Below are 143,787 nucleotides of genomic sequence, written 5' to 3' on the forward strand. Positions count from 1 at the left end.
TTCTTTCTTTTTCTTATCATTTTTCCTTTTTTCTTTTCTTTTAATTTGTTTTTCTTTTTGATGCAAGGGAACAAAAGATAAAGAAAAAATAAAGAAAAGACCCCAACTATCTTCTTTTTTGCCATTTTTTCTTTATTCTCTTTGTTTCATTTAGTTTTTTTCCTCTTTTTCTTATTTTTTCCTCTTTTTCTCTTTTTTTCTTTTCTTTTTTCCTTATTTTCCCCTTTTATTTGTTTTGCTTTTTGACACAAGGGGAAAAAGAAAATAAAGAAAAGACCCTAACGACCATTTTTCTTTTTTCCCTCATTCTCTATTGTTTTTTCCCCTTTTTTTGTTCTCAAGGAAAAAAAAAAACAAGAAAGAAAAAAGTAAAAAAAAAGCCCAGATGTTTTATCCTCAGGCCCGTTTCAGTTGAAACTGGAGGGACGTCCGTCTCCACCGTCTTTTGTCTTTTGTCTTTCTTTTCAACGTTGTCATGAACAAGTCAGACGCTTGCAGACGAACGGAGGATGATTGCGACGCCGAGTGCAACTTTCAGCTCCGTATTAACTTTTTATCTTGGTTCTCCTCCTCCTTCTGCTTGTCCTCATTCTCAATCCGCCTCCACCCCCTTTTGCTTCATCCTGTTTCCCCTCTTCCTCTCTCTCTCTCTCTCTCTCTCTTTCTGAACTTTCTAGGTTGTGATGGAGGGATTCTTTGTGCACGGCACCAGAGGACACATCTGGATCGACAACATCCAGATGAGCTCCAGCTCCCCCCTCAAAGAGTGCACACGTAAGTTACAACCTGCTGAAGAGAAAAAGCAAAACACACGCGACCTTCTTGACCTCGTGTCACCGTCACCTCGTCACCTCGCCCTCCGTCGATCTGCCGGCTCCTCCTCCTCTTTTAGCCGTGAGGTCCTGAAGCCCCCCTTCCCCTTCCTCTTCCTCCTCCGCCTCTTCCTCCTCCGCCTCCCATCCCAGATCCAGAGATGATCTCTCCTCCAAAGATTCCACCGAATGCCGAGATGAAAGGAGGAAGGAGAGGGAGGGACAGCGTTTACTCCTCCACAAAAAAAAGAAAGAAAGAAAGGAAGAGAAGAATAGGGAAAGTAGGCCATAAACGCCCCGTGGGCCCCGGCGATGCTAATCTATGTTTCATTAGATTTCTGCTCGTCTCTTCCTCCCTCCATCGCTCCTGCTCTCGCTTCGCCGTGGGTTTTTTTCGTAAATAGACGTTTTTGTTTTTTTTTATTTTCCCGGCCGTCAGAGGAAGAAAAAAAAACAAAAAAAAACAAAAAACCAGACTTTCTGTTTCAGCAGCAAGTTGCTCTGGAGCGGCGGCGCTAATCTGGCCTGAGCAGGGGCTGCTGGGACGGTGTGTGTGTGTGTGTGTGTGTGTGTGTGTGTGTGTGTGTGTGTGTGTGTGTGTGTGTGTGTGTGTGTGTGTGTGTGTGTGTGTGTGTGTGTGTGTGTGTGTGTGTGTGTGTGTGTGTGTGTGTGTGTGTGCGTGCGTGCGTGCGTGCGTGCGTGCGTGCGTGCGTGCGTGCGTGCGTGCGTGCGTGCGTGCGTGCGTGCGTGCGTGCGTGCGTGCGTGCGTGCGTGCGTGCCCGCGTGCGTGCGCGTGTGTGTGTGTGTGTGTAGCAGCACAGCAGCCTGGAAGGCAGAGATGACAGCCAGTCTCGTCCTCCCCTCCGTCCTCCCCTCCGTCCCACCCTCCGTCCCACCCTCCGTCTTCCCCTCCGTCCCCCTCCGTCCTCCCTTCCGTCCCACCCTCTGTCTTCCCCTCCGTCCTCCACTCCGTCCCACCCTCCGTCTTCCCCTCCGCCCCCCCTCCGTCCCCCTCCGTCCTCCCCTCCGTCCTCCACTCCGTCTTCCCCTCCGTCCCACCCTCCGTCTTCCCCCTCTGTCCCTCCTCCGCCCCCCCTCCGTCCCCCTCTCTGGCCCCCTCCATCCTCCCCTCCTTCTACCCCTCCGTCCCCCCTCTGTCCTCCCCTCCGTCCCTCTCCATCCTCCCCTCCTTCTACCCCTCCGTCCCCCCTCTGTCCTCCCCTCCATCCCCCTCCTTCTACCCCTCCGTCCTCTCCTCCGTCCTCTCCTCCGTCCTCTCCTCCGTCCCCCCTCCGTCCCCCCCTCCGTCCTCCCCTCCGTCCCCCCTCCGTCCCCCCCTCCGTCCTCCTCCTTCGCCACTCCCAGTGCATGCTGGGACGGCGCTTATCACCCTCCACAGTAGAGTTTTCCACAGTACGTGGTGTTTCCCCCGCCGAGAGACGGCAGCTCCCATGTCGGCTTACCTCATACCCCCCCCACACACACACACACACACACACACACACACACACACACACACACACTCCAGGTCTTTGTGTTTGCATTCCAGGCAATCAAAAGCGGAAGGTTCTGCTCTGTGCAGTCACAGCGAGCCAAAAGAACCCGGCCGCCGCTCCGGTGCGACTGGACTCGCCAGATAAACAACTTGAAATGTGTGAACTTTGCCGAGGCGCCGCCCTCGCCGCCGATCTCAAACCCCCCCGCCTCACACACTGCAGCCCCGTTTGAAATCTCATTCCGGCAGCGGCGGCCGGCAAAATGCCATAATTCACGCCAGCTATCTGAGGAATTAACTCAGATTTCCTCGGGAGGAGTTTGATCGTCTCGCGACATTTGTCTGACATTTGTGTGACTTTTTGCTGCTGGTTAAAGTTATCTAACCGCCTCCTCTCTCTCTCCCTCTGCTTCCCCCGTGTCCTCGCAGAACCCATCGCTGCGTTTTCTCCAGAGAACCCAGGTGAGTTCCACGCCGACGTCCATCTTTCCATCTGGTCTTGCTTCCCGCCCGTCGGTTTTGCACTGGCCTGGGTTGTTTTGCTTGGCGGCACAAAGGCGGCGACGAACCAGAACACCTTCACTGACAACAGAGGCTGCGTCTGCCAGAGCTGTGTGACGGCTGCAAATTAACAGGGTTTTTTTTATTGGTTTTATTTTAGTTGTTGAGCACAAGCAAGCATCACATCTAAAATGTAGATGTGCACAGACCAAGTGAATGTAAATGAGCCCAGTAAGTTATTGCTGCACATCACTTCAGCCCACATTAATCACGGAAATGGCAAAATCTCCGATATGTGGAAAGAAAAAGCTCCATATTGTGGGTTCTGGGCTGCATGACGCAGCCTGGAGGGTTTTAAATAACTGTCTGCCTCATGAAAAATATTTAGAGGCTCCGCGGGGACCGGCGGAGATTGATGTTAGTGTTTTGGCATCTCATAATGTTGTCCAATAAGATAAGAGGCTGGTGGTTTCACTGCGAATGTGATGTGTGTGCATTTCCTCGGCTTTCCCACTCCCGTGCTCTCCTGCACACACACACACACACATGCACACACACGCAGAGTGTCTAACCTTTGACAAACACACACATTAATACCCCAGCGAGGAGCAATCAGATAGAGTGACTGAGCGGCGTGGAGCTCCGGTGTCTCTCGCCCCCCCCCCCTCGCCGACCCGGCTCCGTCTAATGAGCGTGTGCAGTGTGAAGTAGCGGGACCACGCACCATTTCCCCCCGTAATTACGTGACACGGTCCAAAAATCAGGACGTATTCAGCTCGGCTTCGCTCTGGAACGTTGCACACGGCCGCCATCTTTCCAGTTCTCCACGTCCTCGGGGGGGTTTTTGTTGTAGCGGACTTGGATTTAAGAGTAGAAGCTTCTTGGAAGATGGTTAGTCGCTTCTTACCAAGAATCTGAGGGGGAGTGGGGGGGGGGGGGGGGGGGGGGGGGTGAAGCCAGGGGCTGCAGAGCAGAGGATCTGTGGAGATAGTCTCCAAGGAGACGGCGCTTGGCTGGAGGAGGAAGAGGACTGGCCGGGAGGATGATGCACGACAAAAAGGAAAAATAAAAAAAATTTAAAAAAGCCCAGGATAAATTATGTACTCAAAAAGAAAGGTGCCAACCTGAGCCAGCTAAATAACAAATGTGGATCCAGTGTGAGCGCTGGAACATTGGATTCCCATGTGGTGTCCGACTGATTCTTGCATGGCTCCGAGACGCTTCGGTTCGGGAAGAGAAGCTCCTTGATTCAGTGTGTGTGAGTGCTTTTTTAACTAATTATTTTGGCGTTTGTTTCACACCAAGTAATTTCATTGGAGCTTTGAGAGAGAGAAAAAAATTTAATTAATTGCATTTTATTTTATTGGAGCCTCGATTGGACTAATTTCAAACCAAATCTCTTGGTGATCTTGGTGTGAAAACTTGTCCTCCAACTGCAACCCAAATGGATGCTTCTTTTTTATTTTTTCATTTTCTGGCCTTGGAGATGAATTTGAAATTTGTTTTTTTGCAACTGGCATGCTTGTGCATGCTCGTACGAGGTGCACGCCTGCTGCTCAGAAACTGGAATTACAGAGTCAAATGTAGAAGATAAACAAGTGCCACTCCTCTCTGTTCCCGCCGGCCAATCATTCTGTGTCTCTCCACCAGGGGGAGGCGTTCCTGTGCCTCCCTTGCCCATCCACTGGTATTACATTATGGCCGCCGGGGGCGCCCTCCTTCTCCTGGCGGCGGCCATCTTGGTCAGGGCCCTCTGTTGCTGCCGGCAACACCTGGCCACCAAGAAGAGCCAGCTGTCGGTGGCCTACCACAGCTCCTCGCAGTGCTTCCAGTACTCGAACTGGTCGTCCAGTATGGCCGCCCCAGGGGTGGAGCCAGTCCTGACGGTGCGGCTGGACAGCCGGGACCGACACCGGACCCTCTGCTAGAGAGACGCCGGCTTGTGTTTGGCGGAGGAGGAGGACACAGTGTGAGTCTGGACCTGCTGGACGACCCCCCCCCTGCCTCCCTCCCTCCCTCCTGGAGTTCACGCCGGCCCCTCCCTCTGGTTCTGCTGGACGTGGCCTCGGTCGGTGCCCCCCCCCCCCCCCCCCCAACCCCGTTCCGTTAAGGAGTTTGCTGTTGACATTTTCACGCCACGCTGCTCCCGACAAGGACTGAAGTCTGAGTAAGTTATTTATCTGAGCAGCTTGACTCGGACCATTGAGTGCCGTCTGGCTCCTCGTCCTCCTGGAACGACCCCAGCATGGACAAGCACACAGACCTGTGTGGGCTGGAGGAGGAGGGAGGGGGGGGGGGGGTCGAGCTGCCAAACCACAAGGATAAAACAAGACCCCAGAGACACCAGCAGCGCCGAGAGAGGAGAAAACTGTTAGGCTGGGAGGATTCCGTGTGCTCGCTCTGGAAATGATCTGGCAAGCGCCAGAACACAAAGCTCCTGGTCTCTCTGCAAGAACAACACGGGTTCGCCGAGATGTGAGTCGTGCCAATAGGGAGGGTGTTGCAACTGGAGAGGAGAAAAAAAAATGTTCCCATTGTCCTTATTCAACAAAGCATGTGCACATTTAAAAACAAAGGAATGCAAATCCATCATACTTTAAGTCCTGCATCACAAAATGGAGATAACCAGCCCGTTTGATTGAACGTCTCGTCTTCTCCTGATAAAGGCGTCAGTCAGTGATGGATGCAGCCGTCGTCAGTGTTTAGTGTTTCATCTTGATTCTCTGTTGTAATAAAGCTCGTGGCTCCGCCCCCCCCATCTCCGCTCCATACCACCCACTCCCGTTGTTCTTCGTATGAAAGTCGCGGCCAGGCCTCGGCCTGTTTTCACCCTCAATATGCGCCTGTTGCTTTTGGGCTTGTAAATAGACACATCTGTCCGCCATCACTCCTCCTCCTGAGATTTATGCTGCGAAGTCCCTCGGTGCAACAGCTGGAAGCCATAAGCCAAGTGTGGTGCTGTATATGCGCCGCCTTGACAAGGCTCCAGGGTGTTCTGGAAACCAGAGCAGGGCTACCAGCGATTGATGGGTTTTCCTCCCAGTGCCATCAGATGCCGCCAGTGGCCGTTAACGTGAGATAAGTCACAGCAAACATTCAACACATCTGGGCTCTGGAATGATATTTCACCACAAATTAAAAGGTTCTCAAATACGTGACGGAGATGGACCAATTGGCAGCGAGTCCCCGTCATCGGTCAGAGCAGAAGTGGGTGGAATTTGACGCCGGCTCACTTCAGCGACTGAACGAAATTGGGGTCGTCAGTCTTTGGCTCAACGGGGCCTTGAGCCCCCCCCCCCCCCCCCCCCCGGTCCGTCACAGCTGCAGGGATCCATCAGCCACGAGCACACAGCTCAGCAGAAAGCCTCCATTTGTTGTCATAATTTAGTAGCTGCACTTTTCTCTCAAGAGTGTGTGAGTCTGGGGGTGGAGGGTGGAGGGTAGGGGGGTGGAGGGTAGGGGGTGGAGGGTAGGGGGGGGTTCTTTGGCACAAGCTCACGATGTGCTTTTAAATCAACTTTGGAAGGAGGGATTGGACACCCTGCTTGATCCATCTCGACACCATTAACGCTCCAAGCCTCTAATAGTTGTAATTAGTTAATGGACAGATAACATTTATTAAGGCGGCGGTGAGCACTTCTCCCCGCGATCCGCCGCAAACCCCGGCGCCCAAACGGCCTGCCAACTCCGGTTGCCCTGGCAACGGTATTAATAATGCCATTGGCCGTCGAAGACCTCCAGATCGAGACGTGCGCCTTGCCAAGCAGCTACTCCCACTCCTGAACGCCTGCCAAGAGCCGCCATCGCAAACACACTCTCTCACACACACACACACACACACACACACACACACACACACACACACACACACACACACGCAAAGTAAAACAGAAAACTCATCTAAAGTGTAAGTACACTTGAGCCATTGGGCTCGGCTAAAGTGCTGCAGCCATTGCGAGTTCCACCACACTTGTAGTCTTCCCGTTCAGACCCTCACATACATTTCAATCTTCAGCTCCACGGCGAGCGGCGGCGGCGACGGGGGCGCAACTTTCTCCGGCGCCGCCGCCGCCACAACCGCGACTTAAACGCTGATATTTGTTCCCATGAGTTCATTATTGTTTCCTCTGTGAATCCGCTAATCCACCACTCTTAAACTTGACGGTGTAATCGTGTTGATGACTGTGGTAACGGTGGGTGACGTTGATTGTTCGATGAAAACGTGTTTGCATTTTTATTTACACAGAATGAGCAGTCTTATACCATCCTACGTGATGACTGTGTGTTTGACAGGAATGTATCTTAATGACCTTTCTCTATTAATAAAGTCATATTTTTCTACTATTAACTGTGTGTTTCAGTGTGATGTCACGTCTCCAAGTGATCCCAATCAGCAGCAGTGAATTAAAAAGCTATTCTGAATATCCGGAGGGTTGTTTATCGCTGCAGGCTTTCTAAATGTTTGTGTACTGATGATTGTTGGCAGTGTCAAATATACTGAAATTGGAAATTTGTTTGTAATATCAGAAATAATCCAAAGTATTCAACTCAATATGGCAACAGTATAGTCTTGCAGTACCTGTTTGTTCCACAAGGTGGGTTATTGGGTCAATCCAGTGTGGAGCATGACGTCAGTCTAGCAAGAGAAGAAGAAGCCGAGATTTACAGGGAATAAAGTTTATATCATCCACTTCGTCTGTACGTACTGAAGCTTTAAAGCCAGTGTTTTCTGTGCTTCTGTCAACAGTCAGGAGACCCACCGACTTTGGAGACGGTCGACTTTTCAGCGACAGAGACGCACTGGGTGGAGGTAAACCTCGCTATGCTGCTAAACAAAATCCCCCCAATCATTGCCTTTTTTAAAAAAATAACGAGGATTTTGTGTTTGACGACTGTTTTGCTCAATCGGGTCCCGTCGGTTCTGCCGTCGGTAGAGGTCTCCGGTTCACTTCCCGCCTCCGTCCCGCAGGTCTGCAGTTCCCCGAGTGGAGCACGGCGTCGCCGTCCTCGGACCCCCCGGTGACGCGGGTCTCGGAGAAGGACAACTCGTGGCTGTACACGCTGGACCCCATCCTGGTCACCATCATCGTGATGAGCTCGCTGGGCGTGCTGCTGGGGGCGGTGTGCGCCGGCCTGCTCCTCTACTGCACCTGCTCCTACAGCGGCCTGTCGTCTCGCTCCTCCACCACCCTGGAGAACTACAACTTCGAGCTGTACGACGGCCTCAAGCACAAGGTCAAGCTCAACCAGCAGCGCTGCTGCACCGAGGCGTGAGGCCCGGCGCCCCCGATGGAAACCCCAAGCGAGAGATTGAGCCATTTTTTTCGTGAAAAAAAAAAAAAAAAAAACTCTCACTATTTTCGTCATTTCCTCCAGTTCACTTTAGCGTCAGTATACTTCCTTGGTGGCGCGGATCCCACGACACAAGGACGGTGAGAAAGCCACAGTCCAGCTGTTTCTGTTGGAAACATGTGGCGCGGGCCAGCGTTGGGAGTTGTTGTGGTCGAAGGGCCAGCGGGCGAGACGCCGGGGTCTCGCCAAGACGGACTGTTCTTACGGGGACGCTGGACCTCAGAGAAAACAAATATCTACACATATCAATTCCAGGTCCCTGGTCCACCACAACACAACTGTTTATAAATGCATCATCGAGCTCTAGTTGTGAAACTGGATACTGTAAACGACCCAGAGCGCCAGGACACATTGTGTTGGAACGGCGGTAGGATAGGAACGTGCTTAGAAAGACTCTTTTTTTTTCTTTGTTTAGTTGTTGTTTTGTTTTTTTTTTATCACATGTGAACACAGTGGCCTCCTCTGTGTGGCCCGCCGGCTCCTTTGTTCCAGCGTAGACTCTGCTGCCTATCAGCCTCAGTTATCCTCTTAGTTCCTGACAGTCTGTGGTATTTTAGTCACTGACGTCCCCTGAGTTTTGTCTTTCTGCTCAATCACTCTCTTTCTGTTCAGTGTTTCCGTTCTGGCCTGTGGCGGAAGATAAGTTTGAAAAAAAATAAGGCGAAGAAAGTCTCTGTGTTTCGAGTCTGGGGGGGTGGGAATGGGTATTTTAGCACATTGTTTTAATGGCAGAGAGAAGTTATTGTTAGATTTAGTTGTTGCTGGTTCCTGTCCAGCAGAAGGTCATGTTTACATTGTGGTTAATGGAGAAAGGTCAAGGATTGCTGGTCGGTGCAACCTATGGATTGCTGGTGAGGGCAGAGACTGAACCACTGGAGGAAGAGAAACAAAGAGAGACTGACTGACGGAGCACTAAACCCCCCCCGCCGCCCTGCGGGGGGCGCTGTGCTCCAGTCCACAACACCAGAGAAAGAAAAAAGAAAAAGAAAACTTCCCCCTGAAACGGGATTAAAGCAGAAACGGCTCGTCTTCATCCACAACAAGCCTTAAACTGTCGGTGGAAATGTTGAAAAAGGAACGTTGAGGCGACACCGAGACAAGAGAGGAGGACTGCAGCTCTCTCTTTTACAATGTGGACCTCAAAAAGCCATGATTTAAAGGACCTACCCCTCCTCCCCCTCCTCCCCTCCTCCCCCCCTCCCTCATCACACCACCCCCCAATCAACACACGGGCTACTTTCGGCCTGACTTGTGATTTATTCTGTTTTATTTCTTCATTTCTACCGTGATTCTCGCACAGACAAGACGAGCGTTTTTGTTTTTTTGGGGGGGTTTTTCCGGGAGGGATTCCGAAGAGTCCCCGTGTTTCGTGGTCAGACTGGACTGGCGAGAGGACGAGGCGTCCACCAGTTCCCTCCCGTGCACACGAGCATCCACACACACGTCACTTGTATATACAGAAGTATGTACAGAACACGAGGACACGCTGAAGATCGACAAACGACGGGAAGGCTGGCCTCTGCTGAGAGGCGTTCTAGAAATTGAGACCCCGAAGTCCCTAAAAACGGCATGAATGCACCACACGTATGCACTCCACGTCCCCCCCCCCCATTGACACGCTCGCCGCCCCTCCCCTCGGAGGCCCACATCTCTGGACCCCACTGACTCTCTTCAAAGTGCCTTGGAGCCTCGGGGATCCAGCTTTGCCTTTGGAGCCGAAATGGGAATACAGTAATTTGATGCCGCCGCCGCGGCGCCCCCTTCTGTCCGGGAGGACCGAACAAACACAAGAGGACGGGATCCCCCCCCCTCCCTCCCTCCCTCCCTCCCTCCCTCCCCCCCCCCTCCCCCCGTCTCGCACTGCTGGGACTGCTGTTGTTGTTGTTTTAAAGGGGTCTTTGTACAGAAATGCTCTTTTTATGATTGTTATTATAATTATTGTTATGATTATTTAATAAAGGATTTATACCAGACTGCGAACAGCGCCGGCCGAGATGTTGTTATTTACCGTTATCCCACGAAGAAACAACAGATTGCCTGCGCGTTGGCATTCCGACAATCGTTGAAGTCTTCCCGTGCAATTACCCGCAGACTCCGTCTGAGACTCGGAGCCAAACTTTCACTTTTAATTGCAGAACGAAGACACGCGGGGACTCTAACACACACACACACACTCATGTTTCCGCTCCCCCGTCACACACACACACACATACATGGTGCTGTGTTGTCAGCCCGCTACACTTGGCCTCTAATCTCCCCATGATGTCCCATTAGTCTGGACCTCTGGTGGCCCTCATTTAGGAGCTCCGACATCAAAGCTTTGAAGTGCTCGCCGTCTCAGCCACACACACACACACACACACAGAGTGCACATGCAATTACTGTGTTTCTCTTTCATACAGCTTGCCGACTCTCCCACACACGGTTCCATTTATCCATGTAAGCTTTCTTCACCTAAATGCAAATCCTGTTAGCAAACACGGCACCGAGGTCCAGATCCTGACTGTGATATGTGTGACTGTTCTCCTGCAGGCCCGCAGGCCAGGGCTTCCTACTCGGAGCTGCTTATGTCGATGTTGCAGACACGACTTGGAACAAAAATGAAGGTGTCCGAGTTAATGTTGCATTTCTCTGCTCGCTGAAATGTGTTTTCCCCCCCCCCAACGGAATCGCTCCGTCTTCATTGCTTATTAATTACGGCAACATTAAACACAAGTTTCAGCGGCGAGGCAATGAGCCTGCAGCACAGGTACAGCGTTACGAGCCGTTGGAAGCAGACTCGTCGCTGCACCGCGGCGGTGGCAGGAGCTGTTAGCATGCTCCGGTCCGTGACATCGCGGGCCAATTACCGTTTGTGCAAAAAAAAAAAAATAAAACATAGACAATCCCCAGTCCGCCGGAGGAGTGCGATGCCATCTGCTCACAGGTTTGATTGATCCCGGCAGAACAGTCACGGCCACATCACACGAATGAACGCCGACAGGAAATTACCAAAGGAGCCAGATTGTCATTGTTCCGTGCCGCCTCTTGTTTTCACAACCAAATTATTCCTCATTTTTTTTCGTCCCTGTGAGTGTGTGTGTTACCCAAATGTTGTTTTTCTAAGTTTTTTTTTTTTTTATCAGTCGGCAGGGGCCCTTTCCTTCAGCCGTCACATCAGAGGGTGGGTTTGCCTCTGAAGCCAAGGCGGCCTTCAAAGAATCGGCTCTGGCGCCCTGCAAGTCGATAGGCCAGATTGCAGGAGGAGCACATTTAAGGGTCGTGCAACAGGAAGTGAGGGAGACACACCACTAATTAATGTGTGGATTACGTAATGAGGAGGAAGGAGACATGGGAGGAGTGATGAGAAACCCGACTCCTTGAACGGACTCACGGGTTTTTGGGTCATTCGTCCAAGTGAACCGGTTGCCTGAGTCATTTGAGTCATTCGATTCAGTTGCGCATGCGCACTGTTTCCACAGATTAGTTTTTAGTGGTCCTGGTCTCCTTATTCTAGATTATGTGTGTTGTTTCTGAGGTTAATTTGAATCAGAAAATAAATTAAATAAGTGCCTAAACTGAATAAATACCTGGCATCCAGAATGGCAGATATACAGTATATATTAATATATACATATTATTTTACATTTATTTTCCTTCCAACATTCTAATTGTCTTTTTTTCTTAGTATCAATAAATAATGTGGCGTTGATAGGGCAGAACTAATTGTAGGGGACAATATTAAATGTAACACAATACGCTACAGTGGTATTTTAACATTGTTTATTGTGTGAGGGAGGGGCGGAAGGGGCGGAGCCTCACCGCTCACGTGGTGAACGACACAGCGGAAGTGCTTCTGAACGATTCAGTGAACGACTCTTTCGAGTTTCTCGGTGACTCTACATGTGAACTCAACGACGGAAACAAGGTGAGGCGGTCATTCGTGCTGAACTTCGCCTACAAGCTGACTCGAGCTGCAGAAAGCCTCACGTGACTGTCAGGAGCCGGGAGCTGCTGTGCTTAGCAGCTAGCGTTAGCGGCTAGGCTACTAGCTGTTTTTAGCAGCTCTTTTAGCATCACAGCTGCTTTTCTCACAGGGCCACTAATGGAGTAATGGAGTTAGACCTGGAATAGCTGCAGAACAGTGACATTTATATTTTCCTCTCTGCGGCTGGAGGCTGTAGCGAGAATGACTCAGTGAACGAGTTAATGAACGTGATTGCTCGTGAGTCACCGTTCAGTAAAGTGACTCGCGGGTTTTGAACGATTCGTTCGTCACTAATACGGGAGGAGTGCGAGTCGTCACAGTCGTGGGTCGTCCAGCTCAGTGGCTGCATTTCAAACACACGACTGACAGACTTTATCATGTGCAACTTCTCCCGCTGGATCCGTCGAGGTCAGAGGAGACTTTTCTCCAGAGGTTTATCAGGTATGTGTCGGTTGGTGACTGAAGTTCCAGTCAGTGATTTGTGAGTGACTCTGTGCCCTGTCCAGGAAGTGGGAGAGGCTTCCTCTGACTTTAAACCGGACACGTGACATGAAGGGTAACCGGACGGAGCAGTAATGTGGAAGCAGGGGAAGAGGACCAACCACACCTGAATCCTGCAGGTATTGTTGAAGACGCTGCCGTTAAACGCTCCTGTGCTGAAAGACGCATCCTGCTCTCGCTCGCCTGATTTACATCAGCTGCTCATTGCCAGGCTTCTGCAACGTGAAGGATGAGCCTGTGCATCTGAATCAGGTGTGCAGGGAAACATCTAAAGCTGTTTGAAGCACTGCAGTCGCTGGTACCCAGGTGGCAATTCTTTACATTACTGCAGTGAGACTTGTCCCTGCTTCCAGGCGAGGTGAGGCCTGGTTAAGTCGGGTTACACACATTTAAAATGGTTGCAAGCCTTTGAAAACGGCTTTTGATTTCAACATGCAGAATATTAATAGAACAGGATTCTAACCTCCCAAGAGCGATTCACAAATCACAAATTCGAAAATTCAAAAATCCTCCGTATCCTCCTCGCTGCTCCTTCAATGGCAGCCTGAAGAAGGGAACCACCTGAGACTAAACCTTACATCTCTTTCAACGCCATCCAAAGAGCTGTCAGAGGCTGCGGCGGCGCTGCATTCGCACGCCGCGCATACACAGGCTGACAGCAAGCTTACATTTTTAGATACGTCTCATGCACGCCGCCGCACATCCCAATGGTCTTGCTGGGAAGGGGGCCCAGATAATCCTGTCGGGCCTGCCAGCAATTCAAAGCACCTATATGGGTCAGCATGGGGGGGGGGGGGGGGGGCGGGGGGCACAGCCAGTGACGACAACAATTACCAAAGTCTTGCATAAACAGCAGGCGGACCGTCGCTTCCCTTCCTCTGTGACATCGTCGTCTCCCACCTCCAGAGGATCCAGACCCAGAAAACAAATACGAGCAGGAAATGATTGGAATGAGAAGAAAGAGGGAAAGAAAACGCCCCGTTCAAAGCCGCAAACTAGGCCAGCAGTCTCATGATCGTGAGGCACGGCGGAGGAAATGAAGTTGATGGAGGTGGTGGGGGTGGTGTGAGGTGATTGGCTGCTTCTTCCTGAGGCGTCTTCCTCCATCAGGAAAACTGAGGTGACCGGCGGTCCGACCAGGAGCTCGTGGGTCTACGGGTACCGTCGCCCTTCGTCGCCACGGAAACCGTCAGTCGGGGCGTCGGGGGTCGGATGTGAGTGACGGCGTCGCAGGTTATTTGAAACTGGTGCTTCACGTTCAACTCAGTTCAGTTTCAGACGGTTAAACTGGAAGGACTCTGTTTCCTGGATATTTGCCAGTAATGATCATATTTGCTCTGCAGTAGAAAATCTTTCATTCTTTCTTTATGAGGCAGATATTTGTACTGAAATCAGCCTTCATTGGTTTCTCTTCTGGACGATTTATTTGGGATTTAACCTCCAATTATGCTCACGGCAAAAACATCCCTAGGCCGATTCCACCATGTGCATCTTTAGCATTTAGTTGTGGATCAAGCTAAAAGTAAACAGTTCGAATTTTTAAAAAAATGAATAGATGTCTGTAGACACAACAGTGAGTCTGTAGTTGACGTATCGGTGTCACTGCCATGAAAACAAACCAGACTGACAGCTAACCTGTCCTAATACCCATAATGCAACAGCCATAGGGGATTATTGGACATTTCACTGTATTTTGCACCAGAAGGCTTCATTAAAACTGACTTCAAGTTGAGATTTCCATCGTTTTCTGCAGTAATTCTTTGTATAACTACAAAGAAAAAGTTCAAATTTAAAGGTTATTATAGCACTAATGTACAGATTCAGCTCGCCGAGATGAAACTGGAGTGTTTGAGGCTCCTGAAGTAAAATGAGTTTTGACACTCCTCAGTTACACCGTTTAATTCTGATTCTTTTAACTAAACTCTTTAACTGCGTCGTTCCAGGTATGGGGACGACTACTACTGTTGGAAAACCTTTAGAAAGTGGATTTTGCATAATATGAAGCATTTAAATGACTTCAAATACATCTGAACGAAATCAGAACTTAGATGTTTGATAAGAAGACGGGAACGGACACTGGGACTGTTTTAATCAAATCAAGGTGTTTTAAACAGTCCTCTATGTCTATAAACTCTTTAAATTCACCATATAGTCAAAATCCACCTGCAAACCAACCTGTACCATTTATAAACCTGTTATTTGTCCCTTTCCGTTCGTGTCTTCGCCACACGGACACAAACGAAGCAGCTCGGTCTCAAAATGAAGGATTATCCAGGCGCAGTGGTTCAGAGGAGATGAAAGGGCCTTTATCGGGGCGAACTCGCCAACCTGAGAGGAGAGCGGCTAAAAATGAATCTGTCAGTCAGCGGCGGAGCAAAGAGACGCCGTTAGCGGCTGACAGCTCGTCACGCCGCGGCTCTCTGGGACGACTTCCTGTAGTAACGCGCTGCACGCCGCATCTGTCAGCGTCTGAGGCGCTCGGCCTGCCATCGTCTGAACCGACTGGAGGGACGGACAACAAAGTTGTAGAGTGTGAAGAGTGGCGATCAATTAACAATGACGGCGGCGCCGTTTCACCAAGCGGCGTTGATTCACGTCATTATAGAGGAAGAAAGAGGGAATGGAGGCGAGGCTGGGAGGTTTAGTTTGGGGAGTAATTGAAATGGCCTTCTCATAACTTTCTGTTTAAATTAGCCTCTTTTCTTCTTCATGTATTCCATTGAGGCGGTAATCAAATTCAATTGCACTCTGAGACCCATCTGTTGCAAAATAATTGACGATTCCACCCTTCCCCAAAACCCCCCCCCCCCCCCAACCTCCCGAGTGTCCTCGGCCCGGCGCATAAATCTCCTCATCTGAATCAAATTAGCTCGGCGGGTAACGTGTGTTTACCAAGCCGGCTTTGTTCCGCTGGCTCTTTGATGGAGTCGGACAATGGCGTGCGATTTCACCAGAAATGAAGCAGTAAATAAAGATGTGGCGTCGCAGCAGGGACACACTTCTGCTGCTGTGGATGAACCCTCCTGGAAATATGTGGGGGAATGAACATTTGAAAGAGTTTGCACCTCCTCCCTGTGGTTAACTCCTTGAATTAACTGAAAATGCACATATTGTGAAGAATATTTAATTGTTTATGAACGTCTATTCTCTGTCATATTCTAAATCTTCCTCTATACTTTAATTGTGACGTTGCATGATCCATTTATAGCTGAAATGGATCCAGTTCTCCCTGCAGAGACAAACACTGATCTCCATTATGATGCTTTTATTTTCCTTGTGAAGCAGCAGCGCAGCGCGGAGCCGCCATGCGGCGGCTGCAGCTCCGTTTGCTATCAGTCGCTCTCACACTCCGGTTCTGCCCCTTGGAGACGTAACAGCATGAGGCCACAGGGACACCGTGGAGAGGCGTAAACACATTGCAGTAGAATAAGCAAGCCACACAGAGGCCGTCCGGGGGGGTTAGGGGGGACGGGGGGGGGGGGCACACACACACGTTTCCCTGCAAACGCTCAAACAACAACAAGCCTCCATAAACCATCAAATTAATATCCTCTCTTTATTCTTGCCACAGTTTGGACGAGGCGCCACCGTGGGATTATTTGTAACAGTAATAACCGTGCGAGGAGGCAGCCTGGGGAGCGGGAGGCCCCAACCCCCCCAGATCACCTGGTGACTCCCAGGTGAGAGAAACTACAAGTAACAAGGTGTATTATTGTCTGGGCCTGCAGCGGCTCCCAGGCGTCCTCCCACCCAGGCTGCCCGCCGCCCTCACCTGCTGTTGTCATGGAAACGCCCCCCCCCCCCCCATGAGGCCCCCGGCACTCCTGCTTCACTTTCCAGTGTCGCAACTAAAATTCAGAGGCTTCAAACAAATATGCGCATGTCAATTCTCCGCCGAGCCGCTTTTTAACTTTTTAACTGGCTTTTCAACCGTTTGTGTCCAAAATGTGTTTTTTCTGAACTTGATTTTTTTATTATTAATTTCCCCTCCTTCCCGCTGCACAGCGTCGCCCCCTGCTGGGATCCTGACTGCTGGACGCTCCGTTAGAACAACAGCTCCTGCAGCTCACGCATGTTTGTGCACCTTTTTTTTTTTAATTCCCTCCCGGCGAACAGCCAGGCCACGACACACACACACACACACACTGAACACCGTCACCCGTCGGAGGCCACCAACCTGATAAACAGTGAGAATCTGCAGCATCAATTATTGGCATGTTGTGCTTTAAACCAGTGTTTTTCAACCTTTTTTGAGCCAAGACACTTTTTTCTTCTCGAGGCAAATCTGGAGTCACACCTCCACCCGAAAATGTTAAAATGTTAAACTCTGCAGCCTCTATTAACAATATAAAGTCTTTCTCATCAATACTTCATCAACAGGAATCCAGTAAATCCAGAAACAAAGTCCTTTTTTTTAATAGTGCCTCCCTCAGTGTGAAACCTGGACCTGATGGATGAAGAGCTGAGATCCTGGTTTTCAAAAACTTCTCCATCACTGTCACTGACACAGTACTTTGATACAAGATGGTAGCAGGAGGTGGAGATGAACCACACTGACGTCTGTCACTTTACATTTCACCGGCAAAGTTCTGTGCTGCCCTCTAGTGGTGAAGAGTATTTATACAGGATTACTCAAGCAAATGTTTTTTAGAAAAAAATGTGAAATTGGATGATTTTCTACGGCTCAGCTGACGAGGTGTGTGTGTGTGTGTGTGTGTGTGTGTGTGTGTGTGTGTGTGTGTGTGTGTGTGTGTGTGTGTGTGTGTGTGTGTGTGTGTGTGTGTGTGTGTGTGTGTGTGTGTGTGTGTGTGTGTGTGTGTGTGTGTGTGTGTGTGTGTGTGTGTGTGTGCACAAACAGAAAGGAGATCATTTAAACAGAAAAGTAAGGAAACCCCCTGCAGCTGATCTCCTCCTGACCTCGTCTTGTTATTTATTGATGTTTGTTGTGGTTGATATGATGTGTTCCTTCCTGCTCCTCATTGATTCTCCTCTCTGACGTCTGACCTTACGTTTCCTTCGCTCCAGAATGAAACCCGGTGGCGGCAGTGAGTTTCTCTGTGGATCCAGACGGGGTTCAGTGTGGCGGCGGGGGGAAGGTGTTTCACGTGTTCTGCTGGAACTGGAGGTGAGCATCTCTGACCTGGAGGTGCTTTTACTGAAACGAATCACCTCACAGCTGTTTTAGTGGGAGAATTGTCTCAATGTGGCGTCTCCAGCTGCATCTCTAATGGGACTTATTGATTTTTAGGGTGAAAACTTGTGGAGTTGCGTTGATGTGAATCATTATATTGTCAATAATTGAACCGGTTGTCATCCAGAAGAGATTCACTGGAGGAGGACGAGGAATAGATCAGTTTATTTTTCAGCCATTGACATTAAAAACAGCCTCTTTACCTGCTTCACCTGTCACATGTTCTCCGGTGAACTTTCACTATTATTCACAAGCGTCTAGAAAGTGCTGAGCCAGCAGAATCCTGTGTCTTCAGCTTGAACGATGAAGGAACAGAACCGCGGTTCCAAACCAGAGCTTTGTTCTGTTTATCTGGAGCTTCTTTGTCCAGACGAAGCCAAATAATTACAATAAAGTTCCGGCAGGCGTCACGTCTGCAGTGAAGCGGAGCTGCTAATGACGGGGATGCGAATGCTTCAGCATTAACAGCCGAGCGTTTCCTCTCTGACACCTCCGCTCTGACCCACTGCTCTATTTCTGCTGAAAACTGCAGTTTAATCACGTTACTTATTCCCTGAGTGGGTCTTTACAGTTCAAACCAGCCTGTCGGCTTATGACGCTGCCTTTATTCAAACTCCTTTTTTATTTACCTGTAGTACTTCATATAGTGGTGAGTAGGTCTGTAGTACTTCATATAGTGGTGAGTAGGTCTGTAGTACTTCATATAGTGGTGAGTAGGTCTGTAGTACTTCATATAGAGGAGAATAGGTCTGTAGTACTTCATATAGTGGTGAGTAGGTCTGTAGTACATCATATAGTGGTGAGTAGGTCTGTAGTACTTCATATAGTGGTGAGTAGGTCTGTTGTACTTCATATAGTGGTGAGTAGGTCTGTAGTACTTCATATAGTGGTGAGTAGGTCTGTAGTACTTCATATAGAGGAGAGTAGGTCTGTAGTACTTCATATAGAGGAGAGTAGGTCTGTAGTACATCATATAGAGGAGAGTAGGTCTGTAGTACTTCATATAGAGGAGAGTAGGTCTGTAGTACTTCATATAGAGGAGAGTAGGTCTGTAGTACTTCATATAGAGGAGAGTAGGTCTGTAGTACATCATATAGAGGAGAGTAGGTCTGTAGTACATCATATAGTGGTGAGTAGGTCTGTAGTACTTCATATAGTGGTGAGTAGGTCTGTAGTACTTCATATAGAGGAGAGTAGGTCTGTAGTACTTCATATAGAGGTGAGTAGGTCTGTAGTACTTCATATAGAGGAGAGTAGGTCTGTAGTACTTCATATAGAGGAGAGTAGGTCTGTAGTACTTCATATAGAGAGGAGTAGGTCTGTAGTGCTTCATATAGTGGTGAGTAGGTCTGTAGTGCTTCATATAGAGAGGAGTAGGTCTGTTGTACTTCATATAGAGAGGAGTAGGTCTGTTGTACTTCATATAGAGAGGAGTAGGTCTGTTGTACTTCATATAGAGAGGAGTAGGTCTGTTGTACATCATATAGAGAGGAGTAGGTCTGTTGTACATCATATAGAGAGGAGTAGGTCTGTTGTACATCATATAGAGAGGAGTAGGTCTGTAGTACATCATATAGAGAGGAGTAGGTCTGTAGTACATCATATAGAGGGGAGTAGGTCTGTAGTACATCATATAGAGGAGAGTAGGTCTGTAGTACATCATATAGAGGAGAGTAGGTCTGTAGTACATCATATAGAGGAGAGTAGGTCTGTAGTACATCATATAGAGGAGAGTAGGTCTGTAGTACATCATATAGAGGAGAGTAGGTCTGTAGTACATCATATAGAGGAGAGTAGGTCTGTAGTACATCATATAGAGGAGAGTAGGTCTGTAGTACATCATATAGAGGAGAGTAGGTCTGTAGTACTTCATATAGAGGAGAGTAGGTCTGTAGTACTTCATATAGAGGAGAGTAGGTCTGTAGTACTTCATATAGAGGAGAGTTGGTCTGTAGTACATCATATAGAGGAGAGTTGGTCTGTAGTACTTCATATAGAGGAGAGTTGGTCTGTAGTACTTCATATAGAGGAGAGTTGGTCTGTAGTACTTCATATAGAGGAGAGTTGGTCTGTAGTACTTCATATAGAGGAGAGTAGGTCTGTAGTACTTCATATAGAGAGGAGTAGGTCTGTAGTAGTTCATATAGAGGAGAGTTGGTCTGTAGTACTTCATATAGAGGAGAGTAGGTCTGTAGTACTTCATATAGAAAGTATTTGTTGGCGACCATGTGCTGCTGGTCCAGTTGGACTAAACCTTGTAACTATGACGACCAGCAGGTCAGTGGTTCACTAGTTAAACAGGTTAACTGACGTGTCGCTGTCCGTGGTGCTGAACTGCTCTGACTGGTTCTGGTTCTCTCACCAGGAGCCTCCTGGTTCTGTTCTTCTCCTGGTTCTGTTGTTCTCCTGGTTCTGTTGTTCTCCTGGTTCTGTTCTGCTCCTGTTTCTGTTCTGCTCCTGGTTCTGTTCTGCTCCTGGTTCTGTTGTTCTCCTGGTTCTGTTGTTCTCCTGGTTCTGTTCTGCTCCTGGTTCTGTTCTGCTCCTGGTTCTGTTGTTCTCCTGGTTCTGTTGTTCTCCTGGTTCTGTTCTGCTCCTGTTTCTGTTCTGCTCCTGGTTCTGTTCTGCACCTGGTTCTGTTGTTCTCCTGGTTCTGTTCTGCTCCTGGTTCTGTTCTGCACCTGGTTCTGTTGTTCTCCTGGTTCTGTTCTGCTCCTGGTTCTGTTCTGCACCTGGTTCTGTTGTTCTCCTGGTTCTGTTCTGCTCCTGGTTCTGATACTTCATGTCCGTTTGATGGACTTCAGAATGACAGTCGCTCTCCGTGGTGCTGAAGCGTTAAGCCCCGCCCCCTCCGTGTGTCGGCTGTAGAATGATGTCATGGTGAGCTTTATTAGCTTTATTGTTATACCTGTGGAGGCTGGGGTGGAGGCTGTGGTGGAGGCTGTGGTGGAGGCAGTGGTGGAGGCTGGGGTGGAGGCTGTGGTGGAGGCAGTGGTGGAGGCTGGGGTGGAGGCAGTGGTGGAGGCAGTGGTGGAGGCTGGGGTGGAGGCTGGGGTGGAGGCTGTGGTGGAGGCTGGGGTGGAGGCTGTGGGGGACAGACCCTCACGTCCACGGCGGACAAAAGACCCGGGTGACGAGCAGCCAGTGGACAGAAGGTCCATTTCCTCCGTCACAAAGAACCGGGGAGATGAAGCAGATTAACACCTCTTTATAGTGTGTGTGTGTGTGTGTGTGTGTGTGTGTGTGTGTGTGTGTGTGTGTGTGTGTGTGTGCAACTGGAAACTCACACAAGACATCACAAGCTCTTTAAGGGTTTTTTTTCTCTCTCATTCTCTTTTGCACATCAGGATCTGCTCCAGATTATTGTTTATTCTTTCTTCTTACACACACACACACACACACACACACACACACACACACACACACACACACACACACACACACACACACACACACACACACACACTCATCAATTTCAGCTGAGTTTCTCTTCAAACATCTATTTCCTTTGCTCTGCTGCCATCTGGTGGCAGGTCAGAGTACGACAGGTCTTCCCTTCAAGGAGCGTTCAGGTTGATTAATTAACGTTAAGAACGTGTTGAAGGGAGAAAACTCAAGCAGGTAGAACCTACAGGTCGTTCTCTGCTGCTGCAGCTCAAATATTTATCATTTATTTCCTTTTTTTTCACTTTTATGGAAAGGAATTTAAATGCATGCAGACTTTAGCAGGATGTGATCGAGACCTTTGGCCTGGTCTTTATTCAAGTTTGTCTTTATTTTACTGGTCCGACAAAACGAATGGAAGACATAAAGTGCACACACACACACACTAATAAAACCCTTGCACGCTGCGGCCACTAGATGGCGCAGTACGACCATTGTTAAAGGTGCAGATCACGTCTAAGTGGGAAAAGCAGGAGCGTTTGAGGGATCAGATGAGCGTTTTCAGCCTCTGGGCAGCGAGGAGATGATTTGGATTTCGCAGTTGAAAGTGTTTGTTTACAGCGAACTGAACGGCTTTATCTCCGTTTTAATCACATGCAACCACGTCTGTGGCTCAGAGGTCAAGGCCGACAGGAGTGTGTGTTGGCAAGGTATTTAATTAACTTCGCCCCTGGCACTGCACACACACACACACACACACACACTCTCCGCCCACTCTCATCCATAAATATATTTCCAAAGCAAATAAATCTCCATGGTTACAGTAATGCAATAATTGCCGTACTTGAAGGAGGCGCTGCCTGATGCGGCTCACAAGGCCTCTTGGAAATCGATAATTACAGGGAAATATTGATTTATCTGGCAGCACAATGGGAGTTTGATCCGTCGGGAGCTGGAGGGACGTGTGTGGACGTTTCCTGCTCCTCGCAGCTCAATTCATCGCCGGGTCGTCCACAAACTGAGGTTTTATTTCAAGAGAAGAGACGTGAGGACGAGTCTCAAGTCTTTTCTTTCCAGTCGTTACTTTATTTCTTCTACTGTTTTAACATATATATATATATATATATATTATCTTTGCCAACAAAAGTTATGGTGAAAGTAATCATTTTGTCTGCGTGTGTTAATTAATTAATTAATTTCTTTATGTATTTTACTAGCTTTGCCCCTCTGCTGAGCCACACGATACAGTGACGTCATCACACTGATGAGCAGTCGGGGGTCAAAGGTCAGGGAGGTATTTTCACCATAAAAGGATAAGATGGGGAATTGAAGACATTTTGGCCTCAGTTTGACGTCAGTGAGAGTAAAACTGACCCAGTCGCTCTCAATATCTAATAGATAAAGAAATACATGTATTTCCACTCCTGGTTTCCGGAGGGGTAACTAGTGTGGCTGCATCTTGTTTTTCTTTCTTAACAAAGTTCTTCCTCATGATAAAAGCCTGTTAATTGGCTGTATGGATTCACGCATTCAGCCCAGATGTTCAGCAATAGACAAAAAATGTCAACGTGAACATTCTTCCAACAGGGAGAAAAACTAAAAGCATCATTACTGGGGGTTTGTAGAGTCTTGCAGTGGAATATTTGATTAAAAGAATCATCTTTTCAATCATACTTTCTTCAGTCGCTCTCAATATCTAATAGATAAATAAACAAATGTATTTCCACTCCTGGTTTCCGGTGGGGTAACTGGTGTGTTTGCATCTTGTTTTTCTTTCTCAACCCTTAGATTCATACGTGGAGTCAAACATGACCCCACAGGTTTATTCTTCAACATCTTTAAAATGAAAAGTTGTAATATATTCATATTCCAGGTGTTCCTCATAAAACATGTTTGTGACATGAGGCCATTTGCATTTAAATTTTTTCATAAATATTTATGAAAAAATAAATAAATGTTTAAGTGGGACAGTCAGCGTTGCTAAGAATTAAGTTTCATAGAAGACAAAAACTGCAATTTCTTCAAATTAATGGAAAAACAAATAAAAATGCAAATGGCCTCATGTCACAAGCATGTTTTCTGAGGAATACCTGGAATATGAAGATATTACAACTCTTTGTTTTAAAGATTTTGAAGAATAACAACCCAGTGTATTGCCAAAACGCATTGATTTGAATTGGGACGTGTGGAAGAGTGTAGGTGTTGGTAGGTTGTGCATCCAAGGGTTAATAAAGTTCTTCCTCATGATAAAAGCCTGTTAATTGGCTGTATGGATTCACGCATTCAGCCCAGATGTTCAGCAATAGACAAAAAATGTCAACGTGAACATTCTTCCAACAGGGAGAAAGACTAAAAGCATCATTACTGGGGGTTTGTAGAATCCTGCAGTGGAATATTTGATTAAAAACAAATATTTTCTTTTCAGACAAACTGTAAGTTTGAAGATACGATTAATCTTCTGTGGGTTTGGGTGTAAGAAACGTCTTTGTTTCAGGTCCGTCAATATCTCAAGCCGACGCTTCTTCCTTGACGCAGGTTATTATTATTATTGTCCAGTAGAGTCACAACACCGTCTCCCCCTCTGCAGAAATACTTCATTACCACCTTGGCCCTGCTGGCGAGTGTCCAGGCGGAGCGGCGGCTCCTCTCTGCTCCTTAATGCACTATTGAATATTTGAGAGGAGTGTGAGGAGGGCGAGGTGACGGAGGCCTGATGAAGGGCGGAGCGGCCATTAAGGCGTCTGGGCCGGGCCGCGGCCTCGCGCGAACCTCACACTCATGAATAATATACATTCCTTTACTGTATTTGGAAGCACTCTGGCGGCTGGAAAACTGATGATGCCACATTGATTTTTTTCCACCGGGCAATTTCAGGGAACGGGTCAATTCGGCTTTAGCGGCTGAACAATGGGCTTTGCAGAAAATAGACAGTTTATTGCAATTATGCCTGATGGAGAGCAACAGTCGGGCTCTGGCGTCGCTCCACGCCGCCGCCACCTTGACAAGACAATGGCCACGTTGTCATGGTAATACGTCGTTCCTCCTGACATTTCCAAGATTTTCATCTCTCACAATTACTGCCGGCGTGTTTTCGTTTCAGAAATGTCACAGTTCGTTATTGGATTTACTCCGTTTGTGCGGCGGATCAGAGGAATTGGCCTCAAGGAATGAGACGGCGTCAATAACTTAAGTTTGACGGTATCGATAGGAGGCGGAGACGAAGCGCTCTCCGGTCACTGCAGATGTTCGTGGGGAGGAAAAGTGTAATTAAAGGCTGTTTTAACAACTGATTAACTTTATTAACTTGTTGCTTCATTTGCTTCTGCCGTCACTTTACACCTTTCCTGGGAGGAACTTTCCCTTTATTTTCATCATCAGTTGACTTCAATTCAGTGATTTCTGTTTTGTAATTCTCCACCTGCAGCTTCATTATGGTGCCCTGATGACTTACTTCCAGTACTGACAAACGCTGCGCCCTGTTTGATCGCTCTAATGTTCTGTGCAGAGGTTTTATACCTTTTTGGGTTATTGTTGTTTGGTTTAATCTCCCCGGCTCTGGCAGTAATTAAAAGATGGAGGGGGGCGTCTGCAGCCCGTCTCATAGAAAATCACACACAAAGCCATGCTAATAAATCATTTAATGATTCTTCTCCATTACCGCTGCCGGTTTTAGTGTCTAAAATGTAAAGTAAAAGCAACGATGGTCCACGTCTTCTCCTTTCATCGTGCTCGTCGTTGACGTCTGCAAACACTGCAGCACATTTATTAAAGCTTCACGGATCAATGTTAAACTGCCATTAAGGCGGACGTGTGGACTATTTCAGGTCATAACAAACTCGTTTGTCTCGTGCCGTCCTCTCTGGGAAGCCACGTCCCTGATGAGTGTCTGGATAACGACTCTATCTGACACGACAGCAGAGCAGAAAGAAGCATCAATAATTCATTAACAAAATACGGGGGGAAAAGGACAATAACCTTACACCTGACTCGCAACGCAGCAATTTCCGAGCCCGAGGGGACAAATGTTTTCATTTCCTCTTGAGTTGCATGACTTTGTTTTCTCTGGCTCAATCTTCAGTTATGCTGAGGAGGGTCCTGGAGGATCCTGGAGGGTCCTGGAGGAGCAGGTGAGCGAACGTGGAAAACCTTCTTCAGGATGCACGACTGGTCGGCTCTCTGCTCACAGAGCCTCCAAGTGGTTTCCCTCGGCCTTCTAGAGGAACTCTGGAGGGACTGTGGGGGGACTCTGGAGGGTCTCTGGAGGGACTCTGGGGGGACTGTGGGGGGGTCACCGGAGGGTCTCTGGTCCTGCAGTCTCAGCTCCATCGTCCCTCCGTCGTCACTTCAGGCCTCGTTATTAGTGAAATGCTCATCATCAAGTCACGGTGGCGAAAGGCCGAGGAGATCTCCTAACAATCAATCAAATTGAGAAAATCTGAGTGCGCACACACACACACACACACACACACACACACACACACACACACACACACACACACACACACTGCAGAGCTTTGCGTCAGGCGTAAGCTGGTTCCATTAAACCTGCGCTGCATTAAGCATTTGGGTTAAAAGCTTTTATAATCAGGTGTGTTCTCATCGAGAGTGCAGAGATTGTCAAGATCAATACTCTGCTCCAGTGTGTGTGTGTGTGTGTGTGTGTGTGTGTGTGTGTGTGTGTGTGTGTGTGTGTGTGAGAGAGAGTGATTTGGGCCTGATATCTGCATTTCCCCGTCCCGAGTGTTCGCCGTTTCCCGTCTCCGGCCGCGTCGTCTTCACCCTCCGTTAGAGAGAAACTGAACCGGAGTCCTGAAACATACTGTGGTTTGTTTTTCTCTCCAGACGCCTCCTCACTTGATCCGGAGGTGCCGCTCTGCAGACGGCCGCCGCCGCCGCAGCCCAACGCTCAGCCCCAAACCCATTAATGAGCACAAACACACATCATGTGGGTTCAGACTGGTCCAAACCAGGGCCTCAGGTGGAGCCGCGTCGCCTCCGACACGCAAGTTCAGTGAATTAAATCCTAAATCAGTGTGACGATCACCCCGACCGCTTCCCCGAGACTGAAAACGGTGTTTCTGTCCTCCGCCTACCTCGTTTTCACTCTCGAACTTCATTACCAACCAGTCAAATAAAGACAGTGTCTTGTTTAAAATCATATTTTTTGCATCTCGTGTGTTTCCGTGAGCCCAGTGTGTGCTTGTGTGTTTGTTGTGTAGGCGTTCAGGGACTTCTGGAAAAGTATGCCGGCAGCAGCATTTCTGTTGTTTTTTTTCCTTTCTTTTCTTTTGCTTTTTCTTTTTTACAAATACATCCTCCTCCTCTGCATTGAGATCGATATGTTTTGCTTCGGGGGGGCTGAGTTTGACCCATGTGAGCAGTTTTTCATAATCACTTGCGTCTTGAAAACATTTTTCCACCGCGGTCGAATGTTGTTTTTTTTCTCTCCTGCAGCTTTCAGATGAAGCACGAATACAGAGATGCTCCAAAGCTCTTGTCAGGCAAGTGATCTGATTACATGTGCATCTCTTAATGTTACTGCCTAAAAAAAACAACTGTTGAGTAAACGATTCAGACGGGGATCCTGTTGTTAAACCCAGCAACTGGACCTGTTCTGTAAACAACACGTCGTATCTGAGCTGCTAAAGCCAATTTGGAGAATATCTAAAGTGGAAATATGTATAATTCTGGTCAGTTTTAAGATAAATATCAAGATTGTATCATCAGCATGTGAACACATACTGACGTCACTATAGAAATTGACATTACAGCCATTGTGATTCATATAACAAAGAAATGTATTGGTGCACTTTTGTGAACTCTTAGAAGACACATTCTCAAATACAAGTGATGATCAATCCTTTGCCGACAAACAGCGTCTCCATCCCTGACTGCAGCCAAAGGGTCCTGACTAACTGTGATGTCTTTATCGGCCAGCAGCATTCCAGTGGAGCGGCCTTGGCCCTGACAGAGCAGTCTGCAGTGGCTATGTTCATTGTTCATGTGCTCAATAGGCGGCACATGGTGTGGGCAGCAGTCAGTGGGGCTAAATTTGTGCCTCTCTGCTCATTCCGGGGATATTTGTGACTTGTTCCTTGTTGACTCGTCGCGCTCCTTGCTGACAACGGGTCCCTGTGTGTCACAAACTGCTAAATCCAGCCAGCTGTATGCAATTAGGCTGCAAAATGCAGGGGCCGTGATGCTGCGCCGCGTCGAGCAGGGACAACCAGAGGGCTGCGATCTGCTGGAAACATAGAATTAATTTGCGCAGCGGGATGGAAAAATAGTGCATCGACATACACATGTGCCGTGATTGAGACATAAATATGACAAATTTATGGCAAAATCTGAGAAATCGTCATTGAGATAAAAGTGTCTAAACTTATTTTATGAAGCGTGGCTGATAAAGATCTTCGTTTAAACGTCGGTAATGTGTTAATCTTGTGGATTGGAGGCCAGTTTGACAGACAGACGTGCTGCTTCATAAATCACTGGTCACATCTTTTCCTTCAGGGAGATTCACTGTTGTTGCCTTGGCAACAGCCGCCCCCCTACACCCCCTCCCCTCCGCCCCTGCCGTGGCTTTCACTGGACTGTACCATGTTCGCTGTAGGGGGGAGCCGCTCGTGTTTATCAAGGGAAAGTCATTTATTCTCTTAAATTGCACCACGAGTGATATTACAAGCGGTTTATAAAGTGTAACGTTGAATTCCGGCAGGGAATATCGCGGGTGTAGTGGGTAGTGAAGGCGTTGCTAATGTTTGGAGGAGTGTAATAACCCCCCGCCGCGCGGCGCCTTCAACGTTTCCTCGAACTGTCAAAATCGCTTGTTGCTTCCGACCCGAGCCTTAAAAGTAGTTAGCGAGCTAGCGTGTAGCCAGCGGAGGCGTACCGAGGCGTTTCGCCGCATTCCCCTCTCCGAACCCGGGAAAGTTCGCTGCAGGAAGACAGCCCGTCAGCCGAGGACCGGACCCCCTTGCCAACCCCCGTGAACCCGCCGGTTCGGAAGCCGAAGCGGCCGCGCGACGCGCAGCTGGATGTGACAGGTGAGCTCCAGGTAGTTAGCCGAGCGGGAAACGTTAGCGCCGCGCGCTTCTCGGACTTTTCCTTCTCAGTTTTAACACATTTCCTCCCGAAGTAGCAGGAGTGGATAAAGAGGCTCGTGAAACCCCCCCGACCCGACCCCCCCCCCCCCCCCCCGCGGATGCCAGGTGGCTTTGCTATGCTAGCTCCTGACGTGTTGCCAGGTCGGTGGTGAAATCACGCGAAAGCTGCACAGATTCAACACAGATCAAGTTGAAGTGTCGGTGCCCGCGTGCGTCTCCTGCAGAGCTCCGGTGCTTTGCGGGACATGCTGCTGCACGCTGTTACCGAGCAGGTGAAGTCACTTACCGACTCTTTTTACTCCACATGTGGTTTTATTCACTGTCATCGTCGTGTCACCCTGCGTGCGAACGACCACGAGAAGGCAGTGCATTAATTGTTTCCGTCATTAATGGCTGGTTCGATTGAATTGCAGCGGACAAGGCAGGAATAAAGCAGCTTTAATGAAACCTAAGTGGGAGCACATTTTAATCTACTGCAGCTTCCCAGAGCTTTTACACCTGGGTGAGGTTAATGAGTTGTGAGCAGACTTGCTGCAGGATCACGGAGGATAATTGGTCTTTCTCAAAATGCAAAGCAGCATATTCAAGTGGAATTGTGGCCACGTAGGACGTGCGGACTGCATTAGTTACAGCACTGAGTGGAGCTTTGATCAGCATTTATATGGAAAACATTGTTTGTGACGGTTGTTACTGTAATCCTCTTGAATGGCACTTTAACAGCTGGACATGTATGTACCTATAGAGATCTGTAATTGCATTATACGTGATGCTGGACACCAATATGTGAATGGTTTTGGTTATTCTGTTATAACTTAATCATGATCTCTGTTTGCTTTGCTGTGAAACAGTCTGGTTGACCATTTGTCGTTAAATCCATGAAGGATTTCTAGATCATCTCTTGGACTTGCTGTGTGACAGACTTCCCACAATGAGCTCAGAGCAGAAGGAAGCGCAACTCTTTGCTGCTTGATATTTGATTACGGCTAATAATAGCCAAAGACAGCTGCCTTTTCATTGATCTGTGTTTGGTGCCCTATTTCTAAGCCCTGTTTTTTTTTGTGTGTGTGTGTGTGTAGCCTCACTGTCCAAATACACTGCATGCAGGGAGAATTCTCACACACAGTTTTAACCCATCGGTCTGCATGTTCTGTAATTAGCCATTGTTTCAAAATGCTCCTTTTGGAATTGAAAGTGAAGCTGCTTTGGGCCACGGAATCCTAAACGGGGCCGAGTGTGAGCAAGCCAAGCCGGCTGGGGTCAAACAGGACAGGGATAATAAGAGGGGAGGGGATACCATGTGGGAAGGAAGTAGCTCGGCTTGTTTGTCTGCCAGGCTTTTGTTTGTTTTCCTGTCGGACAAATCTATTTAGGAGGTCGGCTATCTGAGGTCTGCCAGTGGAAATTAGCAGCAAGCAGGCCTTGTTATTGACAGTTAATCAGTAATGTGATTATTGAGAAGTTGGCTGCAGCCAAACGAGGGATTGATAAGCTTCATCTGTCACAGCGAGTGTTGTTGTTGTTGTTGTTGGGGATGATTGATATTCCGTTCCGGTTATCCCGGACAAGCTCCATCCTGTACTAATGTTTGGGATGTTGCAATCCAGCCGCCGTCCTGTAAATCTCCCCCATCAGCGGTACGGCAGCGTGAGCCTCCGCTCGCCGATGTTTTGTAAAGTGACACTCTTCCTCCCGGCGAAGGCTGAGATTCCCCGTCCGTCCTTCCAGCAGTGGCAGCGCTCGTGTCTGTGTGGTTTTCCAACAGGTGCTCTGATTCCCAACATGACGTCAGGGTTCCGTGTCGCCTGCTGAGGTGGACGGTTTTCACGCCGGGGAGGTTGATCACCCCCGAACCCCCCGATATCCCCACAAATAGGTTTGTTTATTGTGTAACCGCCAAGCACGTTTATCCTCATTGATGTCGACGAAGCTCCCAGGCTGCCGTGTCATTCACCACCTTTGTATGAGAGGGAGGAGAGCGGAGCGAGGCAGACGCTACAGCTGTTCCATTGAATTCGGATCGAAAAGTCATGAAGCTGGATCTCTGACTCATCAGTTCTGTGACGCTTTGGTTTCACGGCTCATATGATGCCAGCCGGCATGTCATCAGCTGGGTGGGGAGGAGAGGACGGGCAGGGGGAGGAGACAGACCCAGACCTCCTCAAATCCTGATGCAATAACAGTGTCATTTTCCAGTCCAGTAAATGAGGGGATTGGATTGAAATAGAGCCGTGGTGGATGTGCAGGTGAGAGGAGGAGGAGGAGGGGGAGGGGGAGGAGGGGGAGGATGGGGGGGTCTGAATAGGAGATGAGTTTAGAGGACGGATGCTGAGGGGAGGTCGAGGAGAATCGGCAGGGGGAGGAGGTGAGCTGCTCCTGTTTCCTGGGGGGGATGGTGGTAAATATGATGACCGAACACAGACAAGGACGCGGCTGATTTTCACGCCGACGCTGCAGCAGCACTTTATTTACTGCCTGCGGTGCAGCTCCGGTTGCAGACGACGCAGACGGCAGTGATTCCCTGTGAAACACAGTGAGAATAAATTCACATGAAATCGGGGGAAATAACTTGTGAGATCAGGCATTCAGGAGTTGTTACTGTAAGCGCAGTTTCCAGCCCATCACTTGGTCGTACTCTCTCCCAGTCCAGCCACACAAAGAGCTGCGATTCAGAGCAGCCGGGGTCTGATTGGCCGGAGCTCCGAGGGGGCAGGCTGCTGGGCAGGAAGGGGCCGGCTCTCGGGGGTGTGGAGGGGGAGTTGGTGGTGCTGGTGGAAGTGTTTGAGCCAGATAGTTGGAGTAGACACTCTTCTGCTTCCTGCCCGCCCGCCGGCCCGCCCGCCTGCTTCACTCGCTGCTCTGTGGCTGAGAGAGAGAGGGAGAGGGAGAGGGAGAGAGAGAGAGAATCCCTGTCTCGGCATGGACCTCCGGCTGCAGCAGTCGGCAGCTCGCGAGGAATGACAACAGTTCACATGGTCATTAACTCCAGTCGCTGAGGCTGAAGGAGCTCCGAGTCGCAGAAACGCCTCCAGTGTTTGGGAGTAGAGACAGACAGAGCAGAGCGATGGGACCCAGTGACACGAGGTGGGAAAGAACCGTCATACCGGCTGTCTGTTTCCTTTTTTTTTTCAGGAGTTTTGCTGCAGTGTGCTGCATACCAGTCTGGGTGGGGAGGGACCGGGGGGAATGTTTTATCTGTGGGAAGCTGAAAAGCCAGAAAGCAGGAGAGAATTTGGACGGAGCTGAATGCACAGATCCTGTAATGGACTTTCCAGTTGTACTCCTGCGGGAGAGGCATTATCACAGCAGTGGACTTGCCCCTTCCGCTGTGCAAATGTCAGGAGCGCCTTCTTTTTGCCACATGGGCTACATATTTTTCACCGTCTCGAGAAAAACTTGTGTCGCGTCACTGCTGTCTTCCTTTGCAAAGTTTTCCTCTCTCTTTTGCAAACGAGCAGACGAAGGTTGTTTGTGCAGGACAGGGTCGGCACTCTTTATATATGTCGACACGAATAGCTGACGGCCCCAATGAGGAGGAACTCCGCGGTTCTGATGAGGCCTCACATCATAATTAACCTTTCCAGTCAGATGGCAGAGTGGACGTGTCCTCAGCTTTCCACTGCCGCTCTTGATTTAGCCTGGCTCTGCACACCAAGCGGTGGATATCATCTGCTGCTGGAGCAGGCCAGAGTGGTGTCATGCGTCTGGCTCGGGATCAAGGGGAAGTGGGTGTTTTCTCAAATGGAACATCAGTCCAGCCCTTCCTGTCGAGAGCAGAATGGGGGTAAATCTGAGAGCGGCTCCTGAAATCCCCCTTCCTCTCCAACATGTAAATTGCACCTCGAGGTGGTATTAAAAGGATTTGGGTCTTGCGAGGTTTCTCACACGTCCGCTGCATGAAAGCGGTAGCCTGACACCAGGGTGAGTTTGCTGAATCATTGGGCTCTTATGTTCTCGAGTGCTTTAGTCTGACGGCTTAAGATTTCAATTTATTCTTGAAATTGAGTATTCAAGAGCTTTCATCAAACATTCTCTCTTCTTGATTTAAGGATGCGTCGTATGTCGCCTGGACCCGGCAGAACAGAAACTATTACACTTATCAGAACAGAAACATTCTCCTCTGGCTCCCAGCTGAGCTATAATTAGTTGATGACTAGCCTGAGTTCCTGGAGCCGACCAGGGCCTGGACACCGGAACACAGACGTCTTACTTCAGTCTCACTGCCAAACCCTTTAAAAACTAGGATCCACAATTAATTGTGGAGAAAAACGTCCTGGTCCTGTAAAAAAACTGTTGGTGCACCTCAAGTTAAACTGCAGGATGTTTCAGCTATTATTAAACACCCAAATCAATATTGCATTATTTCACGTCCATTGTTTCAGAAGCTTAAACAAGTTCTAATAACAGTGGGGTCTGGCGTCGGGGTCATTGTGGTTTAGCTAAGGCTATTATGATATGAGGCACAGGTACCTGCTGACTCGTCTGCCTCCGTAGCTTAGTCCTGGTACAGCCCGCTCACCCATCTTATCACTAATGGCACTTGATGATATTGAACTCGGCTGTGTAGATTATGCCAAAGACAATTTCATAAGCGTTATAGGCTCCATAGTATTAAACGGGAATTAGGCTGCAGGTTATGGACTCGCCCTGATCGGCTCCCGGAGACGAAAAGGAACATTTAGTAAGTCGACGGGCTGGTGACGTCATGGTTTCCTTGAGGACAGAGAACATTTTGATAAAGCCTTAAATATAAAGCTCCCTCATTTTCCATGAGTCACTGGAAAATGCACATTTTCCTCCGTCCGTTCCACAATGAGGCCCTCTCTCCACAGCCTTGAAAAACATTGACCACTTGTTCCTCTTTTCCATGCAAATGACTATACAAATGTGGTTTGGCGGCGTAAAATGGTAATAAATGGAAATGCAGGCACTCAGACACTTGTCTGCCACAGTAGTTTGTGTTTTCGCTTTATTTTGCTGGCAACACCTGGCTGATGCCACAGCAAACGCTGCGCCAGCTCACGGCCAATAGCGAGCAGGTAGCTTATCGTCCGTGAACAAACACAAGCAGCGGAGATAAACTGCGGCGGGCAGACAGAGCATACAGATACCAGACTAATGGGTTACATGCGTGGTATTCAGAGGTCACGCCAATGACTTTCACTGGAGACTCCCCCAGTCCCGCTGACTCTCATTCAATTAAGCAGGCTGACCAAGATAATGCCCCGGCCAGCTGGCCTTCGTAAGCGTCAGTAATCCATAAAGTCTAGTGCTGTGGTGCTTTTCTTCACATCTCCATCCTGCTTTATCAGGTCACCCGGTCTGCCCACTGTTTGTACACCACACAGGGGGACGAAGTCTCCTGACCCCGGGATGTGCAGAGGTTTTGTTAGATATCAGTCTGAGGATTGAAGTGGCGACCAGCTGAACTGAACTCGTCTTTTCAGCAGCATTTCCCACGGAACGACTTAAAGCGGCAGAACGTCCCCTGCGTGAAAGAGGTGATCAAAACATGCATGTTTCTTTCCAACCTGCTGACCATCTGTCCTTCTGCCCTCTCATATCAGCAGCGTCGTCCTCGTAGCGTCTCCGGCCTGCAGCTAAGCTAAGCTAGCCCCCCCACACACACACACACACACCTGAAGCTCATAAAGTAAAACTGTACTCACTGCCTCTGACTGCAGCTCCAATTTTCCAAAGTAGTCATTATGGCAGAGCGTTTTCTTTCCACCGTGTGTTTGAGTCTCTGCAGATGGGATGTTATTACATGTCAGTGGTAGCAGTTCTCCCAGCAGGGTGACGGCAGAGAGCCTGTTTTTAACAGTGTGCTCAAGTTGGACCTCTTCCTCAGGGAGCTTGATGAATTGCAGAATATGGCGGCTCTGCGTGTGCTTCTGTCTTGCTTCCGCCCACATGAGGGTTCTTTTGATCCTCACGTGTTCTGGAGGTCTTCCGAGGCCAACGTCGTTTGCGTCCCGCTCAGACGACCCCAGCCGACCCGCCACCTCGCCGCCGTCCTGCTGGGTTTCCACCAGGGCGTTCGGCGCCGTAAACTCCCACTGCATCCATGTACCGACTATGAAAGGAAGTCGTTTCCCAGAGAAATGGCCTCGTCGTCCCTTCATGCACTGGAAAAGTAGGTTAGCTTGATCACAGACTTCTTGTGGCATCTAAAAATACGGAGAGATTAATTGTGAAAGGTCAGATCTGACATGATTCTTACCTGACTGTCTCTTCTGCAGCGACCGGCTCTCTCCCCGGGGAGGTGATGTGAAATTACATCCTGCCTCTGAGAGAGGAAGCTTCTGATCTCATTTCACATGATCAGCAGTAAAGTGGGACAATATGATGAGTTAGACGGTGGCGGTGGTCAGAATTCATCGGCGTGTCGGCGGGCGACCGAAACGGTGTGAATCTTTCCTTTCTTGCTTCGACACGTCGGATGTCAAAGTGTCCACATTTAGTGACCTCAGTCCACCGTCCACCGTCCAGGAGACGATGCTTCAATCTGACGAGAAGCTGTGCACACCAAGAAAATCTTTATTTCTTCTCCTCAGTGCGGAGTGACGACTTTCAGTCAACTAAATGACAATATTTAATGAAAATTCATTAATATCATTCACTTGCCTTTATTTATTCAGGAGAAACACTTTGAGATTAATAATCTCTTTTGCAAGGGTGTCTTGGTCGTCGTGCATAAAATACATTTACAGTGTCAAAATAATACTCAATAGTTAGAATATAGTCTAAAAATGGCAAATCTGAACTGGGCAGCATTAATTCAGGCTAAACATTCTCTATTATCTCCAGAGTGTTAACGGCTGTGATGAGCGGTCGTCTTCTCAGAAGGGCAGATCACATGTCTGGTGGTAAAAACTATAAACACCAATGATGTATAACGACGGTGCCGAGGAACAAGAGACTGGAATCGTTTCTCCCAAAGATACATTCACATATATGAAACGACGACAGTATAATCGTTTGACCAGAGTTTTGTCAAGGCCCCATGATCTCCTCCCCGTCCTGATGTCCTGATGTCCTCATGTCCTCGTGTCTCCTCCCCGCCTCCAGTCAACAGGAAAACATTTCCAGATGTACAGAAGCAGCAGCTCAGTAATACACTTGGTACGCCGGAGCGAAAGGTCACTTCCTCAGGTTGTCGCCCCGCCTTCCTCCCCAGACGGTAACCAGAGGAGGCACATCTATACGTTGGGATGTCACTGAACGTTGCAGGACGCTGGCCAGCGTCATGACGCCGTCTGTCCCGGTGTTGGACGTCTGCCTGGAAAAGTGCTGCTCCCGTCCACTGCTCTGTGTCGACAGTGTTGTGAAGCCGGTGGGCTTGTCGTGGCCTCCGACAGAGACCGGAGACGTTCACTCAAGTGGCTTCTGAAGAACCTCACAGCTGCCTGTTTCCCTGGTTTATCAGGCCCTGCAGGGACCGTGCATACAGATTCAGATTGACGTGCAGAAGCCAGCACTGTTGAGGCGCGTTGGATGACTTGTTGCCCATCATATTCAGAGAATAACCTCTCGTTTCCTTATTTCTCCTCTTGATTTCAGATCGCTGACAGAAAGTGCCTTGTGAGACAACGTCCCTCCTTGAAGACCCCCGAGTGTTTCTGAAGAGCCCCGCCTCGCTTCCCCCTCTGCTGGTGACCGAGCGTCCCCGCCCCCCCGCCGCGTCCTCAGCCGTCCTCCGTGTGACGACGTGGAGCCGCTGGCCGAGGCGCCGACGCACACGACTCCTCAACAGCAGAAAGACACAAACTGTCCTGAGCTGCGGCGTCGTGCCTCGAAATAGCAGCACGGTTGCGTCGGGCCCTGCACCGACATCATCAGTCATCGTTCGGGGGACGTTTTGGGGACGAGCTCGTCTCTGAGCATGCTCCCGCCGCCGTGTCAGAGGTCCTCGCCTGAAACTTTCTGATTGATGAGCAGTTGGATGTGTGACTGACGACCTCCTCCGCAGTCCCATGCTCTCACCCAGACTCTCCTGCTCCATCACCTCCACCTCCTGCCTGCAAGGACAAGCCTCGCTCCGCCGCCGCACGCACATCCTTCAGCGCTACATGCTCCACTAGTTCTCTCTTATCGACAGGTTTTTTTTATTTATTTTTTTTATCATATTTCTATATTTTTTAACTGGAACTCCTCCCCAGAGAGGAGCGCCTCCTCCCGACACCCCGAGCGGCTCCTCTCCGCCCCGGCTCCCCAGCCAGCGCCGCTGCCATGGCCCTGAACATCGCCTCCATACGGGACACTAAGTGGCTGACCCTGGAGGTGTGCCGGCAGTTCCAGAGAGGGACGTGTTCGCGCAGCGACGAAGAGTGCAAGTTCGCCCACCCGCCCAAGAGCTGCCAGGTGGACAACGGGAGGGTGATCGCCTGCTTTGACTCGTTAAAGGTGAGGAGATGCAGAGACCATTTGTCCGTGACCTTAACACTCGTCTCGGCCGGTTGCAGTGCTCGTCTGCAGCACCAATATAACCCCTGATGTAAACCGCTACAGCTTTCGGCCCTTAATGGTCAGTGGGTGTAGGTTGTCTGCTCGAATTAGCATGTGTGTCAAGTGGCCATGCTGTGCTGCAGCGAGGAGACCAGCCTGACCTATGAGGGCTGTCATGTACACGGCCAGCGGAGTGTGTGTGTGTGTGTGTGTGTGTGTGTGTGTGTGTGTGTGTGTGTGTGTGTGTGTGTGTGTGTGTGTGTGTGTGTGTGTGTGTGTGTGTGTGTGTGTGTGTGTGTGTGTGTGTGTGTGTGTGTGTGTGTGTGTGTGTGTGTGTGTGTGTGTGTGTGTGTGTGTGTGTGTGTTTAATACGGTAAGTTCATCTAATGTTACTGCACCTTGTCCATCATCTCCACTTGTGGGTGAACATCCGATCGCCTTGAGTCGTTCCATCGCTTCTATTTCTGGGGCACGTCAGCTGTCGTACGCAACCAACAAACAGCATAAACTGTCCCAGCTTGTTTTGCAGCGGCCGGTTGCCACGGATACAAGACAGCATGTAGGCTCCGTTTATGACAGATGTGCTGGATGGACTGAATATGCGTTGTGTTTTACATGGTGTTGATATAAGAATCAGCCTTGAGGCTATATTGAAGCACGTATTCCCTTAATGAAGGCGTCATTTATCTCTTGACCCCATTTTATTAAGTTAAGACGCTGCGTCTGACCGATTTCAGAGCAGCGTTGAATCTTCAGTTTGATTAAAACTGGACACTTTAAAGTTTCCCCCCCCCAATTATAACAAGGTCGATTCACACAAGCCAAAGGACTCGGCTGCACCATTATTTTCAAGCAGTGCGGAGGGGAACAAAAACAGACATGACAATGATAAATAGCTGCAGAAACTGGAGCAGAACAGTGGAACTGTGAGGAGTTTGTCTTTTTTTGAATATGAGCCGGAGCTGCGTTTCACAGCATCGAAAGTGTTTCTCACTTTCCAAGGTTGCGTACAAGGTCGGTGCCCAAACACAAGATTTATATCAGGAGGGAGCTGTTTTGTAATTCGAGTGCAGTCCTTTTTTTTTGTTTTTTGTTTGGTGCTAAATCTGTGGACATTATTGGATTGTGATCCTCCGTCCCCCTGCATTAAGTTCCAGTGTGTGGCCTCGTTCTGAGCCGGGCCTGCTGGAGTTGGATCTCACAGTCAGACGCTGAGTGACATTTTCTCCCAGCTGTCAGATTCTGTGACCTGCTGCACTGTGCTGGCTTCATGGGCACACAGCTCAACTCTTAATAGTGGCTGATTTGTGCAGCGGCGGCTCCAACAAGGCAGCCGCATGCAACCCAGACGACGGTGCATGTAGAGACTGAGGAGGACGTACGTTTCTTTATCTGCTCCAGACAAGTTCAGGCCTCAGAGGTCAGGTCATCAGTCCGTCGGAGGACAAGCACCCAGAGAGACATCACACATCTTCACTGACGTCATCGGTATCATGAGATTTCATGTGTTTCCCGAGGCGACACTCGACCCCGGTGGCCAGAATCGTCCTCCGTTGTGTCCAACAGCATTTAAAGAAAAGACAAACGTGGACGTGACTCACTGCTATCTTTGGATCAACGGCTGTAAACTCCCAGTAAATGTATGGACAGAGGAGACAAAGTTTCTCTCTCTCTCTCTCTCTCTCTCCCCCCACAACCGAGTGACAGCAGGAGAATACACGAGTCTCTGTGCTGTGGACTGCAGCCCACCCCCTCGCTCTGAGACTCCCCTCGTGACAGTTAAGAGAATGAGCGCTTTCTTGTGCGTCAGGAAATGTGTTTGGCTCCACGGCAGGCTGCTTCTCACCCCATTACGGCCGTATCGTCTTCCTGGCTCTCCTCACCTGATCGGGTTATCGCAGCGGCGCCGTGCATCACTCGGTCCACCATCAGAAGGCTGCTTTTACACAAACACGCCGATGGCGAGGCGAGCTGCGGCCATGTCGACGCGGCAGAATCGCACCGATTTGGTTGTTGGTTTGAGGCCGAGTTTGTATAAAAACAGCCCTGAGATCACAATGGCTTCTTGTTTCCTGCCACACTGGAAGTGTTTCCCTGTTACCTCAGCTTTGTTTTGGACACGACGTGCACTGACAATCACGTGCTCATTTAGGACTTCTTCCTCAGCGGCTGCGCTTAAGAAGCTTCTGATGACTTGTGAGTTGACGTTATGTAAATTCCAGGTGTTTTTTAAAAGGTGTAATTCATTTTAAACATAATGCAGCGAGGCGGCTGCCGCTCCTCGTGGGAGACATAAATGCCTCGTCTATTTTTCCTTTGGTTCAATTAAATGACAGAGTGAAGGGGTGGTTGCTCCTGTGTGGGCATCATCTTCAGAGACCTGGAGAGAAACCTTGAGCCTGAGCCGGGGAGCCACGTGGGCTCAGTCCAGCAGGTTTTACTCATCTGGTGCAGAGGAGGGACCAGAATACCAGCAGGAGGAATGACTTTGGCGTCGCCCCAGCTCGGGTCGCTCAGAAAGCCTGCAGCGTCCCGACACCCAGTTTCTATAATGTCATGTTTGGGGGGTTATTTGTGTGCTGCGTCAGTCCCCTCTCCAAATAGGACGAGCTGCTTCATCTCTGTCCAGCCGTTTCCAGAGGCGACTCCCCCGGCGTCACTCCTTTCCATTCAGACTTGACGAGAACAAATGACTCCAGCTGCGGAGGTTTCTGTACGCCGCCTGCTTTCTCACCCATGTGTCCTCCTGTGTCTTCCCGGAGAACAGCCGTCACTCAAACACCTCCACAGGGTCACTTCACCCTCCACTACATTTATTCTTCTCACAATCTGTGGGAAAAGTGCAGTATTGACCAAAATCACAGCTATTTGTTGATTGATTGTTCAAAGAGAAACCGAAAGAAAGTTGTTACTCTATTATTCATTGTTCTATGAGTAAATGTTTAGGGTTTTATACTACCTGGGAGGAACTGGTTTGGTTCTGAGGCCGTTTATTGATTATTACTCCATTTGTTATGCAGGAGTGTTGTGTGTTGCCAGCAGTTACATAAATCCAAACAAGCCGCACCTCTTCCAGTGGGTTGCACAACTATTATTTCTCTGATTTTTTTTATTGCCTCATTCTTAGTTTGGAGGAAACAGGAAGAACCGAGGAAGTTACCAAATACACAATAGCTTAATTCAGACCTGGACATCAGTTTTGTGTTGTTTTTTGAAGCAGGACCCTGAAAGGTTAGATCCGCCCCTCCCACCCTTTAACTTCAGCATCCCTCCGTCACAGCGTGAGAGATAATCGATGGAAGAGGCAGCGGCTTCACCAGCTGAAGCCATTTCCTTGAAGCTCTTTGATACTTGTTGCTCTGTGACCATGGAAACTGTGACAGCGAGGTGGAGGAGGGGCACGGGCGGAGGAGAGCGCCGGAGGAAATGAGCGACAATGCCCACCTCAACTGACTTAATGAAATCACTTGGGTCATGTGACCACGTCTGCAGACAGGAAGTCGGCTCCTCTCTGCCGCCTCGACAGACGGCGGTCTAGCTGGATGCGTTTGGCTGCTTGTCATCCCTCATAACACACACACACACACACACACACACACACACACACACACACACACACACACACACACACACGCAGATTCTAAATAAAGCATAAAGCAGATTTTAGACACTAAAAATAAGCAGCTTGTGGAGAGATGGTCATTTGGATTCACACAGATGACGAGGCAGTTTGGAGGTGTGTGTGTGTCGTCAGGTCTGCATGGCGTCGCTGAGCTTCAGCAGCCTCCGAGGTCGGGGGGGGGGGGGGGGGGGATCGTGTTTCCTCAGCTTGTCAGAACCAAAGTGTTCAGGCAGGAGAAACAATAGGAGCAACTTTCAGGTGCTCAGGCTTGTTTTCTCATTTGTATCACACACTCGGCAGCCCCCCTGGGGAGGAGGCGCCCTGGTTTCCCTCACTTCATAAGAACGGCTTAATCCAGGCTCTGCTGCAAGAGAGCATACTGAGGGGGGGGGGGCTGAGCCAAGCCAGTACAGAACCTGGAAAGAGGAGGACGTGCTGGACGGACGGGGAGAGAGTGGTTCAAAAAGGGCTTTCCTCTCTGAGAGCGACTCTTCAGGCCAGACGGGGAAATGAGAGGAACATTTTGAAACCAATGATCAAACACTGCGCCCACAACCGTCACTGAGAAACCCGTCCTCACACACTCACACACCAGCCACCCTCCCTCCACTCACCCCAGCTTATTGCCCTTCCAGGGGCTCTTTGGGAAGCCTCGGTGAACATGAACTTTACGCCCCCTTCTCCTCTCTTGTTTTAAAAGATGGGCTCGGCTGCATTCCTCAGCGTAATCCTCTCGAACTGGGCCACACCCTGGGCAGAGCAAACATGTGCGGGGAATGTGTGCGGCGCAGCGGGAGCTGCTGTTCCCCGGGGTCGTTCACACACACACACACACACACACACACACACAATGAGGCGCTGACTTGGGCCTAATGCGGGGGCATGCTTTGATGGGCCCCTAGGAGACCCCCGCTGCCGCCGGGCCCCCGCTCGGCCCTCCTCGCCGGGCCTGCACGCTCACACATTTCATTTGACCCGTGTGATTTCACCGCAGCCTCCAATGGCGACGTGGAGGAAGTGTGATGGGCTCCGTGTCTCCTGACCCGGGTCCAGGTCCTCAGTCCGTCCAGGTCCTCAGTCCGTCCAGGTCCTCAGTCAGTCCAGGTCCTCAGTCCGTCCAGGTCCTCAGTCCGTCCAGTTCCTCAGTCCGTCCAGTTCCTCAGTCCGTCCAGGTCCTCAGTCAGTCCAGGTCCTCAGTCCGTCCAGGGCTGATGGGAAAAGTGTGACTCTGATTGGACGAACGCCACTTTGCATGTGACGGTTCAACTCTCTGCCAAAGCGGTGGAGCAAAACTCAGCTGGGACTCTGAGAGCTGATGCTGGGGACAAATTACATGGGCTGGCAAGTCACCAGTCCAGGTTGTGGTGCTTTGCAGCAAAATCAAGTCTTGTAGTTTCAGTTGAATACATTTCTTCCTCTCATATTGAAAGTATCCTGCACCTGCTCATCCTATCTTGGTCAATCTCACACGTCTAGATCCACTTTGTCCTTTTAGCTTCAGCCTCCCGACACGTTTCATATCACTTCTGTTGGTCACAGCAATTGATCCAGGAGGCCAGAGGCAGTGTGAAGTGGGCCACTGCACTGACCCATATTGCTGTGGGCAGTGTGTGTGTGTGTGTGTGTGTGCATTTCAGCACCACATGAGGCTTCCTGTCCCAGCGCTCCGACTCTCTTCTCACTTTGCCACACAGGTGACGGTTTCTAAATAACAGCACAGGGACGAGCACCAGCGTTCCTGCAAAGACGAAACGCTGCTTCTCTTGTTCTGGGATTTCTAAGCAGGCATTTCCACTTTGCTGGCTTTGTGTTGGCCGACTCCTCACATGACAGTCTGAGTATGAAGCACTGCAGCTAACTCTGACAAAGGCTTAAACTTTTAAAGCAAATTCTATTAATAAATGACTTGACTTGTGATAAATGTGGTGATGAGTCTTTTCCAGGTTCTCCTGGTGTTTTGCCTCAATGTGGGCAGCTGGACTGAAAATGCAGATTGATTTTTGAACTAGGAACATTTCAGATGTGAGGAACAGCATTTGTCTTTATTCGGTATCGACAGGAGCTTCCATGCTTGAGAATTTTTGTATGTTTTGATGATAAAACTCTACCGACGTGCCACTTTGGTGTCGCTGCTTTATGTTCACACTTTAAAGTGGACAGTGAATCCTGAACTCCAGCTGATACGTAGGATTCGCAGCGCGGCCGCCTACTCGCCGCAGCACTCCGCTAATGCACACTTTTCTCTTGTTTTCAACTCCAAACCCTTTTAAATCTTCCCTGCAAAACAAAGGCGCACAAGTGTGGCACTTCTGTTGTCCGACGTCGGCTTGAATCGTCGGTGTTGTTCCACCCGGCGATCTGCTGCGGCGTGATGGAGAGACTGAGAGCTGAAAATGTGCCCATCTGCTGCACCAGTGTCTCACCTGGTCTCAGTCCGCCCACTGCCTCTGAGTCATCCTCTCTTTCCACCGCTCTCCGCTGCCCACAGTGCTGATAGAGTGCTCCGTTCTCCGCTTCTTTTTTTTTTCCTCACAGCAACACCGATCCGTGCTGCAGAGTCAATGCCATCCTCGCCATTTGATGATTTCAAAGCCAGCTGGCCTCAGACTGCCTCGCCGCTGCCGCTGCAGCAGCAGCAGCAGCAGCAGTAACTGTTGCGCCGCTGCAGTGAAGCTGAAGGCAGATCTGTGGCGAGTCGGGCGGAAGGCGCGCTGCGTGCTTGACCTTTTACCGTCGTTGGCATTAATAATTGATTTGTAGTTTCATCATCAGTCAGAAACAGACTTCAATCAGCCTGAGACGAGCGTTCAAATCCAGTTCTGTTCTGTTGAAAGTGGTTTCGTTAGAAAGTGAAGACCTTGGGAGGAAAAGCTGTCGCCTCCGGAGTTGTTTTCACTTCCTTGGAAAGGCCATTGTTGCCTGCTGCTGGATGCAGTATGTTGCTCATATGCAGTTTACTGAAGCATATGGTCATTTTAAACCAATAGACTGAAGAACTGCACTGGAAGCCTGCAGGCTGCTGTTAATCCTCATCTGACTGGAAAACGGACAAAGTTACAGAAAGGCAGAGCTCAAGATGCTTCACAGGTCCAGCACAGCCACCATTAGCCTGTACACACACACACACACACACACACACACACACCACCGGGAGCTGCTAACAGTGAGACCGACAGGCCCAGCTGTCTCCCAGGGGCCGGTCTTTATAATGAGACAGAGATCTTCTTAATTGGCTTCATCTAATGAGGCAACAGAAATGCAATCTGTAGGGGCCCTGCTCCAGAAAGGGATCCCTGCCTCCTGCTTTTTTTTTGTCTTCCTTCTCTTGGTCTGTGTGGAACATGCAGCGGAGAGCCAGGCTAACCGTGACGTCCCGGTCCCACGTGCAGACGTGTGAAGACACGCCTGAGCTGGATGTCGGAGCGCTGCACGTTGGCATGTCGCCGTGAAGAATGGCTGCCGGTGGAAGCGAGGCGTGAGCGCGGCCTGTCAGTGACGCGTCGTCTCTAAACGCACATTGTCCCTTCTCCTTTCTGAGTCACGTCTCATTTCGGCTCGGCGAGCGGCGGCGGAGGACTGAAACCCCCCCGGACGAAGTGACGGCAGGTGCCATCTTTAGGATTTAATATCCTCCTGCTCCGTGAACGTAATTAGAACGAGGGAAAGGTGGAAATCAGATGAAATCGTTGGCCGATCGGCCCAAACAGTCCCACAAAGCTGCAGCTCGCTGGAGGTGAACGTGGAGCTTTGACAGGCGAGGCCATGGCCGCCTCCAAATCCTGGTGATTTGATGGGGCTCGTCTGGATGAACGTCTTGGAGCCAACTGCTGCGCTGTTTGTAAATGGAAGCTGCTTCCACTGCAACACACACTCTGATGATTCAGATTGTAAATGAAGCTCATTCTGACAGCAGAACAAATGAAGGTTTGTTCAAGGATAAAGACTTTTTAAAGCAGGATCCGTCTTATTGGGTCTTGTTCTTTAAAACCAGGAGTTATAATGTAGACGTCAGGTATGAAAACAAGCAATCAAATGTTTTCCATGCGGATTAGACGGTTATTCTTGAGGGGGGGTTAGCTTTTAATATCCTGAGCAAGCGAAAGGGATTCTTTGGATCGTCTCTCTCCACACACGGTGGCCATACCATAGAGGTCAGCCTGAGGTCACAGCAGCATATCTGTGCCTGTGCAGGTTTGGCTGACGGGGGCGGGGGGGGGTGGCAGGGGGGCGGGGGGCAGCAGGGGGTGGCGGGGGTGGATGCAAAGTTCATGGACGAAAGTGAGATGGCCAATTTCACACCCAGCAGATGTCTGCACCAGTGACCCACGGCGACAGGTGGGGACGCTAATTGGCAGCGCGCCCCCTCACAGAGCAGGCTGACCCCATGGCGAGGCCAGGCCAGACCAGACCAGACCGGGCCGGGCCGGGGGGGAGGAAGAGCACCGTGGAGACGGAGGAATACGAACTCTTTCCACCATGTTTCATCTTCTTTTCTTATCATCCGGCGTCGCCTCTGTTTAGAAAACAAGCAGCAGGATGACGGTGAACGCTGGGATTCATATCTTCACCTGCATCAGATGGTTTTCGTGAGTCGGCTGCTTTATCGATCTCTTATCTTTGAGCAGAAGCCACTTGTTACTGGAGAGAAGCACATGCACTCGTTTAACTCTCCTCCTCTGCGCTGTCTTGTCTTCCGAGAATGTTTTTCATCATCTCCTCGTAGGATTGGAGTCTCAGAGGCCTCATCACCACAGCCAACAAACAACAACCCATCTAGGCGACGCAGCACTTCGTTCCCTTGTGATTCCGCGTGTAGAAAAATGAAATGACAGCAGAGAAATTTCAGGGTTTCTATTCCCGTTGTGTTTATTTGTGCACGTAAACGCCATGTTCTTATTGTCCTCTGTCTGTCTCACGACTGCAGGAATCTAAATAATTGAGACTTTCTATCTCGGGCGTGATCAAAGGTGGGAGATAAGATTCCTATCAGGAAGATCAGTGTGATTGTAAACGTCTGCCAAACTGCAGCAGGACCTCAACGTTTCTGTTTTTTGTCAGCAACCGTGGCTTTAATCTCCAAACTGGAGAGTAAGCAGCTCCACAACATTTCTGCCCCGATCTGCTGAGTGTGTTCGAAAGAGGCTTTGATGAATAGATCTGCTCTCTCCCTTCCATGTCATTATCCTCCTTTATCTGTTTTATGGATTTACACAACTCCTCAACACGCGCGGACACGTGGTCGATAGTGTCAGTGGGGAGGAAGATACTGTACGAGCTACACTTTTCTTTTTTTTCAAAAAATTCCTCAATATTGTTTGTGTAATTCCCCTCGTCACGGATTGGATTTGTGTTTGGGCAGTTTCTGGCTTTGATTGACTCGCATCGTGTCTGTTGACAAACGTATAATTAGTTTCTGCTGTTTCCCCTTGAGGGTGTGACACACTTTATTTTATTTGAATCAAACTGGGCCATCAACGATGTGTAACCTATTTGTAAAGAAGCGTGTTTTGTGTCTGGTTGGTTTTGCGGCCCAGCGTAGAACCGGGGCAGAGCGGCAGCGTCTTGCAGCTCGCTGGAAGCAGAACAAAGCCTCTCGTGTGTCGGTTGCGTCTCACCGACCGACAGACGGACAGGTGGCGTCCCTTCAGGTGGGACCTGTGCTGACGGCTGCGGACCGGCCGGCGTCGTGCCGGCGTCCCTCTCCGCGCCGCCATGAACGCCTGCTTGTGTGTGCAGATTACAGGAGCTCTGAAGGGTGGGTTTCATGTCTCAGCAGGTCACAGATGATCAGATTAACTCAAGCAGGGCTCCGGCCTCCAGCTGGATTAGCACCAGGACCGGGACTTTGCAGGTGCCACGCAACGCCGCCGCGATAAGATGACACATGGGCCGCTACCTCAGCCTTCGCCTGAATGCTGAGAGCCGTGATTTACTTCTAAATTGCCTTTACTGCTGCACAAATACATGAAAGCTCAGACGCTGTGATGGATGTTTTAGAAAGCGCAGTCTTAATGGAGCGGTGTTGGACTGAGCAGGGCATCAGAGCACATTTCTGACTGAGTGGAATACCTGATGTAGGTTCCCCAGTATACTGAGATATAATGTGACAGATATGATCTGGCAATTCATTCTTTATCTCGTAACGTGTGATAGTTTGTTTATTTCTCTTGTTAAAATTGATCTCTTGGTTATTTTCAGAGTGGTGCAGTGGTAAGAACTGTCTGCACAACCTGAATGCTTTGGTTTGAATCTTGCAGGCCATCTAAAGACAGGTTTGTTCATCTGGATGGATCATTTCTTACCATTTAAAGACTCGTATGTTTCACGTTTTCTCTCTGAACACTGAAGTCTTGATTCCACTGAGGTGTGAGCTTCTTGCTCGTTACTACATTTGTCATCCCACGTTGTAAGAACAAGGCTGTGGGCTTGTTCTCTGCCTCCCCGATGGGATGGCAGCGCTGCTCTGCACTACACACAAGCCTGTCTGAAGCGTCGTGTCGTCGTTGAAACATTTCCACTGGAATTTAAAGACACGGTTGTGATTTCCTCGAAGCGTCTGATCTGCAGTCTGAGACTTGTGAGTCGGTTGTGAGCAGCGCCGGCATGTGATCCGCAGCTGATAAACAACATTCTGCAACTATTTCCAGACTTTAGACACACCAAACCTACAAACTGGGCCGGTTGCATCAAGACAAGCAGGAGCATTCAGTGGTTTTGAGAAGCCGGTTCAGCTTTATTACGTGTCTCACATGGAGGTGGGGGTGTTTGCTTTTAAAGCCTGTGGGTGAAAGATCCACACTCTCCAGGCCTCCCAGGACAAACAGGCAAGAAATAAGACAACAGACTTTATCTGGCCTTGATCCTCCTCTCCCCCTCTCTGTGTGCATCCCTTCTTAGTCCTCCTCCTCCTCGGTAATCTCAGGCGTGTCAGCAGCACTACCACTCCTTCATCTGTGGGATTACAGCGAGCGAAACAAAGGCACTTAATTACTGCTGAGGCAACACTGTCTTATGTGTGTCTGCTGACTGTGGAGGCAAACCTGCTCCTAAAGCACCTGGGAGCTTCTTTTTTTTGTTTGTATACACCCACATTACTGTTATTTGGAGATTATCCGAGTAGCTCAGTCAAATCTACCTCATGGCAGTAATTAAAACGGCAAAGTTTACCGTTGTTGTACATCCACACGGCTGCTTCTTCGCCACTGTTCACCATTGATTCGTGTTCTCCATTACCGAGGTAAGCAAAAAGCCCCTGGCTGTCATTTCATAATGGATTTTCAAGTATCCCGAAGCATCCCTGCTTCAAACGGATCCATTAGTCCAAGCGGATCCATTAGGGCCCCAAAACAAAACTGGATCCTTGAGAGGGAGTGTGTGGATGAAGGGGGGTCCTGTCCGTGTGCATCCAGTTCTGGGATCAGCGGCTCGCTGCAAAGTGGCTTCCTGCCCCGCTGCGACACGCTGACCCATAACCAGCTGTTAGTGGAGGAAAACGTTTTCAGTAAACTGAGAATGAGGAGGAAAAGCTCCTCTTTAATTACTGTCCCGGGTCAAATGTGCACAAGGTGACAAAACGCACTTCATTATGTTTAGTCTTTTGTGTGAGCGCCGTTGTGACGGCCATTGCCAGTCAGAAATGCTCAGATAGTTATCGCCATGGATACAAGCGTGCGTCAACAACGCAGCTAGAGCACATCTCACAAGGCAAACGGCATTAATATGAATGTGGAGACGAAGCATCGGAGGAGAAAGAAGGAGACGTGCGGGGATAATGAGGGATAAGACGGCAGAGTGACGCCTTTCCAGCCCTCTTTTCTGTTCTGTTCTTTCCTCCGCCGGCCACTCGGGACACAACAGGTTCCTGAGCTGTGCTGTAAGGGGATTACACATCTCACAGCCTTCATGTCAGAAACATTCGTGTCATTTCCTCACAGCAGCTCTCCTCCTTCCACACTGAGGAGGACAATGGGACAAAGTGGTGGGGAGAGGACTCTGGTGAAGATGCTTCTGGTGCAGCAGACTGTGTGGGCTTCACACCCTGACCCTGTTCCTGCAGGTTTCTTTTTGCTGGGCTCAGCTCCGTGCTGCTCTGCACAGCCACACCACCTCCACCGTCCTGATGGAGCTGAACGCCCTGGCGGTTAGTGCTGACCCTCCAGAGTTTCTAAGCCCTTTCACCTGGATTTCAGGGTCTGCCAATACTGCCACTCACACTGCCATTGATCACGTCACTGAGCGGCAGAAGAACCCCAGGAGAGCCGCGGCATGTACAAAATAGCTTAATGGAGAAATGCATGCACACACTCGAGCCACTAATTCATCAATATGGTTTCTGGGTCGGAATTGTTGACATGGGAGAGAGCGTGTCCGTCCTGAGTCAGCACCACACCGCCAGTTCCCCTATAAAGGACACCAGGAACCACAGAGGTGTGATATAAATGTGCGCTTCAAGTCTCCTTTGTGAGGACGTCCACAGCTCCCATGTCGGCTGCAGCCTCCCGGCAGCCGCTCTGTGTCTTCGGCAGACCGGGGATAGAGCGCTCATTGAGGGAGAAATGCAAATGTTACAGTGGAGAGCGGCGGGGCCACAAGTGAAGCGCTATTCTGCGGAGGGGGAGGAAGACTGGCCCTCTGTGTCAGTGCCACCCACAGACACCCAGCAGTCATCACTCTGGCCATTCAGCCCGGCCGGTGGAGGAGGTGGGGGACGTGGGACGGGGGACGGGTCTAGGATGACAGATGAAGGTGAAGCTGAGGCAGGAGGACGCTCCGTCCGCCGCTCCAGCTCCTTCAGTGTCAGTGTCTCTCAGGTCACTAATAAGCTTTGCCTTTTTCATGTATGAGCTACAATATTTACCATACAAATAGTTATTTTTATAGATTTTTATCACATTATTGAGCCACGACTACAGAACTGAGTCCCACAGTATCTTGGGAGTTTCTGGAAGCACAAATTGTGATCGAGAAATGAGTTTTCTAATAGAGACAAATGTAGATTTCACCGCCACATCTCACACACCCCGACCCCGGATCTGTCCTGCTGCTGATCCCACCCTGAAGCTCTCTGGCGCCCCCCAGGGGAGGCGGTCACTGAGGCCCCCCCCCCCCCCCCCTCCAGAACACAACAGAGTTCATGTTGTCGTCAGGCTGGAGGGTCTTCTCTCCTCTCGACCCCCTGAAGGTACTTCTGGTTCCACTAGGACACGTCGAGGCCTTGAAACGAGTGAAAAGACCCTGAGTGAAATCACAACAGAGAAGTGCGTCACTGTTCGGTGTCCGTGGTCAGAGGGGTGTTTCTCTGCGTCGCTCGCTGCGCTTGCTGACGTTTCTTTCTTTCGGTGTGCGTTTCCATGTGGCCTCTCCGGAGGTTTGTCAGCTAAATGCTGAGCGCTCAGCGGATCGCTGCAGAGGAATGATTCTGGCTCTTTGTACGGCCGAGCGTCACGGCAGAGGTGGAGAGTAATGAGCTCTACGGACAAACACGTCTTTATCGAGATGTGTGTTGTGAAATGATGAACAACCCAAAGCAGCCAGGATGTTACTTGATGAGATAAATTGCAAAAAATATGCATAATTTATTATGATAATAACAGCTGATTAATGAGGTTTTTTTATTGTGAAAGTATTTGAAGTCAACAATAAACTGTTCACCATTTAATTCAGTCATGATTAGTTGCTTCAGAGCTGTTTGCTGGAATATTTAAGTAAATGTTTAACATAAATGGGTTGCAGATGGTAAAGTATCCACACCCACATTTAATATCAACACACACATTCCTTAATGAATTCCGGGGAAAAAAAACAAACGAATGAGCTCTAATTCCAAGTAGTAAAAACAGTCAAGGATGCAGTGAGTGTCATCCAGCAGCCTCCTCTCGCCTCCCCACAGATCAGGCCCAGTGTGGAAGCGCTTTATTGACAATACTACTGTATGAAAACTTGGCAAACACCCGGTGCTGGTCTGTTGGCGACGGCTGTGGGGATTCAGAGCGCCTTCCAGGAGCCATGTGCCATTTCAGCTGATGAATAGAGGCTCTGTCAGGTAACGGGAGCTGTTGATTTCTCTTCCATCTCCCTCTCATTGTCATGTGTTGTTTCACCGCGGCGCAAACAGATAATTATCCAATTGCAACGGAGCCCGTTATCATGGCGGTCATACGGCGATAAAAAAATTGCCATGCGAGCGACCCCGGTGGAAGGTGTAATTTCACCATGTAGCTATGGCGACACGCCGTGAGTCACGGAGGCGCTGCGGCGCTTCCAGAGAGCCTTTTCACAGACGGCTGCTGCAGAGCGACGGCCCAGATGAATGGCTCTCTGCTCGGCTCGGCTCTGAGTGGGTGGCTCTGACGGGAGGCGTAGTACATCTGCTTCATCTGTCCTGTGAGTGTGTGTGTGTGAGTGTGTGTGTGTTTGCCACCCCCTGAAAATGTCCCAGGTTTGAGAGCAGCTGACGGCACAGCCCCGACATGATGTATGGCCCCGTCATCGCCGTTTAAAGTCTCTTGCTTTATATGTGCTGCAGCGCCGCTCTCCCTACACGCCTTACCTCATCCTATGTGCCTGGAATCCCCAAGTGTGCCTGGAGCCTGAACCCTTCACTGATGATCATTATTATCCCACTTCAGATGCACTGTAATTGCTGCGTATCCCCGTCGCTACATGGCTCATGCAATTGGCCTTATCTCGTTTTATTAAAGCCGGAATCTCTCCGGCGATGAAGCAGATGTTGGGTTTCCACCCTGACTTGAAGCCCACTCCCTCATCAAACACGTGGACGTTTGTCTCGTCACAACACGGGTTGGAAGCGTCTGATATGAGAGTATCCATACTTCAGATTGCACTGTGTGGAGTTGGCTGCCCCCCCCACCCCCCCCATGGTTAAACACTGACTTAACTCATCTTCTCCTTTTTGTCAAGCATTATACACTAACAGCCCCATTTATGGGTCATTCAAGTGTCTTTATAGCCAATCCATACCCTCCCCGCTCTCCAGCCCGGAGAGTTTGAAGAGTTTAAGATTGTAAATGGCAGCGTGAGTGATAAAGCCAGAGCTGTAAAATAATGAATCATAAAAGGCTCCGTGCAGGATTATTGGACTCTGATCTGATGTCTCCAGTTTTATCTGCCATTCAAATCCGTGTTTCACCTGCCTGTACCTGCAGACAGCGCAACACGGACATCTCTTGCTATTTTAACCAAATCTAATGTGGAATCCAGAGAGAACATGTTAGAAATCCTGATCTCAACGGGACTTCCTGGGGAAATACAAACATCCAGCTCCGTGTGTGAATATTAGAAATAGCATTTCTTTTTATACATGAATTCACACTTCAAGGTAACTTTATCTACTACAAATAATAGATGTTTGTAAAATTGAGGCGATGCCTTGATGAGTGCCAGAGATTTAAAATAGAGCTTCCATTACTGTGGAGCCAGTTTTTTTATTGCTTCTTCCACCTTCAAACGAGACAAAAGCCAAAATGAATTCAAACTAATTTATGCAGAGACTTGAGCACAATGCGGCGGTAGATCATGAATACGTCGGTGAGAAAAGGCTCTCAGAGTTTGACAGGATGAAAGGAGGAGGAGGTTGGAGTCCAAGGCTGAGAGAGACGCAGCTTTAAGCCTGATCAATCCACTCCGCCGCCGTTTCCCTCCTCACTTTAACTCGGCAAAACGCAGACGCCAGAGAGCTGAAGGAGGGGTGACGGGGTGTGTGTTGGGGGGGGTATGGGGGGGCTCGGCGGTGTCGTCGGCTCCCCTGCAGGCTCAGTTTTGGGAAGTCGCCCAGAGCTCGGCTCTCGCTCCCTTTTTCACAGCCGCCCACACACACACTCTCTCCTGCACACTTACACCTGCCCACGCATTATCTCCCATACACACACACACACACACACACGCACACTTTTTTGCTGGCGGTTAATGCATGCAGTATCACCGAATCTTTTTTGGTTAAGGGCTTTGTGCTAACATCATTCCTCTGGTCTGGACAGGACCGAGGTGTGTGTGTGTGTGTGTGTGTGTGTGTGTGTGTGTGTGTGTGTGTGTGTGTGTGTGTGTGTGTGTGTGTGTGTGTGTGTGTGTGTGTGTGTGTGTGTGTGTGTGTGTGTGTGTGTGTGTGTGTGTGTGTGTGTGTGTGTGTGTGTGTGTGTGTGTGTGTGTGAGGCTTGTTATGATGGAGAGCGTTGCCATGCATGTGTGGGCAGGTGTGACTGGGCGCCTGTGAGCCCTGCGAGCAGACGGAGGGGCTCCAGGTTGTGGAGGTCGGCTGAATGTTCAGTGGAACTCCGTCACGCGTATCTTTTTATTGTCAGTAATGCGGGAACAACGATTGCAAATAGTCCGGTAGCGTTCACAAATGTAATATCCTTTGTCGCGGAAATATGTGTCCCTCAAATTCAATGAGGGATGATTGTAACATCGCTAACGGCGTGTTTGATGCTCTGCTTTAATATCTGTCAAGAAGACCCGCATCGCGAGGCTTTATTAGTTTCCCCTTCGATGAGACACGAGGAGGTTATTTACACTGCGAGCCGGGCTTATACCTTGAGCCGCGCTTGATTAAAAGCTCCTCTCTGTTTGCCGGCCCGGCTAATGTGGGGGGGGGTCGGCTCTCTGCGACGCTTCAGCTTCAGTGTCACATCCCTGTCAGGTGGCGAGTGACAGAAACAATCCATATCATACTTTTGATCATTTGCATCACATCCCACGGGAAGCGTTCCAGTTATGTGCCTTACTAAGAATAGTGGGAATCATGTGTTTTAAAGATGTTTTCCTCAGGCTCTGCTGGAGACTCCAGTCAGTTCTAACTGAATAACACTGAGTCCTGAACAGTCCTGCTTGACCTTGAGGATCCAAGGTCAAATCCAGGCTGCAGCATCTTGGTGTTGACTGAAGTTGCAGGTTGCACACGATCACCCCGTCAGCGTATTGAAGCATTTAATAATATATGCTTTGCTGCTCTTTAGGCCTGACAAATGACTGCGGCGCTCAGCTGGAGTCCCACGCTTGTCAAGTAGAGTCGAGCTCGTCACCCAGCAGGCTGTCAGGCCTCGTCTGGAGGGCCGCACTCACTTTCACTGTGGTGCTGGACTTGAAGGGGTGTTTGGGTAACGGCCCCCAGTCAGTACTCATCACTGGGCTGACGAGTCGTAGGAGGAAATGAGAGCGATGATATGGCTAATGAGGTCAGTGTGCCGCGGCTCATCCGGGGTTAAGGCTGTATAAATAGCTCTGCTTCCAGTTTGGCTTCACCTTCACATGTGGCCGTCGTGTCACGTCCTCTCTTCCCCCGACGTCTCCAGCTGTTCCACCTTCCTCCTTGACCTCCCTCTTCTCTTCCTGCCACCATATTGGATTATTGTGTTTGCCCTTAGCCTCTGGCTTGACAATGTAATTGCCTTCAGTCACCAGGGTGTGTGTCAGCCTGACCCTCCAGCCCTGTAGTTACCTTTCGAGAGGAATACCACACCTTGTGTCCATCAAGAAGCCGTGGAGATGCTTCTACATCCTCCCCACTGGACCACTGCAAACATTCCTCACGGTGTTCTGGTCTCTCACGCTCCCTCAGTAGGAATATGTGTGCTGCCTTCAAGAACATGATGTTTTGCAGCGTTAAAAATCAAATCCCACATGTCTGCCACATCTTCAGGAACCTGCTGGTCGTCAAAACAGAGCTGCTTCTCAGCTCCGTCTGCTCAGCTGAGCTCCCAGGATAATGACTGTGTGTGTGTGTGTGTGTGTGTGTGTGCGCGTGTGCGTGTGTGTTTCTCCCTGCTCAGGGCCGCTGCACACGAGAGAACTGCAAATACCTCCATCCACCTGCTCACCTGAAGACTCAGCTGGAGATCAACGGGAGAAACAACCTGATCCAGCAGAAGACGGCGGCGGCCATGTTGGCCCAGCAGATGCAGTTCATGATCCCCGGCACCACCATGCAGCCGGTGGTAAGTGCGCCGTCGCAAACTTCAGTTTCATGCAAGGTGTCAGTGTCGCAGTGCTTTTCCACTGCCTTCCGTAAACCTGCTCCTACGGTTATTGTTGTAATGCCCTTGCACTGCTGCACTGCTGCACTGCTGCACTGAGCCGCTGTGGGTTGTTGCAGTGTGCAGCTGCCAGGTGTAAGTGTGTGTAACTGCATCAGCGTAAGGCCTCGCTGAAAGAGAACATGCACGCTCAGCGAAATGGTGCGGGGATACATGGAGGTTGATGAGAATTCCTCTCTCTTTGCAGTTCTTCTCCTCAACCCCCCCCCCCGGTGCCTCTCCCTCCCCCTGCTCATGTCTTTATGAACTGGTTGGTGAACTTGTCGTGTCTCTCGTCTCCGCCTGCAGCAGACGTTTCCGGTCAGCCAGGGCCTGGGTTCCAGCGGTCTGAGCTACGCCCCCTACCTGACCCCCATGTCCCACAGCATGGGCCTGGTGCCCACAGACATCCTGCCCAGCACGCCCGTCATTGTCCCCGGCAGCCCGCCCATCTCCATGACCACCGGCTCCTCCCCCGGCCAGAAGCTCCTGCGCACCGACAAGCTGGAGGTGATCCGCCTGTCCTGCTTTCAATCAGTGTGTCCGGGCAGAGAACGATCCAAGTAGTACAACACGCTTTGGACAAACCCAAATGAGAAGTTTAATGCGATAGAAACACCCCGAAACGGTGCTGAAATGATTAAATGTGGAACCGGCGGCTGCTATCTGCACAGAAACACAAGCATATCACGTCTGTCTCCACGTGGACGTCTCTGTGCGGCTCGGTACCTGATAGCTCTTTACGTCAGCCGTATCCCGGAGCAGGAGACGGCGCTGTTATCACTTAGCAGAAATAATTACAGCTTGTGTCGGGGAAAAATGAGATGTGTGATTACAGTGATTTAGATTGGAGTTTGCTCAACACTAACTGGTGCTTGCGAGACAGACACAGTTCGACTGGGACGGTTTCAGCAACTTCAGCCGTCTCCATCTGCCCCCTGGCACTCAGCCTCAGTGAGAGGAGCTCTGCCATTGTGGAAGAGGGCACGAGGAGGAGGGTTTTTCCCCCCCACTACATTTATAAAGATAAACAATAATCTCCCTAAAACCTGGAGGTGATGCGTAGGTGTGTGCCTGTATGTGTTTTTCTGCTAGAGTGCTATCACTTAGCAACTGAATGAAGCTGCCTCTAATGAAACAGTTTCCCTCTGAGACACTCGCTCACTCCCACACATCATGTGTGTGCACACGTGTACACACTCCACGTCCCTGTGTGTGTGTGTGTGTGTGTGTGTGTGTGCGCGTGCGTGTGCGTGTAGCCCAGGCTTCTGACCGCAGTCGTCCCGCTTTGGCTCACACTGCAGCTTCTCTTACATTTTGTCGAGTCCAAAACTAATTTATCGTCTGTGGGAAAAAAGAACAACAACAAAAAAAATAAATTGCTGGGATTTGTTGTGCTCAGGAACATTTGGAACATTTCACAGATGTCTGCTTCCTGGGGAGTAAAATGCATTTTGTGCCAACTCCTAGAACCATGTCGCTTGTTGGGTTTTCCCCCTAAATACATGGATTGTTTTTAGACAAACAAACTGATTTATGTCATTCTTTTAGTTTTTTACTCACAGTTCAACTCTGACAGAAAAACATTATTCAAACAAATCTGCACCCTTTTCAAAGAGAAATAAACAAAAAACATTGTTCTTCCATTAAATCAGCAGCTGCTCCGACATAACAAGGATTTCTGAAATAAACAAAACATGGCCTGTTCATTTATCCAAAAACAATCATTCAGCAAAATGTCAACAACTTTAAAAAAAGCAGAATAATAACTTTTAAGATTTTAACAACATCCTGAGTGGCTTCACAATGATAAAGGCTCAAATTCATTGTGTGAATTCTGCTTCTGATGATTCTGCCTGTTGTTGTTTACTGATTGAAAGCACTCTCTCTTTGCCCCCCCCCCCCCATGCATTCATCCCTGTCTGTCAACATTTGTCCGCCCACCTCTCCGCAGGTCTGCCGCGAGTTCCAGCGGGGAAACTGCGCTCGCGGCGAGACGGACTGCCGCTTCGCGCACCCCAGCGACAGCCCCATGATCGACACCAGCGACAACACCGTCACCGTCTGCATGGACTACATCAAGAGCCGCTGCTCTCGCGAGAAGTGCAAGTACTTTCACCCCCCGACCCACCTCCAGGCCAAGATCAAGGCCGCCCAGCATCAGGCCAACCAGACGGCCGTGGCCGCGCAAGCCGCCGCCACGGCTGCAGCCATGGTGAGAGAGCCCACCTCCTGAACCGTAGAGCAGGGGAGAGCAGGGGAGAGCAGGGGGAGAGCAGGGGAGAGCAGGGAACACATTATGCTTCTAATAGAAACAGCTTGTGGGACAATAAGCTTATTTTAAAGCACTTTGCAGTAAAAGCATGAGGTTTTGTTTTAATACCCGTGTTTCAAATGAATACATAATTACTGGAGGATGCAAAAGTGAGTGAGTCGGACTTATAGGGACGTGTATGTTCACAATATTATAACTATGAAGGTCAAGCTATTCTCAGAGGCGATCAGGAGACACGACTAGTGAAACTCTCCACACACACTGAGAAAACCCTGTTTGGACACAGGTTGTTTTAGCGGAACATCAAAATGTGGAGCGCTGCTTTATTACTGCACTAAACACCCCCACCTGGGCCGGCTGCTCCTTCCACTGGACTCCAGTGTGCAATTCTCCCACAACAAGAGGCCGTTGTATACAATAAACAGGGCTTAGCCAGACCTGAACACATCAATGTACCGCCGCAAGAACAATCTGTTATTATCTCACCGCAGTCCTCTTTTATTTTCCGATGCCCTTGGTTCGTACGGAGACAATGCGCCAGCTCACCGCCCCCCCCTCCTCTCCATCCCACCCCACTGCTCTCAATGATAAGTGCGGCCCTCTGCAGATCAGTGCAAATTGAATCTGGGATGGATGAGGGGAGGAGGAGGAGGGGGAGGAGGAGGGGGGGTGTATGTGCCCTCCTCTGCTTTTAGTCCAGAAAGATCCACCACAGGCAGAGAGGCAGACAGGTAGACTGAGTTTGGCTTCATGTTCTGGCTGTTCCTCCAACCTCCCTCCGGGTCTGAGTGGCTTCCTCTCCATGCTCCTTCTGGCTGCTGCACTCACACACCTCGCACTGCGCCAGTGCTCGCTGACCCCCCCCCCCCTCTCATGGCATGGGCATGCTTTACGCGTTGCACACACCTCCTCCATCGCTCTGCTTGCTCTCGCTCTCCTTCCTCCATGATAAAGACGACGTGTGTGCAGGTCTGGTCTGGATGCTGCTGCATGAAACAAGGAAACTCGACGCCGCTCAATGGAAACATGCATAAATATTATTCTGGTCGCTCACACGCCTCCTGTGTTCCCCACATGACCCGGTTTGTCAACTTTATGACCCGAGTGTCAAATTACCCGGCGTGGGGACGATGTGTGCCGGGGGAGAGGAGGGTTAAGCTCAGGACCACGACTTGTTTAGTCAGCACCTGGAATCCAATTTTCTGTTTTATTGAAGCAGAGACCCATAAAAGCTGTATTGCTGCGCTGCTTCAGATATCATTATCCATGAATCAGCCCTTCAAATCAAATAGGGCAAAGTGTACTGGAGATGAGGTTTCACATTAAGTGAGACACTTCCAGTCAGAAGATCTTGTTACTGAGGTTCTGTTGTGTTACTGTGCCACGCCGTGTGTTGCTCGCCACGCCGTGATCGTCCTCCATCGCCGGTTGAATGCAGCCGTCGTGTGCTTGTCATGTCACCGCGGCCGTCCATCCTCCATGTGAGCTGAGTGACGGCGCTCCGGTCTGTCGCTGCCGCACTTCAACACGCCCAATTAGATCCACATACGTTAAAGCAAGAGGCTTGTGCATGGAGCCTGTCGGCGCCGCTCATCACCTCCACCTCATCTTTTTCTTCAACATACAGACACGAAACCCCAAATACCTTGTGAGGGCAGCTAGAGCAATAAACAGAGCTCCACATTCTCCTGTTAAACTACAACAGTGTCGCTGACTGAAGGTAGACGTTCCTCCCGGTACGTCCCTTCGTTTACAGCAGTCCCAGACAGGAAGTCGCCAAACTAAAACGCCTTCCAGAGTCTCGTGTTTCACCACTGGACAGAAGTCAGAGCAGAGAGCAGTGGACAGGTTGGACTGTTGAGGCAGAGCGGCAGAGGCCAGGAGGAGCTGTGCTGTTTGTTTTCATGACGTCAGCGGCGCCGCCGCGCTGCGGCCATGTTGTTTCTGTTTTGAGGCGAGTGTCAGACCCCCAGTAGCAGCGCACACCCTCCAGTGACTGTTGTTGCTTTGAAAACTGTCTCACCTAAATGAATCAGTTGTGTTTATCCTGCTACTTATTTATTATTTATATATATATTTATTTATTTATTAGCATTAAGAATGTTAGCTTACATGAATACGAAATGCTCTCCCAGTAGTTTGATAGTACATCTTAGATTCTTGCTTTTTTAACCAAAGTTTACTGTAGATGCTTTATTTAATTTTTTTTTTTTTTTTTTTTTTTGCTTTTGTACTAATTCAAATAGTAGCAATGTTTCTTTAAAAGTAAACAAAACAGACTTTTGTTTATGTGCATGCCTATTGTTTTGTATGTGGTATACCTGCATTCAGATTATTTTTTGTTTTTGTTTTTTTCCTTCTCACCTATCCACAATGCAATGCTGTCCCCCATGACGCACCTCTGCTTGCTGTTACCTGTATGTTAATACGCTTGAATCCCATTGGCCCACTGCCATCATGTGCTCGCTGCCTGCTAATTAAAGACTCAGTCGACTGCCAAAGCAATGAAGCGACCCCTCGAGGCAACTGTAGACCTGGTACTTTGACCTTTCACCTTTTGCTTTGCATGTAGCTTCTTTAATTGTACTGTAGCCACTCACAAATTTTAATTTGGCTCTTTTGTTTTTTGTGAAAAACGTTAAAAGTAGAGCTAGCTACCATTTATGATCACCTGTGGCAATTCTAGTGTGTTGAGTACATTGATAGCGTAACTTCTGCTCCGTAATGCTAAAAGTAAACTGCACTCTACTTTCTCTTTAATGTGTTTGTTTATGATTGCCTTGCTACGGTGTAGTTTCTCATTGTCCTTGTGATAGTTACAGCAACTTTCCATGTTTGCCTTGTTGTGCTGTGCGTAGACAAATAACAGACTTAGCCGTGATTAGCTTCGACTTGTGGAGGCACACACTTCAAATCCTCTGTGCTTCTGTCGTGTGCGTGTGCGTGTGTGTGTGTGTGTGTGTGTGCGTGTGTGTGTGTGTGTGTGTGTGTGTGTGTTGGGTGGCCAGGCGTTCCCCCACGGCGTCCTGCAGCCGCTACCAAAGAGACAAGCACTCGAGAAGAGCAACGGAGCCAGCTCCCTGTTCAACCCCAGTGTTTTGCACTACCAGCAGGCACTGGCCAACGCACAGCTCCAGCAGCCCGCTTTCTTTCCCACAGGTAGGAGCCACACACACACACACACACACACACTGAAGTGCACGGCTATCCTCCTGGTCATAGCAAACACATTTTTCGATCGCGTCTTGTTTTAATCACTCGCCGTGCCGTCGCTCAACTTTGATCCGCTCCGGATACAAACATGTAATTGCCGGCAGGTGGAAGGGCAGCGCCGGCTTTGATGGCGGAAATAAAAGATATGCGGTGTCACCGCCTCACTGTGGGACACCTGCCAGGCTCACGGCCCGCCACACTAAACCAGCCACACATTGTCCCAACCTGCAGGGAGACATTCGCTTTGTTTACCTCCAGCATTAAGTGAGGCAACGATATCGTTATGCAAAGCATCAAAAACAAATTGGAGATGACGTGGGAGGAAGCACAAACTCATTAAATTCCACCGTTCCTCCATCTGCTATTGAGCAATAATATACTTTACTTCCATGTTGTTCCAGAGGAGAACGTCTTCCTCGACATATTTACATGTTGATTGAGACAAAGTCCAGCAGACACACAACAGCAAAGTTCTGTATTTCAACAAAGGATGTTTATATTAGGTTACATTAAATAAGCCTGTTGTATTTGGATTTGAATGCAGGATATGTGTGTGTTATGATATGTGCTGTCATATGTCTGCTCCTCGGGGCCCCGGGGCCCCCGGCTAAACCAGCTAACTGCTGCTAATTCTGTAGCCTGAGGCCAAAACCCAGGAGTCGGCAGGATTATCTGAGTATCTGAGTATCTCTCACTCCTCAAACGACCTGCTCTCTTGGTTCCCCTCGGTGTGAGATGCCTAACATCCCCGCCTCCCAGCTGTTCCCACACTGAAAAGCCTGTCTTTGATCCAGATGTGGACGTCAGCTTTGTGCTCACCGTTGTCCTGACACTGCATGAACCCCTGCATTACTCTGCCTCTACCATTAAAAATGTAATATGTCTGTGTGCCATTTAAAGTGCAGGATGAGACAAATGTTTAGCCTTGCAGTACAAGAGTGCACCACTAGGTGGTGCGTTGAGTCCCTGGAAGACCAGTTAGTATCAGAAACAATGTTTTATTCTTCCTGAAAACACAATCTGGACCAGTCCTGCAGCTCGGCACGTCAAAGCTGCCGTAGATTAACCGTGTTCTTCTCGCTGAGCCACGATTTAATGTCGCCGCCGCCTCTGAGTGACTCCGTAACCGTAGAAACTCAAAGCTCGGAGCTTTATTTTGTGTTGCCCTGTCTAACCTTGTTGTTCTCCTCCCTCTCAATTAACCCATTTCTTCTCTCCTCTCTCTCCCTCCTCTCTCTCTCCCTCTCTCCCTCTCTCTCTCTCTCTCTGCATGAATACAACAGGGTCAGTCTTGTGCATGACTCCTGCTAGCAGTCTTGGTAGGTCCTGACCCACTCATTGCTCTCTCTCTCTCTCTCTCTCTCTCTCTCTCTCTCTCTCTCTCTCTCTCTCTCTCCCTCTATGTCTCTCTCTCTCTCTCTCTGTCCCTCTCTCACACACTCACACTGTGATCCGGGGGTGGTCTTAGTGATTTGGTGTGGAAGGAGTGGGCGGCACTTGCAGGTGAAACAAAATGTGGCGCCCTCCCTCGCTCGCTGGCTCGCTCGCCCCCCGACACCCGTCGTGTTGGTTTTTGTGTCACCTGGAAGCGCTTGGCCGCTCGTTTCCCCGCCGGCCGCCCTCCTGCTGATGTTTACGATGGAAGTGTTTGTGACGTGCTGCAGACTGACCGCAGGACAGCCTCCGTCTGTCCATCAGGAAATTTAAATCAGTTTCCCGGAGAAGTTCAGCCGATCTGGAAGCGTCTTTTATTCCAAATTAAAAAAAAGAGAAAATTGAAAGTCTCAGTGGCCTAATGGGCGAGGATTTGAATGTGATATTTGAGAAAACGTGTGTTTGGCGTGTCAAACACTGACATGATGCTCAACTTCTCTGGGAAAAGCAGCAAACTGATTTTCCATATAAATTTCCTTACTTGTGATTGTAATCAGCTTCTCTCCTCTTGTTTTTGTTTTTTTTTCTCCCACGCTCTTCTTTTTCTTTCCTCCTTCCTCTCCTCCCGTCCTCCCTGCTTTGCCTTGTGAATGGTTGCATGCCATCTGCCGGTGTGACCCTAACGATGGCTCTCTGTGACATCAACAACAACAATGCACACACCAACACCACATCTGTTGCCACGGTTACCACCTACCTGTCCATCGCTACCACCTCCTCCTCTCCTCCTCTCCTCCTCCCTCCCAAAGTCCCAATGATGTACAGTGCTACGCCTGCTACTGTCTCTGCAGCAACAACTCCTGCCACAAGTGTCCCCTACGCAGCAACAGCACCAGCCAATCAGGTTTGCTCCTTTTAAAGCTTTCTTTCATCCGTCCCCGGAGCTCTGAAGAAGTGCCGCCGTCTGTCAGCGGCGCTGCAGCGACCTGCAGCCCCGCCCACGCCCCGGCCCCTCCCCTCCAAACTCAACCAAAAAAAAAAAAAAAACCCCAGCATGCACTTCTCCAGAGCTCCACATTTGCAAGTCGTAGTCGTGTTGTGTTGCACTACTTCCTCGGTTTTGTTTCGCATGTTCTGGTTTTTAAGTTTTATTTTTCCACTTCTCTTGTCGTCAAGTGAGACGCTCCATCTGCAGCGGGGGGGGGGGGGGGGGGGGGGGGGGGCATTGTCTGCTCTGCTTGTGTGCTCTGCAAACACACACACACACACACACACACACACACACAGTTCATAGAGGTCACAGTAGAAATCCAGATATTTGTGCCGACTCGACCTCGGGCTCGTCTCCTGGTCACATGCAAATCATCCACGTTTCTGGGACCCGCCCGTGACGGTGACGTGTTTCCAGGACGCCGCGCGTCGTCGCCCCCCATTGGCCGGCGCCGTGCACTTCCCCTGACTCGCCGCCTCGTCCTGTAATTGGCATGCGGCAGCGGTCGCAGCAGGAAGCAGAGCTGCTCTTTAAAGATGCATGTGGGACGAGGAGCCCGAGAAACACTGACGTCAGCCTCGGCTGTCTGTCGCCGTCTGTCCTCCTCCTCCTCCTCCTCCTCCTCCTCCTCCAGGTCTCATCAGCTGTGCTGCAAACGGCGCACGCCTTGTTTTCCAGCCTCGTCACTCTCTATTGTTGCTGCAGACGCCCTGAACAGTCCACAGTTGGTACTTTCCATCAGGCGGCGGCGTCTCAACCTCGCCTCTGAGACGACCTGCGTCTTTAACGGCAGACGTGACGCGAGGTTCACCGTCTGGTCAGCTCACGACCCCCTGAACCGTCAGCCTGACACCACGGGCAGCGGCCAATCACGTCGGCCCGTGTGGCCGCCGCACAGGTCTGTGGTAACGTCACCATGCGGGGTGACGTTTGTGGAGCTGCAGCGCCCTCTGCTGGCCCGTCACGTGGAGTTACACCTAGTTCACTGCCTCGGGAAACTAACTCATCCCTCCATCCTCCACTTCCCCACAACGCCACAGACACACAGTGCTGGAATCAACAAATTAATACCACATATAATACTGTGCCCTGAGATTATAGTGCTTGTTTACCACCATCATCATCATCATCTTCCTCCTCCAGGCTCGTATCACTGCACCAGATCTACAGCAAACAAGAGCCACAAACAATTCTTGCCATTTGTTTGTACCATCATATCCAGTTAATCTCGCCCATCTGGCGCCTTCCACCATCTTTCATTGGCACCGTGGAGCCACTGTGCTCTTCCTCGCTCCTCCTGCTCCTCCTCCTCCTCGCCGCTCCTCCTCCTCACATGCTCTCGCAGCACGGTGACCTTCTGTGACGTGTGACCGGCGGCTTCTGTCCTTTGTCTACTAACAAGCAACCACGCTGCTTTGTTGTGCGTTGGCTCGCTGCCAGTGGCCCCCCTTCACACACACACACACACACACACACACACACACACACACCAGCAGCTCCTCTACCTTGCCCCCCCCCCCCCCGCCCCGTCTTTACCTCCTGGAGAGAGAACACACACCCAGGTGACCACAAGAAGCGTTTCTTGTTCGTATCGTCACACGACGGCAGAACCACAGTTTTGTGTTTTCTTTAGTTTTTCTCTCAACCCAACGACTGAAAGCAGAAGAAGAACGACTCGGCGGCAGATCGTCGACCTCCGAGTCTCGCTGTGCTTCAAAGAAAGTCGTCTCACAGGGAACCAAACGCCTGAAAGGCAGTCGCTCTGCTGCTTAAAGTGACTGGAGGTGAAACAGAAAACTTTGACTTCTCTTGGATGTTTAATCCAGTTTGAAGTGTAAGTCTGTTATTGATCCCCGTCTGCGGCGCGGCTCTGATTCACTTTCCTTGACGCACCGAGACTCGCTGATGGATTCACACTTTGTAGAGTTTTGCACATGAAAGCGGAGTTTTCCTGTGACGTGGCCCCCGTGGCCCCTCTTGTGTTGCAGATCATCCTGAAGTAGGCGTCGGGACGGGACCGGAGTGTCACCGCGCTGCGCTGGGAAGCCCCCATCAGCCCCTGTGTAAATACTACCTGGCCTCTCCTGGGGAGGCCCAGCAACCTGCATGCTAAGGTGTCACACGGACAACTGCAGCGCCGCTGAAACACACGAACACCACAACAACAACAACAGAAATATATTATATGTATCGCCAGAAAAAAAAAAACAAACAAACACAAAAAAAAGTCAAAAGTACCCTGATGTATAGACGCCACATAGACACACTATAGAGGCCATGTAACCGAGGGTCCGTCTATTTATTCTACACACCTGGACAGGAAGCCGCCACAACCGTCACGTCTCTCTCCGTCGACGGGCTCACGTTAGGAGAAACTCTCTGGAAACGTCTCGCTTTGTTTGGACGAGAGGAGCTCAGAGACGTCTTCAGTCGCTCTGGGTTCAGGTCGCTTCGGGACGACGGAGAAAGTCGTGGCCATCGTGTGTGTGTGTGTGAGAGTGTGTGTGTGTGTGTGTCGGGGAAGGTTGAGGGATTAAAGTGCTAAACAAAAAAAACAATTAACAAAAAAAAAAAAAAGCAAAACGGTGCATTTGACGCTCGTGGAGCAACAAGAAGACTTGAAGTTGGGCGGCGGCGCCCGGAGCCCGTCCAGCCCCGCCGCCACCGACGACCCTGTTCATTCTAGAAAACTGTAGAAGTGCCTAAAAAAAAAAAAGGAAAAGAAAAAAGAAAGAAAGGAAGAAAAAAAGATGCTCATTGACGAGAAGTCGGCGGCTGTCAGGAGCCGCTAGGACCTTTTCTGTCTGTCCTCCAGGGGGCGCTCCGTCGACGTGACGCCACGCCGGAGGGACAAAACAACAAGAGACTAACGACAAATCAAAAATAGCTTTGTAGGACGTCTGGTGTACCATCGTTTCTTACTATGGGTTTGTAGTTTACATGAGGAGCGAGAGGAGAAAAAAGCGTATTGTAAACCGTGTAACGTACGTAAAGTGTCTCTTACTTTGACGGTTTATATTCATGGTTTTAGAAATGTATTCAAAGTTATTTAAAGATTTGTGTTGTGTCCACTATCCAGGTATGTTCGACCCCCCCCCCCCTCTCACCCCCCCGCCCAGAAAACACACAAAACAAACACAAAAAAAAACAACACCTGAACATTCGTTTCAAGCCAAGATTGTAATTTCTTTTATTTTGTAATGGTTTTAACTGACAAACCTAAATTCAGTGTAACTTCATGGTGCTTGATCCACATTGACAATCCACAACCACATTGGGAGGAAACGTGTCTGTCAGTCGTTTTTCTTTCGGGGTTCCGGTCGTCTCCTCATCCACGCCCGGTTTGTCGCTAATCTTCGTGGCAGGTGGTCAAAGTTCTATTTTGTTGTAATTTATCTTACTCTTGCTCAAATTTTAGTCCGATACGATGTTGTAAACTATTCTATTTTGACATGAATGTAATTTATTGAGCTGTGCTACGTGCTGCACGGTCGGTCGTTTTTAAAAAACAAAACAAACAAAAAAAAAAAAGGTCTAACCCCGTCAGGCCAGCCAATGAGGAGCCGCGCACACGCCTGAGGGGGCGGGGCTTAGTGGAGAGCTCGCCCGATCTTTTCTTGCCTTCTCATCGATTATTAAAGATCTGGGCGTCGCAGTAAATGGCCATAGCTATAGAGTCGCTTGTGTTGTTGGACAAAAAAAAAAAAATGTTTATTGTATAGATGACATTTTACCTAAAAAAAAAAAAAACTTCTGGAAAATCTTTTAAAAAAAAACTACAAAAAACAGATGTACTTTTCACTCTAGTATAATAGTATTTCATAACAATATTAAGTTGTTGCCGTGGCAACCAAATGTTGCGATTACTAAAGTTGGGTATTTTTGTAAATGGCATTGTTAAGTTGTTTTATTTCGTTTGTTTTTTTGCTAGAACACTGTACACAAGGTAGATTGTAAAGAAGATATGAACATTTCTTATTCTTCACTGAGATTATGACGACGGCGTAATATTTTCATTAGCAACGGCCTGTATAGAGCTGTGACTGTAACTCTTAGAGGTTTACAGTCATCTATGTTACATAGATTACATATATATATATAAATATATATATATAAGAACTAAATAATCTATAAATTAATAAGTTGAGATGTGAAACTCTTCCCCTTGACGACGGAGACGTTTTAAGTTTTAGGATTGCACTTTTCACCTTGTTTTCACTTCCTTCAGAGTTAAATCAACCGGGTAATAATTTCTGATTCATCATGTTGCATGGATAAAACAATACTTTGTTTTTCTTACTAGACGATACCGTGAATGTTTCTAATGGGAGGAAAAAAGAAAAAAGAACTAGAGAAGACCCACAATGGCCCTTGTGTATGGAATCCTACCGAGATGTTTGTTTTTCTTTTTAAATGTGTTGGAGAAGATTGACTGATGGTTAAAAAAAACAAAAAAAAAGGACAAAAAAATGGAGGAATATAAGCACTTTCTGAGCAGTTGGTCAACTGAGCAGACTCAGCTTATCCAAACTCTTTGCCTTATCTTGAGTCCATCGTGCTTGAGGTTTTATGTTTCTGACGGATCTCTTCAGGAGCCGGGACGCCGTCTCGCCCCTCAGACCCCCCCACCCTCCCCCCCCCCCCCCCCCCCCTCCGTATAGGACGTGTACCTTTATATCTTTTTAAAAAAAACAAAAGAAAAACAAGGCGTCACAGAGCCGGACGGGTGGCGACTGCCACGCAGCAGCCGGCCTCTCCTCCTGCCGGAGCTCCGGTCCCGTCGCCTTACACTGGAACTCTGGAGGAGCTCACAGCTTTAGCCAGCAGGGGGCGCCACACCGGAGGCCCTGGACCGAGGAGGCCTGGGGCGTCGTGGCTGCAGTGAAGCGAACCAACAGTAAAAACAACATGTGGATGATTTTGACGGGAAGACCCTCATCGGATTTATAGTTTCACTGTAATCATTTTTAAACGTATTCTTTTGTTTTGCATATATTTTATGTTTCTATAGTCGAATGTTTCTTTGGTTCCAGCGAGATAGTGTAAAATCTATTGAAAGAATGAAATAAAGAAAGTGAAAGGACGCCTGTTTGTTTGTTTGTTTGGGGCGTTGTTGCTCTCGGGGGCCCCCTGGTGGTCAGTGGAACCCAGAGCTCCCGAGGAAACGGCGATTTAAAGCTCAGCAGCATCAGGAAGATGAGGATGAGGAGGAGGAGGATGAAGGCTGGGACGGAGCTCTTCCATTATTTATCTTCTGAGTCACTTCCTGTTACTGTTGGGAAGCAGTTTGGGGGGGAAAGGACTATGAGGGTTTATTAATACCCCCATGGTGACGCACCAACATTTATTATCATTTTAGTAAATCAGGAGGAAAAATTGCACCTGAGTCAAAGTTTTTTAACGCTTTAAAAATAAAAAGATGTTCAGGATCCTGTAGAAAGTAAGTTTCACTCATTTTCTCAATTTGCAACAACAGTTTACATGAAAATGACCTGCTATTGCAGTTTTTTATAATTATAGTTCGGTATAACTTGATATTCTCTCATCATGGATGTATTATGACACTTGTGATTGTTGGCCGGTCATGTGACATCGATCTTTACCACATTAGACCACCAGAGGTCACTGTATGACGGAACGCGACCGGTAAAAAACATGAATATGTATTTAGAAAAAGGAAAAACATAGAAGTGGAATTGAAAGACATCTGGACAGGGTTTATCAATATTTCACGGAAGCTCGCATGTGTTTTGCACACCAGTGTGTAAAGCAGGTCGCCTCTCAACTGAAAGGTTGCTGGTTCAATCCCAGATCGAAGAATCAATTAGTGACATTTGCTGATTAGATGTTTCTATTGTAAAAGTGGGTTTTTCATGTCTTCTTTCTTTATTTCCTCCCAGTGAAAGATGAGGTGAGTCTGTGTGACTGCAGGGCCCTCATCCTCTCTTCCTCTCCTCCTCCTCCTCTCTCCTCTCCTCCCTTCCTCCTCTCTCCTCCCATTCTCCTCCTTCTCCTCTCCTCATCTACTCCCTTCCTCCTCCTTCTCCTCTCCTCCCTTCCTCCTCTCCTCATCTACTCCCTTCCTCCTCCTTCTCCTCTCCTCCCTTCCCCTCCTCTCCTCCTCATCCTTCTCCTCCCCCTCCTCCTCTCCTCCTCCCTTCCCCTCCTCCTCTCCTCTCCTCATCTACTCCCTTCCCCTCCTCTCCTGTCCTCCTCTCTTCTCCTCCCTTCCCCTCTCCTCCTCCTCTCCTCATCTACTCCCTTCCTCCTCCTTCTCCTCTCCTCCCTTCCCTTCCCCTCCTCTCCTCCTCATCTACTCCCTTCCTCCTCCTTCTCCTCTCCTCTCCTCCTCCTTCTCCTCCTCCCCCTCCTCCCCTCCTCTCCTCTCCTCCTCCCTTCCCCTCCTCCTCTCCTCTCCTCATCTACTCCCTTCCCCTCCTCTCCTGTCCTCCTCTCTTCTCCTCCTCCCTTCCCCTCTCCTCCTCCTCTCCTCTCCTCCCCTCCAGTGAAAGATGAGGTGAGTCTTTGTGTGACTGCAGGGCCCTCATCCTCCTCTCTTCCTCTCCTCCTCCTCCCCCTCTCTCCCCCTCCTCCTCCCTTCCCCTCCTCTCCTCCTCCTCCTCCTCCTCCTCCCTTCCCCTCCTCTCTTCTCTTCCTCTCCCCATCTCCTCCCTCCTCTCCTCCCTTCCTTTGTCATGTGGCACTAATCAGCCTCCATACATTCCAGGAACTCGCAGCATCAGTGGACGCGCGCCGCGTCGCGCGCTGACTCCAGAGGCGTGGATTGATCCCCGGTTTCTCAGCCCTCCTCTCCTCCTCCTCCTCCTCCTCTCCTCCTCCTCCTCCTCCGTGCAGGGACATGTAGCCTCCCGTTTTGTCGGCGCGGACGAAGATGTGCGGCGTTTCTAATAATAGCCCGTGTTTCCTGCGGCGCGCCGCCGCGTCGCTGCATTATGGATGCGGGTGGAGCGGCGTCCCGTCCGGGTAGCGTGGGAACGTGTCAGTAGGTCCATGTTCCAGCAGCAGCAGCAGCATCTCCTGCCTCCTTCCTCCTCCTCCTCCTCCTCCTCCTCCGGTCCCGGTGCCATGCCCGCAGTGTGAGGCCGCCCTCCCGGAGACGCTCCCCGCCATGCGGGAGTACAAGGTGGTGGTGCTCGGCAGCGGCGGGGTGGGCAAGTCCGCGCTCACCGTGCAGTTCGTCACCGGCACCTTCATCGAGAAGTACGACCCCACCATCGAGGACTTCTACCGGAAGGAGATCGAGGTGGACTCGTCGCCCTCCGTGCTGGAGATCCTGGACACCGCGGGCACCGAGCAGTTCGCCTCCATGCGGGACCTGTACATCCGGAACGGCCAGGGCTTCATCCTGGTCTACAGCCTGGTCAACCAGCAGAGCTTCCAGGACATCAAGCCCATGAGGGACCAGATCATCAGGGTCAAAAGGTCAGTCCGTCTGCAGACAAAGGGCCGTTCAACGCGGTCCCACCTGGAGGGGTGCCCCGCGGAGCCCTTCTGGGGCCACTGCGTTTTCTTTGTTCTGCTCCTGACTCGTGTTAGAAAGCGAGTCAGGCTCAGCAGCACCTTGTCGTCAGGTGCAGATGCATCAATAAGAGTGTTGGAGTCTTGGACGGGCGATGACATCATTGAAAAGTGAATATTTCAGCACCTCCAGGACCAGTAATCTTAATAAAATAGTTAACAAAGGGAGTCCCTACAGCACTGTGCTGCTTCATTTGTCTGAAGGTCCATTTATTCCTGGTCCTTTCACACCCTGGTATTAAAAGCTGTCGCTCATGGTGATGTCGATGTTTTCCTCTCACTGCTCCACTGACATGGTTTGTGTTGTTCTGCTTGATATTAACACTCATTTAGGAATATGTAAGCACCTTGCTGTCAGTTACAAATCAAGAGGGTGGTGTTGATTTGAAGAGGCGACGACAGCGTGGAAATATGAGTGTAACCACAGCATTATACTTGCTTATCTTCTTCATGCAGTCCTTATTTATCACAAGCAGCCCTGATTAGCATATTTTAGTTTACATGTTGTCTTGGTCTTATGAAAACCCGCCGTCCTCTTGTCAGTCGTACAATCTTCCCCCGAAGGCCCATGTTTCCCTCCCACGCTATGTTCCAGTCTCAGAAGTGACAGAAATGCAGAGGAGTACCCCCTGGAGCCCCCCTCGGGCCACCTAACTCTGAGAAAAACACCCCCCCCCCCTCCTTCCTCCTCTTCCTCCTCTTCCTCTGTCCTCCACGTCTCCGTGAGAAGCTGCCACCCGCTCATATGTTCTTCATCAGAGCTCCAGCTGCAGCTCACCTGTCATCTATCAACCCGGTGAACTCTCTCTCTCTCTCTCTGTCTCTCTCTCTCTCTCTCTCTCTCTCTCTCCCTCTCTCTCTCTCTGTCTCTCACACATGACTAACTCAGGATGGGCTTTGATCACTCCAGTCCATTACTCAACAAATCCACTGAGCTCATCTCACGGCTGGAGGAGAGAGAGAGAGAGAGAGAGAGAGAGAGAGGGAGGAAGAGAGGGAGAGAGGGGGGGGGGGGGAGGGGGGAAGAGGAGCAGGGATCTTTCCCGTTGCTTCTGGTATTTTTGGCCGACTGCAGTTTTGCATGTGAAGATTTCTTGTAGTTTGTCCTCTTGGTGATGGGAAACAGACGACGCGGGGTTAATAAGATGATGTCCCATGACTGGTGGAGACAAAGGAGTCTGCTGTGTGACGTCAGCCTGCATGGATTCAATTTGAACGTCCTGGAGGCCTAATGAATACTGTTGCTTTGATGTTTGGGCCAATAAATGTGATTTTTTTTTTCATTTGTTTAAAGATGTAAACTCGTCATGTTGCAGTTAAATATGAAGAAGCAGCGCAGCGTCTCATTATCAGTCACCTCAGAGTAGGAGACGTCACATCTGGCCTCCTGGGCTCGTCTGGTATCTGCAGCCCGGGTCTTCGCTTCGGGGGGAAGATTTCCCCGCCAGAGGGTTTCCAGTGGAGCCGCTGCAGCGTTTTGCAGCGGTGGAGCTGAAAGAGGGCGAGCGTCACTGCTGACGAGGCCGCATGCACCAGGGGACTCCTCTGAAATTAATAATATAGTGGAGCGGCGCCGGCCGCCACCCAACTCTGCTGCACCAGGCCGCCCTCCACCCCTCCACCCCTCCACCCATCAATATTTCATCCTTTTATTTCACACTGCTGTGGGTTTCAAGCGGGGATTCTTCCCGTCAGTGAGGAGGAGCAGACGAGCAGGAGGATTCAGAAGGAGATGGAGAAAAGACCCAGTCTGGACGGTGATTCTGGCCTCGTCCTGCTGGAAGCATCACTGCAGGAAGCACAAAGTGATTTTCACTGCTTGTGCCGTTCTGATCCTCTCCGGGGTGTTGAAGTCTTCTGGGTGTCCGTCTCTAATGAAACAATCAGCTCCTGCTTTCCATTAGCCCCCCCCCCCCCCCCCCCCCCCCCCTACTCCTACCCCCCCCCCCCCCCCCCCCCCCCCCCCAGAACTTGTTGCTGAGCCAGCAGCGACTCAGAGCCTCAGTGTGGAGAACTTAATGGGATTGTGTTGTGTTGGAAGCCAAGAAGACATCAGGCCTCCATTAGGCGCTGGTATAAACCTCACGATGCAGGAAGTGCAGCCTTGTCCTGTACACTACCCCCCCCCTAGCCCCCCCCAACCAGCAACCAGCAGATCACTGCTATCTGTGAGAACATCAGGGTGTATCCCTCCACACGGTCCAATAACCCCCCGGGAGGAGGAAGTGCGTTTTTCACGCTGCACTGATGCTGTGTCTAATAGCAGGAGGTGAGCAGCGCCATCACTACTGGGGGGGGCGGAGCCTCCAGGACGCCGTCTCCCAGGGGGCAACGGGGCAACTTCAGGCCTGTGAAGTTGTTTATCTGCTAACCGAACTGTGTTCTGACCCGATTCGCCAGATTAACATCTGAATGGGAGTTTTTGTTCTGCATGTAGCTTTTCCAGGGAGCCCCCCCAGAACCCCCCCCTCCCTGGAGCCCCCCCCGGAACCCCCCCTCAGTGGACCACCACACTGTTTACTCATAGATCCTGTCTCTCCTTCCTCTGTTGGCCACTGAAGTGTTCAATGCTGGCGGGAGAGGAGTCCCCCCCGGAGCCCCCCTGGAGCCCCCCCAGAGACACTAAACCTTGGAAAAATACTTTGTCCAATTAACCCAGCATGTTTAAAGCCATTAGCCAAAGTGTGTGTGTGTGTGTGTGTGTGTGTGTGTGTGTGTGTGTGTGTGTGTGTGTGTGGCCTGTTTACAGCATGGATGTTTTTTCACACATCTGCTTCAGATTTGTGGTTTGTGTTCCAGGTTACAATAGTTCCTCCCGGGATTTAGAGTAAAACCATGTTTGCAGGTTTGAATCCTCTTATCGGTTTTAAGATGAATATATCAGGATCAGAAGGCAAAGGAGTCCCGCCTGGAGCCCCTCACGGCCCACTGAACTTTGGAAAAAAAGGATTTTTGACTAATCCTCTGTGAGAAGGTAACATGTCCTTCCTCGTCCTCTCGTTGCAGAAGTGACTTGTGGCTTTAATATTCCTGTAAAACACCACATAAGAATCATTCCCAGCGTCACAGTGAGGCCATGTTGACTGTTGTCGCTCTGCCTCCACTGTTTCCAGACTCTTCTGGAAAATAGAATCATAAACGTAGAGATCAGATAAAACGTTTTTTTTTTTTAAAAAGAAAAGAAAAGATGGAATCCATGCAGCAACTAGAGTTTTCCTCTGTGTGGGAATGAAGCTGCTGTTGTTGTTGTTGTTGTTGTTTCCTCCCGGGAGCGGCGCCAGCTGCTAATCATCTCCAGATGCTTTAAAGATGGCCGCCAGAGAGTGAAGTCACCGCCGCCGTTTAGCGCAGCAGGTATCTTTAATAAGTCTGTTGTGCCTCGAGGCCCAACGCCACATGTGGCGGCCATGTTGGTTTGTGAGTCAGCAGACGTCCCAGCATGCAACGCTGCGATAGAACCTCCCATTAACAGGAAAACGGCGGCGCCAGGAAACGCTCGGCGTGTTTCGGCATTTTAACTCTTTCACTGTTATTTTTTTTATTTTTTTAGCTTAATGTTGAACTTGTGGGCCAAAGTGTGGATTTGTTTGGAGGTAAAGTCCTGATATTTCTACTATGTCACTTTATTTCTTGATCAAAATACAAACTCAACACAACAATGATCAATGATGACGAAGCTCGGTCTGAAGTTTGAAGATAAATTATTATAAAAATTGATGAAAATTAAGGTGAAATTCTCCCGACCTGCAGAGTTTAAAGTGTAAATATGAAGAATCGGGTTGAAATAGTTCATTCCTGAGTTCAGAGTGAATCAATAATGAACGATGTCGGCCGATGAATCCCAGCGCTGAGCAGCTGCAGCTTCCCCTCGCCGGGCGGCGGCGGCGGCGGCTTGATGCTGCAACACACAGTCTCTCTCTCTCTCTGAACTCCTCGCCGCCGCCGCCCGGGCGTGGCGACGGCGGCGAGCTGCCGGCTGCCCTCCGGGTCTGTGGAGTTAAATATAGAGTTCCTCCTGCAACCGCCGCTGTCGGGTGCTCCTTCTGTTCACACCCTGCAGACACTGACCTGCTGAGGTCCGCTGTGTGTGTGTGTGTGTGTGTTGGTCAGTGCAGCGGGGGGGGGGGGGGGGTCAAGCTGCAGGGAAGTCTGGCATTTCAGCCTCTCGGCTTGTTTGTGGAGCAATTAGAGTGAAAATGGCCTCCATCATTTATGGTTTTTGAGGAGCTGCCCCCCCTCCTCCTCCTCCTCCTCCTCCTCCTCCCCCCCCCCGCCCCCCCCCACCTCACAGCTCGCCGAGGTGTTCCAGCTCTCCTCCCAGCTGAGCGACGTGGCATCAGGCCATCAATTTGCCGATAAGAGTTTCTCAGTAGCAACAGTGGATCAATAAGCACAGCTTCAGGAGCACTTAGGGGTCGGTGGTGGTGGTGATGGTGGTGATGGTGGTGATGGTCAGTGATGGTCAGTGATGGTCAGTGACGGTTGGGGCTGTTCGCCGCTCGCCGTCATTACCTGCCTGACACCATCATCTTTCTCTAATAATTCAAGCAGAGGAGAAATGAAGGAGTGTTTTCATCTGGGCGTGTTTTTTGTTCATTTTCTCAAAAAAAAAAAAAAAAAACATCTTCAAAATGATGATGTCAGAGAGTTTATAAAAAAAAAAAAAAGAAACAACACCCACAATGCAACAGTTATTGGAGAAACAAGCTGCTAGCTCGTTCTAAATGCTAGCTCTCGTATTGTCACGGTCGTCATAGCAACACCTTTTAACGTGAACCACATGATTTTTAGCAGAAGTCTTGAACTGAAGCCACTTCCTGATTCGTCAGTCACGCTCGCCATGATTTCCCTCCGACCCCCCCACCCACCCACCCACCCACCCACACACACACACACACACACACACACACACACACACACACACACACACACACACACACACACACACACACACACACAGAAAAGCCCATTAGCTTCATTCAATTATTCAATAACCTCTGACCGTCTGGTTTTCTTGTCTTGAGGCCGCGAGGCGAGACAAGCGGGGTTAGGGAGCGTCCTCCATCCTTCCTCCATCCTTCCTCCATCCTTCCTCCCAGTGCCTGATGGGGGCGCTGCAGGATGCATGGAGGGACGAATGTAGCCCCCCTGCTGGGGGGCAGACGAGGCCACTCTTATGGTTGGACACCCTGTCTCCGTCCTCACGACGCGTCTCTGTGTCCCGCAGGTACCAGCAGGTGCCGGTGGTGCTGGTGGGGAACAAGGTGGACCTGGAGGAGGAGCGGGAGGTGTCGCCCGGCGAGGGCCAGGCGCTGGCCGAGGACTGGGGCTGCCCCTTCATGGAGACGTCGGCCAAGAGCAAGACCATGGTGGACGAGCTGTTCGCCGAGATCGTGAGGCAGATGGACTTCTGTCCTCTGCCGGACCGCCGGGAGACGTGCTGTCCCGCCTGCAGCATTCAGTAGCAGCCGCGACGCGACGAAGGGCGGTTTTGGTCGGGTTCTGAGAAGAAAAAAAACACGCTGGTGCTTGGACTTTGTCTGCCTGCTCTCTGCGGTGGGCGGCGACGGGCGCCGCCGTTCTGGGAGTCGTAGGGAATCACTCACTGAAGAGGACGGGACGGGTCGGGAAGGACGGAGGACCATCGCTGTGAGTTCCCGAGGTCGAACGCCGCGGGCAGAGGGGACGACGGCGCCGACGGCGGCCATCGCTCCGGGCGGCGGCGGCGGCGGCGGCACGACGTCCAACGCTTGTCGTTTTCATTTTAATGCACTTTGGTGACTTTTTGACGGTGCAGGACTCTTGAAACGCAGCGGCACTGTGAGGGAGGCGTACCGGGAGAGCAGCCCAAACATCTGCAGACCAATGAATCAATGAATGAATGAAAAGAATGTCCATGAAGGAGACTGCACCTTTTTAACCTGGGGGGGTGGAGGGGGGAGGGGGGGGGGGGGCGTCCTGCAGCAGATCCCAGAATGTCGACACGCTGCGGGCGAAGAGTGCATGAAGTCGTACAATCAGTCGCACCCAAAGAGAGACTCCGTCGTCTGTCAGGCTTTGAAATGTACCGACACTTTTCTTCACACCTTGAAGACGATGATGCAACTGTGCAAATGCCTTGTTCCATGTATGAAGTGACCGTCAGTGTGTAGCTCATCGACAGGTTGTCTATCGTCACCTCTGATATGTTAGTGGTTCAGTGTCAGAAACACTTATTTTCAAGAAAAAAATAAACCTTTATGCACAAGGCCGGTGTGTTTATTCACCCTCTGGCTCTTTTCCCTCCTTTTCATACAGTTTGCACTTTGTGTTTTTCAGCAGTGGTCTGGGCTCTTATCTCGCCCCGCATCCAGATGATTTATGATGTTTTGTTCCTGCGCCTGCCCCCCCCCCGGCCATTAAGTCCCCAGAAATCCAACGAGCATTTGTCAAATGCGCCGCACCATTACAGTCTATTAGTGGATGAAATCGGGGATTTGTGGGACTAAAGATCCACCATCACAGGTTTGGATTGTGTCCAATCAGTTTTGGAGATAAATTGTGCACCATCAATAAAAAAGTGCAGTGAAAGTGTCTTATCGTGTCTGAAACAAGGACTGGCCAGAGATAAATCGCTGCTTTGATGAAAATATTGCTGATATACATGTTTTTTCCCTCTTCAGAGTGCAGTAAATATTGCAGGTTTTTTTTTAAGGGTGGATCTGCAGGCCTCCCCTCAGACCAAGCTGCTGAGCTCTGCTGATTTCCTGGATGGCAAATTGGATCAGGACACGAAAAGGTATGCAAACGACCCAGAATGAGCTGATCCACGTTAATAAACACCGTTTATACCAGTCTGGAGCAATAAAGCATATTGTGTCTTTATTTATGTCTGAGATGCAGATCGACTGTATATTTCCATGATCACTCAACCTTTGAGTTGAAATAGTTTAATTAAATTACTCGATGTTATTTTTTTAAAGTCCAAATGGCGTCAAAAACAATAAATTCCTCAATAAAGTGTCTCTAAAGTCTCATATTCGTCACTTCCATTGAACTGCACGTCATCAACGCGACTTCCAACAGCGCCCTCTGCTGCCCGGAAGAAGAACTTGCACACCGGAAGCTCCGCCGCCGCTGCGGAACTAACGCCGCTGCTGGAGGTTCCCTCCGGACTCCTTTCACCGGAACACACTGCAGACATGGCGTCCTTCAGGAACCGTCCGTGACAGAAGTCGACACTTTGACTCGTATTTGCCTGTTTTACCGCTTTATTTCGTGGGTTTCGCGACGAGTGTGCGGAAATGGCGAGCAGGACGGCTTGTGGAGTTTTTCAGCGCCGTAAGTACTGAAATATGTTCGTTATCATTGTTAGCATGTTAGCCGTTAGCTTGTTTCGACTCTTCTATCTTCGGCATCGGAATAAAAACTCTTAATTATGCATTTCTGTGCCTCTGACTCTCGTTCCTGCGCGCTACATTAGTTCATTTAATAACTATCGCTGAGGTTCATGCATATTCATGTATGACGCCACCGATAATTCGCTCCTGACGATGTTTGTTGTATTATAGTAGCTGATGAGTGAAGCTGAAACTATGAGGATCTTATTGATGGTTACAGACGATAACAATTATTCTTTACAAAAACAATTTATGATTAAATCAAGTTGTTTTGTAGCTTACAGATTAGTACAAACACACCTATTGTTATTCAAAAATAAATTAAAAGATCATATCTGATTTAATTTGAAAATAGTTGACATTATGATAAAAATACAAAATAATTGCAGGCTGTTGCTGTGTGAAATCTTGCCGAGACAACCGCGTCCTCTCTTCATAACGTCGCTGCCTGGGGTTGAATCTTTACAGGCTTCACGTCCGCCGCTGCCGCAGTTCGGCCGTCGCCGGCTGAGATCCGCGGCCGGCGTCACGCCGTCTTCTCCAGGGAGCAGGCGAGGCAGCGAGCCCTGTTCCCCCGCGTGGAGAAGATCGAGGTGTCCCTGCAGGGCCCGGGTCTGGACGGCACGCTGCTCGTCATGAACCGAGGGATGTCCACGCCGCTGAGCTGCGCCCGCCGTACGTCAAACACCAGCAGAATCTGGGGGTTTCTACACTCAGTCCTCGCAATAATCTCGTCTTCTGTTTTTTTTTTTTGTTGTTGTTCTTTTTTATCTTCAGATCTGACCGAGCATCATGTCACCAACTCGGCCTTGGCTCTGGTGGACGGGGAGGCGTGGCCTCTCAACCAGCCCCTCACACACTCCTGCACACTCTCCCTGCTCACGTTCGGGGACAAAGACCCAACGTTGGTCAACCAGGTACCGGGACGTTTCACACACAGCCTGCTTCTCCGTCAGCTCCTGTTTGGGTGTTTTTAACCGTGACTTGGCGCCGTCCCTCCAGGCGTACTGGCGTTCGTGCGCCGCCCTCCTCGGCCAGGTGCTGGACACGGCGTTTAAAGACGACTACGGCGTGGAGCTGCTCGGCGCGCCAGAGGTGCCGGGTAGGAGATCCACCTGTTGTTCACTGGTATTCCTCTGAGTGTGGTTGAAGACTTGCTCATGGGCGCTTTCCTGCTGCAGTCACTTCAGGGGCCTTCTGCTGCGACGTGGCCCTCGACCCCCAGCTGGACGCGTGGACGCCCTCCGAGGTGAGCGAGGACGAGAGACAACAGCTCGCCGCATTTCATGAGTTTGTAGTGAGAGAAGTGAGTGTGTGGTGAGCGTCCTTCAGCTCTGTGTGTCCCCTCAGGAGGCGCTGCGCTCTCTGACGCGTGGCGCCCAGCAGCTCATCCACCAGGACCTGGCCTGGGAGCCTCTGGAAGTGTCCCTGTCCGTGGCGCTGGAGGTTTTCTCACACAGCAGGCGAGTCCGGCCGCTGCTCGGCCTCCTCTTTTCACGACTCGCCTCCTCTGGTCTCATGTAGTTTCTGTGTTGCAGGTGTAAGCAGGAGGAGGTGGAGCTCAGAGCCTCACAGAGTCCTAAAGGCAGCGTGGCGCTCTACAGGTAACGCCCATCATTTTGCTCCATCCGATCAAGAAGCCCCCCCCAGACCCTAACCATGGATCCTGCTCTGTAGGTGTGGCGACCACGTGCTGGTGAGTGGGGGCCCCCTAGTGGCCAGGACGGGCCTGTGCTCGCAGTACGAGGTGACGGCGGTCCACAGCCTGGGACCGGGACCCGGGGGTCTCCACCGCAGGGCCCAGGGCCTCTCGCTGCCTCTGCAGCTGCCGGTAGGAAAACTGCTTCTACAGTCTGTCACGTTACAGCCACAGATAAATACATTTAATTGGACAATTCATGGAGGAAAATTGGAGTTAATGTCAGAGGAAAAGCTACAGAACTACGATAGAAGTGTTTAGATCAAAGTCCAGACTTTATTCCAACTGAGCATCGATCCAAATCTGTTAAAATCAGAAATGAAGCACAACAGACTGAAGCTGCTCCACAAAGGACCGACTCACACGGAGGAAGACTTTCCAGTTTGTTATTGTAACAGTTGAATTGTGTTGGTCTGTCACATAAAATCACAATAAAACACATTTACATTAGTTGTACTGTGACCAAGGCTTTTGAAAGTGACTGTATTTTATGAGCAGGAATGTGTAAAAGCACCTGCACTTTTTATTCTCTTCCACTTTGTGTGATATAGAAGCTTTTTAAGTCCATGTGAACAAGAGAACTGAAACATTGCACACATTTTCGCACCACATGCTTATTAATAGATGCAGACTATCTCCTCACAAGTCACATTTTATGGATTTTAGTGAAGAATTGGCTGGTTTATTTATATAGAATGTCTTTCAAGCACAAGATGATTCAGAGCACTGAAATGACAAAAGGTAAAAATCAGATAATGGTTACAAACAGTGAAATAAAGATTTCTTTAAACAAAAGAATCACAAAATAGTTATATGTTATTAGTTTTGAACCGTCATAGAGCATTTTACTGTTATTTATGATGCACTCTCTCATCTGAGGGGATTGAAGAAATATATGTTTTTTTATGTGCAATATGTTTGGCCAGGGAGAATCCATTGTTTACTAATCAGTTGTTTTTGCAGCCACAAAGTTAAAGTTAGAAAACTTCACACACGTTGACGTTGAAAAGTGTCATATTGTCCAGTCGGGGGTCAAACATGCGTCACCGACCAAAAACATCCAGCAGCTTTCAACGTGTAAAAAAATATAAAATATGAGCTGCAAACTTCCAATAACTATTGTTCTCAACTTGTCCACTGGGGGTCGCAGTTGGAGCCAGAAACTGGGCATAAAATTGGCCTCTAATTGCAAAATGAATAAATAAACAATAATAATAAAGCGACAGGCTGCACATGTGTTCATGACAAGCAGCAGCTGATTGAACTTTTGACATAAATGCCATTTTTGCAGTGAGTTTTGAGGATTTCAAGTTTAATTTTCTGTTATTTTTAGTTCCTGGGTCCAACGTGTCCCCTGGAGTCTTGCTAGCTCAGTGTGGTGTGTGTGTGTGCATCATGTCCAGCAGCCCCCCCCCCCCCCCCGAATGACCCCGGGGTCCGTCACGTCTGTTTCCAGGGGAGAAAATAAAATAGTCCACCTTGTATTGAGACGCTGAACAAACTACTCCATCAGACTAAAGATAAACTGTGACATTCACATGTCCTTGTGATGTTGAACATTGTTGTGCATAAAGATGCTTTATTGCCCCCCTCCCGTCCCCCCCCTCCCGTCCCCCCCAGGCTCATCACACGGTGTGGAGGAAGCTGAGGCAGCGGGCGGAGAAGCTGGTAAGAACCACAGCGCCACTCGGGGGTTTGGGGGCCGGAGACTCGTCCAAATGAGCGTCTGCTGCGGCAGCCAGGGGTTCGGCTTCAACGCCGCCGCTTCTCGCTGCTTTGCTTTATTATTTTTGGCAAAAGCAGCGAGGAGTGAAGCATTGTGGGCCGCGGTGAGAAGCAGAGTCCCGATGAAGGGCAATCTGCTGCTTTGTGAACATCAAAGAGCAGACGAGCCACAGAGGAAGTATTTTTAAACCCTCCAGGTTCAGCCTCCCCGTCGGCCGGCGTGACATTTCCACTGATGAAGAGTCTGAATAAACGGGTTTGACTGCAAAGAGACGCATAAATCCTCGCCATCAAACCGGGCGACGAGTTAATTTTGGACGGAGCCATCGAGGCGAATACATTCTGCTGCAGTGTTTCTGGCATCCTCTGCATCACTGATTGCATAATGAAAAGGGAAAAAAAAACCAGTAAAAAATAGCGGCTCATTAATAGACACACTTGATTTGGCAGCTGATGACATGGCGCTCGCTGGCCTACATTGCATTTCCTCTGATCGCGCTATTCTGGGACTTTAAAAGCAGCTCGCGGAACCGGCGGATGATTTGGATCACGTCTTGGGATTTTAGCATGCGGGGCCGCAGCGGCCGCCTCCCGCCACCGGGGGTCAGCGTTCCTCGGTCCCGCCCTCTCCCGCCGCGGCGCCGTAAAGCAAAACCCAAAGTTACCCTGAAGGACGTTTGTGCTGAAGGAGGAGGAGGTCGTTTGAAACCACAAACACCATGAGTCACCGGGATGAAGGCTTCTTCTTCTTCTCCTCCTCCTCCTTCACCACATCGGAGCGTCTCCGTGAGGCCGATGTTTCAAACGTCTCCCAGAGTTACGACCAGGAGGATCTTATCTCCTCACAGCTCTGGTATTTCAGTAACGCTGCTTCTTACATGAGACACGAAACGTCGACGCCTTGCAGTGAAACTTCAGGACCAAAGTAACGAGGCATTGTGAGAGGTTTACCCCCCCCCCCCCCCCCCCCCCCAATACCCCAGTCCCCCCCCCCGTCCCCTCCCCCCCATACCCTCCTCATCCACTGTTCAACTGGTAGTTTTCAACCATCAGTTTTCTCTTTCTTTTCCTTTCTTACTCAGGTGGAGCTGCCCGAACCTGTAGAATCTTCTCCACCGCCTCCGTCTGAGTCAATTCAACCTCCAACACACCAATAAACACACACACACCCCCCCACACACACACACACACACACATGGTTCCAATTATCTGACTTGTTTAATAAATATGTTTAAACATGATGGATCACTTCAACATGTGTTTTTGTTTTTCTTACTTTAGCTGGAGAGTGAAACTGGACACTTTTATCAGCAGTGTGTTCAACAACATCCCTGTGTGTGTGCGTGTGTGTGTGTGTGTGTGTGTGTGTGTGTGTGTGTGCGTGCAGCTGCTGTGTCTCCTCACTCGTCAGACAGGTGCCTCAGTGTTTTTCCGCAGTGAGGAAGCTTCAGCAGGATTTCTGCCTCAGAAATGTTTCAGAAACTCCAGATTCTGTGCAGATTGTGGCGGGTGGAGGTGGGTGGAGGCGGGCGGAGGCAGCTGCTTCACCTCGCCGGCCGCTCGCTCTGACAAAAGCGCCCCTCTGAATAATCCCTCTTGTTATTTGAGCCGCTGTAGTTTGTGGAGTTCACGTGACGAGTGGAGACGCCGTTCATGTTGTCACTCCTCCACCAACGTCTCCATCAGGACGGAGGAGTGGACCGGTGTGCAGCTGCTGCTGTGGCTCAGCCCCCCCCCCCCCTCCTCCTCCACCCCCCAGGACGTCCTGCCAGAGACACACCCGGGACATTTGCCTGGGACACCAGCAGCAGCAGCCGCTGAGATGTTTGAACCGGAGCCTGAATTCCTGCAGTGGAGATGTGGAGGCCTGAGGTCCAGCAGCAGGTCCTCCGTCACACTTCATACCACACCAGTTGTCTGATTCATTTAACCACACGCCCTGGAGCCCTGGAGGGTGTGAGCACCAGTTAGGAATTCATGATTAGAATGCCAAAACATTACTAAAACGTCCCATTGAATAGCTTTGCTTAGTGTTTTCTGAGAGAATGTAGTTTAATCATGTTAATTCATCACTTCGTCTTCTAAAAGTCTGTCGTTCTCCTGCTTCCAGGTTATAAAAGTGTAATACCAGAAGAAATATTTAACCCTCCAGAGAGAAATCATTGAAATACTGATCAATATTAGTCATTTAAGCCTATTTTAGCACCTTTTCTTCACAGGTTAGACCAAATCAACATGTGTGAGCCTCTTATATCATCCAGAGGTCACATAGAAACACACAGTTCTCCTTTTCAGTGAAAAAATTATTGAATTCTCCATCATTTCTGCAAAATCATCTTAACAAAGTCCTCCATTTTTTTTTTTGTAAATATTTGTTTGCGGCTAATGGAAGATATATAACTTCCCAGAAGCATTGGAATATTTAGCTAAAAGCAGATGTCCGTTTTATTTTCATTGCCATTTGTGGTTTTTACACTGATGGAGTTTGTTTCTCAATGTAAAGATGGAGAAGAGTTATGGTGAGGAGAGAAAACCAAGTAGTCACACAAAACAAGTCAAATATATGAAATAAAACCCTTTGATAAGCAGATTCGGGTTCAATGAGACTCTTATTTTGAAGTTCTCTCACTAATCAGTTTATATTTCTAAAGCCTCCAGGTCATGTCAACAGGTTCACTGTGACGTCATCCGGGGGGGGGGATTGTACCCTGGGTCGGCCGGTTCTGGCCCTCGAGCCTCATGTTGGCACGTGATGGAGAGAAAGTCCTGAAGACTTTTGACCCGCTGAGGTTTTAATGACCGCCGCTGCTTAGAGAGCTTTTCCTGCAGCGGCAAGTCCGGCTAAAGTAGGGCTGTAAAGCCGGGTCAGTCCCGGTGGAGGACCCCGGTGCCCTGCCCGGTGCCGGTGAGCTGTGCGCACGGTGCGCGCCGCGCCGCGCAGTGCCGCGCCGCGTCGCGTCGCTCGGCCGTGCAGTGCGCGTCTCGGACGCGGCGCTGCGCTCTCGGCGCTCCGCCGCGCTGCTCGTCAGAAATCCCTCCCCGCCCTCCGTCTCCACCTCCGTCTCCACCTCCGTCTCCACCTCAGTCTGCACCGAGCGGCACGCCAGGAGGACGCGGGACTCTCATCCACGTCGAGACGCGCCGTTTCCCCGCCAGGACCGCGGACCTCCCGGCTGATCGGTGCCGGAGTTACGCACACCGCCGCCTCCTCTTCCTCCTCCTCCTCCTCTTCCTCCTCCTCCGCCGCTCCTCTCCTCTCTCCGTTCCGGGCCGGTCCGGTCGCCCCCCCCCCCACCCCCCCCCCCCCTCACCCTCCTCCGCCCCCCCCCCCCCCCCCGGAGAGCAGGTTGTTCCCTGAAGCTGGATGAATGGTCGCAGAGTTGAAGAAGAGAAGAAGTGAAGCTCCGGGGCTCCTGGTCCTCCTCCTCGCGCTCCGTCCAGGGAAGAAGCAGCGACAATGGAGGGGACGTCCCTGTTTCTCCCTCTTCTGATTTTACTGATGCAATGTAAGTGGAAACTCTGGTGTGTGTGTGTGTGTGTGTGTGTGTGTTGTTGTTGTTGCGCGCGCGCTCCTGTGGCCGCTGCTTTACTCGAATCTCTTATTGTTGTTTATTATAACGTTACAAGTGTGTGTGTGTGGGTGGATGTTTGTTTGTGCGTGTTTAAGTGAGGTCCTGGCACGCCGAAGCCCCCCCGCGGTGACAGTGGGCCGCCGTGACGCTGCAGCCAGCCTGGGTCCCCTCAAGTTGGCCCTGAAGTTGCCTTGGCGGCGCTCCACCTCGGGGCGGCGGCGCGCGGGGCGCCGCGTCTCTGGCACGAGAGCCGGCAGATCTGTGCGTGAGCTCAGCCGCTTGGATTAGCACCAGCAACCTCAAGCTGTTCTTGTGGGCTTGTAGTTTCATAGCAAACAAAAACAAGTGGAAGTGAAGAGGGGGGGGGGGGGGGGGGCGTGTTGACGCTCTGACGTGGAGAGACGTGAAAGTGAGTGACGCTCAGTTTGTCTCCACATGTCACCACCTGTCGGGTCAGGAGGTCACCGAGGTGTGTGTGTGTGTGTGTGTGTGTGTGTGTGTGTGTGTGTGTGTGTGTGTGTGTGTGTGTGTGTGTGTGTGTGTGTGTGTGTGTGTGTGTGTGTGTGTGTGTGTGTGTGTGTGTGTGTGTGTGTGTGTGTGTGTGTGTGTGTGTGTGTGTCAACCTCCCGTTCCTCATGCAGGCTGTGTCTGCCCCGGACAGCTGTTGCTCACAGTGTTACAGTCATACAGGCAGGCTTTGTTCGACTGGAGAGTGCTCACACACACACACACACACCCACACAGAGGCGTAGTCCGTCCTCCCCCCCCCCCCCCCCCCCCCCCCCGGCCTTGAGACGTGCGTGCTGTCCACGTTATCTTCATCAGGCAGCCGGACAGGACGTTTCCTTTGGGTGCATCTCGCTCCCTCTTTCATTTGTTCCCTGTTAATTTGAATAAGTGCCTCAATTATAAGTGTGACTTGCCTTTGACCCCCAGGCCTGGCACCCCCCCCCCCCCACCAGTAACACTCTGTACGGCCCACATAATGAGAATCACCCTGCATGCCAAGGAGCCTGACATCCTTCTATTTTTCGCTCAGGCAGGAGGGTGGCTGTGAATTTAGACTGTCGTTGTGTTTGCTGGGTTTTAACACTGTGAACACACTCTGTGTGTGTGTGTGTGTGTGTGTGTGTGTGTGTGTGTGTGTGTGTGTGTGTGTGTGTGTGTGTGTGTGTGTGTGTGTGTGTGTGTGTGTTGCTATTGTTAGATGTTTCTGAGCTTCAAAGCGTCAACACCCCGTTCTAATTACCACAGTGTCTTATCTGATGCGGCGCTGCAGGACCACCAGAGAGCCGCCGCGGTGGTGATGCTGCACGATGGAAACGTCGACCCAGATATTTCCTCCACCCTGTTTCACTCTGGACTTGTTGTCGTGGCCTCGCCCACTGGACGAGCCGCCGTTGACGGTGGGTTCAGATCGTGGGTCTGGACGGACGGACGTTGGAGAAGCAGTGAATAATTACAGTGATATTATACATTTACTGGCTGCAGAGGAGTCGTGGCGCCTGCGTCCCGCTCTCACCCCCGGTGGGTGACATCCTGGGCTGGTTTAGCGCGCCGGCGTAGAAACGGGCTGACGTGACGAGGATTGGATGTGACGTGTAGGTCAGACCTCAGTTTCACATGTTTGTTGGTCGTTTGCGACTCCGACGCTTGAAGAAACGGGATCCAGTGTGTTTGTGCACTTTCGCTTTGTTGGTCGCACGAGAGGAGGATTATTCCTCTGAGGTCTGATCACCGTCCCCCCCCCCCCCTGTCCCCCCCATGTCCCCCCCGGCCCCTCCAGGTCTCCAGGTAGAGGGACTTCCTGTCCACTGTACATTAGGACGCCTCCTCCTGCGTGACGTCTCCACGTGAGCCTCAGTGCAGGAGCATAATTGAAGTGACACGTCGTGGCTCAGTGGGTCAGCCGTGCTCGCTGGCGGACTTCGGCGTGACGGAGGTTCTGTGTGGACTTCTTGGACGGCGGAGTCGCGCGGCGCGGCGCCGTGGCGCCGTTTGGCTAGTGCCGCGGCGGCACTGAAGTGATCCGAGGCGCCGTGTGTTCATCGTCCACGTCCTCGTCTCTGGTGCTTAATTGAGGCCTGTGAGGCTGGCGGAGCTCTGCTCATTCTACTGATGTGTGTGTGTGTGTGTCACTCTCTCTCTCACACACACACACACCCAGGACGAGGAGGCTGTCAGCCCTGCTTCACTTCCTCTCCCTCAAAGAGACACCCTTCAAGGTGGCGGCAGGCCTGGTCTCACACTATGTGACAGAGCGTCTCTCGTTCACGGTGCCACTGTCTGAGAGGATCTCCCTCTCCTTCAATCCCACTCTCTCTTTTATTCATCTCCTGCCCCCCCCCACCACCACCCCCCCTCCTCACTCTCCTCCACCACCACCCCCCCTCCTCACTCTCCTCCACCACTCTCCATTTGGATTCTATTCTTAGGGCCGCTCATCTCTCCTTCATTTCTTGTCCCCCTTTTTAATCTCATTGTGTCCCCCTCCCTCGTCCCCCCCCCCCCCCCCCCCCCCCCACCAGTGAGACACATCTCCGTGGAGGGTGTCGAGGTACACGAGCCCCAAACCGCCCCGGTAATCCTGTTAACGGCGGGGGGGAGGCGGGGGTGAGGCGGGGGCTGCTCTGCTGACGCCCCCCGGGGCCGGTCGGTGGAGACGGTGGCCAGTTGAGGAAAAAGCTTTTAAAGAAGTGACTTTGCTCGGTGACATTATTATTGAATAGGTGCTCGTGGGGCGGCGTGTTTAACTGCCACCCCCACCCCCCACCCCCCTCCCCCCCCGGCTCTCTGGGCGTGAGACCTTTGGCCTGAATGCTGGGCTGGTCCAGTCGTCCAGCGTGGCCGTCATCCTGTTTCATTCCACGCTTCCTGCCCTTTGTCTCGACTTGGCCTACATTGTTCCACATCACCTCTCTCTCTCTCCCTCTCTCTCTCTCCCTCTCTCTCTCTCTCTCTCTCTCTCTCTCGCCCTGCAGAGGAAACTGTAAGTCTGCAAACAAACAGGAAACTGGACAGTTTGTGTTTTTATATTTAGGACGGTTTGATTGCGTGCTGACATTTTGCACGGACAATGTCAGGAAAGCGCGTGTGAAGGTGACGTCGTCATGACGCCAGATCAGAAGTAGCTAAGAAGTGTTTTAAAAGCCCTTAACGTTCAGGGGGGGTGGGGGGGGGGGGGGGGGGGGCCTCAGGGGCCCATTCAACATTCATTATGCACTTTGTAAAAGGCAGAGCCTCCAGTCTGACTGTCCTGCTCCTTCCTTAATTTGCAGATGTTTGGGACACGTTTCATCCCCAACCATCGCCATGGAAACCGTCCTGCTGGGTCACGGCAGCGAGTGTAGCTCTGCTGGGCTGCCGAGGTGACCAGTGTCATGATAAAATGATATTTAACCACGACACCAGCAACTAAAAGCAGTAAAAAAAAAAAACCAGCTTTCTGGTGACAGAACAAATATGTCACATGTTCCGTTGTTGTTTCCGGACGGAGCAGACTGCACTGGAGTTAAATGTCTTCCTGACAGATGGAAACCAAATCCTGTAAAAAGAACAAAAATCTGTTTGGCAAAATCAGAGAGCTGTTTTGAATTTGGTTCACTATTTATTTTTATTAGCACGGCATTTCAAACGAATCTCTGATTCATCCTTCTTGGACGAGCTCGGCCTATTTCAAGCCTTCAAGCGTGAAGCGATGAGTAAAATAAACAAAAAGAAGAAGAAGTGTGACATCACCAGCTTTTTTTGTTTATTTCATGCCAACGCTGTTATTCCCGTTTCCAGTGCCTCTGATGTTTTGCATCGTTCAGGTTGGATATTTACACCAGACATCAGCATGCAGGCGGCGTCCTGAACTTCAACCTCTGCAAATCAGAAGCGCCGAGCAGGAGTGATGCAATATCTCAACGTTGAGCTTCAGACTCCCTGGTTTCTGTCTGCAGATATCGTCGCTCTCCTCCACATGCAATACGAGCGCTTTGTGTGCTCGTTGAGTTTGTGTTCGTCATGATTTGTTGTGGGAGAAGAAATTGTCTGGACACACGTTTCTACTTCTCCTTGTTCTGCTTGGAGAGTAAAATACAGTCAAAATGTGTTTCTTTGATTATTTGTGACTTTAAACTAAACTATACGATCATGTTGTGAGTAAAACCTGATCTGCTGGGTGCCAATCGGGGCTCGCCGTCTTTCTCTGGGACACTTTGGCTCATGGGCAGGGCAAGGTTGAGGACTGAACCGTCAACCTTGGGAAATGACCCACTTCCTCGGCTGACCCGGGCCGACAGGCTGAACCCTTAATCCAATCCGGCTGAGTTGTAACGACAATGTCTCGGGAGCTCGGGGGGGTTTGGTGGTCCCCCTTCAGGCTGGAGCTGGTTTGTCCTCAGTTTGTCTCCGTGGAAACTCTCCTCTGCCAAATCTCCGTAAGCCAATCAGGGCGCGGGAAACGCGCTCAGACGGCGCGGCGTCCGCCTCCAGCTCGCTGTGGTCAACCTGGACCCGGCAGGAGTGACATGATTACTGACCTTGTTGACCCCGGTGGAAGTAAACCTACGTCAGGCGGCTCCTTAAGGATTAGAGCGGAGGAGGGACTAAATCCCGGCCTCTCCTCCGACCTTCAGGAGCAAGACGACCGTCGTCTTCACCTCGCCTTTTCTGGCCGTTTGCCCTCTTCTGGTTGATGAGTGACAGTCTTCTAACATCCCCTCTTCCTCCTCCTCCTCCTCCAGGTTCCCCCTGCGCCCCCGTCACTGTGTCCACCAACAAACATAAGGTGGAGGTGCGCGAGTTCTCAGGTGAGCTTCCTGTCAGACACTCGGTTCTCCGGTCAGATTCCCTCTGACAGAAACGCCATAAACACACGGCGGATGTTTTCAGATGCCGAGCTGTCCTGCATGTTCCACACGGAGAAGGACCAGAACCCGCGCATCGAGTGGAAGAAGAAGGGCAAGGACGTGTCCTTTGTGTACTTTGATGGCCACTTCAGAGGTGAGACGACTGTGGTTGACCAACACGCCACGTGTTTTAATCAGCTTGCGGTAGCAGCTGAGGGGGAGGAAGAGTGAGGGGAAGGAAGAACCGTCTTCACCTGTCTGCTGTCCTCAGTCTCACTTCTCTGTGGTGTAGAGGATGTGAATTTAATGGGGAGGGGATGAATAATGAATCACACAGCAGCTCTCACCTGGTCACTCCGGTCCACGTGTTATTCAGGGACCTGGACTATTTTCACGACCGTGGCGAAGCTTTGAAACGCCGTCGACCTGCTCCCTTCAACCTCTCACCTGCTTTAGAGCAGGAGTTCACTTCTTCTTTTGGTTTTACCAGACAGCTGACCAGACTGATGCCCTCCTTCCACTTTCTCCACAACAGTTAGAAGTTAATTACACATCACTGTTTGAGAAATACCTTGCAGTGCATAGGAAGAGGCCGGTTTATATTTAGAACAATGCTTTATTGTGCACATATACAAACTATTGTACAGTGAAATGTCAACCCGTCCCAGAGAGCTGCTGGGGTCAAAGGTCGTGCTCACCGAGCCACAGTTGGACAAGGATTATGTATGTAGAAGACAAAGATTATGGCTGTAAAACCCAACCAGGATGGAGTGTATAGGTCAACACCAGCATCCAGGGTGAATTATATTGGATCAAACCAGTAGAAAGGAGGAGATCAGGATGACTTACATTGGATCAGTAGACAGGTGAGGATGGCGTCTTAAGGGTCAGACCAGGGTGAAGCATATAGGATGTATGTAAGGTGAGGTGAGGATGTCACAACCATTGTTTATGCAGGATTAAACAAAGAGGATGTACACAGGATCAGACTGGGATGAAGTGTAAAGGTTCAGACTAGTTTCCAGGATGAGCTAAGGATATAGGATCAGATCAGGATGATGGAGGATCAGAGCAGTATGTAAGATGACACCAGTATATTAACATCATAACAATGTATATAAGACTGAAATAATGGATGACATGTGACACAAGCAAATAATAACAAGGTTGTGGTGCAGCAAACAGGCCCAAGTTTGACATTTAATTTGAATAAGGTGTTTTTCACCAGTTAAACAAAACGTCATTATAAAACTACCCCTAAAATCCCACTTTTATTACTGAATACTGTAATTCACTGTCAGGTTCACCGGAGTGCCCAAGCTGACCCTCGCTTCCAGGTAGTTCTGCGCATGCGCAACCTGCTCACACGTCTTTGTTGTGATATCAGCTTTTTATTTTATAAATAAGGATAAAACACCTAAAACGGAAGAAAACAAGTCGGACCAAATTCGATTCAGTCGTCGGAATCTGTCGGGAGTTGAAGTGAGATTAAAATAGGGAGGGTGTTGGCAGCATATTCTGTAAACATGACGTGGATTAGCATTGTGCTAACGGAACGAGCTAACATCTCCGGGAAAAAAAACCCACGTTCATGAAGAAAAAGCACCACAACGGGTAAGAGATGACAGAAAATGCAAATACATAACGTTTCGATATGAGAAAGTTTGCTATTTTTGGTTCCGTTTCGTTGACGTTAACGTTAGCGATAGCTGGCTAACATGCTAACGAGGCTAACCAGGTGAGTTGATGCTACATGTTAATGAGTTAGCGCAGCTGTAATTAAATATCAAGCGATAAAACTGTTTATTGCATATTTTTTATAATAGGTATGTACGGTTTTTTGTTTCATATTGTACTAAAATGCACACTTAAATTTTTTAATGGCAACATATTGGTCTTAGTACACAGTACACCTGCTCAACTTGATAATTGCAGGTAAAAAAAATATGTGTAATATCAGTAAAATACATTAAATTCTGTAATTTAGCCTGAAACTGTATTCTGCTTCAACTATAAGTACAGTTTCTGGGAAAATACTCAAGTAATAGTACAAAGTTGTAGAATAAGTATGAGTAATAATGAGCTTAGTAGCAAACATTAAATCAATCTATATAAAATATTTAAGGTCTATTTCCCAATTATGTAAAAAAGACACCGTTTTTATTCTATAAAGAAATGTTAATAGGAATTGTTTTAAGTGCTCTAAACATACATTGTGAATGTTCTCAGGTTTATTGTTATAGCAGCTCAGTGGAGTCACACTGGAAAATATTGTCTTTTATAATGACAAACTATTACAGAGTACTCTTTATTGTCTTTGTTTTTAACAGCGAGTGCATGAGCCACACGGTGTAAATATATAAAGAGATAAAACACTTTAAATAGAGAGATAAAATGGCGAAAACCACTCAGACATAAAAAGCAGTGAGTTATTTTACACTTTAACTGGAGTTGTAATGATCAGTTTATCTGGTTGTGAGACAGACGCTGTGTAATTTTCTCTTTTCTTCCAAATGAACAGAATTGTGATTAAATAGTTATCAGTTGAAGTTTTATAACTTCTGCTTTCAGCGTCGCATGTTTACACCAACACTGGTTTTGCTCTGACTTCACGTCTCCCACTGTTTAACAAAGAAAAATGTTTGATATGAGGAAGCAGTGAGGCGAGGAAACTTTATTTGTATCACATATTCAGGCAACAAGGCAAAACCAATACATTTAGATAAATAAAAATGCAGTAAATAACAAGATAATTGTAACAAAGCAACAATAAACATTGAATATTTAAAGGAAAATGTGATGAACACAACAGAATAGAAATGTAATGTACAACAAGATCATTAACTTAAGATTCTATGGTCATCTATTCTAAAATAACACAATTTAAACTTTATTCATACAGTTCTTCTAATTAAAAACAAGATCTGATTTTCAAGAGATACCTTAAAAACAGACACAAGGTTATTTTAGTACTTCGCTAAATCCAGCAAGAAATTCCTAACGTTTCCTAGATAGAGTTTATGTGTGTAAATGTAGATGTAAATGACCCAGATAGGATTTGTAGTAACTTGGAAAAGTCACAGAAGTGAAAACAAACATGATTGTTGTGTAATTCAGTGAGACGGAGCCAAAAATCAGGTTTCATTTAGGATTACAAAGGAAACAGAGTGAGTGAGGCTGTCGCTACAGATAGAAGCTTCACTTCTCTGCTTCAGTCAAGCCAGACGCCAGGATGATAATAATAATAATATGTTGTTGTTGTTGTTGACACCAGAGGTTGTGACTCCTCCCACATCACAGCACTATAAGCCAGCCTGTGTCTCAGGCTGAGACATTAATCAAGTGTAAACATTCCATATCAGTTATGATACTTTTATTCCAAAAAGTGTCACAAAATGTTGTGTTTCCTGTGTTTCGTTTGTAAAGTTACACATCAGTTGTTGTTCCTTCTCACTGGTTTCATGTTTCTCTGACTGAAGTAAATAGCTGCTGTTGTTTATTCCCCTGTGAAGGCAGATCAATATCTTCTTCCTCACTAACATTTAAAATCATCATCATTTCCGTCTGAGGAAGATCAAGTTGTCTGATTCCGTTCAGACGAACCAAAGTGTAGTTCACATTTTGCACGTCGTTATTCATGTTGCTGTGAAATCTGAAACCTGGAGCAGGTTTTTGTTTAAAAATATATCTGAGATGATTTGTTTTGGACAAACCGTCAAATACTACGACTGTTAATAATATTAATGAAATTAGAAATAACTTTAAGCACCTGCTGACTTGTTTTAAATAACCTGCCGAGAGAGGTTGTTGTTCCAGAGTCACAGTGTGTGTTGGTGTGTGTGTAGCAGGTAGTGTGTAACGGTGTGTCTCCAGAGGCCATTTCCTCGTTTCCTCACCGTTTCCTCACCGTTTCCTCATTGTTTCCTCACCGTTTCCTTGTTGTTTCCTTGTTGTTTCCTCGCTGTTTCCTCACCGTTTCCTCACCGTTTCCTCACCGTTTCCTCACCGTTTCCTCGCCATTTCCTCATTGTTTCCTCACCATTTCCTCACCGTTTCCTCGCATTTCCTCATTGTTTCCTCACCGTTTCCTTGTTGTTTCCTTGTTCTTTCCTCGCTGTTTCCTCACCGTTTCCTCACCATTTTTTCATTGTTTCCTCACCATTTCCTCGCCATTTCCTCATTGTTTCCTCACCGTTTCCTCGCCGTTTCCTCGCCATTTCCTCATTGTTTCCTCACCGTTTCCTCACCGTTTCCTCGCCATTTCCTCATTGTTTCCTCACCGTTTCCTTGTTGTTTCCTTGTTGTTTCCTCGCTGTTTCCTCACCGTTTCCTCACCATTTTCTCATTGTTTCCTCACCGTTTCCTCGCCATTTCCTCATTGTTTCCTCACCGTTTCCTCACCGTTTCCTCACCATTTCCTCATTGTTTCCTCACCGTTTCCTCACCGTTTCCTCGCCATTTCCTCACCGTTTCCTCGCCATTTCCTCATTGTTTCCTCACCGTTTCCTCACCGTTTCCTCACCATTTCCTCATTGTTTCCTCACCGTTTCCTCGCCATTTCCTCACCGTTTCCTCACCATTTCCTCATTGTTTCCTCACCGTTTCCTCACCGTTTCCTCACCATTTCCTCATTGTTTCCTCACCGTTTCCTCACCGTTTCCTCTCCATTTCCTCATTGTTTCCTCACCGTTTCCTCGCCATTTCCTCATTGTTTCCTCACCGTTTCCTTGTTGTTTCCTTGTTGTTTCCTTGTTGTTTCCTCATTGTTTCCTCACCGTTTCCTCGCCGTTTCCTCGCCGTTTCCTCGCCATTTCCTCGCCATTTCCTCATTGTTTCCTCACCGTTTCCTCGTTGTTTCCTCGCCGTTTCCTCATTGTTTCCTCATTGTTTCCTCACCGTTTCCTTGTTGTTTCCTCACCATTTCCTCACCGTTTCCTCACCGTTTCCTCACCGTTTCCTCACCGTTTCCTCGCCATTTCCTCGTTGTTTCCTCACCGTTTCCTCGTTGTTTCCTCGCCGTTTCCTCGTTGTTTCCTCGCCGTTTCCTCGCCAAACGCCGTGACCTGCTGCTCTTCCCCTCAGGGCCGTTCGAGGGCCGAGCCTCCATCGACGGCGCCACGGTGACGCTGCACCGGGTGACCCAGGAGGACGCCGGCGAGTACCGCTGTGAGATCAGCGCTCCCTTCGACTCGGTCAGCCTGGGGGAGACCAACGTCACGCTCAAAGTCCTCGGTACGACCCCCCCCCCCCACCCCGCCACCAGACCCCCTGCTGACTGTCTGCGTCTCTAACCCCGCCCTGGTCTCCCCCCCCCCCTCCCCAGTGCCGCCACACACCCCGACCTGCGACATCCCCAGCTCTGCGGTGACGGGCTCCGTGGTGCAGCTGCGCTGCCGGGACCAGCAGAGCATCCCTCCTGCCACCTACTCCTGGTACAAGGACCAGCAGCCGCTCAGTGTGGCGCAACACGCCAACGCCTCCTACGTCATCAACGCTCACACTGGAGTGCTGGTGGGTCGTCCTGCTCTCTCTGTAGGGACTTACACACTAGAAGCTCCTACTTTTCTCCACACGCTTTGAATCTTGTGGCTAATTTATGGATTTTTTACGCTGAAACAAGCTTCTCGGATGATGTGTTCAGGTGCATCACGTAACTCTGAACTTTAATTTCTTTTTCTTTTTCAATTCGCTGGCGGTGGCTCAGGTCCTGCTGCTCTGAATGTCTGGAAGTGACGGTACTTGTTCAGGGGTGATGTGACGTGTTTAGAGGATGTGGTCGTTCATCTTAGTGACTAATGATGAAACTGCTGATCAAATTACAGCTGAAGTCGTGTTTTTGTGCTGAAAAGGTGGAGAATGAAAGTTTCAGCGAGTTTATTTTGATAAGGTTCCTCCAGGTTGACAACAGGAAGTGTTAATTTGGTCCCTGAAGACAAAGTGAGGAATGTGTTTTAACTGATGAGTTGAACAAAGTGAGAATCGTCCCTCGTTGCAGGAAGCAGATGTTGAGAAACGAAGCATCCAAACCTGAGCTCTGCTACAAAAAGCTTTTATTAACGAACGTCAATGTGTGTGTGTGTGTGTGTGTGTGTGTGTGTGTGCGCGTGTGCGTGTGCAGGAGTTCAAGTCGGTGTCCAAAGACGACTCTGGTCAGTACAGCTGTCTGGCCTCTAACGGCGTCGGCTCTCCCAAGATGTGTGACGGGAAACACATGACGATAGGTGAGTTTCCTTCTTCCTCACACAGAGTGGAGGAGGCAGCACACACACACACACACACACACGGTGTCAGACAGGAAGATACATTAACCCTTTAATTCCCCACAAGCAGAATAAAGTAGTAACTAAACGACACAGGATCATTTTATTGAAGCAGGAGAGTCGAGGAGATTTCAGGCTCTTTGTTGACAAGACAGTGACAATTACATGTAAAAAAAACATAAACAAAACACAAATGACAAAGTAAACAGCAACCATTTGTGAAAAGAAGCTTCAATAATACGCTGATGGTATTTAGTAGCAGAGGAAAAGCCTCGATTTTCTCCTGTAGTTTAGTAGTTTAGTAGTTACACTTCCTTTACTTCCAGCAGTCACATTGATCTCTAGACGACCAGAATGAGCTTTACTACAGTGTGAATGTGAACGGCGGCACATGACTGGAGACACACGAGACTCCACCATCACCGCCGCCGCGTATGGAAATGGAGGCGGAGCCACTAAACGACCAGCGTCCACAAATCAATCAATCAATCACAACTATCAGCAAACACCTCATCCTCCTTCACATTGTCACAATTCAAGACAAATCCAGTTTGAACTACACTAAAGTCAAAATATGAAGAAGTGCTGCTCATGTTTATAAAGTGAAGGATTATTTGGACGGAGCTCTTTATGCGTTACATAATACCGATTGTTCCTTATCGCACGAACTGGCCCAGTTTGGGGAAACGCCAGTAAAGAAGAATGCAACAAACCAGATTGTAGTGTCACTTTACATGTTTAATGTTCCAAACAGAGAGAATCAGCCGACTAAAAGGACGAGATGAGACGATGAGCAGGTTTAAGGTGAAGTCAGTGTTTCCAGTGAGCAGGTCAGCAGCTGAACTGTGACATATAACAGTGATTGGCTCTCTGCTCAGTGACGAGCCTGGAGGAGACGCTTGTTTCCTCCACCGGGGGAAACACACTTGTTTGTAGAATACAAGCTTGTGAAGGTTTAACAGGAAGTGAAACGTTGATCTATTAAAACACTGGTAACGTGTCTCCATTGTCTCCTAACATGAAGTGAGTGTTGACTTGAGCCTGTGTGTCTCCAGAGGACGTCAACGTGACGGCGGTGGTGGCGGCCGTGGTGGTCGTCTGCCTGCTGGTGGTCATCTGCAGCTGTGGAGGACTCGTCTTACACCGCAACGGCTTCTTCAGCCGTGAGTACACACACACACACACACACACACACCATCAGAGACACATGTATTCTTCACTTCCTACATGAATGAGTGTGTGTTTTCTGTCCTCTGCTGCTCGTCCCGACTCGTCCATCAGCAGGACACGGAGGAAGGTAAGAGCCTCCTGATTGCATTAACATTGACGTGAACAAACAGGCTAATACCTCTCACACACACACACACACACTGGGGGGGGGGGGCTGCATCTGTGTGCTGACTCAGGACTCGTGAGAGTGACAGCTGGTAGTGTGTGTGTGTGTGTGTGTGAAGTCATTTGTGGGAACAGATGGAGCGTCTCAGAGCAGGACTGACGTCCAGAGGAAGACGATGTGAGACAGAAGCAAGTCGCTGCAACAAGATTGTGGAATAATTAGCTGGTGTTAATCAGAGGATGTTGGCAGAGGGAGAGGAGCGGGCAATTAAACAGATTCACTGCTGATCTGGAGGATCATGCTGTTGTGTAACACTGAGCTGTGTGTGTGTGTGTGTGTGTGTGTGTGTGTGTGTGTGTGTGTGTGCGCGTGTGTGTGTGTGTGTGTGTGTGTGTGTGTGTGTGTGTGTGTGTGTGTGTGTGTGTGTGTGTGTGTGTGTGTGTGTGTGTGTGTGTGTGTGTGTGTGTGTGTGTGTGTGTGTGTGTGTGTCCTCATGTGACTGGCGGGACTTTGTAACTTGGCTCGTTGCTGAAGAGTCTCCTTGAAGCTCTTTGTCTGTCCACTTGTGTTTCTACAACACACCTCCTCCTCCTCCTCCTCCTCTTCATCATAAAGACTCAGACAGTGGCAGGAGTTGTGAAGCTGCGATGGCAGACAAACGTCCTTGACTACAATGACACACACACACACACACACATAAATGAGCAGGTGTTTAATCTAGCAGCGCTGGGTAATAATGGACGAGGAGATCAAACAGCTTCAGGAGACTGAAGGATCCAAATAGATTGAACACATTAAACACTTTATCTGGAGAGTTGAGACATGTACATAGTTGATTGGAGGATAAACTCTGAGAGAGAGAGAGAGAGAGAGAGAGAGAGAGAGAGAGAGCAGCTTTCTCCTCATGGAGGACTTCCTGTCCAGACCAGCTGCATGCGGCTCCCAGTGTGGATTCTAACACTCAGACTGGTCCAGGAGGACGAACTGGTCGTCTGCTTTGCTGCATGTGTTTGGCTGCATGTGCTGCTCAGACCAAAGCTTCCTTCATGACTTCATAACGCTGGAGGAGTCCAACATGTGGCTCCTGAGGAACCTCATGGTCCTCATGGTCCTCCTGGTCCTCATGGTCCTCATGGTCCTCCTGGTCCTCATGGTCCTCATGGTCCTCATGGTCCTCATGGTCCTCATGGTCCTCATGGTCCTCCTGGTCCTCATGGTCCTCATGGTGGTCCTGGTCCTGCAGGAAGCTGATCAGCACTTTGTTCCAGGACTCTGATTGGCCACCGTGTCTTCATGGTCTGGTCACACTGCCCCCTACAGCTCAATTAACATTGTTTAGTAAACGCAGAGGGTCACGTGACCAAGAGGTGGGCGGCCATTTTGAATCTCCTCAGACGTTATGAATTCTCTGTGGGAGGAAGTGTTCAGAGTGACTAACTCTTGTCATACGGAGCCGGTCCTGAGCAGCCAGTAGAGTCCAGCCTGATGACCCCCCCCCCTGCCCCCCCCCGCAGGTCCTTCTGGATCTCCCAGGGTCACGGTGCAGTGGCGCACATCAGCAGCCAAACTCTGCACAGAGCAGACGACACGTGAGTCCAGTCGTCAGTCAGTCAGTCAGTGAGCCGCTAACGGGATTTATCCTCACAAGACCCTGAACCTCACCTGGGTCACAGTCAGGACACACACTCTCTCTCTCACACACACACACACACACACACACACACACACACACACACACACACACACACACACACACACACACACACACACACACACACACACTGGTACTTTTGAAATATTTGAGTTGCCGCTTCGTTGAGCCTGTTGGATGAACTGAAGTGTTTGTGTTTCAGGTCCAATGTGAACTACGTCCCTCCGCCTCAAGAAGTAAGTGTGTGTGTTTATATATATATATATATATATATATGTGTGTGTGTTTATATATGTGTGTGTGTGTTGTGACACAGCTCTGACGCTGCTCTCCTCTCAGCCGCAGGATTTCAAACACACACAGTCGTTCATGCTGTGAGAAGAGTCGTCGCTCCACAAACAAACAAACAAACAAACGAAGGTGCCACTGACACACTGACTCCTCCTCCTGGACTCTCGTCTGTCCGTCTCCCAGTCACTCTTCTCTCTGCTCACCTCCTCCTCGACGTGACGGGATCGGGTGCTCTGCTGCCCCCTGGTGGTCTGGTGGTGACTTGTTTTCCTTTACCAAAGACTGACGACGCTCCACCTTGTTAGAACGAGGTTCTCTTTAAAGCCATAGGGGAACCGGTTCCAGTGTTTCGACCCACTTTAATACAGCTTACCTCAGTCCACTGTGGCCCTCTAGTGGCCGCCAGGAGCCCCGTCTCGTCCCAATGTGCCTGCATGGTCTTTTTGATAAGTATCTCTACTGTATACCTTGTGCCTTTTTCAGTTGTCTGTCATATTTATCTATGGGATCTCACTGTTTTGTAAACAACTTGCCTTACTTCTTTCTGTCTTTCTATGTTTGTGCCACGTGGTGATCAGAGGGACTGTCTGAATGAAGCGTTGGACTTGAATGGTGTATCAGTAATAAACTTTTTATATTCTACGCCGAACAACCCCAGCAAACCTTCTTTAAGACGTCCTGCTTTCATTTCTGTCTTCCTCCGCGCAACACACACACACTGCCCCCCCCTCACCACCCCCCACCGTGATGAGCAGCGTTTCAGGTGCCAGCGGGGGGGCCTCGGCGTGCGGGAGCTTAAAGGTGAGACACTTCCTGTTCCCTGTGGTGGCGGAGGACAGTCGTCCTGAGGTGTCCTGCAGTAGGACACCACGTCAATGGGCTTTGATGTGAACATGTCTGTAATGGATCCACTTGAAATGGATGAAATCAGAGTCGACAGTCGCAAACAGGTTTCAGATTTTATACACAGTATTTCCACAAAATAGAGGATCTGTACACCCAAACAAACATTAATAACTCGTAGATGTAATTAGACGCCATAAAAGAAGGTGTATAATTTCACTTCCACTGCAGATCTTTCCCTTCACATGCAGCTTCTGGTGTTGTGGTGAGCCACCAGGGGGCGCCACATGACTAGAAACGATGCTGCACTGCTCTGAACGTGTGTCTGGTGTGTCCAGGTTGATGGCGCCACCATGTGGTGTGACGGTGGAGCGGCGTCCAGCAGTGGGAGGAGTCGAGACAGAAGGATGCAGTTCATGACCACACCCACAATATAAACGTGCTGATTGGGCCCAAACTCTCAAGATCTGTTCATGTGGAAGACAAGGTTCCACAGCAGGACTGAGAGAGAGAATCGTCCCCGTGAAGTCGGAGAGGCAGGAGGATCCAACTAACCCAAACACCAGGGTGAGTGGTGAGGCATTCCTCAACCAGGTCTATGACACCACTAACTAAAACTACTCTAATACTAGGTCTGGCTAAAACTACTCTAATACTAGGTCTAACTAAAACTACTCTAAATGTAGGTCTGGCTAAAACTACTCTAAATGTAGGTCTAACTAAAACTACTCTAATACTAGGTCTGGCTAAAACTACTCTAAATGTAGGTCTGGCTAAAACTACTCTAAATGTAGGTCTAACTAAAACTACTCTAATACTAGGTCTGGCTAAAACTACTCTAAATGTAGGTCTAACTAAAACTACTCTAATACTAGGTCTGGCTAAAACTACTCTAATACTAGGTCTGGCTAAAACTACTCTAATACTAGGTCTGGCTAAAACTACTCTAATACTAGGTCTGGCTAAAACTACTCTAATACTAGGTCTGGCTAAAACTACTCTAATACTAGGTCTAACTAAAACTACTCTAAATGTAGGTCTAACTAAAACTACTCTAATACTAGGTCTAACTAAAACTACTTCTAGAACTAACTAAAACTAGTACTAACTAATACCACTTCTAGCTCTAGCTAAAACTACTTCTAGTTCAAACTAAAACTATAGTACTAGGTCTAACTACTTCTAGTACTAGCTAAAACTACTCTAATACTAACTAATACTACGTCTAGTTCTAGCTAAAACTACTCTAATACTAACTAATACTACGTCTAGTTCTAGCTAAAACTACTTCTAGTTCAAACTAAAACTAAAACGACTCTAATACTAGTTCTAACTAAAACTACTCTAGTACTAACTAAAACTACGTCTAACTCTAACTAGTACTACTTCTAGGTCTAACTAAACTACGTGTAACACCCTACCTGCTCCTTCTCTTGGTCCAGCCAGGAACCTTCTTTCGCGGTCGCCGTCCCCGGGGGAATCTTTTACTGGGACACCGGCCTGAAAACAAGATCATCTTAAATACGCATGTTTTCTCCACAGGAGGTCTGTCGGCAACAGAAGAGTCAATAAATAAGTTACACCGACAGTTGTGTGCAAATTCATTTATCTTTATCTCAAACTGCTCAAAATCAAGGCACCAGCTTCCTGTTCGTTACAAGGTGAACATGACAAAGTTTGGGAGGGTGTTAGAATTTGGTCCGAAAAAAAATGTAAGGCAAAATAAGTGAAAATATGAAAAATTGAGATAGTGATGGAAATGGGTCAGAAATGATAGTAAGGCTATTAAAAGGCTTATGGAGGTGATAATCAAGTGTGTCGTAGTCTGTGTATCTGAGGGATATTTATTAGCTATATGTCATCTTTAACAGTCAGTTGTGATTGTTTATGAGGGTGTTTTTAAAAATTGGAGTGCTTTTCCTTAAGTGGTTTGAGTCAGTTTAAGACATGAGTGTAGGGGGGGGGGGGGGGGGGTGCAGTCCTGGGGGACCTTCTTTGGGAAGTGGGTCAACAGCTCCATAGCAGCCAGAGTAAACACACACACACACACTCTCTCTCTCTCAGAACCCCTCCGGCCACAATCAGCAACAATGCCAATTACACACAGGCTCATTAGCAGCTCCTTCAAACCCTCAGTGTTTCTGCTGAATTAACCCAGTTTAAGATATCCCAGAGTGAACAGATTAAACTGTGCTTGTCTTCAGCTTCTGGAGGCTTCCAGCCCTGTGGAGGACGTCGTGTGCAGAGCCAGCAGGGGGCGCTGCACCCTGCTGGCTGGAGGATGGAGAGCAGAGATTCACTCTGGATTAAAGGTGAGTGACATCAAGCTGAATCACCTTCATCAAGTAAAAATGATGTCAGTGAGGAGCGAAGTCACGTAAAATGTGCGTTCAGGACATCCTCACAACACGGACTCTTTTATTTAACCTGCTATCTGTTAAGTTTAAATATGTGTCTGTTACTGTCAAACATGATGTGATTCAGTCCTTGTCGTGGTCGTGTGGCGCCCCCTGGTGGCTGCCAGCCCACTTGGATTAATAATCCTGTCTGACAAACCACATTGAATAATAATTTGATTTGTTGGTTTTGTTGTCAGCACAATCAACTATGTACAGAACAAAGTATTTAATAGGAATATTTCATTCATTCAGATCTAGGATGTGTTATTTCTTCCCCGTTGCCATCAGACTGAACAGCTTCTGACATGTTTACATTTTGCACATCTCAATTTCTTACTAATATTTTTGCACTGCTCTGTTATTTTATTTTATTTTATTCTATTTTTTTGTGTATATACTCACTTATTTATGTACGTCGGCTCCAGGGTGGACGGCAAAATAAGAATTTCATTCACTGTGAAACCTGGCTTTTACTGTTGAGATGACAATAAAAACACCTTGAACCTTGATTTTAGTGTTCCCTTTATTTTTTGGAGCAGTGTATTTACACAAAATAGATGATCTGTATTCAAGTCAACCCAAACAAACAAACAAACATAAGTCATATATGTAATTAGTATGCCTTAAAAGGAGACGGAAGAAGAAAAACGCATTTAATCCCACACCGTCTCCAATAGTCAATCTTGGGGAAGGTGTGGGATTAAATCATTTAATTTATTGTAATTATTTTATGACTTTTCAGCCTATATTTGTCACGCAGTTTTCTGTACTGCGACTCCTTACATGTAAAAAACAAAACAAAACAAGGCCTTGTTATTCATTTGTAATTTAAAATGTTGTTATCGTCCAGAAAAGCGACATTCCAAGAAATCGCTTCGCGATTGGATGAGAATTACAAACGTGTACCATTCTGACACCTTATTGGTTGGAACGGTCCGTCGCGTGTATGACGAACGGTCGGGCCAACCAATCCCGTGCATTATGCCAATGAGCCACGCGTGCGCCTGAGGACGCGCAGTGGAGAAGTCGAGTAAAACTGGCTGCCGAGCTAAATGCTAAAGCTAAACCGGAGAGAATCACCGACACACGTTGTGTTTACATCCAGGAAGGTCCGACTGAGAGGAAGGTGCTGGAGCGGCGGGCAAGTGGAGCTGCACGCGACCGGAACTGCGATCCAGTGAGTGACGAGCAGCAGGTGCTGATGTGACGTCAGCTGCTAGTGGAGCTAACGAGCACAAGTCACCTGGTCCGGCAGCAGGTTAAGATGTTTGTTTATCTGATGATAGAAGTTATTGGAGAATGAATGAATGAATGAATGAATGAATGAATGAATGGTTTATTTCGGTTACACTTTCAGTAGAAGTGCAGTTGATGAATTTTCGTGCAGTTCCTGGTAAAAGTTCACACACCTGTGATTTTTCACTGTTTCCACAATATACTTGTAACCGAAATGGCTGAAGCAAGGCTTATTTGAGTCTTTTTGTTAAAAACCAGATGCCAGTGATGCCAAAAATATAATTAAAATTTTAAAAAGCAACTGGAGAAAGAAAAAAAAAAAAATAATAATAATAAACAGCAGTCGTAATACGGGAGAAAAAATGAATATGGAACATAACAGAAGTAGTACATGAGAAAAACCCAACCAAACCAAACAGAACAGAAATTATTGTTCATTGTAACATTAATTGTTTTTCTTTTTACTGTTTTTTTGAAGCAGAACAGTGATTTGCACAGTTTTAAGTGTCACTGAGACGTTCCATAAACCAACTCCCAGAATAGAAACATCTGTATTTGACGTTGGTTTCAAATACACACAGTCCTCTTGAGTTGGAGTTGTTTTCTCTTAATGTAAAAAAAATGTGAATAGCTGTGGGAAGACTTATTCTTGATTTGAAATAGTATTTCTAATGTTTTTAAATATACTATATCTTTAAATTTTAATGTGCAAGAGGCTATAAATAGTTTATTAGTATTTTCTCTATAGGAAGCTTTATTTATTATTCTAATAATTATTTTCTGGAGTTTAATGATGGGGTCTATATGTGTTCTATATGCGTTTCCCCAAACCTCAACACAGTATGTCATATATGGCATAATAAGTGAGAAATACAATATTCGCAAACATTTCTTGTTCAGAAAGTCACTTGTTTTATAAATAGTATCGATAGTTTTAGATAATATCATCGAGCACGACCCCCAGGAATTTGCTCTCATGTACTTTTTCAATTCGTATTCCATTTAGAATTAATTGAATGTTGCAGTTGGTCCGAGTTCCACCAAATAGCATACATTTTGTTTTATTTTCATTTAATGATAACTTATTAATAGCAAACCATTATTTTAATGAGATCATCTCTATTTCTACTGTTGTCAACAGTTCTTTAATGTCTGGTCCTGAGCAATATAAAGTTGTCATCCGCAAATATTATGCATTTCAATTTCTTAATTGCTGTATAGATGTCATTTAAATATAGTATAAAGAACTTAGGCCCTAATACAGAGCCTTGTGGAACGCCACACGTCACTTGTTTATAATGTGACATTGTATTATTAATTTTTACATATTGATATCTTTGGGAAAGTGATGGGAATGGGTCAGAAGTGATGGTAAGGCTATAGTAAGGCTATTAAAAGGCTTATTGGGGTGTAAATGACAAAGTTTGGGAGGGTGACGGAAATTGGGCATAAAAAAAAAACGTAAGGCAAAAATAAGTAAACAATTGGGACTAATATTAAATCAAGTATGGAACTAAAGTGTAAAATCAGCCTTAAGCTGGTCTAAAACAAGTATTTCATTGTGTTTTCTTGTACTTGACAATATGAAAGGTGAAGATTTGAGGCTGTAACTCATTTCTTTGTTCTTGTTGAACCTCCAGCTGCTGAAACGTCTCCTGATGGACGACCTTGGACTCTCCGTCAGTGCCGAGCCTGCAAAGTCAAGAATGAAGTAAGGAAATAAGCTTTTCCTTCTCTCATTCTCACTTTAAATGTGACACTTGAAGGTGAATCTCGACTCACAAGCATGAAATGAGTCTAAAATCAAGCCCTAAAGTGTGAAACAAATGGTTCATTGTTTCACTTGTTGACCTTGATAATAATCAAGGTTAAAGATCATTGGCTGCAACTATTGATCTTCCTATTTCAAAGTACATCCCCAAGACTCCACATTTGACCTTTTTAAAGTGTTTGGATCTTGTTTTTCAACCTCTGACCTAAAGAAAGTGGGCTGTCGCCATCTGGTGACAGAATTATGTAACTGCATACAAACATGTGGTGAACTTATCAATTAATAAATACATGTGGAAATGTAGAATAAAGAAAAACAAAAGAAAAGGTGCGTCAATGAAGACAAAATATCCCAACATATTTGAAATCTTTCCTTTATTTTGGAAGTGTTGAAGGAGTCATAAAACATTTCAGCATTAATTCTCCTTTGCAGCCTTTAAAACAAACAGAACAGCAATTTGATCAGTTTAGCATTTGAACTTTTTCTTGTGGTTTTGTCAGTTTTTTTCTCTTTAGTCTTTTTAGTAATTGTATTTCTTTTTTTCTCCACAGCTGCTGTGGCAGAGGAGAAACTCTGCTTTCAGTTTAAAAAGGTAAGAAGTGACTTAATTGGCTAAATTCCTGTAGTTTTTCTTTCTCCTGAAGCTTCTTGTGTTGTTATGTTTGTAACGAGCCACCAGGTGGCGCCACAGAAGATGTGTTTCTGAAACTGTTGTTTGTGTGTCCAGGTTCCTGAGTGGCGCCACCTGGTGGTGTGACGGTGGAGCAGCAAACGACGTCCAGAGTGGAACATGACCACACCTACTGAAGAGCTGCACTTTTTTTATGGGTTAATTTAATAAAATAACATTTCATAACTTTGTTCAGCATAACCCTCTGTCCTCCCTGGACGGGAACCACCACACCCATCCAAGTGTTTCGCCAGCCCTTCCCCCTCCACCCCTCCTTCTCCACCTGCCTCCCTCCCCACCCTGCTCCCCCCAACCTGACCTCAGCCTGTCATCTGAACCCCTCTAGTGAAGTGAACTTGTGTGTGAGGAGGATTTGAACCAGCATCAGTCTGCAGCACCAAACTGTGTGTGAAGACTGAACCACTGACTGAACCCCTGAGCCACCATGTGTTCTTCTTCTCCTCATGCTTCTTCAGCTTCTGTCTCTACTTTGTGTCTTTGCCTCGGTTTGTGGTGAATGTAAGGATAAATGGAACCCGAGCAGAATATCCAGTGGTGACTGGGTTGGCTACAGTGAGGAGGACCAGTGCCTTGCACCTGAGAGATGCTGGTTCAAGTCCTAACCGTCACCCAACTCCAAGCAAGATACAACTTCCTGCAACTTCCAACAACGCTTATGCTACTTCCACGTAGCAACTACGTACTTTAAGACAGTTGGAAAAAACTTTTACTTACTTACTTACTTACTTACTTACTTACTTACTTACTTACTTACTTACTTACTTACTTACTTACTTACTTACTACTTACTTACTTACTTACTACTTACTTACTTACTTACTTACTTACTACTTTACTTACTTACTTACTTACTTACTTACTTACTTACTTACTTACTTACTTACTTACTTACTTACTTACTTACTTACTTACTTACTTACTTACTTACTTACTTACTTACTTACTTACTACTTACTTACTTACTTACTTACTTTACTTACTGACTTACTTACTTACTTACTTACTTACTTACTTACTTACTACTTACTTACTTACTTACTTACTTACTTACTTACTTACTTACTTACTTACTTACTTACTTACTTACTTACTTACTTACTTACTTACTTACTTACTTACTTACTTACTTACTTACTTACTTACTTACTTACTTACTTACTTACTTACTTACTTACTTACTTACTTACTTACTTACTTACTTACTTACTTACTTACTTACTTACTTACTTACTTACTTACTTACTTACTTACTTACTTACTTACTTACTTACTTTACTTACTTACTTACTTACTTACTTACTTACTTACTTACTTACTTACTTACTTACTTACTTACTTACTTACTTACTTACTTACTTACTTACTTACTTACTTACTTACTTACTTACTTACTTACTTACTTACTTACTTACTTACTTACTTACTACTTACTTACTTACTTACTTACTTACTTACTTACTTACTTACTTACTTACTTTACTTACTTACTTACTTACTTACTTACTTACTTACTTACTTACTTACTTACTTACTTACTTACTTACTTACTTACTTACTTACTTACTTACTTACTTACTTACTTACTTACTTTACTTACTTACTTACTTACTTACTTACTTACTTACTTACTTACTTACTTACTTACTTACTTACTTACTTACTTACTTACTTACTTACTTACTTACTTACTTACTTACTTACTTACTTACTTACTTACTTACTTACTTACTTACTTACTTACTTACTTACTTACTTACTTACTTACTTACTTACTTACTCTTACTTACTTACTTACTTACTTACTTACTTACTTACTTACTTACTTACTTCTACTTACTTACTTACTTACTACTTACTTACTTACTTACTTACTTACTTACTTACTTACTTACTTACTTACTTACTTACTTACTTACTTACTTACTTACTTACTTACTTACTTACTTACTTACTTACTTACTTACTTTACTTATACTTACTTACTTACTTACTTACTTACTTACTTACTTACTTACTTACTTACTTACTTACTTACTACTTACTTACTTACTTACTTACTTACACTTACTTACTTACTTACTTACTTACTTACTTACTTACTTACTTACTTACTTACTTACTTACTTACTTACTTACTTACTTACTTACTTACTTACACTTACTTACTTACTTACTTACTTACTTACTTACTACTTACTTACTTACTTACTTACTTACTTACTTACTTACTTACTTACTTACTTACTTACTTACTTACTTACTTACTTACTTACTTACTTACTTACTTACTTACTTACTTACTTACTTACTTACTTACTTACTTACTACTTACTTACTTACTTACTTACTTACTTACTTACTTACTACTTACTTACTTACTTACTTACTTACTTACTTACTTACTTACTTACTTCTTACTTACTTACTTACTACTTACTTACTTACTTACTTACTTACTTACTTACTTACTTACTTACTTACTTACTTACTTACTTACTTACTTACTTACTTACTTACTTACTTACTTACTTACTTACTTACTTACTTACTTACTTACTTACTTACTTACTTACTACTTACTTACTTACTTACTTACTTACTTACTTACTTACTTACTTACTTACTTACTTACTTACTTACTTACTTACTTACTTACTTACTTACTTACTTACTTACTTACTTACTTACTTACTTACTTACTTACTTACTTACTTACTTACTTACTTACTTACTTACTTACTTACTTACTTACTTACTACTTACTTACTTACTTACTTACTTACTTACTTACTTACTTACTTACTTACTTACTTACTTACTTACTTACTTACTTACTTACTTACTACTTACTTACTTACTTACTTACTTACTTACTTACTTTACTTACTTACTTACTTACTTACTTACTTACTTACTTACTTACTTACTTACTTACTTACTTACTTCTTACTTACTTACTTACTTACTTACTTACTTACTTACTTACTTACTTTACTTACTTACTTACTTACTTACTTACTTACTTACTTACTTACTTACTTACTTACTTACTTACTTAACTTACTCTTACTTACTTACTTACTTACTTACTTACTTACTTACTTACTTACTTACTTACTACTTACTTACTTACTTACTTACTTACTTACTTACTTACTTACTTACTTACTCTTACTTACTTACTTACTTACTTACTTACTTACTTACTTACTTACTTACTTACTTACTTACTTACTTACTTACTTACTTACTTACTTACTTACTTACTTACTTACTTACTAACTTACTTACTTACTTACTTACTTACTTACTTACTTACTTACTTACTTACTTACTTACTTACTTACTTACTTACTTACTTACTTACTTACTTACTTACTTACTTACTTACTTACTTACTTACTTACTTACTTACTTACTTACTTACTTACTTACTTACTTACTTACTTACTTACTTACTACTTACTTACTTACTTACTTACTTACTTACTTACTTACTTACTACTTACTTACTTACTTACTTACTTACTTACTTACTTACTTACTTACTTACTTACTTACTTACTTACTTACTTACTTACTTACTTACTTACTTACTTACTTACTTACTTACTTACTTACTTACTTACTTACTACTTACTTACTTACTTACTTACTTACTTACTTACTTACTTACTTACTTACTTACTTACTTACTTACTTACTTACTTACTTACTTACTTACTTACTTACTTACTTACTTACTTACTTACTTACTTACTTACTTACTTACTTACTTACTTACTTACTTACTTACTTACTTACTTACTTACTTACTTACTTACTTACTTACTTACTTACTTACTTACTTACTTACTTACTTACTTACTTACTTTACTTACTTACTTACTTACTTACTTACTTACTTACTTACTTACTTACTTACTTACTTACTTACTTACTTACTTACTTACTTACTTACTTACTTACTTACTTACTTACTTACTTACATTACTTACTTACTTACTTACTTACTTACTTACTTACTTACTTACTTACTTACTTACTTACTTACTTACTTACTTACTTACTTACTTACTTACTTACTTACTTACTTACTTACTTACTTACTTACTTACTTACTTACTTACTTACTTACTTACTTACTTACTTACTTACTTACTTACTTACTTACTTACTTACTTACTTACTTACTTACTTACTTACTTACTTACTTTACTTACTTACTTACTTACTTACTTACTTACTTACTTACTTACTTACTTACTTACTTACTTACTTACTTACTTACTTACTTACTTACTTACTTACTTACTACTTACTTACTTACTTACTTACTTACTTACTTACTTACTTACTTACTTACTTACTTACTTACTTACTTACTTACTTACTTACTTACTTACTTACTTACTTACTTACTTACTTACTTACTTACTTACTTACTTACTTACTTACTTACTTACTTACTTACTTACTTACTTACTACTTACTTACTTACTTACTTACTTACTTACTTACTTACTTACTTACTTACTTACTTACTTACTTACTTACTTACTTACTTACTTACTTACTTACTTACTTACTTACTTACTTACTTACTTACTTACTTACTTACTTACTTACTTACTTACTTACTTACTTACTTACTTACTTACTTACTTACTTACTTACTTACTTACTTACTTACTTACTTACTTACTTACTTACTTACTTACTTACTTACTTACTTACTTACTTACTTACTTACTTACTTACTTACTTACTTACTTACTTACTTACTTACTTACTTACTTACTTACTTACTTACTTACTTACTTACTTACTTACTTACTTACTTACTTACTTACTTACTTACTTACTTACTTACTTACTTACTTACTTACTTACTTACTTACTTACTTACTTACTTACTTACTTACTTACTTACTTACTTACTTACTTACTTACTTACTTACTTACTTACTTACTTACTTACTTACTTACTTACTTACTTACTTACTTACTTACTTACTTACTTACTTACTTACTTACTTACTTACTTACTTACTTACTTACTTACTTACTTACTTACTTACTTACTTACTTACTTACTTACTTACTTACTTACTTACTTACTTACTTATACTTACTTACTTACTTACTTACTTACTTACTTACTTACTTACTTACTTACTTACTTACTTACTTACTTACTTACTTACTTACTTACTTACTTACTTACTTACTTACTTACTTACTTACTTACTTACTTACTTACTTACTTACTTACTTACTTACTTACTTACTTACTTACTCTTACTTACTTACTTACTTACTTACTTACTTACTTACTTACTTACTTACTTACTTACTTACTTACTTACTTTACTTACTTACTTACTTACTTACTTACTTACTTACTTACTTACTTACTTACTTACCTTACTTACTTACTTACTTACTTACTTACTACTTACTTACTTACTTACTTACTTACTTACTTACTTACTTACTTACACTTACTTACTTACTTACTTATCTGACTTACTTACTTACTTACTTACTTACTTACTTACTTACTTACTTACTTACTTACTTACTTACTTACTTACTTACTTACTTACTTACTTACTTACTTACTTACTTACTTACTTACTTACTTACTTACTTACTTACTTACTTACTTACTTACTTACTTACTTACTTACTTACTTACTTACTACTTACTTACTTACTTACTTACTTACTTACTTACTTACTTACTTACTTACTTACTTACTTACTTACTTACTTACTTACTTACTACTTACTACTTACTTACTTACTTACTTACTTACTTACTACTTACTTACTTACTTACTTACTTACTTACTTACTTACTTACTTACTTACTTACTTACTTACTTACTTACTTACTTACTTACTTACTTACTTACTTACTTACTTACTTACTTACTTACTTACTTACTTACTTACTTACTTACTTACTTACTTACTTACTTACTTACTTACTTACTTACTTACTTACTTACTACTTACTTACTTACTTACTTACTTACTTACTTACTTACTTACTTACTTACTTACTTACTTACTTACTTACTTACTTACTTACTTACTTACTTACTTACTTACTTACTTACTTACTTACTTACTTACTTACTTACTTACTTACTTACTTACTTACTTACTTACTTACTTACTTACTTACTTACTTACTTACTTACTTACTTACTTACTTACTTACTTACTTACTTACTTACTTACTTACTTACTTACTTACTTACTTACTTACTTACTTACTTACTTACTTACTTACTTACTTACTTACTTACTTACTTACTTACTTACTTACTTACTTACTTACTTACTTACTTACTTACTTACTTACTTACTTACTTACTTACTACTTACTTACTTACTTACTTACTTACTTACTTACTTACTTACTTACTTACTTACTTACTTACTTACTTACTTACTTACTTACTTACTTACTACTTACTTACTTACTTACTTACTTACTTACTTACTTACTTACTTACTTACTTACTTACTTACTTACTTACTTACTTACTTACTTACTTACTTACTTACTTACTTACTTACTTACTTACTTACTTACTTACTTACTTACTTACTTACTTACTTACTTACTTACTTACTTACTTACTACTTACTTACTTACTTACTTACTTACTTACTTACTTACTTACTTACTTACTTACTTACTTACTTACTTACTTACTTACTTACTTACTTACTTACTTACTTACTTACTTACTTACTTACTTACTTACTTACTTACTACTTACTTACTTACTTACTTACTTACTTACTTACTTACTTACTTACTTACTTACTTACTTACTTACTTACTTACTTACTTACTTACTTACTTACTTACTTACTTACTTACTTACTTACTTACTTACTTACTTACTTACTTACTACTTACTTACTTACTTACTTACTTACTTACTTACTTACTTACTTACTTACTTACTTACTTACTACTTACTTACTTACTTACTTACTTACTTACTTACTTACTTACTTACTTACTTACTTACTTACTTACTTACTTACTTACTTACTTACTTACTTACTTACTTACTTACTTACTTACTTACTTACTTACTTACTTACTTACTTACTTACTTACTTACTTACTTACTTACTTACTTACTTACTTACTTACTTACTTACTTACTTACTTACTTACTTACTTACTTACTTACTTACTTACTTACTTACTTACTTTACTTACTTACTTACTTACTTACTTACTTACTTACTTACTTACTTACTTACTTACTTACTTACTTACTTACTTACTTACTTACTTACTTACTTACTACTTACTTACTTACTTACTTACTTACTTACTTACTTACTTACTTACTTACTTACTTACTTACTTACTTACTTACTTACTTACTTACTTACTTACTTACTTACTTACTTACTTACTTACTTACTTACTTACTTACTTACTTACTTACTTACTTACTTACTTACTTCTTACTTACTTACTTACTTACTTACTTACTTACTTACTTACTTACTTACTTACTTACTTACTTACTTACTTACTTACTTACTACTTACTTACTTACTTACTTACTTACTTACTTACTTACTTACTTACTTACACTTACTTACTTACTTACTTACTTACTTACTTACTTACTTACTTACTTACTTACTTACTTACTTACTTACTTACTTACTTACTTACTTACTTACTTACTTACTTACTTACTTACTTACTTACTTACTTACTTACTTACTTACTTACTTACTTACTTACTTACTTACTTACTTACTTACTTACTTACTTACTTACTTACTTACTTACTTACTTACTTACTTACTTACTTACTTACTTACTTACTTACTTACTTACTTACTTACTTACTTACTTACTTACTTACTTACTTACTTACTTACTTACTTACTTACTTACACTTACTTACTTACTTACTTACTTACTTACTTACTTACTTACTTACTTTTTCTTGGACCTTGCCTTGTAGGGTTCAACACCCCCCCAGGTGTTGCTGTTCACATAACCCTTTGTGTCTCTTGCAGGACCTCCAGCCTCTCCTTGCAGTTTCCCCTCACTGGGAATTGACCCCACAACTCCCAGGAGCAAGGCACTGGTCCTCCTCAGCAAGCCAACCAGACACACTCAACAATCTACTCGGGTTCCATTTCTCCTTACATTCGTGACAAACCAGCCAAAAAACACATCTCACACAAAACCTTCACCAGCATGAGGAGAAGCAGAACACCTGGTGGCTCAGGGGTTCAGTCAGTCACACACAGTTTGGTGCTGCAGACTGACGGAGGTTCAAATCCTCCTCACACACACAAGTATGGTCCACAGTTGGTCTGGCTATCATGTGTCAAAATATCACAAATTGGGAAAGATGGAAATTGCTCACAAATGATGGTAAGGCCAACAAAAAGTGTTCTTTGTAGAGTTAGGTTCACCCCAACCTTGATTTTATCTACCACTAGTGTGGGCGAAACACTTTCATCTCATCCAAAAAGTGTCAGTCCTCCCGTGGTAAACAATATCCATTTATTCATATATATTTGCAGAAATATTCTGATACACATTTTACATTCATCCACCTTTGCACACGAGGTTTGGACAGTTTACAGGTGAAGAGAGCCGAAACGCCACATTCTGGCACCAGTGGATGGTCGATCGAAGCCGTCAGGATCTACTGGAGACGTTGAAGGACGACACTCGCAGTGCGTTGGTGTGGAATATGGCACAGAGCGCGTTCAGGCTACAGATCGGACCGCTAGCTCTTGAAAAGACAATAAAGGATAACAGGCATGGAATGAGAGACAAGGTAACGGCTATCTACTGCATCAGGTGTTTTCGTCAAGACACCAATTACCCATAATCCGCTGGGATGCGAGTCTTTTGGCCACTAAGGAAACACTGTTAACGTTAGACATACAGGGACGATCTGAAAGGCTCACGGACATACGTTTCCTTGCTTTTCATCATTTCTATCGCTTACAGTGCAGATTTATTCAACACAATCTCAAATACACACAACAAATATATTCCTCAATTCAATTTCACTTACTTTCTTTCACCTTTTCGCTGCACAAGTGACACGTATATTCTGCTAAAACATAACATCTCATACATTTTTAACTCTAATACACATACTATTCTGTGTATCTCATAAAACGACGTCACTCCCGTTAGCTTTCACAATGGCTTTAGACTATTCACAGGAATTCGTCTTCACACCGTGTTATCCTCAAAGAAATTCAACTTAATCATCTCCTGCGATAATCATTGTGTCCAAAACGCTTACGAAGTTAAAAAACAAGCAAATGCAATACATTTTAAAGAGTTGTCACTTGAGAATCAAATTTTTATTTTTATTAATCTGTACATTTTTACAACCATTCGTAATCATTGAAATATCAAATCGTGCAACGCTTTTGGGACTTCCCACCTACGTTCTAGCTTTTTGAAATCTCATCACCTTCTGTGCAACTTTTTCCCAATGTTAACAGATGGAGAAATTATTTAACTTGCTATAACTTCTTCAAATCTTCACCGATTTCAACTTAACACTTTTTCATCTGATCATTTTCCAACTTTGACACTTTTTCAAAAAGTTGCACGATTTGCAACTCCCACTCCAGACCAGAGACAGGCCGACTGTAATGCTACCGCCCGCAGGAAGCATTACAGTTTGCCAGCAGCACAACTAGATGATCTGCAGCGGGACATGCAGATCATCTAGCTGTTTTCAATCTGCCACATTGGAGCCTTATGTTGGACACCCCTTGTTTACAGTTTCAATTGAAAGGTTATTGGGCCGAACCAAAATGCGTTTTTAGCACAAGACACACAAACGATAATGATGATCTGAAGATAAATATTGCTGGTCCACGGGGGACAGGGGCGGGGACAGCAGGGGGTTCTCGGTGCCGCCGTGTCCTCGTCCCCGGGGCTCTTGCGGATCCGGGGGCAGCAGGGAGGAGGTGCAGGACAGTGGACGGGGGGGATGCTGCGGAGCCCCCACTGCTCGTGCTTCTCCTTGCTGGTGATGGCCTGTAGAGGGAGACAAACACTTTCAGGTGATGGAGGTCATACCTGGAATGAATCCAGCCGATTTCGTTCACAGCGTCCAACCTCGTGAATGAAAGACCAATAGACGCTAAAGTGCAGACAAGATTGTGTTCGCTACCTCAGCCCTAACAGTCTCCTGATTGGACGAGCCAACCCCAAGGGTGACTTTGCAAACTTGGACTTCAAAGGCTACCCCCACAAAACACTGCAAACCATACAAACAGAAGTCAATATGTGTCACCTGTGGCTGGGCAGCATGGTGGTCCGCTGTGACACGGCCCGGGGCAGGAAGGCTTCGTGTTCACTCACCACGCTGGGAATACTCATGGAATCATCTGAAAGGTGTTTGGAGGGGGGGGGGGTCGTCAGACCACTGATCCACCACACAATAAATGTGAAATGCAAGGAGTTGTGATAAAGTAGAGCTCGTTACTCTCTTCGCTGTCCTGCTCCCCGACGGTGCCGGTGTTGGACCGGGACATGGTGGCCAGGCTGAGGCGGTAGGCCGACGTGGAGGTACCCACCGTGCTGATGGAGGTTTTGCCTTGGTAAGCTGTGGAGGAGGAGGAGCGATCAAACAAGGGCCATCATCACAATTTCATAGTTACCGACTAACAATAATATCACCGTTTAGCACCTGTTTGTCTCGTCATTTTCATTTATTTGCGTCAATTCTTTGATTGTTTTTCAGTTCAACATGGAATTCTTATCTGGGCAGGACAGATTCCAGATTGGAATATCTGGATGTGTACAGACTTGTGGCGACTACATTTTCAGGGTCTTGGTCTTGATTCAGCCCCTAAACGTCTGGTTCCAGTGATGCTGTGGTTGATTTCTCAGGTCTACTATCACCCATGTGGATCAGTGGAAAAAGAAAATGTGCCCAAAGCAGCAGAAATTCTAGAGTTGTGGATATTTAATGGATTATTCAGGGCTATTTCTATACTGCTTCAGCCCAATGGACGTAAAACTGCATCTTTGAAGTCCTGTGACGATTTTTGAAAGTAAGATTATGTGACGGTGTCTGACCAGATCCACTGAGCACGGCCTCTTTCAGGATCTTGAGCTCTTGCAGAGCGGCTGCGGGACGAAGCGCCGCTCCAGCTGGTCGGCGATGTGGTGGCGAGCTGTGATCTCCTCCTGGGAGTCCGCAACTATAAAAATAAATACATCAATACAAATAAGCACAGGATCGGAGAAGTTGGAATGGAACGCTGAGACTGGTCGTCGGCGAGGGTTTATCTTGCACCGTATGAAGGGTCGCTGCAGGACCAAGATGGGGATGCGCGTTCGGACGATGAAGTCAATGAAGTCCCAGAACGCCCACCTTCCTCAGCGCCACCTCTTTCACCTGCAGGCTCAGACGGTACCACTGGTTCCCCAGCGAGCGCTGTGAGGGGTGGAGGTTAGCGGGAGGAAACGTCAAAGCCGTGAAATACCCCAAGGGATACAGATACCGACGTACCCAGGTACGCGGCCTGGCTGGTGGACTCCGCTAAGCCCTCCCGACGTAGGTCCTTCCCCGTGTGTCCGGGGGTGGAGCAGTGAGGTGGAGATGATCCGAGGCGGCAGGAGGATGTTGATGACCGTCTGGAGGAGGAGGAAGATCTCCGGCTGCTCGAGGTGCGGGCCGTCTGTAAGTGAAATCACGATGCATCGAATGAATCCAGTCTCCAAAATGAGCTAAACTATTCATACTTTCATACCGGACCACGGCCGTGCTGAAAGGCAGCGGGGGGGGAGAGGTAGGGGCTGAGGTGGAGGAGAGGGAGTCCGTCCGCCACGCTGGAGGGTCCCACCACACCCATCACCTGAAAGCACCACACACAACGTTTACGCGACAACGGAATAATTTCATTCTGGGGGTCAGTTTATAAGGAGACGACGGTCGGCACCACGAAAACGCACCTGTTTTTGAAAACGCTGCGACTCTGTACTCGCGTTAACGGGAGAAAGCACAACTTTTCAACAACGCTAAGCGACGCCGTCATCACGTGTAATGGGGCAAAATCGCAACTTTTAGAAAATGCTACAAGTCCATCAAGTGTAACGGGGAAAATGCACATTTTCATAAATGCTAAGACTCTGTTGTTGTGTAAGCAAAGGAAAACGCAACTGTTCACAGACACGACAACAGAGTTGTCGTAGCTTTTGGAAAATGACACCGTCATCATATACGGGTGGTTAAACGCAAGTCAAACATGCTACGACACCGCCGCCGTGTGAACTTAGGGGAAAACACAACTTGCACCACGGCTGTAGTAAATAGAACCCAGAATTGTTTATAGTATACATGTGTGGGTTTCTTCATTGCAAACGAAATTACCAACAGCACCCTCTAAAGGTGAAAACAATTATTTTTATTTATTTTAGCCTTTCTGTTTTCGTGGAAATTGACATCGTTTCCAAAACGTTGGCGTGTAAACGCCAAACTCATTTCAAACAAAGACACAAAAAAGACGATTTCGTTTTCGCTCGAGGCGTCTCAGATCGACGCCGTACCAGGTTGACGCAGACGTTGATCAGCGAGCGGAGGTGTGGGAGGAAGGAGATGATGGGCTGCAGGGTCAGGCTGATTCCCTCCGTCAGGCTGCTGGCCGCCTCCCACTCCACCTGTCACCTGCAGGACACACCCACCGCCGCCACCAACACCAAAACCCCAAGCAAAAGCACATTGTCATGAATTTAGAAAAACACATCGACGTCATATCTGTTCATATTAAATGTATCGATCTATAAAATATATATCTTTGTCCTTTAAAAAACAAAAAAGGTCCTTACTGACACCAAAAGTTTCAAAAGCCCACAGAACACAGCCAGCTGAAGACACTGCAGCGACAGATCCTGACGAGAAGAAGAAACCCCTGGAGTCCCCTCTGAGCCGGCCGTGTCCGGTCTGTTGTCGTGGCAACGGGTCGGTTGACACTGAACATTTTGTGTTTCATCCCTCAGATAAAAAAAAAAAAATTGTTTATTTATTTATTTTTTAGATGGAAAAACTTCAGGTGATCATGATCCGAGACACTGGAAACAGAAAATTCACCTGAAGAGGAAATGGAAAACACACCTGAAACTCAAACTGGAACTGAAACAGGAAACTTACCTGGAACGGAGACTCAAAACTTATCTGAAAAGGAAAATCAAGACTTACCTGAAGAGGAAACTGAAACAGAAAATTCACCTGAAGAGGAAATGGAAAACACACCTGAAACTCAAACTGGAACTGAAACAGGAAATTCACCTGAAGAGGAAACGGAAAACTCGCCTGAAACTGAAACAAAATTCACCTGAAGAAGAAATGGAAAACTCCCCTGAAACTCAAACTGGAACTGAAACAGGAAACTTACCTGGAACGGAGACTCAAAACTTATCTGAAAAGGAAAATCAAGACTTACCTGAAGAGGAAGTTAATAACTTACCTGAAAGACCTACCTGATACGAAACTGAAACAGAAAATTCACCTGAAGAGGAAACTGAAAACTCACCTGAAACTGAAACAAAATTCACCTGAAGAGGAAATGGAAAACTCACCTGAAACTCAAACTGGAACTGAAACAGGAAACTTACCTGGAACGGAGACTCAAAACTTACATGAAAAGGAAAATCAAGACTTACCTGAAGAGGAAGTTAATAACTTACCTGAAAGACCTACCTGATACGAAACTGAAACAGAAAATTCACCTGAAGAGGAAACGGAAAACTCCCCTGAAACTCAAACTGGAACTGAAACAGGAAACTTACCTGGAACGGAGACTCAAAACTTATCTGAAAAGGAAAATCAAGACTTACCTGAAGAGGAAACGGAAAACTCACCTGAAACTGAAAATGTGCCCAAAGCAGCCGAAATTCTAGAGTTGTGGATATTTAATGGATTATTCAGGGGCCATTTCTATACTGCTCCAGCCCAATGGACGTAAAACTGCATCTTTGTGTAGGTAAGATTATGTTTTGAACTGAAAACGTGACGGTGTCTGACCAGATCCACTGTGCACGGCCTCTTTCAGGATCTTGAGCTCGTTGTTGAACTCGGCGAAGAGCGAGCTCTTGCAGAGCGGCCGCGGGATGAAGCGCCGCTCCAGCTGGTCGGCGATGTGGTGGCGAGCTGTGATCTCCTCCTGGGAGTCCGCCGGCTGGGTGAGCAACTATACAAATAAATACATAAATACAAATAAGCACAGGATCGGAGAAGTTGGAAGGGAACGTTGGGACTGGTCGTCGGCGATGGTTGACCTTGCACTGTATGAAGGGTCGCAGCAGGACGAAGATGGGGATGCGCGTTCGGACGATGAAGTCGACGAAGTCCCAGAATGCCAGAACGCCCACCTTACTCAGCGCCACCTGCAGACTCATACGGTACCACTGGTTCCCCAGCGAGCGCTCGAAGCAAACCAGCACCACCTTCAAAGCTGTGAGGGGTGGAGGTTAGCGGGAGGAAACGTCAAAGCCGTGAAATACCCCAAGGGATACAGATACCGACGTACCCAGGTACGCAGCCTGGCTGGTGGACTCCGCTAAGCCCTCCCGACGTAGGTCCTTCCCCGTGTCTCCGGGGGTGGAGCAGTGAGCCAGCATGAAGTTCTTGGTGCGGGAGGTGGAGATGATCCAAGGCGGCAGGAGGATGTTGATGACCGTCTGGAGGAGGAGGAAGATCTCGGCTGCTCGAGGTGCGGGCTGTCTAAGTGAAATCACCATGCATCGAATGAATCCAGTCTCCAAAATGAGCTACACTATTCATACTTTCATACCGGACCACGGCCGTGCTGAAAGGCAGCGGGGGGGGGGGGGTGAGGGCTGAGGTGGAGGAGAGGGAGTCCGTCCGCCACGCTGGAGGGTCCCACCACACCCATCACCTGAAAGCACCACACACAACGTTTACGCGACAACGGAATAATTTCATTCTCAATCGGTGTCTAATTTTATCCTCATCATCACCCCTCCCTGCAAATCTAGAGTATTCTGGCCCAGTGCTACTTACCTGTCAGGTGGGTTATACCTGCAGAAAGACAAACCCCCCTATCAAGACTCGAAAACTAAATCTCTGGAGCCCGAGAACCAATGTGACGTGAATCGGACCTGGTGTTGACTCCTCCCGACATGGCGTGGTTCGCTGTGGTGCCCCTTTTATGACCTTGATCACATCGGGACATCTGTGGGACCGTCCTTGGCCTGTAGAGGAGGCAAGTCATACCGTCACCACGAGGCACCGTTTTCTTTGAAACTGAACATTAATTGCATGTGGCATCGGTCGGAGTTTCTGGGCATCACGACTGAACGGCAAACAACTGTTGTCTCTCTGTACTTGGTCTGACGTGACCCCCTACCTACGGCAGCATTTGACTACAAGGAGAACGGGAGAGTTTTTACCAAGCGAGCGGAGAGGTTTTTCAGCCTTGACCAGCTCAAGAGCGTCCAAGGCGTCTTGGGTTTCACCTTCCAGGGACACGAGCAGGTCGAACAGACACTGGGCCGACACGCCTTTGGACAGACCGGTACTGGTGCTGGTCTGGACAAGGGGAGGCAAGATTACATCGAGAGGGGCGACCAAAACAGGCCAAAGTTTGTCAGTGCGAATTCAGGCCTTACGGTGAATTGGAGCAGCGGTGCGACACTGCCAAACAGCTGCAGGATGAAGGGTTTCCGATGGAGGATGTAGAACTGCCGGCAGCAAAATTCAATACCCTGCCTTAGCAAAGGGTTGCTCTCATAGTCAGCGTAGACCTGCGGCAGAGACAGAGGAGAAACACTCCGTGATTTCCGCCACAGAACTCTCTCCAAGTCAGTGATTCCCAACCAGAGGGAATCTGGTTCCCGTCGCCATGGAGGAACGCCAAATATTCATGGAGGAGTCGTGATTTGAAGGGGTATATCATTTAATGTTTGAAATTTTTTTTATGAGTGTTTACATTAAAGGGGTCATATAATACAGCTAATCAACACTTTCACATTGTCCAACACTATTCTATTCAACATTTATGGCCCCAAATCCAGCTTTTCCCTCCATGACAATATTGGATCATAGGAGCTGCATTCAGAATCTGCTGTGTCTGTTTGACTGGACTGGCTCCGCCCACACATGCCCATCTTGGGAAGAGGAGGAAGTACTTCCCCTCGTGGTGCCATGTGCCAGAACAGAGCTGCCCGATTGTGGCAGGAATCAAAGGCCTACCTTGATTGTGATTGGCTGAACCCCCCGATGACACTATATAGGGTTTGATTTCTGATTGGCTGGTTGGAGCAACACACTTTTTACAAACTGAAAAAAGTCAGAGAGAGGGGACTTTCTTTCTACACTTCTGGGGCGTCGTTCCTGGTATGGGGACGATTATTACTGTTGGAAAACCATTAGAAAGGGAATATTGCATAATATGGCCCCTTTAAAAGTAGGGATGCATGACTCCACATCACTCAGCGGGAGGCTTTACTCTCACAAGCTGTTCCTTCTCAAATATACAGATAAATAGACATTTGCACTGTAAAATAAAAAGCTTACTTTGCTGGTCCATCAGCATTGTAACTATGAGATTTACAATTTTTTTTTAAAGTAACAGAATATGTACAGACAAATGGTTAATAAATAAAGTCTACAAAAATAATCATATTCAGTCTGTTATTATGAAGTCTATTGTGATAAAGTAAATGCATCTGTATTCATTATTTATCATATTTTGAATAATATCATTCCATAATTGTGGTTGTACCATCTTGTATTTATTATATAATACACTTAATTTTCTGATAAGAATTTGGGTCCCCGGAGAAAAAGGGGTGGGGCCGAGGTACCTGCAGCATGGTGGGCAGGATCCACTGGTATCCGCTCAGGGAGAAGAGGTGGTTGAAGTGTTGATGGCCGTCGCCGTGTACTGCCTGAGGAGGGCGCTGTCCTCCGGGTGCAGCAGCAGCGCCCCGTTGAAGACGTTGAGGAACAGCATCATCTCGTCGCCCCACGGATACTCGCTGGGCATGCCCAGGAACACTTCCTCCAGCAGCTTGATCCACAGCACCTTGTGAAGCGTGTCCAAGCCAAACAGCTCCTTCCCTACGAGGCGAGGAAGGGAGGTTACAACACAGGGTCATTTCAGTTGAGGGGCCACATCCAACCTGATCTGACCTCTGGAGGGCTGAACAAGTCAAACATAACATGTTAAACTGCAGATATGGACAAATGCAAAGTCTTTCCTTCTTTTGAATTTACCAGTCTATTCTGAAATATACATATTAAAGGAAATCAGATATATTTGCAACAACAACAAAACCCTCAGTAACCTCCATCTTGATATATTTTTTATTCAGGATTAAAACAATTTGTCATCTGGAAATTTTTTTTGAGTTTACGTGTCGAAAGTATCATTTCACATCGATTGGACTCGTTTTATTGTGAAAGGCGTTGCGTTATGTGACCTCCACAGATTGCATTAACGTCGGGGGTCAAGTTCTGACCAAGGGCAGTTTTCAATGTCATTTTTGCCAATCTGGTGTTTTTAGATCAGCCTCTGTCAGTTTTCATATTTATACTTTAAAAAAAAAAAAAAGAAGCACATGGCGGGCCGGATTAGATCCTATGGCGGGCCGCTTCTGGCCCCCGGGCCGCATGTTTGACACCCCTGTTTTAGCGACAAGAATGTCACTTGGTGTTCGTGTCACCTTGTGGCTCATTGAAGAGGGAGAACTCAGCGTCGATGGCAGTACGAGGGAAGGAGGGCAGGAGGAGGTCCTCCTGCAGCAGGGAGACGTGGGACTGCTTGTGCACGGCGGGCATGTGTTGGGTAAGAGAGATGAGGAAGAGGACCCGGCCGACCTCCTCCAGTTTCCGGGAAAACACCTGGGAGAACAGAGATCACCTTTTTGGCCGACCTGTCTGAATCTGTGAATGCACATCCTCCTGCATCCACAGTGAGGGAAAGGATACCATGGATCCTGAATGCCAGCAGTAGGATGATGGACCCCCATCCTTGGTCTGTCAGTGACGAGTTGGTCTGGGGTGACGAGCAGCACCGTGTCACATGTCCCCACTCTGCTCTCTCCTCCTTTTCAGAGCGGTTCTCGTCACGTTCAGCACCTGGTATGGAGCTTCCTGTCTGGGAAACAAAAACTCAGATAGAGACTTGATTAATGCATCATCATCCACATGAAGTGGTTCAGTTGGTTCCTCTCCAGGCTTCAGCAGTCTCCTGATACCTGCAGATGAAATTCCTCAAAATGTCTGTTAGTTTTAACACAGACGTAGTCACATAGTCATCAGTCCCTTGTAAGGTCGTCTGTATTTTCTTGATTTATTAAAATAGCCACATGGCTCACTATGAAAGTTAAGAACTCACACTGGAGTCCCGTCACGTCCACACTGACTCTAAATGTTCCTTCAAATGTTCGTTGTGTTTGTCTGGGTTTTGGATCATTTATTTCTTTTGGCTTCTCACCAGAAAATAGTTCAGACAATCAAGATTGTGGTAACCAACAGGGTGATCAGGCCTGCTCCATTACCCCAATGCAGATGCTGAAATGGCTTCTTATAGCATCTATATTGTTGATTCTACATAAACAAACAAGCAAACAAAACTGACAAATAAACAGTTTTGTTTGGAAGGAAGTAGTGCGCCGACCTCGCCTCGGGAATGTTGAAAACTTCAAGACACTCCTGACGGGACGAAGGGAAACATCAGGAACATCTATGAAGTCGTGGCTCGTGGGGTTTTTTCCCCAGGTACTGGGCCGTTTACCTTCAGCAGGGCTTCAAACTGAGTGTCCTCGTGAACCGGAAGCTGTGTCGGGATGTCACAGTCGTTCTGTCCGTGGACCACCAGCGTCTTGGTTCCTTCACCGATCAAACACAAGGAAGAGCGTTACGGAAAAGGTCCTCCTCCACAATGACCTGGGGAAAGATGATTTATTTATTTATTTATACGTGCAAAAAAAAAAAAATTATAATAGAAACAACAGAAACGGCATGTATTGAAAACAAAAGAGAGACACTCGGTAATCGGCAGTGACCTGGCAGATGGCGCAATTATCAGTGAATACATAGGCCCAAGAATCAAAGAGATCCTAGATGTTCCACAACAGATGGTCATAACGTGAACAGTAATCGGGGGATGATATTTGGAACAGTCTCTCAACGAAGTGGAACTTTCAAACACCGGAGAGGCACAATGCTTAATGTTAACGGTTACTGAAAACACTGACTTGATTCCTGCACGTGATTTTATTAATGCATCTACTAACAGTGTGGACATCTGTTCCTGTGGAAGACACACCTGTCCCTCTGTACTGCCAACACTTTGTTTGAGCTAAGGTTAGCTGAACCCTGAACGCAAACTCTCCTCGCACGTACCTCTGGATGTGTGTGACCCGTAACAGAACCGTAACATTAAATCTTGACTCACACATGTGATATGTTGGTGTGTAACAATCCTCTTGACCTTCATTAAGGGCAGCTCCCACTCCACACCAGTCAAACAATCTTCCAGGCAGTGCGGTTGGGATCTCCCTCCAACTGCTCTCTTGTGAAGCACCAGAACCCGTATGGGCTCGGACGCTGAAGATTCCCCAGATTCAGAGTCACTTCAACTCTTGACCTTGTTGTCTGCACCACTGTGACGTGTTCGGGTGCCAGCGAACCCCACCACAGCTTTTCCTGTGAACATACTTGGGGGACGCTATAAAACAGTCATTAACAACACAGTTTATTGCTGCAGTGAAACAAAGCCTGCTTCACTGATCTTGGCTTTCGCTTCAGTCCTCCTGAGCCGGAGAAGTGATCGTCGTCATCGTCGTCTGGACCGCTGCCAAGTGCCGAGGCACTCGCCGCTCCAGCATCAAAGTTCATGTGTCTTGGATCTTCATCCATCTTGGTAAACAGGTCAGCCGACCTGTCTGAACCTGTGAATGCACATCCTCCTGAATCCGCAGCGAGGGAAAGGATACCATGGATCCTGAACGCCAGCAGTAGGATGATGGACCCCCATCCTACTACTGGTCTGAAGGTTCTCCGTCCTTCTTCAAGTGGGTCGGAGCCGGCTTGGTCTGTCAGTGACGAGTTGGTCTGGGGTGACGAGCAGCACCGTGTCACATGTCCCCACTCTGCTCTCCCCTCCTTTTCAGAGCGGTTCTCGTCACGTTCAGCACCTGGTATGGAGCTTCCTGTCTGGGAAACAAAAACTCAGATAGACACTTGATTAATGCATCATCATCCACATGAAGTGGTTCAGTTGGTTCCTCTCCAGGCTTCAGCAGTCTCCTGGATACCTGCAGATGAAATTCCTCAAAATGTCTGTTAGTTTCAACACATACGTAGTCACATAGTCATCAGTCCCTTGTAAGGTCGTCTGTATTTTCTTGATTTATTAAAATAGCCACATGGCTCACTATGAAAGTTAAGAACTCACACTGGAGTCCCGTCACGTCCACACTGACTCTAAATTTTCCTTCAAATGTTCGTTGTCTTTGTCCTGGTTTTGGATCATTTATTTCTTTTGGCTTCTCACCAGAAAATAGTTCAGACAATCAAGATTGTGGTAACCAACAGGGTGATCAGGCCTGCTCCATTACCCCAATGCAGATGCTGAAATGGCTTCTTATAGCATCTATATTGTTGATTCTACATAAACAAATACAAACAAATTGACAATTTGCCAACTAACATACAAAAACATCTATTTTAATATTTGCCATTGACAACAACTCATTTCACAGGTCAATAATCTCTTTTCTCCCTCCTTTTTCTCCATGTGGGCCCAGAAGCCACAATTGGCGTTGTCGGCAGGATTTCAAGAGAACAACAAGCATGGTAAGAGCAAAATGTTTTATTCTGCCTTGCCATGTTGTTTGACGAAATCAAAAGAACAGATTGAATAAATGTTGTGGATAATTATGCATTGATTTAAAGTGTTAAAATTAAGTGAGGCCGTGAGTATGGAAGTTGAATAATTGGTTAATGAACAACAGTCGCACTCTGTTGGGATTTTGTTGGTGATTGATTATTGAAAGTTCCTCTCAGGACACTGACTGAAGTCTCCTCGCAAGGACTCCTGAGAGATGCCCCAGTTGTGAGCGCTGCTCGCTGGGAGGTTTTGTGTGAACAACAGTTGTGAGCGTGCTTGTGGAAGCCTCGGGTTCAATTGTCATCTATGAAGTCGTGGCTCGTGGGGTTTTTTCCCCGGGTACTGGGCCGTTTACCTTCAGCAGGGCTTCAAACTGAGTGTCCTCGTGAACCGGAAGCTGTGTCGGGATGTCGCAGTCGTTCTGTCCGTGGACCACCAGCGTCTTGGTTCCTTCACCGATCAAACAAGGAAGAGCGTTACGGAAAAGGTCCTCCTCCACAATGACCTGGGGAAAGATGATTTATTTATTTATACGTGCAAAAAAAATAAAAAAATAATAATAGAAACTACAGAGACGGCATGTATTACAAACAAAAGAGACACTCGGGATAATCGGGAGATCATGAGCGTTACAAGGTCAGATGGCTTTTTTTAATCCGACCGCTTTACATCCTTATCGTTGCAAATTTTTTAAAGATTTTTCTTAATTTTCATCAATCTTGTTTTGTCCTACGCCCAAACAACAAAGGCGGTGAGGGCGTATCCAGACAGATCGCTTCACCTCCACCAATTGACAGTGTAACGGCCATTACCCACAACACCTTGCTCCCATGTCAAAACCCTGTACCTCTCTATATTTAAACTCCGTTTAATCCCTGTACATAAATCATTCCATCATTTAACACCACGGAGAAGCTTTTCTGAGCGGTTGCGGATGTGATGAGTTTTCAATTGAAGGTGGAACATTTTCTGGCAAGTTGCGCTTTTGCTTCAAAACAGCATTTGGATCATTTTGAACTCAATTTCTACTTTTGTGAAATAATGAGCCTTTGTCACGATAAGTGTTTCCCCGGGAAACGAGCAGGGGAATGGCTCACCCGGCATGGACGCGGTGACCAGCAGCTTGACCTCACACTGCTCCTTCTTCATGGTCTGCTTGAGGTCCTTGAAGAACAGCCCCTCCACGTAGCCCACCACCTCCCACAGGAAGGTCAGTGTGGCCGAGATGGCGTCCATGCCCCACTCGCATGGCGTCCGCACGAAATACACGATCAGTCCCACCTGGGCGGGACTCATTCGCCAAAAAGTGAGAAACCGAGAGAGAGGACAGTTAGCTGAGAGACTGGAGAGAGAGAGAGAGTTTGGTGATCTGTTGCGTCAGCAGGTCGTTGAAGAAGATGTGGGAGGTCTGTGCCGGCAGGTCGCCGTTGTTGAGCAGAAGCTTCCTCAGCATGTACATCAGTTCGTCCTGCCGGGTGCTCACGGTGAGCTTCTCCAGGAAGTGGCGGAGAACGAGGGCCGGGTCTTCAATGAGGCAGTTCCAGAGGATTTGCTGAGCGACGGCGCTCACTGAACAAACATCAAACAAACAAACACATATATATATATATGTATACGCACACAAGCAAATCCAATAAATTTAAGGTTATGCCAATTTAAGTTTTTCCCGCCGTCCTCTCGCACTTCCCCGTCTTCCATCAGGTGGACTATCAGAAGCACGGCGGCGCAGATGCATGCTGGGAAGACGGCTTGGGGCGGCTGGAGCATGTGGTGAGTGGGGGTGTGCTCCGCCGTGTTCTCTTTGTCTGGCAAAGATTTGACGGAGGTGAAGTGAAAAGCTTCGTTGGTGTCGTTTATTTGACGCTCTGACTTTTAACTCTTATCGAATCCTTCTTACCTTCGGCGCTGGCCAGCGAGCGGACCGACCACGGAGCCGCGGCGGAACGAGGAGTTCCTGTGGGAGTTGCTGGAGGCGCACGACGGGCTGACGGCGGGACGCCAGGTTCACCACTTCTGCTGGCGGGGAATGAAAACGAAAACAACAACAAAAACAACACGCTATCAGCATGCGCATGTGGTGACATGCCGCCGCATGCGCCGCGCCTCCCAGACTTTTTTTTTTTCAGGAGGGGTCAGGTAAAAGAAATGCGATCTGTACTTGAGTACATAGCAAACGAGAACATCAGATTTGAGACGTTTGTGGCGAACAGGGTCGCTACAATCTTACAAACATCAAGAGTGGAGCAATGGAGCTCCATCAACTCACAGTTGAATCCAGCCGATTGCGCTTCCAGGGGACAAAGGGTGAGTGTCTTCATACAGAACAAAGTATGGATCTCAGGGCCTGCCTTCCTCAGCAAGCCAGAAAGAGAATGGCCAGACAAGTGTGTTCAGTTAGACGAGCTTACAGTGGCAGATCCTGAGGTCAAAGAAAGGATTACTCGTTAATGTTACAACGGTAGAAGAAAGCGCTGACGTAATGCAACAACTAACAGGGTACTTCTCTTCCTGGATACGGCTAAAGAAGGCGGTGGCGTGGCTCAATCGAGTCAGAGGAACCCTGGTAAACCTGTCAAAGAAGAAAAAAGAAATTAATGAACTATACAAGGACCAAGAACAAGTGAACAAAGAAATGACAAGATACAAGAGGAGTCTCAAACAGACTTACCTGACTCTGGATGATCTGCGACAAGCTGAGCTGGATATCATCCGCCATTGTCAGCAAAGGAAGTTCCAAGAGGAAGTATCTGCTCTTCAGAGAAAAGAGCCCGTCAAGAAAAGTTGTCGAATCTGCAGACTGAATCTGCAACTTCAGGAGGGAATCCTTCGTGTTGGAGGTAGGCTCAGTCGAGCATCCATGCCGACCGAAGTCAAGCACCCGATGCTCCTGCCTAAAGACCGTCGCGTGGCTGATCGGATTCTCCAGGATGCACATGAGCGACTGGGACACAGCGGACGCAATCTTGTCTCGTCTCATGTACGTCAACGATACTGGATTATCGACGCCCCCTCAACAATCAGGAAAATGCTGGCTCGCTGTACTACCTGTCGAAGACAACACGGTGCATCAGGCACACAAATGATGGCGGACTTACCAAGAAATAGAGTTGTACCGGACGAACCACCTTTTACCATTAGTGGAGTTGATCTGTTTGGACCATTCAATGTAAAACGAGGAAGATCACATGTAAAAAGGTATGGGGTTATATTTACCTGTCTCGCAAGTCGTGCGGTCCACATTGAAATGGCGACATGACTGGAAACAAACCTTGTATCTTCTGTCAGGGAGACCAGACCATGGAACAATGCAAAAAACGTCAAAAAATGTTGCACAAGGAAAAGTTGGAGTTCCTCAAGGGCAAAGGACTTTGCTTCAGTTGTCTTACAGCAGGACACATGAGTAAGGCCTGTGAACAAAACAAGAGCTGTCAGATATGTTCAGCAACACACCCTACACTCTTACACATAAAACAGAAACCCAAAGACTCGCCAAAGGAAGAGGCTTCGAAGGAGGAGCCTAAGGACGAGTCTCCGAAGGTGGTCAGTGGATTTGTGAATGCAGGGGACACAAGCTCCCAGACTGGGGCCGGGGGTACTGAGAGTATCCTCGCCATGGTTCCTCAGTGAGAGTAAAGGCAAAGAAGGGAAACAAGGTGCTGACTTGTTATGCATTCCTGGATCCAGGAAGTAACGCTTCCTTCTGCACTAACAAGCTGGTGCTATACAAGCAGTCAAGCTATACCAACACCTGAAGGCCATCTGTCCAACAGGAGGATTCAGACTAACGAAATGAATGACCAACAACCGGAATGTGTTGGCAAGTGTTCCACAAGAGGACCGGGCGAAAGAAGTCAAAAACCTCGACTTTGACCAGGAATCACTCGTCATCGAGAGAGCTTGAGGGGTCCAGTGGTGTATCCGGTCGGATCAGCTCAAGTTCCACGTGAACAACCAGCAGAGGCCTCTCACCCGAAGGGGAATCTTGTCAATGATGAGTTCAGTCTACGACCCACTGGGGATGTTGTCTCCCGCCATACTGCCTGCCAAAAACATCCTGCAGGAACTGTGCAGACTGAGAACAGGATGGGACGACGCTGTGCCAGACCATCTTGCACAACAATGGTCAAGGTGGATGGAAGAGCTTCAGCAGCTCACCAACGTTGGAGTGGACCGGCGCTTCAAGCCCCCTGAGTTTGGAGAAACAGTGGAGGCTCGACTACATCACTTTAGTGACGCGAGCGAAACAGGCTATGGTACTGTGACTTACCTGGTTCAGAAGAAACGCAGCAACCAGATACACTGCTCATTTGTCTTGGGAAAGGCAAGGGTTGCCCCTCTTAAGCCCACGACTATTCCGCGGCTGGAGCTGACAGCGGCTACCTTAGCTGTGAAGGTGGACATCACGCTGAAGAAAGAACTGCAGCTTTTGCTGTCAGATTCCAAGTTCTGGACAGACAGCACTGCCGTACTTAAGTACATAGCAAACGAGAACATCAGATTTGAGACATTTGTGGCGAACAGGGTCGCTACAATCTTACAAACATCAAGAGTGGAGCAATGGAGCTACATCAACTCACAGTTGAATCCAGCCGATTGCGCCAGCAGTAGATGATGGACCCCCATCCTACTACTGGTCTGAAGGTTCTCCGTCCTTCTTCAAGTGGGTCGGAGCCGGCTTGGTCTGTCAGTGACGAGTTGGTCTGGGGTGACGAGCAGCACCGTGTCACATGTCCCCACTCTGCTCTCCCCTCCTTTTCAGAGCGGTTCTCGTCACGTTCAGCACCTGGTATGGAGCTTCCTGTCTGGGAAACAAACACTCAGATAGAGACTTGATTAATGCATCATCATCCACGTGAAGTGGTTCAGTTGGTTCCTCTCCAGGCTTCAGCAGTCTCCTGGATACCTGCAGATGAAATTCCTCAAAATGTCTGTTAGTTTTAACACAGACGTAGTCACATAGTCATCAGTCCCTTGTAAGGTCGTCTGTATTTTCTTGATTTATTAAAATAGCCACATGGCTCACTATGAAAGTTAAGAACTCACACTGGAGTCCCGTCACGTCCACACTGACTCTAAATGTTCCTTCAAATGTTCGTTGTGTTTGTCTGGGTTTTGGATCATTTATTTCTTTTGGCTTCTCACCAGAAAATAGTTCAGACAATCAGGATTGTGATAACCAACAGGGTGATCAGGCCTGCTCCATTACCCCAATGCAGATGCTGAAATGGCTTCTTATAGCATCTATATTGTTGATTCTACATAAACAAACAAACAAAACTGACAAACAATAAACAAATTGACAATTTGCCAACAAACATACAAATACATCTAGTTTTAATATTTTCCATTGACAACAACAAATCATTTCACTGGACAATAATCTCTTTTCTTCCTCCTTTTTCTCCATGTGGGCCCAGGAGCCACACATGGAGGACAGAACATTAAAGAATGTTAAATTTAATTCAACAGTACAATTTAAAATGTTTTCTATTTAATCTTCTATTCTATATCAACACATAAAACATCTCTAGTTGGATCACCACATGCCTTCTACTTTCCTCTGTCAGTGTCTCCCTCCAGACTTTTCTTCAGGCTCAGGTCAGGCTCCTTGATTTCCGACGCCTCGCATCAATCTGCAGAGAACCACGATGTGTCCTGAACCTTGTTATCAGGCAGTGTTCACTTCGTACCACAAACAACATGGAGACTACTGAGGGTGAGACGACATTCCAGGATGCATCTACAGTTTTAATTCTCATTATTTGAATTCAAAGGGAATGGCTCGGTCCCTCACAGTAGTTTGACTTTTAACATGTATAAAACAGTCAGTGGATTAACCCCCCCCCCCCACACACACATTACAGACGAGGCTTACCACACAAGACGCCTCATACTGCTTCTCCAACTTTGGACACAGAAACGTGCTGAAAATCAATAGATTAAAAAAACAAACAAAAAAACCCCAATAGGTTAGATCACGTGACGCAACACAATCATGAGAACGTGTGCAGCACAAACACACATGCCGCTTTCCTCAACTTTAGCGGCAGAAACGCGCTGGAAAAATAAATAGATAAAAAAACTAAACAAACAAATGTAGGTTAGACGTCCCGGTGCGTCACTGTTTGGAGAAAACAAGTTGTTTTTTGTAGAAGTTGTGCCAATAATGAGAAAAATTGTGCATTTGTGCAGCTCGAGCGGGATAATACGGGATTTTTTTTTTTTTTGGACAGGTGCGACATCGCGCATTTTTTTGCACAAATACTTGCATTTATGTGGCATCAAAAAAAAAAAAAACACCTGTTATCCAGCCGCACTGACCTGGTCTGCCTCCAGAGGCAGGTAGTCGGAGCGCCGGCACTCTTCTTCTTCTTCTTCTTCGACCCAAGTAGAGCACCAACCCTCTTCCTCACGCCATGACCGGCTTCATCCTGCGCAAAACCTGCAAGAGTCGGAGAAGGAGCGCGTGTGTGAGAGAGAGAATGAGGAGGTGGGAGCACGCGCTCTGATTTTCCAGTCCCTCCCTCACCTGACAGCGACAGCTGATCGGCGCGCGCTAATTTATCGGTTTAACGACGCAGTGCGCACACGAGCCAGATGTTCCCCTCCAAAAAACAAACAAAAACAAACATCCATCGAGTCAACCGCGTTTTGGGATAATCCTGTTTTTATTCAAACAGGTAATCCGGATGCCTAATTGGACGCCAAATCCGTCTTTTCTATCAATTTTTTCAACTTCGGACATCCAACTACGTTGTATAACTGAAATATATTCAAAAACAACCTGTTTTAGTCCAATTTATACAATTTTAAATAGATTTATTTAGATTGCAGAACATGTTTGGCTTTAATCCAGTAAAGAGGAAATAAATCCTCTATGTTTTTCAACAATCGACACAATCAGAAGGAAAATCTTTTAACTTTCTTTGGGGGTTTAATCCCGTCAAAACTATTCAAACAGACGAAATCAATCCCTATATTTGACTTTTTTTTCCCTCTCTCAGCAAAAATCAATCAGATAAACAGCTTTGTCCTTGTAGAGAATAGAGACTTTAACATGAATGAATTGAATCCAGTCAAATCTATTAAAAGCTTTTTTTTTTTTAAAGCAAGTCAATCCTGATTGTATACAATAGAAGTAATCAAGTAATCTTACAAGGAAATAATACAAACAAGCAAGAGTTCTGGCTCTCACCGACCTGCAGCTCCTTCTTTGTGAGGCTCCTCTGTCCTCCACTCGTTACCTGTATCAGTGGCACCTGTTTGAACTCGTCATCAGTATGAAAGACACCTGTCCACAACCTCCAACAGCCACACCCCAAACTCCACCCTGGCCAAGACCAGGGTTTTTCAACCTTTTTGAGCCAAGACACACTTTTTTTCTTTGGAAAACTCTGGAGGCACACCACCACCATCACCACCACCACCACCACCACCACCCGGAAATGTTAAAAGCTGAAACTCTGTAGCCTCTATTAACAATATAAAGTCATTCTCATCAAAGTTTTATCAACAGGAATCAAATAAATACAGAAAAAAGTATTTCCCAATTTCTTTTTTTTAAAATTATTATTACTCCCTCAGTGTGAAACCTGGACCTGATGGATGAAGAGCTGAGGTCCTGGTTCACATTCTTCCTTTTCAAAAACTTCTCCATCACTGTCACTGACACAGTACTTTGATACAAGATGGTAGCAGGAGGTGGAGATTAACCACACTGACGTCTCCATTTCAACGGAAACGCTCTGTGCTGCCATCTAGTGGCGAAGAGTATTGTAGCATCACGGAGTTGGTCACTGCAGTGCATGATGGGAGTTCATGTTATGTGTTGCAGGAGGTTATTGAGGGTTATTGTTGGCAAAATAAGTCAAAATATGACAAATTGGGAAAGTGATGGAAATGGGTCAGAAATGATGGTAAGGCTACAGTAAGGCTATTAAAAGGGCAAGGGGGGTGAAAATGACAAAGTAGGGAGGGTGTTATAAGCCGGAGCTGAGCAGTGCATTTAGGGGGAATCTTTCAAGGTTCATTCATTTTTGAGAAATGTCTGGTTATAACAAACTGATTCATAATTTTTTTTTTTTTTCTTCATGAGCTTTCTTCACTGTAACCTGAGTTTACATCGTTCTATTTTTAGCATCATTTCTGTAGAGTGTATGGTCAGAAATATTGAACACGTTTCATTTTGGGATGTTCGACTTGAGTCATATTTTTGAATTTCAAAGCCAATCACTACTCGCACTGTTTCCCTTTGATCATCTGTCTTTGGTGAGAGTGGAAAATTCAAATGAATCATGAAAAGTTTTGGGGGTTGTTTTGTTTCCCCTAAATTACAACTTTTCATTGTTTCCCTCAACCTGACCACACCTGCTGCAAATGCACAATTTCCCCTGTCGTACCTGTTTTGAGTGAATCACCTTTTGAATTCAGTGTTTTTCACGGTCATGTAAAAATGTTGAACAGTTGAGATGGGTTAGGGTTAGCACGCATGTTGAAACCTTTTGGATTTTTAATATTTTTAATCCTCCAGGATTCACGAGACGAACTCCTGGAAAAACTTGCGGCGCGCCCGCACACCTGCGCCGTGTGTGCGCACCTGGAGCGCTGCAGGCACACACACACTTTCCTGTGAGCGTCTTCAAAACAAGACCTCCGAGGACAATAAGATGGAAAAACTTCAAAAACAGACCAAAGTTTCATATAAATAAAAGTTTTCATTAGTGCATAATGCAATAATTCACTTTATTAAATAAAAACTTAAACTAAAATAAACACTACAAGCAAAAAAATCATATCTATTTTTGATTAACTGGTAAATAAATTCTAATAAATCAGCACACACACGTACAATTTTGTACTTTTAAGCCATTATGAGACGCAAGTCCCAATGTGCTTATTCTTAACATAACAGGGTGAATGGCTGCCATTCTGAGGCTGATCAATAATGAATCAGTAACATTCACCGGGCTAACTCCGAGCTTTGATAGGCTAATATTTAGCAGGCCTATGGCGCCCCCTATGTGTCACAATCACTGCATAAACAGTGTGCACCACCTATTTTGGTGGTTCAGTCAGATCTAATTAATGAAGTGCTTTTATAGTGAAAGTAGCTGCCTTTATTTCTGTGGAGACTGGTGGTGTTTCCTGCTGTCAGCCTGGAGGTGTGAGGACCTCATTTCAAACCCTAAAGGAGTCACTTTCCCAATATTTCATATTTTTACTTATTTTGCCATACGTTTGACTTACGTTTTTTTTTTTCCGGAACAATTTCCATTATCCTCCCAAAATGTAAAATTGTCACCCCAATAAGCCTTTTAATAGCCTTACTATAGTCTTACCATCATTTCTGACCCATTTCCATCACTTTCCCAATATTTCCTATTTTTACTTATTTTGACTTACGTTTTTTTTTTTTGGGCAAATGACTTTAAAGTTCCCAAAATGTAAAATTTTCACCCCAATAAGCCTTTTCATAGCCTTACTATAGTCTTACCATCATTTCTGACCCATTTCCATCACTTTCCCAATATTTCCTATTTTTACTTATTTTGCCATACGTTTGACTTACGTTTTATTTTTTTGGACAAATGACTGTAAAGTTCCCAAAATGTTAAATTTTCACCCCAATAAGCCTTTTAATAGCTTTACTATAGTCTTACCATCATTTCTGGCCCATTTCCATCACTTTCCCAATATTTCCTATTTTTACTTATTTTGACTTACGTTTTTTTCTTCCGGACAAATGACTGTAAAGTTCCCAAAATGTAAAATTTTCACCCCAATAAGCCTTTTAATAGCCTTACTATAGTCAAACCATCATTTCTGACCCATTTCCATCACTTTCCCAATATTTCCTATTTTTATTTATTTTGCCATACGTTTGACTTATGTTTTTTTTTTCTGGACAAATGACTGTAAAGTTCCCATAATGTAAAATTTTCACCCCAATAAGCCTTTTAATAGCCTTACTATAGTCTTACCATCATTTCTCACCCATTTCCATCACTTTCCCAATATTTCCTATTTTTACTTATTTTGACTTACGTTTTTTTCTTCCGGACAAATGACTGTAAAGTTCCCAAAATGTAAAATTTTCACCCCAATAAGCCTTTTAATAGCCTTACTATAGTCTAACCATCATTTCTGACCCATTTCCATCACTTTCCCAATATTTCCTATTTTTACTTATTTTGACTTACGTTTTTTTTTTTTGGGCAAATGACTTTAAAGTTCCCATAATGTAAAATTTTCACCCCAATAAGCCTTTTAATAGCCTTACTATAGTCTAACCATCATTTCTGACCCATTTCCATCACTTTCCCAATATTTCCTATTTTTACTTATTTTGCCATACGTTTGACTTACGTTTTATTTTTTTGGACAAATGACTGTAAAGTTCCCAAAATGTAAAATGTTCACCCCAATAAGCCTTTTAATAGCCTTACTATAGTCTAACCATCATTTCTGACCCATTTCCATCACTTTCCAAATATTTCCTATTTTTATTTATTTTGCCATACGTTTGACTTACGTTTTATTTTTTTGGACAAATGACTGTAAAGTTCCCAAAATGTTAAATTTTCACCCCAATAAGCCTTTTAATAGCTTTACTATAGTCTTACCATCATTTCTGACCCATTTCCATCACTTTCCCAATATTTCCTATTTTTACTTATTTTGACTTACGTTTTTTTTTTTTGGGCAAATGACTTTAAAGTTCCCAAAATGTAAAATTTTCACCCCAATAAGCCTTTTAATAGCCTTACTATAGTCTAACCATCATTTCTGACCCATTTCCATCACTTTCCCAATATTTCCTATTTTTATTTATTTTGCCATACGTTTGACTTATGTTTTTTTTTTCTGGACAAATGACTGTAAAGTTCCCAAAATGTAAAATTTTCACCCCAATAAGCCTTTTAATAGCTTTACTATAGTCTTACCATCATTTCTGGCCCATTTCCATCACTTTCCCAATATTTCCTATTTTTACTTATTTTGACTTACATTTTTTTCTTCCGGACAAATGACTGTAAAGTTCCCAAAATGTAAAATTTTCACCCCAATAAGCCTTTTAATAGCCTTACTATAGTCTTACCATCATTTCTGACCCATTTCCATCACTTTCCCAATATTTCCTATTTTTACTTATTTTGCCATACGTTTGACTTACGTTTTATTTTTTTGGACAAATGACTGTAAAGTTCCCAAAATGTTAAATTTTCACCCCAATAAGCCTTTTAATAGCCTTACTATAGTCTTACCATCATTTCTGACCCATTTCCATCACTTTCCCAATATTTCCTATTTTTACTTATTTTGCCATACGTTTGACTTACGTTTTTTTTTCTTTGGACAAATGACTGTAAAGTTCCCAAAATGTAAAATTTTCACCCCAATAAGCCTTTTAATAGTCTTACTATAGTCTTACCATCATTTCTGACCCATTTCCATCACTTTCCCAATATTTCCTATTTTTACTTATTTTGACTTACGTTTTTTTTTTTTGGGCAAATGACTTTAAAGTTCCCAAAATGTAAAATTTTCACCCCAATAAGCCTTTTAATAGTCTTACTATAGTCTAACCATCATTTCTGACCCATTTCCATCACTTTCCCAATATTTCCTATTTTTACTTATTTTGCCATACGTTTGACTTACGTTTTTTTCTTCCGGACAAATGACTGTAAAGTTCCCAAAATGTAAAATTTTCACCCCAATAAGCCTTTTAATAGCCTTACTATAGTCTAACCATCATTTCTGACCCATTTCCATCACTTTCCCAATATTTCCTATTTTTATTTATTTTGCCATACGTTTGACTTATGTTTTTTTTTTCTGGACAAATGACTGTAAAGTTCCCAAAATGTAAAATGTTCACCCCAATAAGCCTTTTAATAGCCTTACTATAGTCTTACCATCATTTCTGACCCATTTCCATCACTTTCCCAATATTTCCTATTTTGACTTATTTTGACTTACGTTTTTTTTTTTTTGGGCAAATGACTTTAAAGTTCCCACAATGTAAAATTTTCACCCCAATAAGCCTTTTAATAGCCTTACTATAGTCTAACCATCATTTCTGTCCCATTTCCATCACTTTCCCAATATTTCCTATTTTTATTTATTTTGCCATACGTTTGACTTACATTTAATTTTCTTGGACAAATGACTGTAAAGTTCCCAAAATGTAAAATTTTCACCCCAATAAGCCTTTTAATAGCTTTACTATAGTCTTACCATCATTTCTCACCCATTTCCATCACTTTCCCAATATTTCCTATTTTTACTTATTTTGACTTACGTTTTTTTCTTCCGGACAAATGACTGTAAAGTTCCCAAAATGTAAAATTTTCACCCCAATAAGCCTTTTAATAGTCTTACTATAGTCTTACCATCATTTCTGACCCATTTCCATCACTTTCCCAATATTTCCTATTTTTACTTATTTTGACTTACGTTTTTTTTTTTTGGGCAAATGACTTTAAAGTTCCCAAAATGTAAAATTTTCACCCCAATAAGCCTTTTAATAGCCTTACTATAGTCTAACCATCATTTCTGACCCATTTCCATCACTTTTCCAATATTTCCTATTTTTACTTATTTTGCCATACGTTTGACTTACGTTTTTTTCTTCCGGACAAATGACTGTAAAGTTCCCAAAATGTAAAATTTTCACCCCAATAAGCCTTTTAATAGCCTTACTATAGTCTAACCATCATTTCTGACCCATTTCCATCACTTTCCCAATATTTACTATTTTTATTTATTTTGCCATACGTTTGACTTATGTTTTTTTTTTCTGGACAAATGACTGTAAAGTTCCCAAAATGTAAAATTTTCACCCCAATAAGCCTTTTAATAGCCTTACTATAGTCTTACCATAATTTCTGACCCATTTCCATCACTTTCCCAATATTTCCTATTTTTACTTATTTTGACTTACGTTTTTTTTTTTTGGGCAAATGACTTTAAAGTTCCCAAAATGTAAAATTTTCACCCCAATAAGCCTTTTAATAGCCTTACTATAGTCTAACCATCATTTCTGACCCATTTCCATCACTTTCCCAATATTTCCTATTTTTATTTATTTTGCCATAAATAATGTTTTTTTTTATGTTTTTTTTTTCTGGACAAATGACTGTAAAGTTCCCAAATGTAAAATTTTCACCCCAATAAGCCTTTTAATAGCTTTACTATAGTCTTACCATCATTTCTGGCCCATTTCCATCACTTTCCCAATATTTCCTATTTTTATTTATTTTGCCATACGTTTGACTTACGTTTTATTTTTTTGGACAAATGACTGTAAAGTTCCCAAAATGTTAAATTTTCACCCCAATAAGCCTTTTAATAGCTTTACTATAGTCTTACCATCATTTCTGGCCCATTTCCATCACTTTCCCAATATTTCCTATTTTTACTTATTTTGACTTACGTTTTTTTCTTCCGGACAAATGACTGTAAAGTTCCCAAAATGTAAAATTTTCACCCCAATAAGCCTTTTAATAGCCTTACTATAGTCTTACCATCATTTCTGACCCATTTCCATCACTTTCCCAATATTTCCTATTTTTACTTATTTTGCCATACGTTTGACTTACGTTTTATTTTTTTGGACAAATGACTGTAAAGTTCCCAAAATGTAAAATTTTCACCCCAATAAGCCTTTTAATAGCCTTACTATAGTCTTACCATCATTTCTGACCCATTTCCATCACTTTCCCAATATTTCCTATTTTTACTTATTTTGCCATACGTTTGACTTACGTTTTATTTTTTTGGACAAATGACTGTAAAGTTCCCAAAATGTTAAATTTTCACCCCAATAAGCCTTTTAATAGCCTTACTATAGTCTTACCATCATTTCTGACCCATTTCCATCACTTTCCCAATATTTCCTATTTTTACTTATTTTGCCATACGTTTGACTTACGTTTTTTTTTCTTTGGACAAATGACTGTAAAGTTCCCAAAATGTAAAATGTTCACCCCAATAAGCCTTTTAATAGCCTTACTATAGTCTAACCATCATTTCTGACCCATTTCCATCACTTTCCCAATATTTCCTATTTTTATTTATTTTGCCATACGTTTGACTTACGTTTTATTTTTTTGGACAAATGACTGTAAAGTTCCCAAAATGTAAAATTTTCACCCCAATAAGCCTTTTAATAGCTTTACTATAGTCTTACCATCATTTCTGGCCCATTTCCATCACTTTCCCAATATTTCCTATTTTTACTTATTTTGACTTACTTTTTTTTCTTCCGGACAAATGACTGTAAAGTTCCCAAAATGTAAAATTTTCACCCCAATAAGCCTTTTCATAGCCTTACTATAGTCTTACCATCATTTCTCACCCATTTCCATCACTTTCCCAATATTTCCTATTTTTACTTATTTTGACTTACGTTTTTTTCTTCCGGACAAATGACTGTAAAGTTCCCAAAATCTAAAATTTTCACCCCAATAAGCCTTTTAATAGTCTTACTATAGTCTTACCATCATTTCTGACCCATTTCCATCACTTTCCCAATATTTCCTATTTTTACTTATTTTGACTTACGTTTTTTTTTTTTGGGCAAATGACTTTAAAGTTCCCAAAATGTAAAATTTTCACCCCAATAAGCCTTTTAATAGCCTTACTATAGTCTAACCATCATTTCTGACCCATTTCCATCACTTTTCCAATATTTCCTATTTTTACTTATTTTGCCATACGTTTGACTTACGTTTTTTTCTTCCGGACAAATGACTGTAAAGTTCCCAAAATGTAAAATTTTCACCCCAATAAGCCTTTTAATAGCCTTACTATAGTCTAACCATCATTTCTGACCCATTTCCATCACTTTCCCAATATTTCCTATTTTTATTTATTTTGCCATACGTTTGACTTATGTTTTTTTTTTCTGGACAAATGACTGTAAAGTTCCCAAAATGTAAAATTTTCACCCCAATAAGCCTTTTAATAGCTTTACTATAGTCTTACCATCATTTCTGGCCCATTTCCATCACTTTCCCAATATTTCCTATTTTTACTTATTTTGACTTACGTTTTTTTCTTCCGGACAAATGACTGTAAAGTTCCCAAAATGTAAAATTTTCACCCCAATAAGCCTTTTAATAGCCTTACTATAGTCTTACCATCATTTCTGACCCATTTCCATCACTTTCCCAATATTTCCTATTTTTACTTATTTTGCCATACGTTTGACTTACGTTTTATTTTTTTGGACAAATGACTGTAAAGTTCCCAAAATGTAAAATTTTCACCCCAATAAGCCTTTTAATAGCCTTACTATAGTCTTACCATCATTTCTGACCCATTTCCATCACTTTCCCAATATTTCCTATTTTTACTTATTTTGCCATACGTTTGACTTACGTTTTATTTTTTTGGACAAATGACTGTAAAGTTCCCAAAATGTTAAATTTTCACCCCAATAAGCCTTTTAATAGCCTTACTATAGTCTTACCATCATTTCTGACCCATTTCCATCACTTTCCCAATATTTCCTATTTTTACTTATTTTGCCATACGTTTGACTTACGTTTTTTTTTCTTTGGACAAATGACTGTAAAGTTCCCAAAATGTAAAATTTTCACCCCAATAAGCCTTTTAATAGTCTTACTATAGTCTTACCATCATTTCTGACCCATTTCCATCACTTTCCCAATATTTCCTATTTTTACTTATTTTGACTTACGTTTTTTTTTTTTGGGCAAATGACTTTAAAGTTCCCAAAATGTAAAATTTTCACCCCAATAAGCCTTTTAATAGCCTTACTATAGTCTAACCATCATTTCTGACCCATTTCCATCACTTTTCCAATATTTCCTATTTTTACTTATTTTGCCATACGTTTGACTTACGTTTTTTTCTTCCGGACAAATGACTGTAAAGTTCCCAAAATGTAAAATTTTCACCCCAATAAGCCTTTTAATAGCCTTACTATAGTCTAACCATCATTTCTGACCCATTTCCATCACTTTCCCAATATTTACTATTTTTATTTATTTTGCCATACGTTTGACTTATGTTTTTTTTTTCTGGACAAATGACTGTAAAGTTCCCAAAATGTAAAATTTTCACCCCAATAAGCCTTTTAATAGCCTTACTATAGTCTTACCATAATTTCTGACCCATTTCCATCACTTTCCCAATATTTCCTATTTTTACTTATTTTGACTTACGTTTTTTTTTTTTGGGCAAATGACTTTAAAGTTCCCAAAATGTAAAATTTTCACCCCAATAAGCCTTTTAATAGCCTTACTATAGTCTAACCATCATTTCTGACCCATTTCCATCACTTTCCCAATATTTCCTATTTTTATTTATTTTGCCATAAATAATGTTTTTTTTAATGTTTTTTTTTTCTGGACAAATGACTGTAAAGTTCCCAAATGTAAAATTTTCACCCCAATAAGCCTTTTAATAGCTTTACTATAGTCTTACCATCATTTCTGGCCCATTTCCATCACTTTCCCAATATTTCCTATTTTTATTTATTTTGCCATACGTTTGACTTACGTTTTATTTTTTTGGACAAATGACTGTAAAGTTCCCAAAATGTTAAATTTTCACCCCAATAAGCCTTTTAATAGCTTTACTATAGTCTTACCATCATTTCTGGCCCATTTCCATCACTTTCCCAATATTTCCTATTTTTACTTATTTTGACTTACGTTTTTTTCTTCCGGACAAATGACTGTAAAGTTCCCAAAATGTAAAATTTTCACCCCAATAAGCCTTTTAATAGCCTTACTATAGTCTTACCATCATTTCTGACCCATTTCCATCACTTTCCCAATATTTCCTATTTTTACTTATTTTGCCATACGTTTGACTTACGTTTTATTTTTTTGGACAAATGACTGTAAAGTTCCCAAAATGTAAAATTTTCACCCCAATAAGCCTTTTAATAGCCTTACTATAGTCTTACCATCATTTCTGACCCATTTCCATCACTTTCCCAATATTTCCTATTTTTACTTATTTTGCCATACGTTTGACTTACGTTTTATTTTTTTGGACAAATGACTGTAAAGTTCCCAAAATGTTAAATTTTCACCCCAATAAGCCTTTTAATAGCCTTACTATAGTCTTACCATCATTTCTGACCCATTTCCATCACTTTCCCAATATTTCCTATTTTTACTTATTTTGCCATACGTTTGACTTACGTTTTTTTTTCTTTGGACAAATGACTGTAAAGTTCCCAAAATGTAAAATTTTCACCCCAATAAGCCTTTTAATAGTCTTACTATAGTCTTACCATCATTTCTGACCCATTTCCATCACTTTCCCAATATTTCCTATTTTTACTTATTTTGACTTACGTTTTTTTTTTTGGGGCAAATGACTTTAAAGTTCCCAAAATGTAAAATT

At 46.3% G+C, this 143,787-nt stretch overlaps 5 protein-coding genes across 16 annotated transcripts in view; all 5 read left to right on the top strand.

The window, feature by feature from the left end:
* The window catches only part of nrp2a (neuropilin 2a), a gene marked incomplete at its 5' end in the record, with an annotated part of 21,319 nt that extends 12,489 nt beyond the window's left edge, over positions 1-8,830 (top strand). Inside the window, 4 exons of the mRNA XM_080520097.1 lie at positions 678-774; positions 2,737-2,769; positions 7,556-7,618; positions 7,778-8,830. Of these exons, the coding sequence (XP_080376223.1) occupies positions 678-774; positions 2,737-2,769; positions 7,556-7,618; positions 7,778-8,082 (498 nt within the window). The 3' untranslated portion in view covers positions 8,083-8,830. The remainder of the gene's footprint in view (positions 1-677; positions 775-2,736; positions 2,770-7,555; positions 7,619-7,777) is intronic.
* A 19,235-nt stretch (positions 8,831-28,065) lies between these two features.
* On the top strand, positions 28,066-65,985 carry mbnl2 (muscleblind-like splicing regulator 2). 9 transcript variants are annotated; one of them, XM_080519874.1, is made up of 9 exons: positions 30,997-31,387; positions 35,867-36,709; positions 54,158-54,322; positions 54,710-54,910; positions 56,355-56,615; positions 59,684-59,834; positions 61,172-61,207; positions 62,114-62,166; positions 64,242-65,985. In XM_080519874.1, the coding sequence occupies exons 2-9, from the start codon at positions 36,536-36,538 to the stop codon at positions 64,254-64,256; spliced, it is 1,056 nt and encodes a 351-aa protein (XP_080376000.1). In that variant the 5' UTR covers positions 30,997-31,387; positions 35,867-36,535; the 3' UTR covers positions 64,257-65,985. The 9 variants fall into 9 exon arrangements, with proteins under 9 accessions (XP_080375995.1, XP_080376000.1, XP_080375997.1 ...); XM_080519871.1 differs by having other exon boundaries at positions 30,999-31,387; positions 62,072-62,166; XM_080519869.1 differs by lacking the exons at positions 30,997-31,387; positions 62,114-62,166 and adding an exon at positions 28,066-28,246.
* A 3,007-nt stretch (positions 65,986-68,992) lies between these two features.
* Positions 68,993-76,029, top strand: LOC308147627 (ras-related protein Rap-2a-like). Its single transcript, XM_080519891.1, has 2 exons — positions 68,993-69,696; positions 75,020-76,029. The coding sequence occupies exons 1-2, from the start codon at positions 69,383-69,385 to the stop codon at positions 75,255-75,257; spliced, it is 552 nt and encodes a 183-aa protein (XP_080376017.1). The 5' UTR covers positions 68,993-69,382; the 3' UTR covers positions 75,258-76,029.
* Positions 76,030-76,961: 932 nt separating this feature from the next.
* Positions 76,962-81,840, top strand: mrpl39 (mitochondrial ribosomal protein L39). Its single transcript, XM_080519878.1, has 10 exons — positions 76,962-77,112; positions 77,640-77,846; positions 77,949-78,088; positions 78,174-78,273; positions 78,353-78,420; positions 78,522-78,634; positions 78,710-78,775; positions 78,849-79,002; positions 80,491-80,538; positions 81,678-81,840. Exons 1-10 carry the CDS (start codon positions 77,076-77,078, stop codon positions 81,750-81,752), a joined length of 1,008 nt encoding a protein of 335 aa, XP_080376004.1. The 5' UTR covers positions 76,962-77,075; the 3' UTR covers positions 81,753-81,840.
* A 2,037-nt stretch (positions 81,841-83,877) lies between these two features.
* Positions 83,878-99,182, top strand: jam2a (junctional adhesion molecule 2a). 4 transcript variants are annotated; one of them, XM_080519882.1, is made up of 11 exons: positions 83,878-84,101; positions 88,898-88,963; positions 89,046-89,156; positions 94,085-94,234; positions 94,326-94,513; positions 95,121-95,223; positions 96,318-96,425; positions 96,544-96,559; positions 98,113-98,187; positions 98,452-98,485; positions 98,589-99,182. In XM_080519882.1, the coding sequence occupies exons 1-11, from the start codon at positions 84,053-84,055 to the stop codon at positions 98,625-98,627; spliced, it is 939 nt and encodes a 312-aa protein (XP_080376008.1). In that variant the 5' UTR covers positions 83,878-84,052; the 3' UTR covers positions 98,628-99,182. The 4 variants fall into 4 exon arrangements, with proteins under 4 accessions (XP_080376008.1, XP_080376009.1, XP_080376010.1 ...); XM_080519883.1 differs by having other exon boundaries at positions 96,547-96,559; XM_080519884.1 differs by lacking the exon at positions 98,113-98,187.
* The last annotated feature ends 44,605 nt before the right edge of the window (positions 99,183-143,787 follow it).

This window comes from Blennius ocellaris, assembly GCF_963422515.1.
Source record: "Blennius ocellaris genome assembly, chromosome: 24".
NCBI lineage: Eukaryota > Metazoa > Chordata > Actinopteri > Blenniiformes > Blenniidae > Blennius > Blennius ocellaris.

Coding starts and splice junctions, on each gene's coding strand:
- mrpl39 (XM_080519878.1), top strand. CDS start 77,076: ATGGCGAGCAGGACGGCTTGTGGAGTTTTTCAGCGCC. Junction 78,274..78,352: donor CGGCGCGCCAGAGGTGCCGG/GTAGGAGATCCA, acceptor TTCCTGCTGCAG/TCACTTCAGGGGCCTTCTGC. Junction 78,776..78,848: donor GGCAGCGTGGCGCTCTACAG/GTAACGCCCATC, acceptor CCTGCTCTGTAG/GTGTGGCGACCACGTGCTGG.
- mbnl2 (XM_080519869.1), top strand. CDS start 36,536: ATGGCCCTGAACATCGCCTCCATACGGGACACTAAGTGGCTGACCCTG. Junction 36,710..54,157: donor CCTGCTTTGACTCGTTAAAG/GTGAGGAGATGC, acceptor CTCCCTGCTCAG/GGCCGCTGCACACGAGAGAA. Junction 59,835..61,171: donor GCCCGCTTTCTTTCCCACAG/GTAGGAGCCACA, acceptor TGAATACAACAG/GGTCAGTCTTGTGCATGACT.
- jam2a (XM_080519882.1), top strand. CDS start 84,053: ATGGAGGGGACGTCCCTGTTTCTCCCTCTTCTGATTTTACTGATGCAA. Junction 89,157..94,084: donor CTTTGATGGCCACTTCAGAG/GTGAGACGACTG, acceptor TCTTCCCCTCAG/GGCCGTTCGAGGGCCGAGCC. Junction 98,188..98,451: donor CTGCACAGAGCAGACGACAC/GTGAGTCCAGTC, acceptor TTTGTGTTTCAG/GTCCAATGTGAACTACGTCC.
- LOC308147627 (XM_080519891.1), top strand. CDS start 69,383: ATGCGGGAGTACAAGGTGGTGGTGCTCGGCAGCGGCGGGGTGGGCAAG. Junction 69,697..75,019: donor CAGATCATCAGGGTCAAAAG/GTCAGTCCGTCT, acceptor TGTGTCCCGCAG/GTACCAGCAGGTGCCGGTGG.